The sequence below is a fragment of the Pelodiscus sinensis genome, chromosome 1 (genome assembly GCF_052426305.1).
Source record: "Pelodiscus sinensis isolate ZL-2025 chromosome 1, ASM5242630v1, whole genome shotgun sequence".
Taxonomy (NCBI): Eukaryota; Metazoa; Chordata; order Testudines; family Trionychidae; genus Pelodiscus; species Pelodiscus sinensis.
This window is the reverse complement of record NC_143052.1, coordinates 192,971,653-193,115,301: the sequence shown is the minus strand read 5'-3', so window position 1 is coordinate 193,115,301 and position 143,649 is coordinate 192,971,653. Positions and strand designations below refer to the sequence as shown.

The 143,649-nt window shown below is 44.5% G+C and overlaps 4 protein-coding genes across 5 annotated transcripts; 2 read left to right on the top strand and 2 right to left on the bottom strand.

Annotated features, from left to right (window-relative positions):
* Positions 1–30,943: 30,943 nt before the first annotated feature.
* On the bottom strand, positions 30,944–81,535 carry SH3BGR (SH3 domain binding glutamate rich protein). The gene is made up of 7 exons (XM_006111781.5): positions 81,329–81,535; positions 66,919–67,104; positions 60,714–60,794; positions 55,922–55,996; positions 54,520–54,621; positions 38,953–39,044; positions 30,944–31,475 (listed from the first exon to the last, which is right to left on the bottom strand). Exons 1-6 carry the CDS (start codon positions 81,500–81,502, stop codon positions 38,991–38,993), a joined length of 672 nt encoding a protein of 223 aa, XP_006111843.2. The 5' UTR covers positions 81,503–81,535; the 3' UTR covers positions 30,944–31,475; positions 38,953–38,990.
* Positions 81,536–84,514: 2,979 nt separating this feature from the next.
* Positions 84,515–115,757, top strand: LCA5L (lebercilin LCA5 like). Its single transcript, XM_025186518.3, has 8 exons — positions 84,515–84,679; positions 86,232–86,584; positions 89,056–89,570; positions 97,762–97,899; positions 100,146–100,239; positions 111,030–111,139; positions 111,487–111,610; positions 114,982–115,757. The coding sequence occupies exons 1-8, from the start codon at positions 84,642–84,644 to the stop codon at positions 115,755–115,757; spliced, it is 2,148 nt and encodes a 715-aa protein (XP_025042303.3). The 5' UTR covers positions 84,515–84,641.
* Positions 115,758–115,778: 21 nt separating this feature from the next.
* Positions 115,779–128,868, bottom strand: GET1 (guided entry of tail-anchored proteins factor 1). 2 transcript variants are annotated; one of them, XM_075912032.2, is made up of 5 exons: positions 128,678–128,868; positions 126,280–126,445; positions 123,130–123,197; positions 120,729–120,843; positions 115,779–119,741 (listed from the first exon to the last, which is right to left on the bottom strand). In XM_075912032.2, exons 1-5 carry the CDS (start codon positions 128,765–128,767, stop codon positions 119,668–119,670), a joined length of 513 nt encoding a protein of 170 aa, XP_075768147.1. In that variant the 5' UTR covers positions 128,768–128,868; the 3' UTR covers positions 115,779–119,667. The 2 variants fall into 2 exon arrangements, with proteins under 2 accessions (XP_075768147.1, XP_006111845.1); XM_006111783.5 differs by lacking the exon at positions 128,678–128,868 and adding an exon at positions 128,257–128,634.
* Positions 128,869–129,020: 152 nt separating this feature from the next.
* HMGN1 (high mobility group nucleosome binding domain 1) lies at positions 129,021–143,075 on the top strand. Its single transcript, XM_075912042.2, has 6 exons — positions 129,021–129,292; positions 129,670–129,702; positions 129,786–129,815; positions 129,894–129,959; positions 133,158–133,289; positions 141,930–143,075. Exons 1-6 carry the CDS (start codon positions 129,278–129,280, stop codon positions 141,975–141,977), a joined length of 324 nt encoding a protein of 107 aa, XP_075768157.1. The 5' UTR covers positions 129,021–129,277; the 3' UTR covers positions 141,978–143,075.
* Positions 143,076–143,649: the final 574 nt, after the last annotated feature.

Sequence of the window (143,649 nt, the reverse complement as noted above, 5' to 3'; positions counted from 1 at the left end):
AGCAAATGGTACATTGGGAAATAAACTTGCTTCTTTGTATACCTAACTCTGAACTACTGTTTGGGCTTTCGAAAAGTTTAGCCTCCCCCACCCCAACAAGACCCACACTGGAAGACCTACTGATGTCAAGGGCATCCATGTAGATACCCCAGGTCCCATCATAGGCTCTTTGCCTCTGATATGACATATGAATATAACAATCAGACCTACACTTCCATTAACTCCCCCACCAGCTCGTTCTCCCGGAATGCATCCCTAAAAACAGTTCTGCAATATGGATTGTGGGAAGCAGGGAGGTGTTTCCTACAGACGTGTTGGGAAAGGATAATAGTAATAGTTTTATACCTTATTTCTCCCTTCATTTTTTGTCAGGTGGCCATGTCCTGAGTATGGTGTATATAAGTGGGCACCATCCAGTAGATGGCGGGGAAGTCGCTTCTACCCGTGCTGCCAAGCTCCGTGAAGCCCCAGTGAGAGGTGTCGGTCTCTCATCTCTTCCCTCCCACAGTCCCTTAAAACCTTCTCCTGGAGCAAAGGTTACCCATGCAAAGTTTGGTTGCAGTAGGTCTTATAGTGTCCAAGTTATTAGAGCACAAACATACAAACATTCTCCTTTATATATTAGATATTGTGTGTGTGTTTTCTTTGTGTTGGTGGTGTATAGTCACACACTACCTCAATATTGGTGGTGCACAAAAGAAAATTCAACCCGCCGAAGGATAGAAAATGTTAGAGGGAACACTGCTTTGCACCCATGGGGATTCGGTCTTGGGGGAGGAGCTGAGCAGTGACTCAGCCACCAAGGGCACCATTGACTGAACCTCGTGTACCCATCCCCTGCAGGGCTGGACACCCTGGGTTCTCCTATCTACTCACCCCTGCCATGCCGCACCTAGCCTCCTTGCCCTCTGCCCCTCCCATTCCCTAAATTCCCCTCCACCACCTTGACCCCAGCCCTGTTCCCAGGGGCTCCCTGCACCCCCATCTCCCTGAACACCCTCAGCCACTCTTACTCCCAGCTTTAGCCCTAGGCACTCCTTGCCCCCACCTTCATGCCCCTGGCCAGACACACTACCACCACTCTGCTCCTACACCCTCTCTCCTGGCCAGAGACCCTACTCCCACCCTGCTGTTACACCCTCTCTTGCTCTTGCAACATACACACTGGCCAGACACCTACCCCCACTCTGCTCCTGCATCCACGGTTGCTTCTTGCATCCTCCCTTGCTCCTGCTCACTTCCCCTGGGCAGACACCCTACTCCCAGCCTGCTTTTGCACCCTACCTCCCACCCAGACTTTGTACCCTCATCCTCTTCTGTATCGCACCTCTCTCCCAGATCCTGCACCCCATCCCTATTCCAATCATTGGCAGCTTTGTTCTGCATACTGAACCCCTCATTTATGTCCCCTCCCCAGAGCCTAAGGGTGTCCATAAAATCCACTAACTCCTGGACCCCAGAAAAGTAAATATGGCCTATGAGAAGCCCTGAACCTAGGTCCTCTCTGTCCCTTCACTTCTCCTCGCTCCGGGGGGGCTGGAACACCAGAGAAGTGAGGTGTCTCAGTTGGGGGCCACATCACTGAGGGTTGGGGTTTTTTGAGGAAGTTCTTTTGCTTCTCACTGGTGTGGTCCCCAACTGTTTTTAATGTAGGTCAGTGGCCCCTGACACAAGAAAGGATCTCCACACCTGCCATAAATAAAGAAAACGCTGAAACCTTTTGTGTTGGACATAAATAAATATTTGATTTTACTTAAAATAAAGTTTGAGAAACTAACATGAGAAACAAACTGCTGGACAACATCACCATAAGGATTCTCTTCCCTATGAACTTCTTTAAGCAAAATCTCACCTGTCCCTCGTCCTGCAGTAGCATTGCCCTGCTGAGCCACCATCAACTCGTCCTGAGTTTCCCCTACACTCTGCACAGGCAGGTCTCCACACAGCCCCCTTTCATGCAACCAAACAGACTCCTCTGATAAGATGTCAGATACATCTTCCTTCTTCTTGTAGCTTTCTAGACTGTCACAAGTTTCCACACTGTTGTTAGGCAACCACAAATTAGCTCACCCTGGTGCTCCCCAGGTATCCTGGTTACGGTAGCACCTTCATCACAAAGAGTCACTTTCCTCCCTCCCAGCAGCGCACCAGAAACAGGTAAAACACCAGCACCAGACTTCTATGATCCCTAGGATCCTGACATGATACTTACTGGACCTACCCCATTTACAATACCACTCTCCCCAGCAGATACAAACCTAGGGTCCTCCCCTTTCTAGGCTTCAGCTCTCCCCAGAAATAAATATGAACCCACAGCACTGTCCTCAGCCATTCCAGGCTGATAAGCACCTCCTGCAGACAAAGAACTGGGAAGAAACCCTTCCCCCACAGGCATACTGCTACTGCTGCCACACGCCAGCACTCACGTGGCTGCTGAGGCAGTTTCTTTCACTGACACACTGCCCCTCCCAAAAACCAAGCTGCCAGTTTCCACACACGGAGTTTGCTCCCACTGAGCACCCTCACACAAATTACTGTTAGCGTGTGCAAGTTCAATTTTACAAACTTCACCAGCCAACAACTCATCACTCTCCAGAACTTTATCTTTTTCCTCAGCTAAAACTTCACTCTGGCCACCCACTCCAGAGACACACTTCCCTGATCACTGGGCTCTCCCTGCCCTGTTTCTGATTCCAGCCTCACCTCTGAGGCTTCTGGTAGATATGCAGAAACTTTACTTACAGACACACAGTTCCCCTGCATAGATATATAGCTACCTCCCCCAGGAAAACATTGAGAACAACTTTAACCTTGGTCCCAGTAGGACTGACTAGCCACAAACAACGGCTCAGAATCACACTCATCCCTTTCACAAACCCCACTGTTAGCTACAGGCAACACAGAAGAGTAGCATCCATACATGCTTTGGGGCTGGGTTGAAATAGCAGCCCAGTTACACAGATCTGCCTTGCCATAATCAAACCCCATAACCACACGGTGATACACTGACCTTATGGGAGGATATAGTCTCTGGGTATGTCTACACTACCCCGCTAGTTCGAACTAGCGGGGTAATGTAGGCATACCGCACTTGCAAATGAAGCCCGGGATTTGAATTTCCCGGGCTTCATTTGCATAAGCGGGGAGCCGCCATTTTTAAATCCCCGCTGGTTCGAACCCCGTGCAGCGCGGCTACACGGGGCTCGAACTAGGTAGTTCGGACTAGGGTGCCTATTCCGAACTACCGGTACACCTCATTTCACGAGGAGTAACGGTAGTTCGGAATAGGAACTTAGTCCGAACTACCTAGTTCGAGCCCCGTGTAGCCGCGCTGCACGGGGTTCGAACCAGCGGGGATTTAAAAATGGCGGCTCCCCACTTATGCAAATGAAGCCCGGGAAATTCAAATCCCGGGCTTCATTTGCAAGTGCGGTATGCCTACATTACCCCGCTAGTTCGAACTAGGAGGGTAGTGTAGACATACCCCTCTGGTGTTCTTCCACTCTCTGGGTCTGGAGTTCCTTGGGATGTTGAACAATGATTGGAACATTATTGGGAGCAGGGTGCTTAGTTGCAGTTGGAGTGTCCAGCTGCTTAGCTTTCAATATTTCAAATGTTACCTTTGCTTTAGCTATCCTTGCCTGTGCTTTCACTTCTGTTTCCTTATTTTGGCCTCTATTTGCTTCATCTCTGCTTCCCGTTCCTTCATTTGTCATAAGAATGCTATCTCTTCCTTAGTTAGAGGTCTGCCTGCAGGAACACGCTCCTGTCCCCCCTCCTTTGGGTATGAATCTTCTCTGGAGCTGGACATCTTGCCTTGATATGAGGCTCTTTCTACCTCAGGGTGTTGCTTAGGAAGGGTTGGTTGCTCTAGGGCTACTTTGCCTGACCAAAAAAGCATGTACTGGGCCCCTTGCCTGCCCTATTCTAGCCTAACTAACCAGGTGTCCCGAAACAATAGTCCAGCTACAAGCATAGTTGGAATCGCTAGATGATAAGAGCCACCAATTAATATACTCATAGAAGCTTCCCCCATGGGCTAAAACTTAGTTGCAAAGAGAGGAAAAAACCATTTCTAACAGCACAGACAACAGATCCAAATTCCCAAACCAGAAAATAATAAAACCTGAAGGATTTATCTAGACTTTACCTTACTTACACACTGTGAAGAGTCTTTTTCTTGGAGAGAGACATGTCTTCTGTATCCCTCAGTATTTAGAGAGCAAAACTAGCTCAGAGGCAAAGGAGAGAAAAGTTAAAAATCCTTTCTCCTAGTTTGAAATCCCTATCTGCATTACTATTGGCTGAGCAGATACCTGACTAGGTACAGGGGACATAGTTAACCCCTTAGTCCCAAGGCTGCTGGCCATCCCTCATGACCATGACACTGATGTACAATTTTCCTTTTAATAAGAAGCATTAAACATGGCAACAAAGAGGAAACGCTTTTTGATTGAATACATGATGATATGTGTTTTACTTACATTCAGAAATTTTAGAAGTTAAATTCCTGGACTGTTGTAAAGCCAAAACAAAAAAGTATTCAATATAATGGTTGACTTCTGTTGATATGCATTTTAGTAGTTAAATTCCTGGACTGTCATTGATCATTAAAAGTGCTGACATATGGGTGGAAATCGGGTAAATATTGCATTTTATTAATATCAGCAGAATTGTCTTAAATGAGACCTGCGTGTTGTGTAGTCTTTCCTTAATCATATTCATGCCCCTCAGGGTGAAAGTTGCTGCCCTCAGCATGTGCTGTGAATATCATTGTGGCCCCCGGGGCTTCCAAAGTTAAATACTCCTGCTATAGCTGTTACCCCCAGCTCTGGGTCTCTGCAGAGCCACCAACAGATTCCCTAGGATTTGGGGACAAGAAAAAAAGGATACAACAGAGGGCAGTTTCTCCCCACTTGCTCTTGATAGAGAAAACAGCTTGGCCTTCTAAAACTATAAGTATTGGACTTCTCCCCATGCAAGGAATTAAAGATACATACAATATGCATAAAAAGGCATGTTCACATACTTCAGAAAAAAGTGACAAGGGCAGTCATCCCAGGAGACACTGTGTATGAAGACAAGCCCTAGTCTCTCTGCCAACACCACAGGTCTCAGTTCAGAAGATGGCGGTGTGCTTTGAGCAAGGCCATATGTTGCCTAGACAGTGGGCACTTTCCTGCAAGGACATGGACATACCAGGGGAACATCGCTACAGCCATGTCCTGGGGACAAGCAGACATGGAAAGATGCCGACCAGGCCAGGAGCCTGCAGGCGGAAGACAGGGCGACCTGGCCGCCTTCTGTGTCCTGCACACGCCAGGTCCAGCATTGGCAACATCCTTCAGAGAAAGAACATCTATCCCTGCCTGCTCGAAAGAACATCTATCCCTGCCCGCTGGAGGGATGGGGTGTTGGGGGATGTGTGTGTGAGCGACAGAGACCACTTGCCAGAAAGAGTGCTACTGGGGTTCCCTCCTCTTCCTCGCCCTGGCAGGCTTCCTTGCACAAGATCTGTCTCCTCCGTATCACTACGCTTGACCAGGAGTGAATGCTGCCCGAGTGTTGGCATGAGCCCGTGCCATGTGCAGTACTGCTGTGTGTTTCCATGACTCCTTAGTGATGGCTTCACATGGGAAGGTGTCCCACCATGGAGTCCGGAGTGAGGCAGGCCTGTCCTGGAACCTTGTGAGAGCATCATGAGAGCCTCATGGAGCCGAGTGCTCTGAACTGGCGCTCCATGTGCACAGACTGTTGTGCGACCCACACACCGAGAAGGCCGAGCAAGGAGAGATCAGCCCCTCCCAGTCCACCACCTGCTCCTGCATGTGTACAGGGAAAGCTATAGAACTCACCTGAACTGCCTTCTCCGGGATCATCCAAGGCCTAGGAGACATCCTGGGGGATGGGGACTGGCTCCAGGCTGAGGAGCAGCTCCTGGCTGGCGGGCATGGTGTCCTGGTTGGCCTGCTCCTCTGCCTCCTCCTCCTCCTCCTCCGCCTCCGCCTCCTTCTCTACAACCTCAGCCTCGGGGAGGTTGACTCGGGGCATGTCATAGACAGACTCAGTGACACTGCTGGGGTGACTGTCCCCACTCCCAGGATGGCATCCAGCTGCTCATAATAGCAGCAGGTGTGAGGAGCTTCCTCAGAGCATTCACTTTGCTCCCTGGCATTGGAAGCCTGACGGAGTACTTTTATTTTCACACGGACCTGGTAGAGAGTCCACGTGTCCTTTTTCGGCCATACTGGCGATCATCTGGTCACAGACATCAGATGTATATCTCCTCCTGGTGTGGCAATCCTGGAGGCTGGTCTCCTCACCCCAAACCTTGATGAGGTCCAGGATCTACACACCAGTCCAGGCCAGTGCCCTCTTTTGTCCCTGGCCAGGGTAGCCGAGAGTGCTGCAGGAGTGCTGGCAGCATAGTGGGCTCAGAGGGAGTGCTGGAGTCGCCAATAGCTCTTGGGATGGTGTGACGGACCGGGCTGGGTCCCGGCACAGCCGAGGGTGTCCGCTCAAGGCAAATTGCTCAAATTCGGGGCTCTCTATAGCCCTCAGATTGAAGACCCTCCCAAATAGGCCACAAACCAGTCCCACAGAGCGCTTCAGATTCCTGCTTGGCCAGCCAGAAGCTTCACTAGCAAAACCCCTCAAACACCCCAGCAATATCTGTCCCCAGATGGCCCCAGGCCTCATACACAGGTGAGGGGTTTTAGAACCCAATCTCACCTTCCCCAAACAAGTTCTTTCCGGTTCCAAGAAACCAGCCACAGATCCCTCGTCAATTTACCCTCTGGATCTTACTCACAAATCATGCTGAGCCAATCCTTTAGAATCGAAAATCTAAAGGTTTATTACTAAAAGAAAGAAAAGCATGAGAGTAAGGTTGTTAAAGTATCATAGATTACATGCATCAAACCTCCCAGTTCTTGATGAAGGTTCGCAGCAGAGATGTTATAACTGCTGGCTTAAAAGTCTTTGGAGTACATCCTATGTCAGGATGGGTCCACAGTTCTTCCTGGCTCGTGATTCCCTGCGAGGCCGCATCTGAGGTCAGGAGCAGATCTGAAGACAAAATAGAGGATGCCACATGGCATCTTTATACCTCTTTCCAGGTCTCTTCTTGGCTGCAGCAGGTCACCTGGCCCGTGGCCTATCCCTGTGTCCCCTGCTGGTAGCCCTTAGGTATCAGTCACCATTCTTGAGGTGTGTGCTTGGCCTACAGAGGGCTATTGTTCTGTGGAGACTTGCCTATTAGCACGTCCATAGGCTAAGCAGTCTTTGTCTACTGCTCAATCCCATACAAAGAAACTTCTAATATTAACACAGAGTACATATTCATAACTCCACACACAGACATTATACAGCTATATGAAGAGCATATACAGAATCAGTAGAAGTCAAGTTTCATTTGACACCTTACATGGCCCCTTTTGTACCACTTTTGGGGAAAATACTGCCCCTTTCATGATTGCAGCAATGACCTGGCTGCTTTTCTTAAACTCTGGTAACGTGACAGATGGGTGTTGTGTGGCACAGGGGTGTGAAAGGTCCACACGTGCCACAAGCCTTTTCCATCAGTCTGCTGCTTTAAGCTCTGCAGGAAAAGGGGAGCAGTAGAGATGGCAGGTGTATGGCTAGTGTGGTCACAAATACAGCTGTGAGAGGCCTCTGGAGACCAATTATTTCAAAATAGCAGCAGCTGAGCATCCACACTCTTGCTATTTATTTCAAAATAAGCGTTATTCCTCATGGAAAGCAGGAGATATTATTAACAAAATAACCAGCCCATTACTTTGAAATAATGGGCTTGGTAGTGTGGACTTTCTGCTGTTATTTTGAAATAGGAGGAAGATATTTTGAAATAACTCTCTAGTGTAAACCAGGGCTCACTGAGAAAGGTTTGTTTGCTGGAGCAAAGCAATGTCTGTTTTTAATTGTTTTAAATCTAATACTTATCATTTTATTGGCTTTCTCATGCTGGAATTTAAATTGTATGCTTATTTTAAGAATTTGAATGATATTTTATTCTTTTGAAAGAAATGGTGTGTGATTCCCAGGTGTGATTCTTAGACATCCCCCGTCCCTTCAAAAATAGAAATAATGAATACATTTCTTATTATAGTAATTTGCTTTGGTAATGTTCCTTCATTTATATGGCTACACTTTCGCATCACTTCCTAAATTTTCTTGCCCAGATGAATTCAGTAAGTTTACTCAGTTTTGGCAGAAGTATTTGCTGCTCACTGACTCTCGTGTCCTTTGATTTTCACGTGTTTTTATTTTAGTCCACTGGTAGTCCAGAAGCAAGGCAAGTATGACTATTGTGATAATTATTTAGCCTCTCATCACTGTAGTTGCTGAGCAATTGCAAACATTGATTGATTGAGTCTCACAACAACCCTCTAAGTCAGGAGTGAGGAATCTCTTTTGGAGGCTGGGGAGCCACTAACTCGCAGAAAAATCAGTTGGGGGGCCACACACAAGTGAGAAGCGAAAAAAACCCTGATGAATGTGTCCCCAACTGATGAGCAAAAAAAAGACTCACCTCAATCAGGGTGTCAGGGTTCCCCTCACTCTTCAATGCCATGGGGGAGTCCAGGAGGACTGGAGGTCTCCTTAGGCTCTTGGGTAAAACCAAAAATTAGAGGTTCAGTGTATGGAAAGGCACTGCTGGGGAATGGGCTGGAGATGCCGGTTCTGGGTGGGAGGTAGGTGCAGAAGGAAGCTGAAAGTGGAAGATGTGGGCAGGAGGGGGAATGCAGGAATGGGCTTGGAGACAAGGAGATTTGGCCGGGAGTGGAAGTATAGAAGAAGGATGGGAGTGCAGGGTGCAGACAGAATGGGAATGCAGAAGGGGGCACAGGATGGGGGCGCCCACCTGGAGCAGCTCCTGGGGAAGGGAGCAGGTGACTTGATGCTGCCTTGTGCTGGCAGACACTGCCTCCTCACCACTCTCATTGGCCAGGGCTCTGACCTTCAGGGAACCTCATGTGGCTAGAGCACCAGCATCAGCTTTCCCCGCTGCAGAGGGATCAGGGAACGTTGAGCCTCGCAGGCCAGATCAAGGTAAGGAGCAGGCTGCATCAAGCCCACAGGCCATAGGTTTCCCCATTTCTGCTTTAAGTGTTACTAGCCCATTTATGTAAAAAGTGAGCTGAGGCTCACAGAGGGTATGTCTACACTACCCCGCTAGTTCGAACTAGCGGGGTAATGTATGCATACCGCACTTGCAAATGAAGCCCGGGATTTGAATTTCCCGGGCTTCATTAGCATAAGCGGGGAGCCGCCATTTTTAAATCCCCGCTGCTTCGAACCCCGTGCAGCGCGGCTACACGGGGCTCGAACTAGGTAGTTCGGACTAGGGTGCCTATTCCGAACTACCGGTACACCTCGTTTCACGAGGAGACATACCCACAGGGATTAAGGTGGTTATCCTGAAAGTTGCTCTACAGAATCAGTGCAACTCAGGGAGACTCCCAGACAGGAGCAGGGGTCTGCCCACACAGATGCAATTGCAGATCTGGAGCATAGGTATCTAAAGTTGTGGGCACCCAATATTTGCAGGCAAATTAGAAAATTGTGGTTTCCCACATTCACAGAGGAAAACTGTGTGAGAGCCAGTAAGAGACTCCCCTCCCTTTGCTAAGTTTGAGTCCAATGCCTTAATGACAATGCCTTAATGCCTTCCTGTTTACGAGTGAACTGGGGAACTCCAGAATTTTTTTAAAAAATTAATATTAACACAAGCTGATTCCAAAACCACCCTATTTTGGCTCATTTTTAGTTCACTATGCTAGTGTTCTTTTTGCCTTCCTCACTAAGAGCTGAGCTGCAGACCTTTCACTGCCATAATCACAGAATCATAGAGCACTAGAACTGGAAGGGATGAGAGGTCAACGAGTCCAGTCCCCTGCCTTCATGGCAGCACCAAGCACCATCTTCTAGACCATCCCTGATAGATGTCTATCCAACGTGCTCTTAAATATCTCCAGAGATGGAGATTCCAAAACCTCGCTAGGCAATTTATTCCAGTGTTTAACCATCCAGACAGTTAGGAAGTTTTTCCTAATGTCCAACCTAGACCTCCCTTTCAGGTATTGAAATTCCTCAAACTTCCAACTCCTCTCAATGTATAAATGTTCAGTTTTGCTTAATGCATGCACCAGTGATGTAGCTATAGTCCAGATTGCTGCACAGGACCCATGAGATATAGATGGACAATTGGGTATATGATAGCATCTGTGCTCCATGCAGCCTCAACTTGCTCCATATGGTTAGTGGGCTATGACTAACCAGAAGGGGGAAGAAGTCAACAAATAGCTACTACATGTAATATGGTAGAAGTTTTGCCTCGAGACAGAATGAAGAGGAGAAGACTTGTAGATGACCTGTGCTCCACTCGGAGTACAAGAGTTTAAAAGGAAGAAGTAGGATTCAACTGTGTGTTACAGTGCAACTTCTTTCACAAAGAACAGCCGTAATTCTTTTCATCATGGATTCACGTACCACACACATTTGCCTCTTCAGAGTGTGGGAAGTCAGCCATTGCAGCCTTCCAAAAAAAGACGGTTGAAAATGGCACTTTTTTTTTTTTTTGTAGGAAGTTTAAGAAACATTCTTTGTCTTCCATAAATGTTCTGTGTGGGGAGGGAGTGGGATAGTTTCGTCGTTAAAACTATGAAACCAAAAACCAAAATATTCACTTTTTAAAACATTTTTGGCAGCATTTTAGACTTCTCAGTAAAAATACCTTTTTTCAAATAATTAAAATGCTTTATCAACAAATATTTTCAGATTTGATCAAAATGGATTTTCATTCTGGTCCTAAAGCCATTTTCCACCTAAAAAGTTGTGGCCAATTTTTTTCAGCCATGTCAGCTTGCAAATGCTATTGTCATTGCTTGGGGCAAGGGAGCATGTGGGACATCCATGGAAGGGAAGTCACTCTGGAGGTGTGCATGGCATTTTCTCATGGATTTTTTGCATTCCTTGACCATCCCCCTGCTGTGCTGAGCTATTTGCAGACCACACTTATGGGAACCTTTGGTGTGTAGGTTTACCTGAAGCCAGGGCCATTCCTAAGATGGCATAGGGCCAGGGGGAACCCCCCATCTCCTAATACACCCAGGTGTGGGGCGCAGGGCAACTCCCACCATAGGCACCACCCTACCCCCACTCCACTCCTTCCCCCAATCCCACCCCTGGTTTGCCTCCTCTCCACCCCTCCCCAAACCACACAAGCCAGAGGATTTCAGAGGCCTTAGCCCCCCTTCTCCCACACTCATCATGGCCATGGGAGTCAGAGTGGCCCAGCAGCCTGCTCTGCTTTGCCCCAGCGCCCTCTCCCATCCCGCTGCGCCCCTCTTCTCCATGCTGGTGGGAAGCACAGCACCCTAGGGCCTGTGTGTTCCACTTCCCGTTGCCATGCACAGCCGGCCAGGAGAGGGTGGAGTGGAGTGAACAGGTCACTGGGCTGCTCCAGGTCCCACCACCACGGTGAGTAGGGCGGGGGGGGCTAATCTCTGCTGCCATCCTGCAGCAGGCCCAGCTCCCCTCAAGTAATTGCCTGGGACCCCCAATAGGAGGGTTGAGGCAGCTATCACGGGGCCCCCCAAAGCACAGGCCTGGGGTGGCTACTCTCAACTGTCCCTATGGACAAGATGACTCTGGCTGAGGCCGGTGGGCCCACATGGAATCCTGAGCCATACAGATAGCCCCCAACTTACAGACGAGTTACATACCAAGCACTGGGTCATAACTCGATGTGTTTGTAAGTCGGACCCCATTCATTTCAATGGGACTGTGATGTTCGTAAGCGCGGATCGCCATTTGTACGTCGGGGCTGCGCTTTATGGGAGGTTGGTCATAAGTGCAGCTGGTCGTACGTTGGTCTGTTTGTCAGTCTGGGACTACCAGTATCTTTCAGCCTCACATGCGCCACAGTTAGTGTGATCTCCTTCCAAGTCAGACAGGAAGTGTTCAATATTCACCACAGTGAAGTTGCGTCAGGAGGAAGGAGCACCTTGTAGTGAAGGTGCTGAACTGGACTTCAGGAGACATGGCTTCACGACTCAGCTCTCCGAAAGACTTCCTGTGAGATCTTATACAAGTCACTTTCCACTTCTCTTTCCCCGTATGTAAAATGTGGTAACAACACCACTTCCTGCCCACTCACCTCCCATTTGTCTATATTGTCTCAGAGGATTAGCAGTGTTAGTCTGTAACTTAAAAACAACTTTAAAAAATGAGTAGTTCTGTGGCACCATTACTAACAAATATATAGTATCATGAACTTTTGTAGGAAAAAACTACTTCTTCAGATGAGATGGGTTTTTTTTTAAGTTGTTTATCTGTTTATATTACCAGTAATTTGGAGCCAGGGCTATTTTTTACCATATGTATGTATAGTGCGTAACACAATGGGGCCCTGATCTGGATTGGGGCTTGTCAGCTGCTACTGTAGTACAAATCATCAGTAAATAACTTCAGTGGGATACAGGCTTAAAATTAAGAAAATATTTAAGCCCCCTGCTAGACTGGCATCTAAAACCCAGCTCTTCAAAGGTAGTCTGCTCCTAACTCCTAATGGTTTCATTGGAAGTTTGAACCATAAATACCTTATTGGGGCTAACTCTCAGCCTCTAACTGAGATTTCCAGCCTGATATGTGTGTGTGCTTATTGAAAAGACCTATAGAATACAATAGAATCACATATTAAGATGCTACAGAAATAACTCTAAAAACCTAGGATATGTCTACACTACAGCACTAATTTGAACTAACTTAATACGAATTAGTTAATTCGAACTAAGCTAATTAGAACTAGTGCATCTAGACCTAAAAACTAGTTCGAATAAGCATTTTGCTAATTTGAACTAGCATGTCCACATTGAGGACTAGCATGTCCTCGGACCCTGAACCGAGATTAAGGATGGCCGGAAGCAGTGCAGTCAGGGCATCAGATTAGGACTGCTGTCTCAGGCTAGCCGAGGGCTGTGCTTAAAGGGACCCGACCCCCACCCCGGACAGACAGTTCTCAGGGGTTCTCCGCTTGCAAAGCAGTCCTGGCTTGGAGTGCCCTGAATGCCCACACTCGGCACATCACAGCACTCGGCCATCGGCCCGGCTGCACTTGCCGCAGGTTGCCATCCGGGGGGGTCAATCGGGGGGCTGCAGGAGAGCTTCCACCCCGAGGAGCCCGCAGAGGCACCTCAGTCCTCCCCATCGGGGGCTCGTACCCCATTCCTCCCTCACCTCCTTCCACTTACTCCTCCCTAGCCCCCCTTCCTGATGTACAAAATAAAGGAAACGTGTGTTCAAAAATAGAAACTCTCTTTATTTAACAAAACTCAGGGAGACTGGGAAAAGGAGGTGGGAGAGGGGAAGAGAGAGGCTGGGAGAGGGGAGGGCAACTAAAATGATCAGGGGTTTGGAACAGGTCCCATATGAAGAGAGGCTAAAGAGACTGGGACTTTTCAGCTTAGAAAAGAGGAGATTAAGGGTGGATGTGATAGAGGTCTATAAAAGCATGAGTGGTGTGGAGAGGGTGCATAAAGAAAAGTTCTTCATTAGTTCCCATAATAGAAGGACTAGAGGACACCAAATGAAATTAATGGGTAGCAGGCTTCAAACTAATAACAGAAAGTTCTTCTTCACAAAGCAAATAGTCAACCTGTGGAACTCCTTGCTGCAGGAGGCTGTGAAGGCTAGAACTAGAACAGAGTTTAAACAGAAGTTAGATAAATTCATGGAGGTTGGGTCCATGGAGTGGTATTAGCCAGGGGGTAGAAATGGTGTCCCTGGCCTCTGTTTGTGGAAGGCTGTAGACGGATGGCATGAGACAAATGGCTTGGTCATTGTCTTCGGTCCATCCCCTCCAGGGTACCTAGTGTTGGCTGCTGTTGGCAGACAGGCTACCGGGCTAGATGGACCTTTGGTCTGACCCAGTACGGCCGTTCTTATGTTTTTATGTTCTAAGCTCAGGGTAAGGGTTGGGGTCTCACTGGACCACCTTGATTTTCATGCAAACCTGCTCCTGGGTGGCCAGGCTGGCAGTTTTCCTGCCCTAGATGGCCACTTTCCTGTGCCTAGTGCGGAGGTCATGGATGTTGGAGGCTTCCCCCCAAACCTCGACGAGGTCCACAATGTCCGCACTAGACCAGGTGGGCGCACGCCACTTGCGGTCCCGGGCAGGCTTCTGGAGCCGCCAGCCTGGTCCTGGGAAGAGGCAGAGGGCTGGGTGGCAGCAGGTGGCTGGCTCAAGCCGTGCCAGGTGCAGGGTCTGCTGGCTGGGTGCTCACAGGCTTGTACCTGGCACGGGCACAGTAGCCAGATCGTGCCCCTTTAAGGGCTCCGGGGCCGGGAGGGGGGCAGAAGAGTTTCCCTGGTGGTGCCCAGAGTGGCCACCAGGGAAAGCTGGGGAGGTCTAGCCTCCCACTAATTCGAATTAAGTGGCTACACAGCCCTTAATTCGAACTACTTAATTCGAACTAGGCGTTAGTCCTCGTAGAATGAGGTTTACCTAGTTCAAATTAAGTGCTCCGCTAGTTCAAATTAAGTTCGAACTAGCGGTTTGTATGTGTAGCGCCCATCAAAGTTAATTGGAACTAACGTCTGTTAGTTCGAATTAACTTTGTAGTGTAGACATACCCCTAGAGATTTATAGCAAATGTTCTCTTTTCTATTGTTTATTTAGAACTTGCTCTGCTATATCATGTCAGGAAAGTAGATCTATCCTGTTTTTACTGGAAATTCTCCATTTTCTACTGCATTCCACTATCAGGAGGTTAAACTAGATGACCCTTGTAGTCTGCAGTACTCTGGAGTTGGCTTATAAACAGGTTAGTGACTTTTTACCATTTTTTCTCTATAAGTTTGGAGGGTTGGCTTATACATGAACAGACTTATGTCCGAGTATATATTGTACTTATTTAGGGCCAGATTCTGCTACTGCTAATACTGAATAGCACAACCTGCTATCAACAGCATCATTGCAATCTTAGGACGGCTTGCAATGTGAAGTTCCACAGATTGAATCTCTCTAATCATGCTTTCATTCCTCTTTAACCACTAAGCCTTTTTGAGAACCACTGTTTGTATGAGTCCGATCCTTTTTTAACTTGTGTAACCCTTCTGCCAGGTAGGCCTGGCAGCAACCAGGGCCAGGTTCAATATCTAGGGGTATGTCTACACTACAACGTTAATTCGAACTAAGCTAATTCGAACTAACGGATCCAGACTAAAAAACTAGTTCGAATTAGCGTTTTGCTAATTCGAACTAGCATGTCCACATTAAGTGGACCCTGAACCGGGCTTAAGGATGGCCGGAAGCAGTGCCGGCAGGGCATCAGAGGAGGACTTAGAGCATGGAGATGCTGTCTCAGGCCAGCCGAGGGCTGTGCTTAAAGGGACCCGACCCCCACCCTGGACAGACAGTTCTCAGGGGTGCCCCACTTGCAAAGCAGTCCTGGCTTGGATTGCCCGGACTACCCACACGGGGCACATCACAGCACTCGGCCATCAGCCCGGCTGCACTTGCCGCAGGCTGCCATCTGGGGAGAGGAGGCAATTGGGGGGCTGCAGGAGAGCTTCCACCCCCAGAAGCCCGCAGAGCCAGCCCAGTCCTCCCCATCGGGGGCTCGTGCCCTATTCCTCCCTCACCTCCTTCCACTTACTCCTCCCTAGCCCCCCTTCCTGATGTACAAAATAAAGATAACGTGTCTTCCAAAATGGAATCTGTCTTTATTGAACAAAACTGGGGGAGACTGGGAAAAGGAGGTGGGAGAGGGGAAGAGAGAGGCTGGGAGAGGGGAGGGCAACTAAAATGATCAGGGGTTGGGAACAGGTCCCATATGAAGAGAGGCTAAAGAGACTGGGACTTTTCAGCTTAGAAAAGAGGAGATGGAGGGGGGACAGGATAGAGGTCTCTAAAAGCAGGAGTTGGGTGGAGAGGGTGCATACAGAAAAGTTCTTCATTAGTTCCCATAAAGAAGGACTAGAGGACACCAAAGGAAAGGAATGGGTAACAGGCTTCAAACTAGTAACAGAAAGTTGTTCTTCACAAAGCAAAGAGTCAACCTGTGGAACTCCTTGCTGCAGGAGGCTGTGAAGGCTACAACTAGAACAGAGTTTAAAGGGAAGTGAGATCAAGTCATGGAGGCTGGGTCCATGGAGTGGTATTAGCCAGGGGGTAGGAGTGGTGTCCCTGCCCAAGGTTTGTGGAAGGCTGGAGAGGGATGGCACGAGACAAATGGCTTGGTCACTGTCTTCGGTCCATCCCCTCCAGGGTCCCTAGGGTTGGCCGCTGTCGGCAGAAAGGCTACTGGGCTAGATGGACCTTTGGTCTGACCCAGGATGGCCATTGTAAGCTCAGGGCTCAGGGTCGGGGGTCTCAGTGGACCCCCTTGATTCTCTTGCACAGCTGCTCCTGGGTGGCCAGGCTGGCAGCTCTCCTGCCCTAGAAGGCCACTTTCCTGTGCCTAGTGTGGAGATCGTGGACGAGGTCCACGATGTCCGCACTAGCCCAGGCGGGTGCCCGCCTCTTGCGGTCCTGGGCAAGCTCTTGGGAGCCGCCAGCCTGGTCCCGGGAAGAGGGGGAGGACTGGGGGGCATCAGATGGCTGGCTCGAGCCGTGCCAGGTGCAGGGTCTGCTGGCTGGGTGCTGGCAGGCTTGCACCTGGCACGGGCACCGTAGCCAGCCCATACCCCTTTAAGGGGGCCGGGGCCGGGAGGGGGGCAATAGAGTTTTCCTGGTGCTGGCCAGAGTGGCCACCAGGGAAAGCTGGGGAGGGCTAGCCTCCCACTAGTTCGAATTAAGGGGCTACACACCACTTAATTCGAACTAGCTAGTTCAAACTAGGCTTAATCCTTGTAAAATGAGGTTTTCCTAGTTCGAACTAAGCGCTCCGTTAGTTCGAATTAAATTCGAACTAACGGAGCGCTAGTGTAGCGCCTATGAAAGTTAGTTCGAACTAACGTCTGTTAGTTCGAACTAACTTTGTAGTGTAGACATACCCTAGGGTTCCATCTCACACAGAACCAGATCAAGCCCCCACCCAGTAACCTGGGAAACTCACACATCCCTGGGTGCCTCTGAGAGGCAATGCTTCCCCACTCAAAAGCACAGAGTCTGAGTGTAGGAAAGAAACATTGAATGAAACAGAGAGAGAAGTCATACGGCATTAACTTGGGAAAATACCACAGAATTCATAGCCTAAACATGAGCTAAGCCCCCTTTCCTCCTCCCCCTGCCAAGAATCACACGAAGTCCCAAAATCCGACACCCCAAAAGTCTCTGTCCCTGGTCAGTGCCGCCCAGAGTCCAAAAGTTCACCTGTAGAGTTTTACCTCCCAACCTGTGTAGAAATGGGGGTAGGAGGATAGCTAGGGGCACGTTATCTGGTCCGAGGCCGACGGCCCCACCTCTCCATAGGGTTCTGCTGCAGTCTTTAACGTGAGCCACTCCGCCACACTCTACCAGCTGTCTCGTTCCACTCCACCGGATACCCTGTTGGTCGCCTGCTGCCGCTCTGCATCTGCTGCCACTCCTACCGGCGGTGCCACACCGCTGGTCACTGCTCCTTGTCTGCTACCTGCAAATGGTCCCCATCAGCCACTCTGGTGGTGGCCACTGATTCGCTGGCTGCAATGGGTCTGGCTCCCAGCCAAACCAGTGATTTCAGCTCTTAGTGATTTCAACTCTTTAGCCACCACCTAGACTGGCAAAGGATTCCAGCTTCCACTGGACTAGCAAAAAGACTCCTCATGGAGTCTGCTATAGGTCTGTCCTTAAAACAAAAGGGGGAAAGGGGCAGGTTGGGCCAGTCTTATAGCTCACACCTGGCAGGTGTAACACAGGCTGACTCAAGCTCTTTAACCCATCCCCCCAGCTCAGCTCACTCAACTCTGGAAGGGGGGAGGCTTGTTCCTCCGAGACCTCTTACAATGATGGTGTCTCTCCTGCAAGCACTGGTGGCATGTTTTCCAGTTCCCACATTTAGGGGTAGCATGATTAGTGACCCCCACAACAGTCCCAAATTATTTACAATTCTCCACATTCCATTCCAACACTGACCCTCCATCAGCCCTGGCTGAATTGGATTTACAGAGCCACACCTCGGATTCCCTCCCCATCCTGGCATGAGCTGTATTTACATATCGACAGTTAACAGTTAATTATCTTTCAGAGCTAAACAATTGGGCTACGTCTACACTGGCCCCTTCTTCGGAAGGGGCATGCTAATTTTGAAAGTGGGAATAGGGAAATCCGCGGGGGATTTAAATATCCCCCGCGGGATTTAAGTAAACGTGGCCGCCGCTTTTTTTCCGGCTTGGGGAAAAGCCGGAAAAAGCGTCTAGACTGGCGCGATCCTCCGGAATAAAGCCCTATTCCGGAGGATCTCTTATTCCTACTTCAAAGTCTAGACGCTTTTTTCCGGCTTTTCCCCAAGCCGGAAGAAAAGCGGCGGCCACGTTTATTTAAATCCCGCGGGGGATATTTAAATCCCCCGCGGATTTCCCTATTCCCACTTTCAAAATTAGCATGCCCCTTCCGAAGAAGGGGCCAGTGTAGACGTAGCCTTGGGCTGTGTTTACATTGGCATGATTCTGCACAAAAGCAGCCACTTTTGTATAAAAACATGCTGCCTGTCTACACTGGCGGGGAGTTCTAGTGTAAGAACACTGAGATTCAAATGAATGAAATCAGGGCTTCTTGTGCAAGAACTATGATGCTCCCGCTCAGGAATAAGTCCTCTTGCGCAACTGTTCTTGCGCAAGAGGCCAGCGTAGACAGGCCACATAAATTTCTTGCGCAAGAAAGCCCAATGGCTAAAATGGCCATCGGAGGTTTCTTGCGCAAGAAAGCATCTACACTGGCACGGATGCTTTTGCACAATGTAGACGCTCTCTTGCGCAAATACTTTAACGCAAAAACTCTTGCATTAAAAGTATTTGTGCAAAATCTTGCGAATGTAGACGTAGCCTTGTAGTGGGCACACCCACGCCCAGAGCAGCTCTCTCCTTTTAGCTGGCTGATAGCAAGCAGCAGTTCAGCCCCTGCTTACACTTGGTAAACAATTTTTTTCTGCATGCTCCAACTTTTGCTTTGCTTAAGATATCTCCCTTTTTCAAAACCAAAAACAGTGCTAGCATTGAAACAAACACAACTAGGCAAACACATGACATGAACCTAACATAAGACATACACAAAAGATGTCATTTTTGTCATGACAATAGAACCGTGGCCTTCTCAGTTGCTCTTTAGCTGGTACCAGCTCTTTCTGATGTGCTGAAAGACAAAAAGAACATTTTTCTACCCCCTTGGGGGTGGCACATTACATCATATAATACTTCTCTTTTCCCTTTACAAATATTCTTGCTGATTTCTTTATTTACCTGCAGTTAGCCCCAATAATTACCTTTACTTTTATTCTGTAAACCAGTAAGTTTCAGTAACTTCTTCCCTTTATAAGTCTAGATTGAATTATCCCACTGTTTAATTATTAAACTAATGAGGTGGTATGTCTCAGTTTCCTTTTTATACAGCAGACCAGGTTTATAATAGTCTGTCTGTTGTCTGAAGTTCAGAATTTATTCAGTAACCAAGAAGCTTTACTGCTATAGTGATTTTCCTTTCCTTGGCATTTGGTATTTTTTTGTTATCGTTCTACCAGGCTTAAAAGTTCTCTCTTTCCAAAAAAGAATCATATTCATTTTTACAGGGTTACTTATTAACATTCACTTTCTTTCAGTTTTAACAGTAAAATTAGCATCACATTTCTTACAAGCGGGTGTTCATAAATATCTTGTCATATGCCGTTCCCTGTTTTCAGATTTCAGTACTATGCATACACAATTTGTTATTTTGCTTGGGGTCAAATTATTCCCTTTTGCTCTCAGGATGTCTCTTTTCTTTACCTTTTCTTTTTTGGACTAGAGGGTCACAATGTAAGCCCGGTTACTTTGTTTGCAGACAAGATGTATTCATGAGGGACGGGTTTTGCCTTCCCCTATTAATTAGGTCATTTGCATGCACAGAGACAAATTCCTGACATGCTTTTAGGTCCAAAGCTTTCAGCAACTCAGAGACTATGTTTGAAAGGAAGGGTATGTCTACACTACCCTATTTCAAATTAATTTATTTCGAATTAGTTAATTCGAAATAAGCTAATTTGAAATAACGCATCTAGACACAAAAGCTAATTCGAAATAACATTTTACTATTTTGAAATAGAGGTCCACACTGATTGGACGCTGGATCGCATTTAAGGGCAGCTGAAACCAGTTCTAGCAGAGCATCAGGTCAGTAGTTGCTTTGTGTGGCTGCTTTCTGAGGCTATTTGAGGCTCATGCTTAAAGGGACCCCCCTGGACAGCCGGTTCTCAGCTTTTTCACTTGCTTGCCTACCTCACCGAGGGACAGCAAAGTGTTTTCCTCTCTTCCTGCCTGTGTTGGTGGTTCCCATTGGGGCCGCCGCCGCAGTTGTCACCATGGAGCCAGAGCTCACCCTGGGCATTCTGCTCCACTTTTTGGACTTGCTGCTGCAAGCCTGCCAGCAATGGTTGGAGGCTGCCTGGCCCCATCTGGTGCACGTCAGCCCCCTGCCCCTCCCCCTGGCCTCCCTGGGGGCCGTGGAGGAGCCACAGCAGCGCCCGGACGCCAGCGTGCCCCGCCACATCTGGCATCTGGACACCAGCAGCAACTGGTGGGACCGCATCGTCCTGGAGGGCTGGGGACACCAACAGTGGGCCCAGAACTTCAGGATGAAGAAGAACACCTTACTGGAGCTCTGCGAGTGGCTTGCCCCTGCTCTGCGGCGATGGAACACTTGCATGAGGTCCGCCATCCCCCTCCAGAAGTGTGCGGCCATCGCCCTGTGGAAGCTCTCCACGCCGGACAATGTGTACATAACTGGGGTGGAGAGAGGGAGGAATGAGGGTGGGAGAGGGAAGGGGGAAACCTGGGAGGAAGGAGTTGGAAGGGGGAGGAAGGGGAGGAACAGAAGGGTAAGCTCGGGGTTAGAGGTCCTGCTGGCTCTCATGTATTGCAGCACTACGGGTGCGGGGGCGTCGTGGAGGAGTGGGTGTGGAGGGTGGGGCAGGAGGAACGGGGTGTGCAGAGGAAGAGGGAGAGGGAGCAGTGGTGGTAGGGGGAGTGAGAGCTGGGGCAGCCGCAGGGACTAGAGCAGAAGGGCTGTGTCTAGACTGGCAAGTTTTTCTGCAAAATCAGCCGCTTTTCTGGAAAAACTTACCAGCTGTCTACACTGGCCGCTTGATTTTCCGCAACAGCAATGACGATCTACTGTGCCAAATCAGCCTCTTTTCCGGAAAAGCTTTGCCGCTCCCATTCGGGCAAAAGTCCTTTTTCTGAAAAACTGTTGCGCAAAAGGGCCAGTGTAGACAGCTACCTAACGCTTTTCCGAAAAAGCAGAATAAACGGAAAAAAGCGACTTGGACACCTGGAGACCCCGTAGGAGCCCCGGACTTCCTGGTAACCCGAGCGCACGTGGCAGGAGCGCGCCTCAGACCTGCGACTGAGGTCTGCCACGTTGCCCCTGCTGTGACCAGCAGCCATCACAGCCCAGCCATGGCAGCTCCAGTGCAGGAGGCCCCCAGGGGCTGCAGAAGACGGTCTCCCTTCTGGACCCCCAGGGAGCTGGAGACCCTCCTTGACCTATGGCAGGAGGAGGAGGGTCTCCACGATACCTGGTCCCGGTGCTGCAATGCCGATATCTTCGGCTGAATGGCCGAGGCGCTGGCCCAACGTGGACAGCCTGCCCGGAACATAGATCAAGTCCGGGCCAAGGTCAAGGAGCTGTGGCTCAGGTACGTGCAGGCCAGTGAGGGCAGGGGGGCAGGACCAGACACCTGCCCCCACTATGACCGGCTGCATGCCATCCTGGTCCAGCCAGCCCCGCAAGGCCCAGATGTGCCCGTGGACAGCTGCCAGCGCCCCCCCCCCCCCCCGTCATCCGAAACACCGAGGCGGGGAAGGAGAGGAAAGCAGTGCTTCAGGGGAGGAGGCCAGTGTTGCCACCCAGCAGTCCCCCTCCAGCAGCTCCTCCGAGGCCAGGGAAGGATCCACCGGTGAGTCTTTGCAGTTTGCACTCACAAGGGCAGAGGGCGGGGGGGGGGGGGGAGAAGGGGAGCCAGGCGCCCGGAGGGGGGAGGGGGAGAGCATGTCACTCAGGCCATGTGAGCTGCACACTGTGTAGCATTAGGCAGCAAGCAGCACGTGCAACCACGTGCAGCCTGGTGACCGAGCGGCACGTGGCCGTGGCAGGCAGCTGCAGGGCATGCCTGGGACCGTGCTGCTCACACACATGTCGGCGGGACCAGGGGGAAGGGTGGATGCCAGCTGGAACCGGCCAGGGCCCCAGGGACTCAGCCCAGAGCCCACACCTCCACCAAAGGTGCAGCACGGAGAATGGCACACTGTCCCATGCCTGGCTGTGAGGTACAGCCAGCTGCTCTTGGGTAAACTGCAGCGTCACAGCCCTGTGACCATGGCCCCCACCGAGCCCCTCGCCTGCTCCCGGTGCCTTGGCTGGCTCCCCGAGGGAAGTCCCCACTGTGGCCACACATGTCCCTGGGCTACCAGGGTTGTGGGAGGGATAGTGGGAGGGAGAAGGGCCACCCTGAGTTTTGCTGCAAGGATGGTACACCCCCCCCACAAGTCATTCTTCTGGTTCCGTCCAGGAGATATCCCACGCTAGGGGATCTGAGAGCCCAGACCGCCTCTGCCAGATGTGCTCCCAGGCACTGTGTGGGGATGCATCTTGCTCCCTGTCAAACACCAGTGATTAGCCCAAAGCTTTCACAGTCTCCACCAGCAGGGAGTTCCACAGGTGAACGCAACACAAGCACCCTCCCACCCTCCACGGGGCCAGGATACAGACCGGTGGTTACAATACTGGAGGGAGGACCCTACTCCAGGGGCGGTCCTCCTTGCCAACATACAACATGGGGGGAAGGGGGGAAACCGAGTGGGCCCAAGCCACACAACTGTGGGGTCACCTGGGCTCAGGGGTGGAGGGCATGAGGTGTGGGGACAGTGGCCGGCCTGCCTGCCTGACCCATCCTTTCTTCTCTTCCCTGCAGCGGGACCGAGCACAAGCCGGGGACCCTCCAGTCCGGCAGCAGCGGCACCCCTAGCTGGCCAACCACGCAGGCGCAGGTTTCGCCAGCAGGACCAGCTCCTTCGCCAGCATGTCCAAGCGGTGGAGGCAATACAGGGCTCCATTCGGGAGCACGTCCAGGGGGACCTGAAGTGGCAGCAAGAGGCCTAGGGTGCCTTTCAGGCCCAGTGCACGAGGATGGCCAACTCCATGGCCATCCTCACATCACACATCGCGCACGCCATCCACTACGGCATGGCCGTACCCCATGCCCCCGCCATTCCTCCCGTAGCACTGCCCATGCCCCCTGCCGCCCCTGCAATGGCCCCTGCTCCTATGCCCCCTGCCGCCCCTGCAATGGCCTCTGCTCCTGCCGCCCCTGCAATGGCCCCTGCTCCTGCCCATCTCCCCGTGCACCCTGCCCCGATGCGGCCTGCCCCGCATGTGCAGGTCCACCCCCACAGGAGCGCTCACAGGGGCCACCCGGTCCCAGTAGCTCCTCCTCCTCCCCGTCCCAGCTGAAGGTCTCCTCCCCCTCCCCCTTGTAAATAAAAAGACTATTTTTCTGTTGATTATTGTGTTGGTTATTGTGCTACTCGAGGTAACTGTAATAAATGATTTGAGATGCCAATTAGCCACCTAAATTTTAAAGGGTTACAAAATGCGGACAACAAATTCTGTATTCTATCACCAGTGGTCCCTTTAACTAGTTATTTGTTTTGTGGCGCATAAATAAATACTTGAGACTTTTAAGTAAAATTTAAACCACAACTATATTAACATAGATAACAAACAAGCAAGAAAGGTTAAAAGACGCACACAAAAGAATACGTAACATAGTCTGGACGCAGGGGGACGATTGGTAGTGTTGCTGGCAACCTCAATCCTTTGGTCCTTCCAGGCCTCAGGAGAGGAACAGCCAGGAGATCCCTCGAAGATGACTGGATTCGGGTACGCTGACTCGAGCCTTCCGCACGAACCACGAATCCTCTTCCTATTCTTCGGGACAGCTCGGACAGGCGATGGTGGCCTAAACCCTAGCCTAAACTAAAAAGAAAAACCCTAAACTACGTCCGACGCACCTGACGAACAGTCACGATGACGGCCGATGTGCTTGGAACCGACGCTTTACAATTGGGGAGAGGTAAGGGGAGGGAAGGGTAGGGGACAGGAGGGAGTCGTATGGGGAGACCCAGGCGACCTTACTATGGGGCTTGTGCGAACATGTCCGTCAGGGCCTCTCTGATGCGCACCACATCCTGGCGCACCTGGCGGACGGCAGCTGTGTGGGGCTGTTCGAACGTCTGTGCCTCGGCTGCCATCCATGCAGGGAGGAAGGCCTCCCCACTCTGCTCCACTGGATTTCGGGCCTGGTTGAGGCGGTCGTTTAACTTCCTGGTAACCCGAGCTTAAAGAACACGCAAGCTGCTGAGCGCACGTGGCAGGAGCGTGCCTCAGACCTGCCTGGTTGAGGCAGTCGTTGAACCGGGCCCGGTTCTGGTCCAGCTGCTCCATGTAGGGCCGCATTAGCCAGGGCAACAGGGGGTAGGCCGCATCCCCGATGACGCAGATGGGCATAGGCACATTCCCAACAGTCAAGTCCCACCGAGGGAAGCAGGTGCCCGCCTCCAGCCTGCGAAAGAGTCCGGAGTTGCAGAGGATGCGGGCGTCGTGTGCCTGGCCGGACCAGCCCCCGTAGATGTCCAGGAAGTGGCCCCGGTGGTCCACGAGGGCCTGGAGAACGATGGAGCAGTACCCCTTCCTGTTCATGAAATGGGCTGCTCGATGCTCCGGGGCCCGGACGGGGATGTGGGTTGCGTCCAGGGCTCCCCCGCAGCTGGGGAACCCAAGAGCAGCGAAGCCGGCCATGGTAGCATCCACATCGCGCAGGCAGATGACTCTTGGGAGCAGGACGTCGTTGATGGCGTGGACGACCTGCAGAAGGGTGCAGAAAAACACAAGGGAACACATCATATACGGCAGGGGTGAGTGTGCGCTCCCTTGGGCCCCCTCCCCCCCGTGATTCCCTCTGTCCTCATGCACGCACACACACACACACACACACACACGCACACCAGGGCCCCCATCGCACCACGCCCCCCCCCCCACCAGCAGGCCTGTGCAAGGGAGGGATGGCCCAAACCCCTGGGCGACCCAGCCTGGAGTCTTGGCTGCCCCTGGGCAGCACCCTCCCCCCATCCCACTCCCTCTGGGACTTACCTCCATGACGATCACACCGACGGTTGATTTTCCCACCCCGAATTGCTGTGCCACCGAGCGGTAGCTGTCTGGGGTGGCCAGCTTCCACAGCACGATGGCGACCCTCCTATCAACGGGGATGGGTGCCCGCAGCCAGGTGGTGGCTCTCTGTAGCGCGGGGGTGAGCCAGGCGCACAGCTCCAGGAATGTCCGCTTTTGCATGCAGAAATTCCGGAGCCATTGCTGGTCGTCCCATTGTCCGAGGACCAGCCGGTCCCACCAGTTGGTACTGGTGTCCAATCTCCAGACTGGCCTCTCCACCCTGGGGTGCTGATGCCACAGGGTCGCCAGGGCCTCCCTGATGAGGGAGTCGAAGGCGATCTCTGCCTCCTGGTCCTGCAACAGCAGGACACCGGCCTGCAGCATAAGCTGCAGGCACTCGGACATGGCCGACAGGGGCCAGAGCAGGCACAAGGCCACCCACGGGTCCATGTCAGACAGGGCAGGGTACAAGAAAGAAAACTCAGGGAAAAGCAGTAGGGGGCAAAAGGGTGGTGTCCCCAAAAGTCAGAGGGCAACCACCAAACCTGCTATGGGTGTCAGTCCCTGCCAGAGGTCCCAACGCACGGGAGCACGAGACAAATGGCTGTCTGGCGAGACCCCTTTAAGCATGTGTCTGAACGGAGCTCCAGCCCCACCCCCGGAAAGGTCTGGTGGCCTTTTGCCCTCTTCAAAATGGTTCTGGGCTTCTGCTTCTGCGAAAAAGCGCGCTGCCAATCTAGACGCGCTTTTCCGCAAAAGCGCATCGTTCTAACGATAACTCCGGGACCAATCTAGATGCGCTTTCCCGGAAAACCTTTTCCGTTAAAAGTATTTCCGGAAAATCACGCCAGTGTAGATGTAGCCACAGTGTATGCGGGGAGTGCATAGACTTAGCACAGAGAAGTTTAACCAAATGATAAAGCAAAGAAAATAACCTAACTGCATCTAAATAGACATTCCCTATCTGCTCATATATGTGCTTCAAGATCAGTCCATTTCTATGCCCGGTATTCTTTGTAGGCAATGGTAGTCCTGCCTGGTTCAATTCATCTTGTTTTCTGAGACTCCTGGCTTAAACTCACACAAAAGAAAAACAGCAGGCAGGCACCCCTTTCAATTCAAACCTCAATATTTTCTTCTCATTGGTTCTTTTGGCTTCCTGCCAACACTTTTTAGCTGGCGTGAGGGAGACCCTGGCCCACATCTACCTTGAGTGTGTCAGGTTCCAGCCCCTCTTCCGGCTCCTCCAGAGCCTCTTGTTGATGTTCTGGATGCACTTTACCCCTCACCTACTAATCTATACACACCCCATCCGTGGCCCCACAAAGTCACAGGACCTTCTCATCAACTTCCTCCTGGCTATCGCCAAGATGGCAATTTATTTTGGCTGAGGGATGTGCCTGCGACTGTGAGGCCTATTTCTGCTCCTGCATCCGTTCATGCATCCGGGCAGAGTTCCACTGGGTGAGGTCCGCTGGCTGTCTCTCGAGACCTTCAGGGGGCAGTGGGCGTAGTCCAGGGTTCTCTGCTTGGTGTCTCCATCCGGTTCCCTCGTTTTAGCCCTTTGACCCTCACACCCATCTCTGTTTTATCTTTTTTCTTTATCCCCCAGAATTAATTGTCATCTAGGGCTCTTTGGATCCTCCCTGTAGACTGGGGAAGAGTCCTTTAGATGTGGGTGGGCTAATGCCCACCCACCTCCCAGGCCCCAATAGTAACACTTTCTAGCTACCTGGGTTTAACAGCACTCCACCTATCCATCACAGCAACTATCATATGTTTACATTTCCCTTGGAAAGGTTTTCAGTATTTTCTCACCTCACAACTCCGCAGGTTCCTCAAAGGATTAATTAACGTTTAACCAAATGACATTTTCTGGAAATCTCAGTCATTCAGTTAACCAAAATGCCTGTAATGGTTAAAACCAGAGACAGTGGGTCCTTGAGAGTCTCCAGGAAGTGTTGGCAGGGAGCCAGGAAAACCAATGAAAACAGTATAGTTTTTTAAAAGAAGCGGTGATCTTCCTGCTGCAATCTTTGTGTAAGCAAAGGAGAGCTGGGAGAGATGGACTGAGCCAGGAACAAGGCATGGAATATCCAGGGATATCCATGTCTACGGAAGGACTAAATGTTGGAACAACGGGTATGTAAGTAGAATACAGAATGTTTCGTCAGATGCAATCGGGTTATTTTCTTTTGTGATTTGTTGAATGCCTCTGTGTTGGGTTCATGTACTCCCTCTCCTGTACGCTACCTTTTAAACTGAATCCCAGGGAAGCAATTTTCTGTGTTTTTATCTGTCTTTTTTCAGTTACTCTGTAACACCTAGCAATCAAGTAATGCTTTACCAAACATGTCTTTTTGGTTTTAAGAAAATCACCTTTTTAAGACTTTGATCTCCTGTGTCCTGGAGATTCTGTGTGCACATGCCTAAAACTGTCAATTAAGAAATTACAGTTTGTTTTCAAGCTCTCTCCAGAGAGAGGGTTAAAGAACTTGAGGGTACCCCACATGAAGAAATTCCCATTAACCATACATTCTCAAAGATCTAACAGCATAAAATAATCCAGATGCTCAGGCATAGCCTGAAAATGAGGAGAAATTTAGCAAAGAACAACTTTTGGCTTGTTGTAATCGTAAACTAGTCAAATGTTATAAACTATGTCTGATTTTCACTTTTTGTAAAATTTGGTTGTATAATGGATGGGATACATATAACAGATGGATCTCAAATCTGGGTCAAAAATCATGGGAGGGGAGGGAAAGGTTTACACAAAAGGCAATCAGGGGAATTGTGAGGAATGGAAATTGTATTATAATCTAAACCAAAGAAAATCTCTTTCCCTTACTCCTTCCCCCATCCTGACCCTTCAAAACCAGGATTCTGTAGTTTACTGGTATGATTTTATGTTATTAATTTCCTAACACAAAGGGAATTCCCATATAACTTCAAGGCCAAGTACCCCTCTTAAAATACATGAATGTCAACCTCTTTATTACATAAATACATTGCATATGTATCACTTTCATCTTGGATGCATTCATTATAAAAGTAAAAACTCAAGGGGTGAGTGAAAAAATGTTGACTTGACTAAGAGATTGCTAACCTGAAAAGGTTTGGAAACACTAAGGATAGAGCTTATTAAAAAGGAACATTTCTGGGTGCTTGTACTAAGGAAACTGTTTATCAAGTCTGATTACCATTGAATTCAGCCTAAAGTTTAATCAGAAGAAAACTTTAATGTAAATAAATGTCATGAAAAACCAAACCAGAATTCTGTAGTTTACTGGGATGATTTTTATATTACAGTATTCATCTCCTAACACAAAAGGCATTTCCATATAACTCCCCTTTCTAAATCGGCGGGGGAGAGGAGGGAGGGAGAACCCACAGAAAAATCAGTTGGGAGCTACATACAACTGAGAAGCAAAAAGAAAAAAAACCCTCACTAATGTGGCCTAACTGAGGCATGCAGTGCTTTTCTTAGTTTTACCCTTTGTTCTACATATTTTGTACCTTAGAGTAAGGGTTTAACTATGTTCCCTGTACCTAGCTAGGTAGTGGTCAGCCAAAAGAAATGCAGATAGGGATTTCAAACTGAGACAAAGGAATTTTGGGGTTTACCCTCCTTTGTCTCTGAGCCAGTTTGTTCTCTAGATACTGAGGGAGACAGAAGACATGTTTCTCTCCAAGAAAAAGACTCTTCATAATGTAGAAGCAGAGTAAAGTCTAGATAAATCTGTCAGGTTGTATTGTTTTCTGCTTTGGGGATTTGGATCTGATGTCTGTGCTGTTAGAAATGGTTTTCATCTCTTTTGCAACTAAGTTTTGGCCCATGGGGGAATCCTCTATGAGTATATTAATTGGTGGCTCTTACCATCTAACCATTCCAACTATGCTTGTAACTGGGGTATTGTTTTAATAATAAAAGTTCCTTCTTTTTTTAATTAACCTGGTATTGGTTTATTTCTTTGTCCTGGAAAATCTGTCTGTGGATCTGCATGCCTCTGACTAGCATCAAGCTCACTGGGGGAAAAGAGCTTGAGGTACCTCTGAGGTTTTTAGGGAAGAGGTTTCCGAAGTGACCTCTTTCCTGGGGTTTTGTTTTTCTTATGATACTTGGGTGGTGGCAGCAGGTTTTATTTTCCAAAGTCCGGGTGTTAGGATTTTGGGGGAAGTTTTGTACCAAAGCCTGTACAGACCAGGTTTTGGGGTGCTTTTGCAGGCCACTGCTTCTGCATTCATTGTGCCACAGTAGGGAACAGCCTTGACAATGTGTCACTGGTTCTTTTACTTGGTTGTTAAGCCAGGTTGGCCCATTTTGGTTCTCTTACTGTGTTTTTTAATTTGGGGTATACATTTAAGTTGGGTCTCTATTATGGTGTCTTTGAAAAGTTTCCATGCAGCTTGCAGAGATTTTACTTTTGAAACTGTACCTTTTAATTCCTGTTTAACTTCCTCATTTTTGTGTAGTTCCCCTTTCTGAAATTAAATTCCACAGTGTTGGGCTGTTTTTCCCACCACAGGGATGTTACATTTTATTACATTATGGCCACTATTTCCAAGTGGTCCAGTTATATTTACCTCTTGAACCAGATCCTGTGCTCCATTTAGGACTAAATCAAGAATAGCCTCTCCCCTTGTGGGTTCCAGAACCAGATGCTCCAAGCAGCAATTGTTTAAGACATCAATACATTTTATCTCTGTATCCCGTCCTGAGGTCACTATCACTGTCCTGATCAGGTGGTTGATAATATATCCCTACTGCTATATTCTTATTATTGGAGCATGGAATTATTGGAGCAGGGATTCTATGGAACATTTTGGCTCATTTAACATTTTTACTTCATTTGATCCTACACGTATAGTGCCACTCTCCCACCAGCATGAACTAGTCTATGCTTCCGATATATTTTGTACCCTGGTATGACTGTGTCCCATTGATTGTCCTCATTCCACCAACTTTCTGTAATGCCTATTATATCAATATCCTCCTTTAAAACTAGGCACTCTAGTTCACCCATTTTATTATTTAGACTTCTAGCATTTGTGTATAAGCACTTTAAAAAATTGTCATTATTTATCTGTCTCCCATTTCCTGATCTATTAGACTCTTTTTCATTTGATTGAGTCTCATCTGATCTGACCCATACTTCCATCCTCTCCTCCTGACTGGAACATAGAGCATCTCTATTAATAGACCCTCCCTTAAGAGATGTCTCTGTCTGATCCATGAGCTCCTCCGCACCCATCGGCTTTCCCCCAGCCCTTAATTTAAAACTGCTCTACAACCTTTTTAATGTTAAGTGCCAGCAGTCTGGTTTGAGACTTTTTAATCAACTCTCTGGTCACAGGTTGCTCTGGTGAAAGGGCTGACAGGTGCTAAATGAACCTGTTGCATTCACATAGTTGAGGAAACAGGGGAATTGTCCATAGCCCAGACTGCAGATTTTCAACTATGGTAAAGTGAAAGAAGCCAGGCCTGTCACTCAAGAGAGACTAAAAAGGATCTAAAATGCAGTTTGCCCTGTAACTGTGGCACATTCTATGGTTAAATTAATGCCTACATGGACAAAGAGATGGTCTGAGCTGAGATGTGTTTATTTAAACTACTGTACAACGGAATTCACATTCATTCCAAAGGTCAGTTCAGTGAAAAATGACATAAAGCTTGTGCACAGGGATCTTCTATGGAGTTTTCAGTGCTGAAGTTTTTTACCTTCTAATACAGTGTGGGTGCACAATAGTGTTTATTTACTGAATGCCGACAGTATGCTGGGCGGATTACAAACATGGAGGAAGACATAGACCCTGCCCCAAGGAGCTTACAATCTAAAATTAGGGATAGACAGTACTGTTAGAATATATAAAGCTAAGTCTGAGATCTTGTCAGCCAGAATTAAGATGACCAGAATACCAAATTGTATATATATATATATATAGAGAGAGAGAGAGAGAGAGAGAGAGAGAGAATAGGGCAGAGTGGTGTCTTGTGTTTTGGGGCGATATATATCTATATGTCTATACATATGCTAGTGAGAAAGGCAATGACAGGCAGTTTGGGGAAAGAAGTGGTTTGAATTTTCTCTGGTGCTGCATGGCTTTGTGCTTCCTGAAAAGAAAAAAAAAGCAAATAAATAAATAAAATGAGCACTGACATAAGACTTCATATGCAAAGCACTGTACAACATTAGGGCACATTAATCTCCAAGCAGTGAAGGAACTCAGTCCTCGTATGAGTGTAGAGCCGGAGATGGGGAGGTTTGTCCTTCATCCCTCACAAAACCAGGCAAGCACCGAGCCTTCATGCTGGCACCCATACATCTGCTGAATTCTGTCAGTGGAAGCCCAGATACTGAAGACTGTGGGGTGTCTATTAACTTAATTGGGCTTATGATCAGCTTCTGCACGTACTGCAGAGAATGAGAGAATGTGTCCTACTTGGGGGAAAATCTGCTAGAAGCATTGAGTTTCCCATTCACTAAACAAGTGTTTTCCCAGTTAGGAGCTGATGTGGCCCTTAACTACCCTTTCTCCTTTAAGAAGAAGGAAAAACAAAGAAAACCTGGGAAATTAAATACAAAAACATACTTTGATGTAACACTATATTAACAATGTTAAACATTCAGATGTGTGGTATTGGGAGCATTAAAAGGTCCTTTCCCCTCTCATCTTGTAGGTATAAGTCAGGAGCACTCCTTTGATGTCAATGGAGTTGCAGTGATGAAGAATGGAGGGAACTCATACCTACTTCATACATACTGAGCATGATGATGTATTAGTTTATCCTGCTGTGTATTTTTCTTAATACAAAATGGGCTCAATCCTGGTGTTACATGTGCATTCAGAAATGCATGTATAACTCCAGTACGAGATGCCTGGATATTTCTGAAGGAAAAACTGAGCTTCATATGTGCCGTGTGGGTTATTACAGAGAATCTCAACCTTTACATTTCCAGACTTTAGTGTTTAAAATTGGAACTTCATGATTATTATTATTGTTATTATTCATTTGAATAGCATTGATCATCATTTTATGACCCATATATATATATTCCAGGAGTGCAGGAAGGAAAGGAAAGTTTAATATACTTATGAATAGCACCCTACTATGCAGCTACTATAAAACAACTCTTTAGTTATAGTAGGTGGCACAAGTTCTCTTTTGGCTGATGTGCCCGTGGGTGTTCCACGTATGGTGACGGACATCCCTGGAGCTGCAAATTGGAGATTGGCTTCCCCAACTCCTAAGAGGCTAAGGATGAGGTCACTGCCACCTCAGCCATCCCTCAGACACAACAGGGGGGAGACTCCTGGCACCACAAGTGCTTCAGTGCAGAAAGCCTCTCCAGGCACCGCTGATGTGGCACCAAGGCAGCGCTTTGAGCCCGTGCATGCCTCTTCCGCTTCATAGAAGCCACACCAGCAAACCCTGGTGCCAGCTCACACTTCCCGCCACCCGGCACTGAACCAGTACACAGAGCCACCTTCAAGCAGCTCCATGAAATCAGTGCACCATCGCAGGCTGCACGGTCTGCCCAACTGCCTCCCAGTGACAAGGCTGCTCCATGTGTTCAGCAGACAGATCAAACTGACACACAGGTGCTAGGCAAAAGCAAGACACACACTTCTTCTGAGGGGAGGCACACTTGCTCCCTCCCCACACCTGGACAGCACATACCTATCCCCACATCACCTCACTCTCCAGTCTGGGCATCTTCACGGCCACATGACACTGCTACACTTCACTATGATCAAAGGAGTACATTTTCTTCACAACGTTCGTCCCCCACAATGTTCCGAAGCTACCACCATTACAGGGACCATCCTTACCACCCACAATGATATCCTGACTGTCATTACCCACCGCCATATTAACCACCGCAGTGGACACCCTGGCACTACTGGAGATCACAGAGGTGTTGTTTGAATGGTCTATCTTCTTTGCCTAGAAGACTTCTGCCAGCCTCTCCACCCCATACTATCCTGAGCATGCCAGATTCCAAAGAGGAGGAGGGTCAGCTAGCCGATGGTCATGGAGGTTCACACTCCCCATGAGACAATCCTTTCCCTCTCTAGATGAGGCTATGGTCCCTGATGATATGCATGGCACCAACGATTTGAAAACATTTCAAGACCTCTTCAAAAAAGTGGCCACCACACAAGAAGTCAAGCTTCAGGAAGTAAAGGAGAAGCTGCATCACCTTCTTAAAAACTTTCATCCTTCCACAAGGGGCAGAATAGCTGAGGCCATGATGGAAGTCTCAGATAATATCTGGAAAACACCTTCTTCAGCTCCACCTACTTGCAAAAGGGTGGACAAAAAGTATTTTGTTCCCCCGAAGGAGCTTGATTTTCTTTTCTCCCACCCCCAACCTAATTCCTTGGTGGTGAATGCTGCAAATCAAAGATACAAGATTCCCCAGTTTAGATCCAATATAGGGTACAAAGATCATAAAAAACTTGATCACTTCAGGAAAAAAGTGTACTCCTCAGCTATTCTGCAGCTTAGGATAGCAAATTACATGGCCTTATTAGCAAACCATGACTTTGATAACTACTCTAAATTAGCAGAACTCATGGAGCATTTACCAGAGTCCGAAAGATCTATCCTTTGAGCGATCGTTCAGGAGGGCCATGCTATTGCCCGCACTGCACTACTAGTGGCAATTAACGTAGCTGATGGGGCTGTGAGGGCAACAGCCACGGCGACAGTCATGAGAAGGGTGTCATGGTTACAGGCTGCAGGGGTCCCCAAAGATCTTCAGAATAAAGTAGAGGACCTACCTTTCGATAAGCTAAAGCTTTTTGTGGCCAACGCCGATGAGATCCTGCATTGTAGTAAGAACTCCCACAGTACCCTATTCACCCTAGGGATGTATACGCCACCAGGGTTGGCCTTAGGCCAATTTGCCTGATTCCCCCGAATCGGGCCCCGTGCCTAAAAGGGTCCCACGCCCTGAACCTGGAAATGTGCCGGGCACCATGGGCGGCGAGTTAATATTCAGAGCCGGGGACCCTGCTCCAGCAATATTTGGAGCTGGGCCTCTCCCCCAGCTCTGCCTGGAGTGGTCCCCGGACCCGCCTACCGGCCCCCACACACATTCTCCCTCCCTGGCCCCAGAGCATCCCCCTTGGCCCCGGACCGTCCCATATAAGAGAAGATGCTCACCCCATACAACAGGACCAGAGAGTCATTCTACAACCAGCTGCAACACAAGCCCTATGATTATACCAGGAACAGGCAACGTATCCAGAGCATCAGCATCCACACTCCTCAGGCTCCCAAGCTACCAAACAACAAATTTGAAACATTGGTCGAGGATCTGCACAACCTGCCAGATCTTCCAGTGCAATGACAGGAATAAGGCTGCCTATTCCACCCCAGTCTTCACCCCTATATCTATCAGTGGGGCATTATAACATCAGACCACTGGGTTTTGGAAATCATACGCACAGGTTGCACTATCCCATTTACTTCCATCCCACCTACCCATCTCCCCATCCCATCCCTCTTCAGGGACCCTTTTCACGAGTTTCCTCTCAAGCAAGAGATCAAGTAGCTTCTTCAACTAGGAGCCATGGAAAGGGTTCCCACTCCATACTGGGGAAGAGGTTTTTATTCAATGTATTTTCTCACCCAGAAGTGCACAGAAGGCTGGAGGCCAATACTGGATCTCCAGAAGCTGAACAAATTCCTGCAGAAACAGCATTTCAAAATGTTTCTAGCCTCAATAATTCTAGCACTGGACAGAGGGAACTGGTTCGCAGCCTTTGACTTACAAGACATGTATTTCCACATAACCATACATCCATCACACAGATGTTTCCTTCACTTCACAGCAGCAGGGGAACATTTTCAATATAAGATCCTTCCCTTCAGCCTGTCATCTGTCCTGCGGGTTTTCTCCAAAGTCCTCTCAGTCATGGCAGCATACCTCAGACAACAGGGGGTGATGACTTTTTCTTATCTCGACAACTTCTTACTGAAAGGTCATTCGCAAGGGGAGGCGATTGACATGATAACAAGAACCAAGCGACTGTTCAACTTGCTGGAACTTTTAATCAACTAACAAAAGTCAACACTCAATCCAGTTCATGACTTAAAATTCATAGGAGCAAGACTCGATGCCACAGCAGCCAGGGCATACCTTCCGCAATACAGGTTCCATACCCTTTGAGATTTGGTTTTCACCCTCATCACAAATCCATCCACCACAGTCCGTATCAGCCTTTGACTCATAGGATACATGGCGGCTCCCACATATGTGGTACAGTATGCATGCCTCCATTTTCGGGCCTTGTAGCATTAGCTAGCATCGATCTACATGCCCTCATGTCATTCGTTGCACAAACCAGTACCTGTGACCGAGCAAATACTGCAGTCACTCAGATGGTGGATATCTCCATGCAATCTCTTAACTGAGATCCTGCTTTTACAGGAGGAGCCTGCAGTACAAATTACCACAGATGCTTTACTACGGGATTGGGGTGCGCACTTCCAAAGCAAAACTGTTCCAGGCAAATGGCTGCTGCACGAGACTCTGTTACACATCAACATTCTAGAACACAGCGCCATCAGAAATGCCTGCAGACACTTTGCCTCTTCCATGACCTACTGCTCAGTTCATGTTCTCACAGACAACATGACCACTGTGTACTACATAAACAGGCAGGGAGAGTGCATTCCAGATCTCTGGTGCAGAGGCAGTCTGCATGTGGAATTGGTGTATAAGGCATGGGGTGACCCTAAAAGCCATGTACTTACCAGAGGTGGACAAAACCATGGCAGGTGCCCTAAGCTACAACTTTACAATTCACCATGAGTGGGAACTCCACCCAGCAGTCATGGATATCATCTTCTGCAAATGGAGCTATCCTACCACGGATCTCTTTGCAACAGCGAACAAGACCAAATGTCCCAAATTTTGCTCTTGAGCAGGACTGGGCAGGAGATCCAGGGATGACGCATTCCTCCTCACGTGGGACAAACCACTGTATGATGCCTTTCCTCCAATTCCGTTGATTACCAGGGTGTTGCACAAAATTTGTCTGCACAGCGCTTGAGTTATCTTGATAGTCCCCACTTGGTGCAGACAGATTTGATTTCCAGTCCTTCAGGACTTCTCTCAAATCTGCTTACCACACCAAAAGAACCACCTACGCTACACCTCCGCACATGGCTTCTCGAGGGTTCCAAGACCACGAGGTCCAGTGCTCTGAACGTGTGAGAGATGTCCTACTGCACAACAGGAGGGAGTCCACCAGGGTGACTTACCTGCAGAAATGGAGGTGTTTCACCTCCTGGTGTCAGATGACACAAGTCAACCCCAATGAAGCTCCAATACAAACTATTCTGGACTACTTATGCACCACGAGCACAGATGGGTTATCTGTCTCTTTGATCAAGGTCCACCTGGCCACCATCTCGGCCTTCTGCGAATGAATTTGGTATTTGTACACCTACTATCATGGAGGTTTCTCAAAAGTCTTCACAATCTGTGCCCACCTCGTAGGATGCCAACCCCCACATGGGACCTTAATCTGGTATTGACTGCTCTCATGAAGCCCCCTTTCAAGCCAATGGCTTTCTATACCCTGTTGCTACTCACCATGAAAGTTCTCTTTCTGGTAGCCATAATTTCTGCGAGGATAGTCAGTGAAATAGGCATGCTAATGGAGGGCCCACCCTATACAGTGTTCGGTCAAGATAAAGTGACTTTAAGACCGCATCCAACGTTCCCCTCAAAGGTTGGCATGAGCTTCCATATCAATGAGCCCGTTGTCCTGCCTGTGTTCTTCCCAAGACCTCAAGCTTCTCCCAGGGAGGCAATCTGCATTTGTTGGATGTACAAAGAGCTTTGGCATTTTACACTGACAGAACTCAGGGTTTTTACAAGACCGCATGACTCTTTGTTGCTACAACTGGCCTTTCAAAGGGCAACACCATCTCAACTCAGTGAATTTCAAAATTGACAGTGACTTGCATTCTCCAATGCCATTCACTCTCCAGCAAACCTCTGCTAGCCTTACCGAGAGCCCATTCTACTCGGGCTATGGCAGCATCCACAGCTTTCTTCAAAAATGTGTCACTATGAGACATCTACCGGGCAGCCATGTGCTCCTCTGCTCACACATTCTCTAAACATTAGTCATGCCACAACTGGAAAACGATACAGCGGTGGCCATAGCAGTTCCATCTGCTGCTATTAAGCAGTAACTCTGAGTCCCACCAACCACATGGGACAGTGCTTGGTAGTCACGATATGTGAAGCACCCACGGGAATGTCACCCGAAGAAGAAAAGCGAGTTACTTTCCTTGCACTGTAACGATTGTTCTTTGTGGTGTGTGTCCCCAAAGTTGCTCCACTACCCTCCTTTCCTCTCACAACTCGGAGTACATCTGCTCTGCAGTAGATGAGGAACTGAATAGAGGGGGCGGGCCACACTCAAACTGCTGGCATCATGAGATGCCTGCTGCACATGCACAACCTGACTAGCAACTACTTAGAAAAAGCTCCAATTTGCAGCTCTGGAGATGTCTGTCACCATACATGGAGCACCCATGGGGACACACACCTCGAAGAACAGTCGTTACTGCAAAAGGTGAGTAACTCCCTTTTTCTCATGTCCCTATGACTTTGATCTATTGGCAAAATATCTGTGAAGAATCAAACACAAAATATTCTCTGGAGCACAATATACAGTTATGTGTGAGCGAGTGTGTGTGTATATGCATATATACCACCTTCTCTCTCTCTCTCTCTCTCTCTCACACACACACACACACACACACACACACACACACACACACACATGCATGTTTCTAGGGTCTAGCTATAAAAGTACACTTTAAATACATCCGCTTGGCAAAAAACCAGGGTGAGATTCTCTCTGTGTTCAGCTTATTACCAGCCAAGTCAGAACAGTGACAATGGCAGGTCTTGATGGAATTGAATATATTGGCCTTTTAATTAGGAGACGGGCCCCCTCTGATCGATCACATCTAGACTTTGTTAAGACCATAACCAAGGGTGAAAAGAAAATACTAAATATGGAAGCCTTAACACTCTTTCTATGTTTTCTTTAGGAATAGGAAGAGGAGTTGTGTGTAAGATATTATATTTGGATTCCTACCTTCCGCCTGTTGCAAAACTAAATATAAAAAAACAGTTATCTTCTGAAGTTAAATGGGCATTATCCCTTTAAAATCTTGGAGTTAAAAAGGAGTTTTACATACTATCCCTGCCTTTGGGGCCCACTTTATGTTCTTTTGATTTTACAAGTGACTCTTCCAGTTTAAAAATATATATTTCTCTCATCCTTGATAACCTATAAGACCCACAAATAGCAGGAAAAACTGACTGACTATATGCGGGAGGGAATAATAAATTGACTATGTGCAGAATGCTGTCAAATATATAAAGTAAGCAAACAAGAAAAATATTTTTGTCTAATCTCAATTCTAATCACTTCAGGTGTTACTTGTAGCAATATTAGGTGAAATTTCAGACAGAATCAGGATTTTTAAGTATATGATGTTTCTTTAATCTTGTTCAAAAACTAAGGTAACTTCCCTTCATAATTACCTGAAAAACCTTTTGACGAAAAAATGCCATAAAAAGTACTAAGATTCTTCCTCTTCCTCCTCTTCCTCCTCCTCTTGCTCCTTCTCCTCTTCCTTGTTTGTAGAAAGAGATACAAAGTGGCCACAAGAGAGTTGAAAGAAAAATTAGCACTCTTGAAATGCAGACCCGTAAATTTGCAACTATATTATGTTTCAAGCAGATGTAACATTCATTAGTATATAAAACAGAAATAGCACAGATATAATTAATGTAGGTTTTTTTTTTTAAATGAATGGAGATGCCTATCTCCTAAAACCAGAAGGGACCTTCAAAGATCATCAAGTCCAGTCCTCTGCCTTCACAGCAGGACCAAATACCATCCCTGACAGATTTTACCCCAGATCCCTAAATAGCCTCCTCTAGGAGAGAGCTCACAACCCCAGGTTTAGCAGGCTAATGCTCAAACCACCAAGCTATCCCACCCCCTGTGTTTGTTTTAAAATACACAGAGAGACTAGCCTAATGGTATTAATAGGCAAGCTTTGAGGTGTAAAAATCCCTTTTTACAGATCAGTTGGGGAAAAAGAAACATCTCAGGGTGCGTCTAGATAGCACCCTTCTGTTGGAATAAACTACGCAATTTGCGTAATGCAAATTGCATAGTTGATTCCGAGTTTAAGTCTACATAGCGCTGAATTTCAAAATAAGGCACTATTCTGACAAATCTCTTAACCCTTGTTGAACGAGGGCTACACAGACGCTGGAATAGCTCAACACCCCTTGCCTCAGGAACTAGGCTGCTGCAAAGCCTGAAGTCATTCACTGCCAAATAATAAGCCTGTGTTTCCATTCCCAACATGTTCTTTGCGTTTTGACATATAGAATGAATTTCAATGAAAACATCCAAAAAAATATTCTGACTAAGGAATATCAGCCAGCCAAAGGAGCCATTATCTGAAAGTTGTCACTTACATGCCACAGAGGGTACATCTGATGAGTACATCTACACTAGAGGTGGGCAATAAAACAACAGCGTACCACGGCTGCTATATTTACCAGTACCTCCACAGGTACAAGCAATCGCAGCTCCCATTGGCCAGGAACAGCAATCCATGGCCAATGGGAGCTATGATCCCCCATAACTTCTGAGGCACAGGTAAATACAGCATTGTGGGGGCCTGCCGGGGGCTAACCCTAGTAGACCGGATCCACCTGTGGGCTGATATTTGCCCACCCGTTTCTATATGGAATAAAAGACTCATGACATCGGTGCAGCTGATTGGGGTTACCTGACTTGAGCTCATGGGACTCAGGCTGGAAGGCTATAAATTGCAGTGTTGACATCCAGGCTCAAACCTGAGCCTGGGCTCTGAGACCCTGGAAGGAACGATGATCTGTAAGCTTGGGCTCCAACCCAGCCTCTAATATCTGCACTGTAATTTTCCACTCCCAAAAGCCCAAGTTAGTTGGCCTGGGCTCTGAGACTCAGATCTGTGGGGTTTTTAATCAGGGCACATCCATACTACATGGAAGACCAATGCTACCGTGGTCAGAGGACGCCCCCATTGGCGCCAGTACTCCTGCTCCTCATGAGGAGTAAGCGAAGCCATTTGCTCCCATCAGCCTCCTGCTGTATGGATGGCAAGAAATGTGATATAAGATACTTCGATTCCAGCTACATAATTTACGTAGCTGAAATTGTGCATCTTACTTTGACTTTCTGATGTAGTGTAGACCAGGCCTCAAGTGTAAACATACACTTGTTTGTTCTGTCTTCCTCTGCAATGCAACTGAAGCTTTAAAAGGCAGTTCTGCTCTGAAAGAGGGTAAAAGTGCATTATGCTGTTTTGTGTTTATTGTCCTTCAATGATTTCTGGATTACGTCTGCTTCTTTTGCGAGTAAAAAATATTGCTAACTGCCACACCAACGGATTCCATCCAGATAGTGAAAAATCAGGATGGGTTCTTTCAGGAGTGTGCATAAAAAAGCAATTAACAAGTGGGCAACTAGACTGCAATTAGAAGTTCCCCCACTCAGAGCTATATTAACTCTGTAGTGCTAACAGAAGCTATAAAAAATACTTGAGTCAGCAAAATAAATGGTTACAACTAAATGCACAGGTGGGAGGAGACCTGATGAGTACAAAGGTGCCAGTTTAACATAGCTGCATTAAGGGATCAGTTCTTCACAGTAAAACTTTATAAAGCTCCCCTTAGATTAACTTAAATGTGATGTTTTTGGAACTAATTCACATCTATCCATAAGAAGGATTTCTATTATCCAGTATTCTCAAAAACAATCCAAGAAGGCTCACAAACAACTGACATCATTTTAGTTTTGCTTATTGGATTTGAAATTCAAACCACTACATTTAAAGCATCAAGTGTAGAGATACTTTTTAAAAGATCTCTATATGACATAGCTTTGATGTATAACTATTCAGTGAGGTAATGGAGCAGAACCTAGGGAGATGTTTAAAAAGCAGCAACATAGCAATAGATGGATGTAGATTCCTTCCATAAGAGAGTCCTGCTTCTCTCAAATTTAGAGATGGAAAGCAAAAGGGGTTTTACTTCTCTGAGGCCCTGGCTGATAGAAGAAGTGAATAGAGAAAACCTGGAGCATTCCTAACAACGGGTCGCTTTTAGGTCTGCATGACACAGCTCTGACTATAGCCATGTATAGATAATAAATCTGTTACAAAACAGAAAAATGGCTATTTTCCAATATGAATCAGCAATTAGCTCAGGCGAGTAATTAAACTTATTGAGGACATTAGGGAAAGATTTAGCACATAAACCTGCAACCCCTGTGTGACTACTGACTGATCTATTGACTTATCTTTGTAAAGGTTTGATAGATAAGTCTCTATATATTCTGGGCAGGGATAAGGTGTCTTGTATGGGCAACACCACTTCAGCTGTAAGGACAGTTCTTAGGGATTCGAGACATTTATAACACATAATACAGACAGTTTTAAATTAGTGAGTTTCAGAGGAAATGGGTGTCTTGAGAACCCTCAGCAAATTTTATTAAAGAGTTTTTGAATGAAAGGTTCCCTTCATTAAGTTTCTAATTGTCAGGGTCAATGGTCTGCTGTTCAATCTGATAGATTGTGACAATGAACAATAACTGTACCAGACTTTAATGTCAGTATTTTAAGTTTGAAAGTGGGTAGCTGCCAAAGAGATTTGTGAATTAACTCACTTCTAGATGGGGATGAGCGGGAACTGAATGCATGCACACACTACAGTGTACTATGGAAAACATAGTATCTGAACATGCTATTGCATCTCTATCGCTGGGTGTTCTTCCTCCTCTTCTTACACAAAAAGAGCTACCAAAAAGATTTTTAAAGAGGCAGATCAAAGAAAGAATGTCAAAGGTCATAGAGGGAAAAGAGATGAGATTAAAACCTATTTAAATTCGAGCAATTTAAATTCTGAACTCTGAACTATATTTTGAGGTACTGTTCCCTAGAAGATCACATCCAAAGAACACTTACCCTGTGTTTCTATTCTGAAAAGTGACTACAAAATTATGATAATAGATTCCTATATCTTTTGTCTCTCAATGACTTCCAGTCAATTCTTCTCAACTTACCAAGAATGGATGCTTTTTTTTTGTCTACCCTGTAAAATCAAAATGGACTCAAGAGTCATGATAGGCCATATCTTGCTTGTACAATAACCAAGGATTAAAATTATGTATTTGGAATTTAGTTAACAATTCTGCTGAGGAAGAGAATCCAGCAGACATGTTGGCTTTGCAATGCCTATAGGAACAAAAAGTAATGCAAACTGGTTTTAGATAGTAAAGTAAGCACAAGTGATTGAGGAAAACCTTTACAATAAATATTATTTAGTTTAAAATAGTAACTTGCTTACTGAGGCAAGGGGCTAACCCTACACAAGAAGTAGAGGGCTTGAAGGAATGGAGGTGATGGGACAGGAGAGCACAGAAGATACAATTAGTTGCTAAGGGCACATGTATAGTGAGTTCTGAGGGAAAAGTGAGGCAGTTTGCATATGACCTGAGAAATTATTTGAGAAATAGCAGGCACCTATGCCATAACACAATTTTAAAATAACTTAAAAAAACAACAAATAGTTCTGCAGCACCTTAGGGTATGTCTACACTTGCCCCCTACTTCGAAGTAGGGAGGCAAATGAAGCATACTGAAGTTGCAAATCAAGCCCAGGATTTAAAAATCCCACGCTTGATTTGCATGTTCCCAGCCAGTCGCCATTTTAGAAATTCACTTGCCTGGAGTAACTGCTACACGCAGCAGTGAAACGGGAGTCCGATTTAAAGTCCTAACTCAAATTAGATGGTATTCCTCTTGCAATGAGGTAATTTTTCCTTAGATAAAAGGTAAGGAAAAATAATACGACATTCAAGAGAAATGGGCAGGGCAATGTAGGCCTTGTTCATGTCATATGAGGTGGAAAATAGGGGTTGAAAAAAAGATACCTGAAAAGAGAGAGAAAGGATGATGCAGAAGAAGTGACAGGAGAAAGGAGGAAAGGAAGAGAAAGTGGAAGAGCAGAGAGAAGAGAGGCAACACTTAGGTCAGGCCAGTGAGTACAGCAGCATTCATAGTCTACAGAAGTCCAAAATGTAGCTGTTTCTTATGACAAGAAGAAGGCCACATATATGAAGGTTGTTTCTTCTGCTGCAGCAGCTACCTAGATGACTTTCTGCAGGAGTTCCTGGACACATGGGTGAGTAAATGAGGGGAGAGAGAGAACTACTGAGGCCCAGTGGCCCAGAGAATATGTTGACAGATCTAGTCAGTAGTGCGTGGTGAGGAAGGCCATCAGACATAACTGCACTTTTCCCTCCTACTTCCTGAGGCTGATGTGTGTGAGGAGTTTTTCAAGGATTTGGAGGACTGTAATTGGTCTCCTCAGCAGTTCACCTTCATTGGCCTTGGCTATTTTGAGTGGGACAGCTGCCAGCAGAGAGAGGGTGGAAAGAACTGGTAGGCCCTACATTTATTGCCATTTGCTGTTAGTTCCTAATTCTGCTATTGTAGCTTTTGTTGTGGAAAGACCTTCCAGAATCTGGATCCTTCCAAACAACTCCATAATGGAGACAGTCACAGCTTATCGTATCATCGGTCACATAGTTCTTGGCAGGGATCAAGACATCTTTAACTAGCCAGGATTCCTTAGAATTTTTATCTGACATAACGACCAGCAGAACCTCTATATTGAGGTTTCCTTTTTAAATTGTATGAAACAAAAATAGTTAATGGAGCTAAAATGTCAATATTGGGTTCATAATGGTGTAGGAATGAAATATAAAACGACAATGCTGTCACTGTCTTATCTTGGTTTGAAAGAGCAGAAGTTGGTAAACATGGTAAACTGAAACGCCAACAGGGACCTGACTATAGTTCTACAGATGCAGCAACATGGTTGCAAATTACAGTGGGTAGTGAGCAAAAGGTCACCCTTTCAGAATACAAGACACAGTAATGTTTCTAAATTAACTGTAACCAGTCAGGAAAAAGACCTGGGCATGGACAGCTTGGTCAAAACCTTTCCTCCACAGCCAGATATGGTCAAATAAGCAAACACGATGAGTTGGGCTGTAGAATAAATAGAAAACAATACTGAATGTGGCATAATACCATTCTATAGATGGATGCTACATGCCCAGCTTAACTACTGACATCTACCTTTCTTATATAGCCTCCGTGACGATCGTCCTTGGGTATCTGACGATCTTTAACACATTTATCCATACACCTCTGAGGCAGGGAAAAGCTACTGTCCTGCCTTTACAGTTGGGAATCACACAGAGTCTAAATGACTTGCTCATTTTCATACAGAAAGTTCATGGCAGAGGAGGAAATTTAACCTAGAGCTCCTGAATCCTAGGCTAACACCCTAACTGCTATATCCTTCCTTTCTTCAGTTTTAGTTACCCTCTCTTAGGGTTCATCTACACTGCACCCTCAGCTTGAAATAAGCGACACAATTTGAGTTATGCAAATTATGTCACTTATTTTGAGTCAATTTTTAAATAGCTTATCTACACAGCACTTATTTTGAAATAAATCGCTATTCCGAAACATCTCTTACTCCTCATGGAATGAGGTTTACAGGGACGTCGGAACAGTGAGCCCATTATATTTTGAAATAATGGGCACGCTCAAAAGACGCGGAATAGCTATTTCAGGATACCTCTGGCATCCTGAAATAGCGCCGCAGTGTAGACACACCCTTTACAGAGAATACAGCAGAAATAGACATGGGCATCGTAAGAGCTAGCAGAAGTTCGAGAGTCTGATGGGATTTGGAATATTATATGAAAGTTGTTTTTGGACAGATATTTTCTTAGTTGTATCTAGTGACAGGGCCTCTGCCCCACACTGGCCCTACAAGAATTAAAACCAACCTAGGGAGGCTGAGTGGTAGGTAATCACAGATGGGGCTGCAGATAACAAGACTGAGTGTGAGGCAACCACCTGTGGGGGCTGCAGATAAGTATGCTGAAATGCAGCTGCAGATAATTAGAGCACAGCTGACCCTGATAAGAGGGAAACCACAGATCGGGGAAGGAGAGTTTGCTGCAAGGAGCCTGAGGGGGTTTGTTGCTCCCCTGGGAGAAGGGAGGGGTAATAGCACTGAGGCCTACATCCACAGGTGGATGCCACAAAACGAGACGTGGAATGGAACAGAAGTGACAACAGTGAGACGCTGCTAGTAGAGGACCCCTCAGGCTAATTCCCAGCATGATCAGCAGGAAGCACCATGGGGTGGGGCAAACCCCATCATACCCCTTGAAGAAACATTTGAACATTGCTGGAGTCGGGTGGGTAAAATATGCTCTGAGAGAACGCAAACGAAAAAGTCAGGTTATCCCATAATCATAAAAAGATCACTTTAAACTCATTATTTCCCCCTATTCCCTAATACCCAACTGTTATACTGACCAAAAGACAACTGTTTTTTCTACCTGGGACTCAAACCTATTTTGTAAGAAATGAAAATGAAAACCAGCAAATTCTTAGTTATATAGAAGAGGCATTGCATTATGTCATTACAAAGCCTCTCATACGCAGCTGCTTAATACATTTTAAGACTTCAACAACTTGTTCCAGCATTCTGTTCTCATTTGAAAAACATTAGACTAGAATGCCAGCCAGAACAGCAAGTAACTCAATCTAGCCAAGGGACGTTCTACAGTGTTACCCAGGGCTTCCCCCAAGGTTTGAGAAAAGATATTAAAAGGCTGCCATGTGCAGGCTGAAAGTAAGTAAATCATGGAAAATGAACAGATGCTACTTAAGGATGAAATTCAACCCTGTGCCGCAAGCTAGCACAAGGACTAGGCACTACCTAAGTTCCCTCTATGCCCTATTTTTAGGGTTCAAAGGAAACTTTAATTAGTTAATAACTCTTATGTATGGAGGTGCATCTAATGCTTAATGATTTAAAATAAGTGAAGGGTAGGAAGAGGCTTTTGTAGACAGGTACAATCTTTAGGAAAACCCTGCAACAAATGGAAAAAAGCTTCTGTCTTCATCTTTATAGGGTCTGTTGCTGGCAAAGAGGTGAAACATCTGTGACTGCCATTCAAAGAGGACAGGCTCAATTCAGCATAGTGTTTCTGCTACCTTCTGACCCACACAAGCTACAAAGAAGCCTGGATACTGAAGCAGCAGCAGGTCCACCCATTCAGAAGAAAGGCCTGCCTGCAGCAGAAAAACATGCCCCAACTCAGAATATCTTATAAGACACAGAATATCTTACTGTCCCTGTATAAAACTATGGTATGCCCACATCTTGAATACTGTGTACAGATGTGGTCTCCTCTCCTCAAAAAGATGTTTTGGCCTTGGAAAGGGTTCAGAAAAGGGCAACTAAAATGATTAGGGGTTTGGAACAGGGCTAAAGAGACTGGGACTTTTCAGCTTAGAAAAGAGGAAATTAAGGGGGGATCTGATAGAGGAATATAAAATCATGAGTGGTGTGGAGAGGGTGAATAAAGAAAAGTTCTTCATTAGTTCCCATAATAGAAGAACTAGAGGACACCAAATGAAATTAATGGGTAGCAGGTTTAAAACTAAGAAAAGAAAGTTCTTCTTCACACAGCGCATAGTCAACCTGTAGAACTCCTTGCCACAGGAGGCTGTGAAGGCTAGGACTATAACAGAGTTTAAAGAGAAGCTAGATAATTTCATGGAGGTTAGGTCTATAAAAGGCTATTAGCCAGAGGATAGAAATGGTGCCTCTGGCCTCTGTTTGTCAGAGGCTGGAGATGGATGGCACAAGACAAATCGCTTGATCATTGTCTTCAGTCCACCCCCTCTGGGGCACCTGGTGCTGGCCACTGTCGGCAGACAGGATACTGGGCTAGATGGACCTTTGGTCTGACCCAGTATGGCTGTTCTTATGTTCTTAACTCAACAACTGCAGTCATGTAGAACAGTAGGGGGAAGGGGGAAGGAAGTCATGTGCAAAATAACCTCCCCAGATCCATACACATGGGCAGTCTGTGCCTCTCACGCATGGGAATTGACCAGGCTAGTAACATAAAACCCCTAGCTAAGGAGGAAGAGGTTCACTTCTTCCGTAAACATACATAACCATCTCCATGGCCTGCAGCATAGTCAAAGAGAGCACTCCCCCTGGCTGGTGCAATTCTGGACCACTGAAGGATAGCTCCTAGAACATTTTTCGTATAGTTCCTAGCACATTTTTATCCACTGTTACCTTTCTGAAGTTAGCAAAGTAGAGCAGGATCTGACCAGTGTCTTTTACAAATATTATTCCAATGGGCCTTGTTGGAACTTAACTGGTTTCTTCTTGCTTAATCTGTCCTTCACATGGATCTCTGTGGGGGAGGGGGGGGATAATGCCTCAGCATGAAAAGAGCAGATACAGGCAGAAAAGAGCAATAGAAGTGCTCTCTCAGTTCATTTTTGTGCTTAATGGCTTGGTATCTGTCACAATGATTGGGTTCTCCATGAAGCAGGCCCCCTTTTTTGTGTGTGTTACACAATGCTAGTGAATGTTTTAGTTTCTTCTGTGGTCTGTTTCCCAGTTCAAACATCAGTTTCTTTCTCTCAACTTTCTTCCCTGTGATGACATTGACTGGGTCAGGACCCAGGATACCCACTCCTTTCTTCCCTGACATATATGTGACAGTGGTCCCCACAAAGCAACTACTGCTCAGTCGAGAGGCACACCATCCAATAAACATAAGAACAGCCATCCTGGGTCAGACTAAAGGTCCAGCTAGCACAGTATACTGTCTGCTGACAGTGGCCAATGCTAGGTGCCCCAGAGGGAGTGAACAGAACTGGCACCATGAAGTGATCCCTCCTCTATTGTCCAATCCTAGCTTCTGACAAACAGAAGCTAGGAACGCCATTCCTACTCATTCTGGCTAATAGTTATTGATGGACCTAAACTCCATGAACTTATCTAGTTCTTTTTTGAACCCTGTTACAATTTTGGCCTTCACAACATTGTCTGGTATAGGGTTAATAGTGCATCACTGCAAGTTTAAGGCTAAGCATTTATTGTGGAGAGTGAGCAGCATTTCTGAGGCTACGTCTTCACTACACAGTTTTTCCGGGATACTGGAGGTATCCCGGAAAAACTCTGCCACGTCCAAGGAACACATCTGTTGTTCCGAATTCTTTTTCGGAAGAGCAGATGCACTTTTTCGGCATTCCTGTAAATCTTGTTTTATGAGGAAGAAGAAATGTTCCAAAAAAGAGTTTTTTTCCAACAACTGGCCCAGTGTAGATGGGCCAAAAGTCGGAAAAGCCTCTTCCGAAAAAAGAAGCGGAAAAAGCTACGCAACTTGTGGTTCACAATTTGAGTAGCTTTTTATGGAAGAACAGTGTAGTGTAGACATAGCCTGAGGGAGCAAGTCTTCCATTTCAGTGTTATTAATGGTGATCCAGCTTTTTTTGAATGGCTCCTGTAGGTGTGGGAAGTGCTACTAAGGGAGGTTTCAGAGGATTCTTATAGACTCATATATTAATGATATGGTAGGCTGTAAAGAAATGAGAAGTGATGGAAGGCATAAGACAGAGTTTGTTTTCAATGAAATAAATACTACTGAGAATTGTGTGATTACAGGAGACTTTAACTTCCCAGACACAGATCAGAGAATACATGCTACTAACAACACCAGGGCCCAGATTTTCCTGGATGTGATAGCTTACAGATTTCTTCATCAACAATATGTGATGCCATTTTAGATTTGGTATTGATGAACAGCTGAGGTCCTCATTAAAAGGGCTGGTTGTAGAGGACAACATTGGTCTCAAGTGTTAAAGAGTTAATTCAATTTAAACTACATGAAAAGCTAAACAAAAATAGATCTGTAATGATGGTTCTTGATTTCAGAAGAGCTAACTTTAATAAATTCAGGGGATTAGTTGGGGAAGTGGACTGGACCAAAGTACTCAAGAATCTGAAAGTGAAGGAGGCTTGGCATTACTTGAAATCAACGTTGCAGAAACTATCTGAAGCCTGCACCCTAAGCAGGAAAAAATCATAGAGAAGGGTTGCAGACCAAACTGGATGAGCAAGCATCTCAAACAGGTGATTAAGAGAAAGCAGAAAAGAGTGGAATGGAAGACAAGAGTGACAGCAAGGGAAACTACCTTTTGCTGGTCCGAAAGTGCCGGGATAAAGTGAGAACTGCCAAAAGCCAAGCAGAGGTGGAACTTGCAAAGGGAATTAAAGTCAATGGTAAAAGGTTCAATAGGCATATGCATAAGAAAACAAGGAAAGAAGTGGGACTGCTAAGCACTGAGCATGGGGCGGAGAGTGAAGATGATCTAGACATGGCCCAACACCAAAACAAATATCTTTCCTAAATTTTTAAAGAGGCTAATGAAGATCTTAGGGGCAGTGGTATGGTGGCTAATGAGAACCAGGATATGTAGGTTGAAATCACATTAGAGATGGAAGACAAATTCAAATAGCTTAGCATGACTAAATTGGAGGCCCCAGATAATCTCCATCCAAGAAAATTAAAAGAACTTGCATTTGCAAGCCCAATAGTAAAGATTTTTAATGAATCTGTAAACTCAAGGGTTTGGAGAATTGCTAATATAGTTCCTATTTTTAAGAAAGGGGGGAACAAATTTTTTTTTAAATGTGGTTACGGACATAAAGGTGAATGGTAACTGAGATAAAATACATGATTTTACAAAAGGTAAATCATTCCAGACCAACCTGATCTCCTTCTTTGAGAAGATAACTGATTTAAGACAAGGAAAATCCAGTTGATCTAATCTACCTGGATTTGGTAAGGCATTCGATACAGATCTACATGAGAAATTATTAGTTAATTTAGAGAAGATGAGGGTTAATGACATCTAAAAGGTGAATAAGGAACTGGTTAAAAGGGAGACTACAACAAGTCACACTGAAAGGCTAATTGTCAGGTTGGAGGGAGGTTACTAGTATAGTTCCTCAGGGATTGATTTTGGGACTTTAACATTTTTATTACTGATTCTGGAGCAAAAAGTGGGAATGTGCTAATAAAATTTGAGGATACACAAAGTTGGGAGGCACAGCCAATACAGAAAAGGACTGGGATATCTGGATGACCTTATAAACTGGATTAATAGAAATGGGATGAATTTTAATAAGTATAAGTGTAATCCACTGGGTGGATTTGAACTTGGGATCTCAATTATAGGAGCCTCTACAGCTTGAGCTACAAAGCCAGCTGGCTCTCATCTTAGGCGATAGAGCTCAGTTGTTTTTTTCTCTGGCTGTAAGTGGTTTAAGTGCCAGTGAGAGACAGTGAACCTCACTAGGTGTGAGGGTTACACAAGGGCATGTGTTTAGGAACTAACAACATGAATTTTTCTATAAACTAGGGATTTATCAGTTGGAAATAATAGAGAAGGAGAAAGACCTGCATGACTGGTTGATCACAGGATGACTGAGACATCACTGGGATGCAGCCATGAAGAGGCTAATGCAGTACTAGGATGCATTAGGAAAGGTATTTCCAGTAGAGATAGAGAAGAGACACAAGGACTGGTGAGATCTCACCTGGAATATTGTGCATGATGCTGGTCTCCCATGTTTAAGAACAAGGAATTCAAACTGGAACAGATGCAGAGGAGGACTACTAGGCTGATCTGAGGAATGGAAAACCTATTTTACAAGAGGAGACTCAAAGAGCTTGGATTGTGTAGCCCAACCAAATGAAGGCTGAAGGCAAATATACAGGGCATGTCTACACTGCAGGGCAAAAGTTGAATTAAGCTATGCAACTTCAGCTATGCCAATTATGTAGCTGAAGTCAAAATAGCTTAATTTGGCTTCTGGCGCTGTCTACACAGCAGGAAGTCAAAGGAAGAACACTCTCCCTTTGACTTCCCTTACCCTCATGAAATGAAGGTTACAGAAGTCGGAGTAAGAAGTCCTCCAGCTCAAAATTATTTTGAAATAAGGAAATAATGTCAGTTATTCCGAAATAATACTGCTGTATAGAGACGTACCTTATGACTGCTGTCTATAAATACATCAGAGGGATAAATACCAGGGATGGGGACGAATTTTTTAAGTTAAGCACCCGTGTGGACACAATAACAAAAGGGTATAAATTGGCGATCAACAACCTTAGGTTTGAAATTAGAAAAAGGTTTCTAAATATCCAAGGGGTAAAGTTCTGGAACAGCCTTCCAATGGGAGTAGTGGGGACAAAAATCTAACTGGTTTAAAGACTGAGCATGATAAGTTTATGGAGATGATGGTATGAAAGCCTGCCTACAATGGCATGTGGCCTATAAGTGACTGCCAGTAGCAAAAATCCCCAGTGGCTGGTGATGGGACTAGATGGGGAGGGCTCTGAGTTACTTCAGAGAATTCTTTCCCAGGTGTCTGGCTAATAGGTCTCGCCCACATGCTCAGTGTCAGAGGGTATGTCTACACTACAGCACTAATTCGAACTAAGCTAATTTGAACTAGTGCATCTAGACCTAAAAACTAGTTCGAATTAGTGTTTTGCTAATTCGAACTAGCATGTCCACATTGAGTGGACCCTGAACCGAGGTTAAGGATGGCCGGAAGCAGTGCTGGCAGGGCATCAGGTTAGAACTTAGAGCATGGAGCTGCTGTCTCAGGATAGGCGAGGGCTGTGGTTAAAGGGACCCGACCCCCACCCTGGACAGACAGTTCTCAGGGGTTCCCCGCTCGCTTGTCTAACTAGATGAGGGACAGCAAAGAAGTCCTGGCTTGTAGTGCCCTGAATGCCCACACTCAGCACATCACAGCACTCGGCCATCAGTCCGGCTGCACTTGCCGCAGGCTGCCATCCGGGGGGGTGTGTGTCAATTGGGGGGCTGCAGGAGAGCTTCCACCCCAAGGAGCCCACAGAGCCACCACGTTCCTCCCGATCGGGGGCTCGTGCCCCATTCCTCTCTCACCTCCTTCCACTTACCCCTCCCTAGCCCCCCTTCCTGATGTACAAAATAAAGGACACGTGTGTTCAAAAATAGAAACTCTCTTTATTGAACAAAACTTGGGGAGACTGGGAAAAGGAGGTGGGAGAGGGGGAGAGAGAGGCTGGGAGAGGGGAGGGCAACTACAATGATCAGGGATTTGGAACAGGTCCCATATGAAGAGAGGCTACAGAGACTGGGACTTTTCAGCTTAGAAAAGAGGAGACTGAGGGGGGATATGATAGAGGTCTATAAAAGCACGAGTGGTATGGACAGGGTGAATAAAGAAAAGTTCTTCATTAGTTCCCATAATAGAAGGACTAGAGGACACCAAATGAAATGAATGGGTAGCAGGCTTCAAACTAGTAACAGAAAGTTCTTCACAAAACAAATAGTCAACCTGTGGAACTCCTTGCTGCAGGAGGCTGTGAAGGCTAGAACTATAACATAGTTTAAAGAGAAGTGAGATAAATTCATGGAGGCTGGGTCCATGGAGTGGTATTAGCCAGGGGATAGAAATGGTGTCCCTGGCCTCTGTTTTGGAAGGCTGGAGATGGATGGCACGAGACAAATGGCTTGGTCATTGTCTTCGGTCCATCCCCTCTGGGGTTGCTGGTGTTGGCCGCTGTCGGCAGACAGGCTACTGGGCTAGATGGATCTTTGCTCTGACCCAGTACGGCCGTTCTAAGCTCAGGGCTCAGGGTCGGGAGTCTCGGTGGACCACCTTGATTTTCATGCAAACCTGCTCCTGGGTGGCCAGGCTGGCAGCTATCCTGCCCTAGACGGCCACTTTCCTGTGCCTAGTGCGGAGGTCGTGAATGAGGTCCACGATCTCCGCACTAGACCAGGCGGGCGCCCGCCTCTTACGGCCCCGGGCAGGCTCCTGGGAGCCGCCAGCCTGGTCCCGGGAAGAGGCGGAGGGCTGGGTGGCAGCGGGTGGCTGGTTCGTGCCGTGCCAGGTGCAGGGTCTGCTGGCTGGGTGCTGGCAGGCTTGCACTTTGCATGGCACCGTAGCCAGCCCGTGCCCCTTTAAGGACTCCGGGGCCGGGAGGGGGGCAGAAGAGTTTCCCTGGTGGTGCCCAGAGTGGCCACCAGGGAAAGCTGGGGAGGGCTAGCCTCCCACTAATTCGAATTAAGTGGCTACACAGCCCTTAATTCGAACTTCTTAATTCGAACTAGGCGTTAGTCCTCAGAGAATGAGGTTTACCTATTTCGAATTAAGCGCTCCACTAGTTCGAATTAAGTTCAAACTAGCGGTTTGTACGTGTAGTGCCTATCAAAGTTAATTTGAACTAACATCTGTTAGTTCGAATTATCTTTGTAGTGTAGACATACCCTAACTGAGCACCATATTTGGGGTCAGGAAGAAGTTTTCCCCTGGATCAGATTGGCTAAGACTCTGGGGGCGAGGCATCGTCTTCCTCTGCAGCATGGGTTCTGGGTGATTTGCAGGCTTAATCTAATGAAAATAATCAAATTCTCTGTAACGTGAAGTATTTAAATCATGATTGAGGACTTCAGTAATTCAGCCAGAGGTTAAGGGTTTATTGTAGGAGTGGATGGGTAAGGCTCTGTAGCCTGCAATGTGCAGGAAGTCAGATTAAACAAATCACAATAGTTCCTTTTGACCTTAAACTCAGGTCTATAGGACTTGAGCCAAGGCAATGCACTCGGAGTGGTACTGGCAAGACTTGTGCAACATTAGGAGCACTCTTACTTGGGGATAGCTGGGTTTCACAAGCACCTCAGGTGCCTGAACCATTGATGGCAACACCTTTTCTCTCTAGTATTGACAGTGTTTAAGTTTCCTGATTATTCCTCATACTAGTGTTTGGTTCTAGGTGAGGTTAAAAAAAATGTGCATGTTTATAAATCGCAAGGTAAGCTGTTCTAAAAGACAGCTATTGTTAGTCAAGACCCAGAACAAAGCTTACCCACATTGACTAACATTTCATGTTATCTATGACTTTTTGTGAATTTGAAGATGAATTCACACAAATTCCAGTTGTAGATATTTTTAGATCAACATAAGTGAGCTGCAGCCTGAGACTCACGCTGACGGATTTAAAGATTTTTATGAAGAAGTCCAGATTTAATGAATTTAGCCCAGATGTGGATTAAATTCCTAGAGAAGAAAAAAAATTACCTCATGTTCTTCTGATGGTAGTTCAGTAGAATTAGTGACGGCATCTACATTGTCTTCTGTGTGTGCCTCATTTTCTTCAGTTATTGCAGACTTTTCAGTCTCCTGACAACAAAGGGAAAGCACAACACACAGAACATTAGGCAGTTACAGAGCGGGAAAGAGGAGACAATAGATGTACAAAATTGATTGTTTAAGTGCTCTCTCAGAAACTCACTGTTTCAAGCCACCAGGTAGCCATTATACACTTGCCCATATTTATTTGGACATTGGGTGATCTGAATGATTTCTTTCTGAGGAAATGAACAAGCGGCTTGTATAGAGCTCTTCATTTTTAGTGCTTATGCAAGTTTATGTGAGCTTTGCAAGATCACACATTCACACACAAACTGTGGGTGTATCAGGCTACGTCTAGACTGCAGAATTTGTTCAGAAAAAGATATGCAAATTGTGAACTGCAATTTGTGTATCTTTTTCCGCCTTTTTTTTTCTTTTTTTCAGAAAAGGCTTTTCCAAAACGTGGCACGTCTACACGGTGCCAAATTTCAGAACATCCTCCTCTTTTGGAACATCCCTTATTCCTCTCATCGAAAGGAATACAGGGATGCCAAAAGAACGTGCCCGTTTTTTCAGAAATGTTCAAAAAAAGTGGATGCGTTCCCTGGATGCAGCAGAGATTTTTTGGGAAAACTCTGCAGTCTAGACATAGCCTCAGTGTACTAACTCCCTTTAAGACAAAAGAAGCCTATTTCTTAAGTACGTGAATAGGTCCTTAGAATTCATTTGTCTGTTCATTAAAAAAATCTCATCTCTAGCTCTGCTCCTAGGCAAAAGGGCCATAATCTTGAATTCAATAGAACTATTCAAAGTCTTAGGCTACGTCTACACTGGCCCCTTTTCCGGAAGGGGCATGTTAATTTCAGCTATCGTAATAGTGAAATCCGCGGGGGATTTAAATATCCTCCGCGGCATTTAAATAAAAATGTCCGCCGCTTTTTTCCGGCTTTTAGAAAAGCCGGAAAAGAGCGTCTACACTGGCCCCGATCCTCCGGAAAAAGCACCCTTTGAAGTAGGAATAAGATCCTCCGGAAAAGGGCGCTTTTTCCGGAGGATCGGGACCAGTGTAGACGCTCTTTTCCGGCTTTTCTAAAAGCCGGAAAAAAGCGGCGGACATTTTTATTTAAATGCCGCGGGGGATATTTAAATCCCCCGTGGATTTCACTATTACGATAGCTGAAATTAACATGCCCCTTCCGGAAAAGGGGCCAGTGTAGACGTAGCCTTAATGTTAAGCATTTTGTGTAAAGGTTTTGTTGGTCTGGGTCTCAGTGGGGATATAACATGCTGAATGAGTGGAATGGATGAAAATGGACTTCTGAGAGTGAACAAAATACTCAGTTATTACTTCTGCAACTTTGTGCTCCTCAGCCGAAACTTCGCCGTTTGGAAGGTTTGATGTCTCTTCAGCAGATTTCAACGCCTGAACCAAGGAAAATGAACAGTATGTGAGAACATGAATAAATCCACAGAACAAAGTTGTAGAAAGAGCAAGTAGATGCTAAGAAAAAAATGTTTAAAGATCTCTACCAGCAGGATACATTTTGGCAACTGACTCAATAACTCTTCATACTGATAGTACAGGTTGTACCTCCCTGGTCCGGCACCCTTGGGACCTGCCTGGTCCCGAACTAGGGAATCTGCTGGATTGGGGAGGTCGATGCAGTGTGGGGGGGTCTGCTTTCCCCCTGGCTCCCCAGGGGCTGTGCTTTTCCCCAGGCAGCTCCACTGCCAACCAGGGCTCTGCTCTCCCCACAGCATCAGGGGAAGGGAGCTCTACTTTTTGCCAGTGGCTTAGCTGCCACTTGGGGCTCCACTCTCATGCTGAAGTTCCGCTCTCCCTGCAGTGGCTGGGAACTCAACTGCCATCCAGAGCTTCATTCTCTCTCCAGTAGCTTTGCTGCCAACCGGGGGCTCTGTGCTCCTGCTCGTGCTCTCCCCAGCAGCTCTTCTGACGCATGGTGGCTCCACACTCCCCCCCAGCACCACGCCATTCCCATACCGTAGGAGATGTCAAAACAGTTTGGGAAGGCTAGAGATATAGTAGCAGATTGAATTATTCCTAATATAAATCAGTAAGGGTATGTCTACACTACCACCCTAGTTCGAACTAGGGTAGTAGTGCAGACATACCCTAAGTAATTTGCCTTTCTGCAATGTCATGTAAGTGTAGGGCCAACAAACCCATTGGAAATAATAATCATAGAATACTAGGACTGAAAGGGACCTCGAGAGATCATTGACTCCAGTCCCCTGCCTCCACGGCAGAACCAAGCACTGTCTAGACCATCCCCGATAGACATTTATCTAACCTACTCTTAAATATCTCCAGAGATGGGGATTCCACAACCTCCCTGGGCAATTTATTCCAGTGTTTGACCACTCTGACAGGGTACGTCTACACTACAGCGCTAATTCGAACTAACTTAGTTCGAATTAGTTAATTCGAACTAAGCTAATTCGAACTAACGCGTCTAGAACTAAAAACTAGTTCAAATTAGCGTTTTGCTAATTCGAACTAGCAAGTCCACATTGAGTGGACTCTGAACAGGGCTTAAGGATGGCCGGAAGCAGTGCCGGCAGGGCATCAGAGGAGGACTTAAGAGCGTGGAGATGCTGTCTCAGGCTAGCCGAGGGCTGCGCTTAAAGGGTCCCGACCCCCACCCCGGACAGACAGTTCTCAGGGGTGCCCCGCTTGCAAAGCAGTCCTGGCTTGGATTGCCCGGACTACCCACACTGGGCACATCACAGCACTCGGCCATCAGCCCGGCTGCACTTGCCGCAGGCTGCCATCTGAGGAGAGGGGGCAATCGGGGGGCTGCAGGAGAGCTTCCACCCGCAGAAGCCCGCAGAGCCAGCCCAGTCCTCCCCATCGGGGGCTCGTACCCCATTCCTCCCTCACCTCCTTCCACTTACCTTTCCCTAGCCCCCCTTCTTATTGATGTACAAAATAAAGATAACGTTTCTTCCAACATTGACTCTGTCTTTATTGAACAAAACTGGGGGAGACTGGGAAAAGGAGGTGGGAGAGGGGAAGAGAAAGGCTGGGAGAGGGGAGGGCAACTAACATGATCAGGGGTTGGGAACAGGTCCCAGGTGAAGAGAGGCTACAGAGACTGGGACTGTTCAGCTTAGAAAAGAGGAGATGGAGCGGGGACAGGATAGAGGTCTCTAAAAGCAGGGGTTGGGTGGAGAGGGTGCATTCAGAAAAGTTCTTCATGAGTTCCCATAAAAAAGAACTAGAGGACACCAAAGGAAAGGAATGGGTAGCAGGCTTGAAACTAGTAAGAGAAAGTTGTTGTTCTTCACAAAGCAAAGAGTTAACCTGTGGAACTCCTTGCTGCAGGAGGCTGTGAAGGCTAGAACTGGAACAGAGTTTAAAGGGAAGTGAGATCAAGTCATGGAGGTTGGGTCCATGGAGTAGTCTTAGCCAGGGGGTAGGAGTGGTGTCCCTGCCCAAAGTTTGTGGAAGGCTGGAGAGGGATGGCACGAGACAAATGGCTTGGTCACTGTCTTCGGTCCATCCCCTCCAGGGTCCCTAGGGTTGGCCGCTGTCGGCAGACAGGCTACTGGGCTAGATGGACCTTTGGTCTGACCCAGGACGGCCATTGTAAGCTCAGGGCTCAGGGTCGGGGGTCTCAGTGGACCCCCTTGATTCTCATGCACACCTGCTCCTGGGTGGCCAGGCTGGCAGCTCTCCTGCCCTAGACGGCCACTTTCCTGTGCCTAGTGCGGAGATCGTGGACGAGGTCCACGATGTCCGCACTAGCCCAGGAAGGTGCCCGCCTCTTGCGGTCCAGGGCAAGCTCCCGGGAGCCGCCAGCCTGGTCCCGGGAAGAGGGGGTGGGCTGGGGGACATCGGGTGGGAGGCTCAAGCCGTGCCAGGTGCAGGGTCTTCTGGCTGGGTGCTGGCAGGCTTGCACCTGGCACGGGCACCGTAGCCAGCCCGTTCCTCTTTAAGGGGTCCGGGGCCGGGAGGGGGGCATAGAGTTTCCCTGGTGTTGGCCAGAGTGGCCACCAGGGAAACCTGGGGAGGGCTAGCCTCCCACTAGTTCGAATTAAGGGGCTACACACCCCTTAATTCGAACTAGCTAGTTCAAACTAGGCTTAATCCTCGTAAAATGAGATTTACCTAGTTCGAACTAAGCGCTCCGTTAGTTCGAATTAAGTTCGAACTAACGGAGCGCTAGTGTAGCGCCTAGGAAAGTTAGTTCGAACTAACTTTGCAGTGTAGATATACCCACAGTTAGGAACTTTTTCCTAATGTCCAACCTAAACCTCCCTTGCTGCAGTTTAAGCCCATTGCTTCCTGTTCTATCCTCAGAGGCCAAGATGAACAAGTTTTCTCCCTCCTCCTTATGACGCCCTTTTAGATACTTGAAAACTGCTATCATATCCCCCCTCAATCTTTCCTTTTCTAAACTAAACAAACCCAATTCTTTCAGCCTTCCTTCAAAGATCATGTTCTCTAGACCTTTACTCATTCTTGTTGCTTTTCTCTGGACCCACTCCAATTTCTCCACATCTTTCTTGAAATGTGGTGCCCAGAACTGAACACAATACTCCAACTGAGGCCTAACTAGCGCAGAGTAGAGCGGAAGAATGACTTCTCATGTCTTGCTCACAACACTCCACATTTAGGAAAAAAATCATGTGCTTTGCCCTGACTCTGAAATGACTTATGCAAATGTTTAATGATACACACGAGAGTGGACTCAGTTGAATTCAGCATAGTTCCTTGTGTACTTAAAGATAAGAATACACTCTAGGGCTGGGGAGGCGCTGGGGACATGCATTGCCCACCATCCTTGTGCTCCGGGACCAGGGAGGTTGGGGACATGTACCATCCGTACTTCAGGGCTGAGGAGGCTGGGGAGATGTGCTATCTGTGCTCTCGGGCTGGGGAGGCGGGGGAACGCATGCCACCTGTGCTCTGGGGCTGGGGAGGAGGGGGACCATACCCCCACCTGCCCATGGTGCTGTGAGAGGGAGTGACTTGCCTCCTGTCGGGGGCAGGGCCTGTGTAGAAGGGCCGGGGCCGGGGGCAGGGGGCTTGTCACCTCCAGTCCTACCTTCACCCACTGCCCATGAACACATATTTAAGTGCTTTGCTGGATACGGACCTACAAGTGCTGTAAAAACTTGTATCAACCGTATTAATTCTTGGTATTGTGGTAGCACCTTGGGGATGCAAATCATGGAGCCGGGGAGTAACGGTAGTTCGAACTAGGAAGCCTAGTTCGAACTACCTAGTTTGTGCCGCGTGTAGCCGCGCGGCACAGGGTTCGAACGAGCGGGGATTTAAAAATGGCGGAGCCCCGCTTATGCAAATGAAGCCCGGGAAATTCAAATCCTGGGCTTCATTTGCAATTGCGGTATGACTACATTACCCTCCTATTTCGAATTAGGAGGGTAGTGTAGACATACCCTAATAGATTAGTAAGACATGATTTCCCTTTACAGAAACTATGTTGACTTTTGCCCAACAAATTATGTTCTTCTACATGTCTGACAATTTTATCTTTACTATTGTTTCAACTAATTTGCCCGATCCAATACAACAGGGCTGGACTTTGAGCTATATGTGAGACAGTGCAGAAAGGTGGGTTGGGAAACACCACTGGCCTAGTTAAAGAGTCCAGGGTTGTATCTACAACTTCCTCTGTCAAAGCAAGCTGAGTCACAGCCTATCATTTCTTGAAGGAGCTGTGCCCCTCCCGTCAGGGGTGGAGGAGGTGGATTCTGTAAACCTAGAACTGTATAGTTCTTCAGCACAAGCCCGTTCATGTGCACAAGCATTTGTATAGATTTCACCCAGAATGTAATGTAACCTGTGGAATTAATTAGGGATTACTGTATTGTTTCAAAGTTGAAAATGGCAAAATATAGGGTATTTTTTTAAAGTGGCAATAGAGATAGTACAAAATCCATGGTGAAAAGAGGACTGATGGAATACTATCTATTGGAAAACTTACATCATTTTTTTTTCTTAAAAGATTTTGCTACAACCCCTTCCAGAAAACTAACTTCTTATTGCCACACTTGTCTCTGTTCATTGTTTTACATTCTGTGTCAGTGCCTACCTTCATGTTTTACTAAGTTAAAATGAATAGGCCCCAGCAAAGTGCAGAAGTTCATACCTTTGAACCTGGGGGAGGTGACAGACCCAGGAATGAATAAATAATGTTTTCTTCTTTAGCAGAGAAGAAAGATTCAAAGTCCTAGAAAAGGAATTAAAAAAAGAACAAGATATTGAAAAGCAGTATATGCAATAGAGAACAGACCCTATAAAATCCTTCCATATATTGAGCCACGACTCTCATGACTTAAGTTTTGGAGAATCTAAGACACAGAAAGAAGCATATTTAGATTAACGTGTTTAATGTCACTTGGCAAAATGAATACACTTCTGCATCTGTGTAAGGAGCAGGTAGAATTTGGCCTTCAAGCATGTACAATATTGCAGTGTATGAGCAGACGGGTAGCTTACCAGGGCTGGATAGTGGTGAGTGTGATGCAGCTCTTGCAGCAGATCCTCACGGGGGCAAGGGACTCCAGGAGCTGGTCCCGGTTTCCCTCTACTCCCCTCCAGTGAGTGGAGAGGCCTAGCTGTAGGGGTTGGCCCTTGCCTGCAACAGCCCCTGCAGCTCTTGGGGGTTTCATAGCTCCGGCTTCTGCCTGGCTTGCAACTGCACCCCAACCTCCAGCCAGACCGGGAGAGGGCGGAAGTTGGAGTCATCCCTGAACTCCAGCTGCCACCCCTCCATCCCCGAATTCAGGGTCGCAATGGTGGGGTTGCTCCGATCTCGCACAGAGGCTGTCAGTGTATAAAGAAGCCGGGTCTTACTGTCTCGGCCAGGCTGCACTGCAGAGGCAACTAAACTGGCGCCCCCTAGTGTGACACCCAGGGGCAACTGCCCCTCCCCTCGCTACACCTCTGTGTATGAGAAACAAAGTAAGTGGGAAAGAAGGACAAAGGCTACTACTGTGATGAATCTTAAGATTTGCTTAATATTAAATAAATATAGCCTTTTAGTTCCTCTTTTGATATAATTGTTAAAATGTTAGTGCCCCCTCCCCTTACATGCACATACATAGTATCTCTAGTTGATAATCAGACCTGGGAACACATCCAGGACCAATCCACTGATAGCACAGTAAGAAAAACAGCAATTTCAATGTGTTGTAGGTATCTAAGGATACTTTGCACACAAGTAACCTTATAAATAAATACTCTTATCATAGTGTCACCATCTACATTTGGGTTAAAGTCAACAGTATGAAAATATAGTCAAACCATATTTTTAGACAAAGAATAATACTCCATAAGGGTTTACATGTAGTATAAACTCATACATTTTTGTCACACTATAGACAATACTTTCCATGGCTACTGCTGAAATACAAGACAAATATGCATCATATATTGACTATCAGCTATGCTAGATATTAGGTACAAAAGTAAGGGATTTACCTCACCATATGTTACCATCATTAAAAATAAAGAGCAAGCGATCAGTCTACTCTAGACATCCAGATTACATAGTGAACAGGAAAACACAGTTACCTACCTTCATAACTGTTGTTCGAGATGTGTTGCTCGTGTGTAATCCATGTAGGTGCGTGCGCGCTGCGTGCACACATTGTTGGAAGTTTTCTTCCCTTAACAGCACCCATTGGGCCAGCAGGAGTGGAGCTGCTATATCAGCTAATATATACCCCTGCTGGCCTTCCACCCCATCAGTTCTTTCTTACTGGACTGCTCTGAAGAAAGTAGTCCGGAGGCGGGCAGAATTTGGAACAGACATGAGCAACACATCTCGAAGAACAACAGTTATGAAGGTAAGTAACCGCTTTTTCTTCTTTGAGTGATTGCTCATGTCCATTCCATGTAGGTGACTCCAAAGCAGAAACCCTAGGAGGTGAGGTGGGAGTTCTAATCTTCAGCTGAGCGGAGGATAGCCCTACTCTTGAAGAATATTGTATACAAGGGGGTCTGATGTGAAAGCCCTGAGTTCGGACACGTGCCTGGCAGACGTGATAGCTACCAGGAAGGACACCTTCCAGAAGAGGTGCAGCAGCGAACATGTCACCCTATGAGCCTGGACAGAATAAGTTTAGATCCCAGTGGGGTATGGGCTGGCACACATGTGGGTAAATTCTGTCCAAACCCCATACAAATCTGAGAACCACAGGACACACAAAGAGTGTTGTGTCCCTAGAGCCTGGGTGAAAGGCAGAAATAGCCACCAAGTGAACCCTGATCAATGAAGAGAACAGCCCCTGGACCCTAAGGTCGAGCAGGTAGTCTAGAACCAAGGGGACCAGTGTGTCTGTTGGGGAAATACTCTTTTGAGCAGCCCAAATGGAGAAGCGCTTCCATTTAGCCAGATAGGTGGCCCTAGTGGAAGGTTTCCTACTACCCAGCAGGACTTCCTGCACCCGATCTGAGCACTGGAGCACCGTCACTGTCAGCCATGGAGCTTCCAGGCTATTAGGAGGAGGGACTGAAGGTTCGGGTGGTGAAGCCTGCCAAAGTCCTGCATTATGAGGTCTGCTGACACAATGGCACCCAAATCCCTTGCTTTTTCCAATGTGCATTATTTTACATTTATCAACACTAAATTTCATTTGCCATTTTGTGTCCAATCACTTAGTTTGGTGGGATCTTTTTAAGCTCTTCACAGTCTGTTTTGGTCTTAACTATCTTGAGTAGTTTGGTATCATCTGCAAATTTTGTCACCTCACTGTTCATCCCTTTTTCATAGCTCTAACTCGAAATAAGCTACGCAAATTGAGCTACCTCAGGCTAAGTCTAGACTACAAGCCTCTTTCGAAAGAGAGCATCTAGACTGCAACCACTTCTTTTGAAAAAGCAAGCCGCTTTTTCGAAAAAGAGCACCCAGACAGTCTAGATGCTGTGTTTTGAAAAAGCCCTGTTTGCATTCAAGAACGCCTTTTTTGGAAAGAGCACTTTTGAAAAATGCGTTCTTCCTCGTGAAATGAGGTTTACCGTGGTTGAAGAAACTGCCACATTCTTTCGATTTAATTTTGAAAGAATGCGACAGCAATCTAGACGCAGGGGAAGTTTTTTCAAAACCCCCCCCGCTTTTTTCGAAAAAGCCCTGTAGGATAGACACACCCTCAATTGTGTAGCTTCTTTTGAAATAGCTTATTTTGAAATTGGGAATGTCTATACAGCACTTATTTCAAAATAGAGCACTCTTCCTCTGACTTCCCTTACTCCTTGTACAATGAGGATTACACAAGTTGGAGTAAGAAATCCTCCAGCTTGACAATATTTCGATATTATTTTGAAATATCTGCCTGCTATGTAGATACGGTCTAATTTATTTTAAAATAACGCTAGTTATTTCGAAATAATGTTGCTGCGTAGACATACCCTAAAGGGCTGCAGGACCATTCGTTGTTTTTAAAGTTTTTTTGGTAAGAAAGATTTAGCATTGAGTGATTCTGTATTACCTACCCTAAACAGTCAAAATTCATGAGTCAGAGGCAGTCAAAATCCATAATACTGACTTAAAAATCATGAATCTGATGTGCTTTTTATTTGCCTTCTCAATTGAGCCACTAGGGTGCATTCAGGTCATGATTTCAAACTTTCCTCTACAATTACCAGGACACGTTTTCTTTATGTTTAAATTAAACTGAGATTCTCATGTAATCACATTATTCCAAGAGCTACAGCTTGAAGATAAACAGATAATATTGCAAGAGTTAGCAACACACAAGTGAAAGACTGTCTGAAGTAATTGGACTCTTAATTCCTAGAAAAAGTTATTAAATAAATTGTACTCTGATTCAAGGAACAAATTAGATAATGTACATTCTGAGAGATAAGTCTTACATTTTTACAGCAGTTAAATTTTCTAATTCTAAATGATCTGAGCATTTGGACTATAACTCAAAATAGGCTCATGTACACAATTTCACATTTGACTTTTGATTACCTCACAGTTGAGGCCCAAACCATTGATCTTTTCTTTACTATAACAAAGGAAGGAAACCTGTTTGCTGAGAATACATGAGAGGACAGGCTGTCTCCCCAAATCTTTAGAGCTGGAAAAGTTGCGCATTTAAAAATATCCATTGTTTAAATATTAGTGATATCTGATCATCAATAGATAAGAAATATTGGGCTGAATTTTCAGAAAGGGAGGCCTAAGGTTCATGTGCAAAAGAAGTTCACACAATTGCACACATGCAGCCAAGTATTTATTAACTTACATAGGTTCTAGGAATGATTGAATGTACAGATATTTCGATAGCTGCCCAAAATATGTATATTCATGTGTCCAATGTGCGTGCAAAGATATGCACTTATTTTTGCCTATGGAACTCTAAGTTCCAGGTGTAAAACATTATTTTTAGCTCCTTTGAGCAGGAATTGTACCTTATTTTTCACTTGGAAAGCACGTAGCACATTGTGCACACTACAAGAAAATAATAATAATGATAATTGTATTCCTCTTCCAGGATTATAATCTTCTATACCGTAGAATATTTTGTAAATATATCTTTCTTTCTACTAAATTCTGTTTCCTTGGTAATTCTAATGGTACAGTCTATTTCTGTCATCAAGGAGAAGATAACCATCCAAGGTTCATTAAAGTCAATGACAGCATTTCAAGCAAGGGATGGGAGTCCTAAAGAACTACTTCTTAGTGCCTCAGGTGACATGTGAGCAGGATTCATCACCGCATTTGGGCCACTGGTTGAATCATTAGCTTCCCAGCTTGAGCCAGGTACTAACAGAGACCTAAGGAGCTCTCTGACAGTATTGAGAGAATATTATTCACAAATATCCATACCAAAAAAAGCTCCATCAAGCATGTAGAGTTACAGTCACTGAGCCTAAACAAACTAATGAAAACCCACTATGTGGCACAAAGTGGACAAAAGGAATAGCAACATTATAAGAAAAGCATCAAAGTTGATGATAGAAAGGGAGTAGAACCAAGAAAGCAACATCTTGCAAGCCCTCCCTGAGCTGCAAGTGGTACACCTCTGCATGAAAATCCTGAGGGTGGGAGTCCATGTTTATTTGGTTGGGACCCTGCATTTATATGCTGACCTTTTGTGTGTGTGTGGAAGGCATATCAAGGCAAATGATCGGAGCTGGACACCAGGGCTGTGTCCAGACTCAGGGTTTTTTTCGGGAAAAGTAGCCTTTTCCCGAAAAAACTTCCCCTGCGTCCAGACTCAAGCCGCGTTCTTTCGAAATTATTTCGAAAGAACGCGGCTTTTCTTTCGATGGCGGTAAACCTCATTTCACGAGGAAGAACGCCTTCTTTCGAAAGTTCCTCTTTCGAAAGAAGGCGTTCTTCAATGTAAATAGGGCTTCCTCGAAAGAGAGCATCCAGACTCGCTGGGTGCTCTCTTTCGAAAAAGCGGATTGCTCTTTCGAAAGATCCGCCTGCAGTCTAGACGCGATCTTTCGAAAGAGGCTCTTTCGAAAGATGCTTTCGAAAGAGCCTCTTTCGAAAGAAGCCTGCAGTCTAGACATAGCCCAGGACACCAGGACTGAGGAAAGAGACAGATTTTCTATATCACCTTGTGCCTTGGCTATCCAGTGAAAGCTGCAGCATCTCCCATTCAGCACCCTTTAGCTCTTTCAACATAAAGCAGTAATAGGGTGTGGGTAGGAAACCAATAGAAGAACAACTCTTGAATGAGCTATGCTGCCGGGGCTGTGGGAGGGGACACAGGATTTCCAGGAAGTGTCGTGAGTATGGCCGGCTAGGGTTGCCAGATGGTTTAAAAAAAAATACTGGATAAAAATGTATCGAGCAAAAAAGAGGGGAGAGTAATCAATGAGACCTGGAGGGGAAGGTTTGTGAGGTCAAGGCAAAAATGCGGTCGCAGCCCCTTTAATTGCCACGTGTCCCAAGCGGGCTTCTGTCAGGTGCTGAGCCGGGCCCGGGAAAAGCACAAAAACTTACTTAATTAGAAAATACCAGACATTTATATGTCCGGTATTTTCTCAATTTGTTTACTGGACACAACGTCCAAATACTGGACTGTCCGGTTCAATACCGGACACCTGGCAACCCCCACAAGTCACTGTCTCTGCAGAGGATAGCTAGGAAATTCCATGCAGTTCACAAAGCAGAGTTTCCCTGTCAAGTTCCCCCTCCCTGTGGGTGTCTCTGTGAAAGGGAACAGTCATATCATCTATTTCTCTTCAGGGCTAAGGAAACATCTCCTAAAACTATTAACTCAAAGGAAAAACTATTTGAAGAGAAATGGAATTTAGGGCACTTTTGAAATGTGCTTAAGGAAGAATGTCTACAAAGTTACTGAAAATGTCAAATGACTTCTCACCCCACAGTACTTCTCCTCATTGAAGATCTGTGGAGGGAGGGGGATGCCATTTTGTGGCTTCTTTTCACCTGGGACGTTCTCTCTCATCCATTTCCTGTTATCCTCGTCACCAGCTATGTCCATTTCCTTAAAGTCAATCTTGTTGGCCTCTAAGAAGCCCACTACTTCCTGCTGTTTCTTCTTAATCTAGTTAGAAGAGGGGAAGAAAAAACAAGAATTGTTATTTTCATGCAAATTAAAAAATAAAATAAAATTGTTATATTAAGAACCAATACAGTTATATTAAACTGGATGTTTTATCTAGTATAGAACAGTTTATTTTAAGAGTCTTTACTTATGACATTTTATTCTGCCAACTCTGCCCCTTAATACTTAGGCCACAGGTACAATTAAGGATGCTTAAAATGAAAAATAGTGATAGAGATGCACCCGTGTTAGTCTTTTGTTTCAGTTAAAATGAAAAATGTTTCCTTAGTTTCTGTATTGGAAACTTTTCCCACTCAATCTGTTTTTCATTTTTTTTAGGAAAAGCAAGAGAATTTGTATATGCAATATTAGGACATAACTTTGGTCTGTGTGTTAGATAAAATTTAAACAAGTTACTTGTACATTTTTAGTCTACTGCTCTGAGCAACTGGAACCAAGAAACCACTCCTGCAATATTTGCCATTAGTTTGCAGCTGTGATTCTGATGTTGGTTATTTACTGTTTGTTTTATGAGAGATCTGCATTAACAAGGGATGAGTGGAATGAGTTTGAGTGACCTACCCATGCATACTAATCACATGCACCTAATCTGAGACCAGCAACACATCCATGTTTCAGATGTGGGTCTCTTTTACTGCCAATTATGCTAAGCCATGTCATAATTTAATGATATGTCAACATTGCAGCTAGAATGATCCCACTAAGCTAATTTTTGCTTGCGACATCATATGATTTGAAAACTGATTTTCAGAAGTGAACCATTTGAACACTGAAACCCAGAATGGCACATAGCCAATGTAATTCAGATCTTAATAACGAGACAAGAAATAAACCCACAAATTAATCTACTATAGTGTGTCTATAATCTAATCAGCCTGAAAAACTGGAGAAGTAGACTGCCAGAATATTTAATTAAAGGACTCATTTTCATTAGTATTCCGCTTATTTCTGCAAAGGCAGAAATAAAAACAACAATGTGTACAATTTTGGGACAGAAAATTAGATTTGTAAAAAGGGCTAAAACTACAGACAATTTGGGATGGAAACACTAATACACAGTGTTTAAAACATGCAAGTGAATATGCAACTGATCAGTTGAAGGCTATGTCTGCACTATAAAATTATGCTGACAAGTTATATGGCATATAGTCACCACAGTTATTACATCACTTGTGAGTGTCCACGCTACACTCCTTCTGTCGCTGGTATGCGCCCTCACCAGGACCACTTATGTCAATGCAGAGTACAGTGTACCATATGTAACTAGCCCAATGTACAATTCATTGTTGTCCAGTGCAGGGTGGTTTCAGAAGCGTTTGCAATGCCTCATGCAGGCGTCGTGCAGTAGTGACTGGGAGCATGGGTTCAACATCCCATAACGTAATGTGCTCCATCCCATAATTTTGTCTGCATCTCATAATATTTCATGCCTCTTTTCAAAATCCTCACAAGCCTCTCCTCCCTCCTTGCTGGCCATATTCTCTGCCAGAAGCATGGCTCCTGTACAGCTCTGCACCATTGTGATCAATGCTGCGAGCAGATCCTGCAGTATTTTCAGGGCTGCAAAAGGAATCATGAGTAACATGCCAATTCTAGGAGTGAGATGGCTGACTGACATAGAAAGAGAGGTTGTTGTTGGCATTCACAGACCAGCTGCAGACGGAGGAGTTCTGGTGCTGGGCCCAAGAAACAAGCGCTGCCTCATGGAATTGCACCGTCGTGCAGATTTGGGATGATGAGCAATGGCTGCAGAATTTTTGAATGTCCAGGTCTGCACTCCTGGGACTGTATAAGAGCCTTACAGCACAGGAACACCAAAATGACAACTGCCTTTACTATTGAGAAGGGAGTGGTGAGTGCACTGTGGAAACTTGCAATGCCAGATTCTGCAAGGAATAAATTTGGAAAAATCTACTGTGCGGCTATTGTGATGCAAGTGTACATGGCTATGAATCACCTGCTGCTACACAGGACTGTAACTCTGAACAATGTGCCAGACAGTGGATGGTTTTGCAGCAATGGGGTTCCCAAACTGCAGTGGAACAACAGATGGCACATTTATCTCTATTTTAGCATCAGACCACCTGGCCACACAGTGCCTCAACAGAAAGAAATTCTTTCCTATGGTAATGCAAGTGCTGGTGTATCCCCAGAGATATTTTAGCATCAGTGTGGGCTGGTCAGGGAACGTACATGACATGCACTTCGTTAAGGACATAGGACGTTTCAGAAAGCTGCAAGCAGGGACTTTCTTTCATGGCCAGCAGATTGGCATTCTAACACCCCAATGGTAATTGTGCCTCTGAGATACCCAGCCTATCTTTTGCTCATGAAGCCATACACCTGCCACCTCAACAGCACCAAGGAGTGTTTCAAGTGCAGAATGACAGTTGAATTTTCCTTTGGTCATCTGACATTGTCTACTTATGAGATTGTTTATCAGTGAAAAAAAAACCCACAATGGCTATAGCTTCCTGTTGTGCCGTGTATAATATCTGTAACGCGACAGGCAGGGGGAAATGTCTGCTGACATGACGGAATGGCTGTCTGATGAATATGCACAGCCAGATACAAGGACTAACAGAGCTCAAAACAGAGCAATATGGCTCTGGAAGGCCTTGAAGGACCATTTTAATAGTGAGCCACAGTTGAGGGTGTTGATATAGTGTGTTCTACCTGGCCTTGATCTTTTGCAGCCTGATATGAACCTTGCCATGAGTGCTATGTGTAGGAATATAGAATTGCCAATGGACCTATTCATATTGTCTGTGAATGATGTTAGGGGGTTCTGACACAAAATGAAGTAACAGGATTTGGTGTGTGTCTGGCCTGCTCAACATCAGTCAATGTATATTTTTAACAAATAAGAATTATGTTCCAAAAAAAAAAAAATTTTTATTCTATAGTCAGGCAAACACATTTAGAACGCAATAAAACTTAATTAAATTATCTGAAAGGGAAAGAACAGTCATTTCCATTCCAGGTACATACACACCACCTGTGCCTTTCACAGGTCAGTGTATGTGGAGCTATGATTGTCTTTAACGTCCCCTGGGGTGGAGTGGTAGGGCTAGGCCTTGCTCCTTATGCCACATGTATTGTTGAAGGGAGGAGTTGGCAGGTCCTACCATTGAGTTATTAATGGGCTGCAGAAGAAAGCAAGCATGGGATTCTTGGACCTGCAGGTCTCCCAGAGTCTGCAGCATCTCTGTGTGCTGCCTTGGAAGCCCTATTAAATTTGCTGCCGCTTCTCCTTATCCTGCTTGAACTCCCAGGCTTTTCTCTTCTCTACTCTTTCCTTCTCCGTGCCATCTGAAAGATCATCCTCAAGGCCCTGGTCTCGTTCTTTAACGCAACACAAGCTTGCAGGATCTCCTAGGCCATAATCATCTTCTTTCTCCTCCTTATCTGGCTCAGGCATTCCACAGGTGTGGAGGAATAGTCCCTTCAGGCTTGATACCAGCAGCAGTACTGACAGGTACCATTGTCAGTGTATTCATCACAGAAATTGAAACTTAGACTCCCGGACTTCCTCCACTTAGGCCACCCAACTTGTAGGCACTACATTCTCACTTCTCCTTGGGACTGATACAGAACAGTGCCAGTCAAACCAGGAGCCATGGTGAGAATGACCTGGGGAGCAGGAGGTGGGAAGCAGTTAAGGAACTGAGAGATAGTTGAGGACAGCCCACAGGCTCTCAAGTATAGGTGTATAAGGCAATGGAACTGAATATTCACACCATTTTCCCTAAGCAGTGGTGATTTTTTTTCCCTCACTCATGGTAACAGAGACAGAAAGAGCTCAGCTAGTGCTGGGATCCCAGGCCTGTGTACTGCAATGGTGTTGGCTGAAGTGGTGGCTGAGTGGCATGGGACAGTATATTACCATAGCAGCAGAAATAAGGCAGTCTCCCATCCTTTCCAGAAACCTTTGACAAAGGATTGTAGAGTTGCATTGAGATCTCTATGGAGGATCCCAATGCACATAAACAAACGGCTCTGAATGGTCCCTCTGCCTAACTTTAAAGGGGAATGAAAAGCAAATAACGAATCTACCTCTGCTGGTTGTTTCACTACCTCTTGCAGCACAAGTACAAGAGAGTAAATCAACAGCTGCATCCTGCTACTTTGGGAGTTCCATCCCTGCAATGTCAAAGCAAACAGCACACTTACCAGAGGTTCCTTTCCCTGCATCATGCTTGCCCATGCTTGACTGTCAAGACTAGCAGCACTGAAGTGGAGTCAGAAACATGCCCTGGCTTGCTGAACAGCTGGATCTCCTGGTCACCTGTCTCCCACACTCCTCCTCCTCTTCCTCTGTTCACAGTCAAGGCCTATAGCTGAGGCTCCTTCAAAGTACAGTATCCATGGGGCTCTTAGGGAGAAGGGGTGGGGTCTCCGCCAAGGATGGCTGCAGCTCTTTGTAATAGCAACACAGCTTCAGCTCCACACCAGATCAATTTTGTTGGCCTGCTTGGTTTAGTACATCCACTGCAGCTCCTTGGCTTTCACACAGCACCGGCAGCCCTTTCCCTGTATCCCCTGAGCAATTGGCTCACAGGTGTTGATGTTTTGCCAGCTGCCTACACACCCTCTTCTCCTCACAGAGCCAGGAGATTTAACACCTCTTGTGTACTCTAGGCAGGCACACAGCTGCAGGATGGTCGGCCAGACAGTTACAGTAATGGCGAGCTGCTAGGTGTGCTCACCAACTTGGACAACCAGACAAAGGAATTTCAAAAATTCATAGGGCTTTTAAAAGGAAAAGTCCTCTGGCAGCAAAGTTCACGATAGTAAAGAGACCAGTCAAGGTGGGGCACTGTGCAAGAACTCCTACAGGCCAACAACAACCGATGGAAGTAGAACCATGTCTATATTGACACTGCATTGACTTAACTGCATTGACCTGGACTCCGTGCTGTTTAGGGAAGAGGATTTATTAAGTTATCATGGGACAGTTACATTGGCAGCAGCAGAGTTTAGATGTAGACACACATCCACAGCTAGGTCAATGAAAGCTGCCTTCCATCAAACTAGCCAGTTAGACCAGGGCAACAAAAATGAATAAAGCTGCTTACTGTAATTCTAGCATTAGTCCATCTCATTGTGCACAACAATTTAAGCACATATGGTACACAGGGCAATGGTCACCTAGCGTGTCTAGGGAGTACTGTTTGCAGTTCAACTGTTCTTCCTTCTCCTGCAGCTCTAGTTTATGGCTTTAAATATTACACATGGATAAACAAGGTTTGTCTAAATTCAGACTCATTTAGCTACAGTGGGCTTGAGCATTCAGGTCAAGCAACATTAGGACAGAGTGTAAAATAAATATGGAGGGGGGAGGGGAGGGGGACCTCATCATTTATTATTTTTAATCTCTGACAACTCTTAAACCCATATTGTGCTTTGTGCGGGGTCTGTCTCGTGGCTTTTGAATGCTTGGGGTGGTCAATACTATGTTATGCCCTATTTATTTACAGACAGTTTTATAAGGAATGACTAGTTGTAAAGGGTGTTCTCAGGTCAGGGGCAACTTTAAATTAAAAAATAAAAATCAGTAAAGTCTATTGTAATTTGCTCAATTTCTGAATAAAAACCTGTGCCTTAGTACATGGGACTGAGAGCCTACAATGTTTATAATTGTAAAAATAACCAGTGATCCTGTGATACTGTAGCCCTGGTCTACACTAGGGAGTTATTTCTGCCAAGCTCGGATTAAGGTAAACTGACACCAGCTACATATTCTACATAGCTGGAGTTGTGTACCTTAAGCCAAACTGCCAGGTCTAGTGTAGACCTGGCCTTTGTGCCAGAGATGGGCTCCATGAAAGCTCTGACTAGATCAATCTGAAGGGGTTCCTGAAGTAGGGCCCACAGGATCTGACCTCATGCAAAATCCCAACTGTCCTAAACTTCACAGGACTGTCCCACTTTGGCCACTCAGGTGGCCTGCCCCACTGAAATGACTTCTAGTCCATATGGCTGACTGGGCTTGCTCTCCACTTAGAGGCTATGTCTAGACTGCAGGCTTCTTGTGCAAGAAGCTTTTTTTGGAAGAGATGTTCCGAAAAAACTTCTTTTGAAAGAGAGCATCCACACTGCAAAGTGCATCGAAAAAGTACAGCCGGTCCCCGAGTTGCGAACGGTCGACTTACGACTGTTCGCAGTTATGACCGAAACTGTCATAAATGGCGGACCCCGAGTTACAAACGCAATCCGTGCTTATGAACAGTGTGGTCAGTGTAACTCAATGGGGTCCGACTTATGAAGTCGGACCCGTAACCGGTTCGTAAGTCGGAGAGAGGCTGTAGAGATTGCTATGGACAGATTGGCCACCAGGGAACCTGTGCTTTTTCCTCTTCTGAAAAAACTCCCTCTTCCCTGTCCACACATGCCTTTTTGCGAAAGAGATTTTTCACAAAAAAAGTCTTCTTCCTCGTAGAAAGAGGAATACCAACTGCGCAAAAACGCCTCTGTTCTTTCGAGAGTAAATCGAAAGAACGTGCTTGCAGTGTGGATATTCCATGCATTGTTGGAAAAATGGCCATTTTTCTGACAAAACTCTGTAGTCTAGACAAACCTTGAGTGTTGTGACCTACCTTTCATGCATGGGAATCACAGCATCATTGTTTTGGTCCAGCTCCCCTGACAGGTGGGCAGCTGGCCCAAATTTGAGTGAATGGTGCTGCTGCAGCCTGGCCACCAGTGGTAGTTTCATCTGTTGTGGAGTAAGGTATTTTCATCTCCATCTCTGGCATTCAAAGCTTACCCACTGACCAACAGCAATAGCAGAGGGTACCTGGTCAGTAAGTATATAGCAGGATTCAAACTGGCAAATAAAGTTGATTAAGTTCTCTGATCTGACACTATAACAGCAATCTGCTCCTGAGAGGCTGACAGAGAATAAGGGTATGTCTACATTACCAGCCTAGTTCGAACTAGGGTGGTAATGTAGGCAACCGGAGTTGCAAATGAAGTCCGGGATTTGAATTTCCCGGGCTTCATTTGCATAAAGCCGGGCACCACCATTTTTAAATGTCCGCTAGTGCGGACTCTGTGCCGCGTGGCTACACGCGGCATGGACTAGGTAGTTCGGACTAGGCTTCCTAGTCCGAACTACCGTTACTCCTCGTTTCACATTTCACGTGTAGCCGTGTGGCACGGAGTCCGCACTAGCCGACATTTAAAAATGACGGCGCCCGGCTTTATGCAAATGAAGCCCGGGAAATTCAAATCCCGGGCTTCATTTGCTACTCCGGTTGCCTACATTACCACCCTAGTTCGAACTAGGGTGGTAGTGTAGACATATCCTAAGTTATTACATTGCAGCTTCAGCGGTGGCTTGGCATGGAAGAGGTGTTATCAGTTTGCAATATAAGCTCAAGTCCGCACGTGGCCAAATTCATTTACCCCCTGTCCCTCCTGGAGACAAGTGTTCTGGTGGCATGGATTTTAAAGTAAAAGAATACAATTATTCTGTATTCAGCACAATCCTGCTTAACGTATCCATTCTTGTAAAACTAAAGTCTAAGGGCTCAATACTTCAAATACACAGGCCTTCACTTGTCCACGTGGGTGCCTGCTATGTGACCTCTCTTTCCTTTCCCTTCCTCCATAACCATGCACTGGACCATTAGATACACTATCCAATACAAACATTAACACACAATTTTTACCAGGGTCAGTGAGAACTGAAAGCCTGAATATGTTGTTTACATTTTGGGAACTATATGTTATGAAAGCAGGCTCTCAGGCAGAAGCAGCTCTATCCCACACCACAGCAAGCTGCCAGGGAAAGCGGCTGGCCACACAAATTAGGGCGAGGCTCAGGGAGAGAAGACCAGTGAGCTCCCTCTCCTCCCTGCAGGTAATGTGGAGCAGAGAGCATGCGGCTCTGGTTTGAGCACAGGATATCAGGGAATCACTGTACAGGGGAGATGTGGATAGTCACATGCCTTCCCATATTAGGGAAAAGGGGGAGAGGAGCACAAGGCAAAGGGGAGGACATCAGTCATTTATGCTCCCATCCCACAATATTTCGGCTCCTCATTCCCCACTGGGAGTGCGAAGAAGCTGCCTGGGGCCTCTTGCCCCCTCAAGCCAGGGTCCAGGTGCCTTAGCTTCTTACCCAACTCGCTCCTCCCACTATGTGACAGGAGCTGGGCAGCCTTGTTAATTTCACAGCAGCTGTGATATTGACAAGACAGCCAACTTAGAACAGTGGAGGTAAAAATGCCCTGGGTTCTCACCCCAGCTCCCTTCAAGGAATGGGGTCCATCTGCCTGGGTTTCTTGCCCTAACTCCCAGCTCTCCAAAGCAGCGGGAGGCAGCTGGGCTCTAGCTGCCTGAGTTTGATCAATTTAAGGGTTCTTGCTGTGGAATTGACAAGATAATTACATTTGCTGATGGTTAGCAATGTCATCTTAATTATAGCAACATATATGCTACAGTGCTGCGCAAACAGGTGGCAAACCCCTCTTTGGCTATGTCTACACTGGCAGGTTGTTGCACCAGAAGTATGCAAATGAGGCTAAGCGTGGAATATCGCCAAGCCTCATTTGCATACCTAACGAGTCGCCATTTTTGTGGAAGAGGCTCTTGCGGTAGAAGGAGCTGTCTACACTGCCCCTTCTTGTGCAAGAAAACCCCTCTTGCACAATGCCGCTATTCCTGAAAATAATCAGCATAGCGGCATTGTGCAAAAGGGTTTTTCTTGAGCAAGAAGGGGCAGTGTAGACAGCTCCTTCTAGTGCAGGAGCCTCTTCCGCAAAAATGGCAGCTCACTAGGTATGCAAATGAGGCTCGGCGATATTCCACGCTTAGCCTCATTTGCATACTTCTGGCGCAACAACCCGCCAGTGAAGGCATAGCCTTTGTGTGGGAGCTAGGATCAGCACAGAGGATCTTCTCTTATTATGAACAGAAATTAGGTCACTGAGAACGTGCAAGGTCTGGGCCCAATCCTGCAAGCAAGCTGTATGGCAGGAGACACAAGGAGCACTTCCAGGTGTATTGATTCATCTTTTTTTAGAATTACAAACTGACTCTTAGAAGGCAGGTGAGCACATAAAAAGGTCAGATATAACCAAATGACAAAATGATTTCTGAGGTGTCCTAACCACGAACGGCAGTAAGGAACATTGGAGAAGGTATACTATTCTCTCTCCTTAAGAAAGAAGCCTCTTCTGATTTATTATAGGGTTTTTTTTAAAGGAGTACACTGCTGTATCAACTTACAGGGTTTCTGAACACTTTAATAGTTAGAAAATGACTTCAATTGTGATGGCTTTTTCAAGCCAACCATCTGGTAAATCTGTATGCTAAAACTAGTTGTTGATCTTCAGCTTTCCTTAATGAATAGATTTGCATAAACTAAATTCTCCTGTTAGGAAATCTAGAATAAAAAGAGACATTATTTAAAATATGTAAAGATGTAGTAAGGGGAAAATATATCCAATAGATTTTGCTCCAAAGCTTAACCAATCATCATCAGCTAAGGATCTGGACTATACATTTTGATCCCAATCAATTTTATTGGGCTCACTTTGGAAAAATATTTTACTAAGACAACAACATATTGCAAATACAGATCCATAAGAGTAACTTTTTTAAAAAAGCAACAATTGAACTAGAGAAATAAGATAGGTAACAGTAACACCATAAAATATTGTATTTGATTTGTTGAGGGAGGTTCCAGGACTGGTGAAGAACAAATGTTTCCTCTGTGAGTGCAGACAAAGCCTCAGATTAAGTATTTAGCTTATGCAGTTAGCACCTGTTAACACTTCACCTTGAATTTTCCCTTAATCTGTGCATCATACTTATGCTAACCGATCTGTTTAACCTTGTATTTAGCTGTGAAACCATTCCCAGACCTGAGGAAGAACTCTGTTTAGGTCAACGGTGTCCAACTTTTTTATGCCCAAGATCTTTCTGAATTTTAGGGCAATCGGATATCTATTCTGCCCCTTAGCCCAAAGCCCTGCCCCACTCACTCCATCATCCCTCTTTCTGTTACTCACTGTTCCCCATCCTCACTCACTTTTACTGGGCTGGTGCAGGAGGCTGGGATTCAGGAGGGGGTGTGGGAACAGGAGAGGAGATGGGTGCTGGCTCTGGGAAGGGGATAAGGGCTGAAGCAGGTGCTTCTGTGCAGGAAGGGATTTGGAATGCAGGAGGAGGTACGGGGTGCAGAAGTGGGTGTGCGGTGGTGGTTCTGGGAGAGGATTCAGGGCTAGGGCTTGGGATCCTGGCTATAGGAGAGGGTTGGGGGTTGGTGTGTCGGGCAGCATTTACCACCAGACCAGTGGCTCCTGATTACGGGTGCAGCAATGCTGAGGCAGGATCTCTACCTTTTCTGAGCTCATACAACTCTCAGAAGGGGCCAATGCATCCCTGTGACCCTGGGGCATGTGGCTCTGTGTATTACCCCTATCTGCTTGCACTGCCCCATTAGCTCCCATTGGCCACAGTTCCCATCCCTGGCCAACAAGAGCTGCGAGTGGCGGTGCTTGCAGGCAGAAGCAGCATGCAGAGACTCCTGCCCCCTTCCAGATTCCACTCCATATACATGGAGCCACACTGGCTGCTTCCAGAATGGGTCAGGTGTATGAGGCTGGAGCAGGCAAGGAGCCTGCTGATCATGATCCACTGGGAGACCTCCCCAAGATCAAACAGTCAATCATGATCAATTGGTCACCACCAGTGTTCCTTGTAAGCTGAGCACTTGGGCAGGAAAAAATCAGGTGCCACCTAGCTGATTAGCAGAGCACCCACTGATGCCCATAGCTGGTAGCATGTGTTTCTATTGATGGTGCACCTCTGCACTTGTCTTGGCACGCACAACAACATTTATTCTGCATATGGATAAAAAAAAGTTAGTGGAACACTTATCACACCTGGTCTAACTAGAATGCTGGTGGCTCCCACCAACAGAATTTAGTCCAGTAAAAGATACCTCACCCATCTTCTGTCTCTACTATTCTTGGATCAACACAGCTACGACAACATTGCATACAACAACTGAGCTATGCAGAATTACACCAGTTCAGTTTGGGCCAGTCATGTTTGTAGTCTGTTTCAAAACAATGATAGTAGTAGTAGTAGTAAATAGCCAAATTGGAAACTGCATCAGTAATACCAGTACAATTTATATTCTCAGTTCACAGGACAATACAAGACTGATACAAAATAAGGTTTGAGGCATTTTCCATCCCTATTTTTCTATAGTAATATACAATCAAAACAATGACTTATTTTATTAGAAAATTACTCGCGCAAAACATGTTAAAGAATTATTAAGATTGTAGGCCCATATTAATAGTCAAAGTGTAGATAATATTAGTGTTAAAACATGTACACAATACACCTAACATTAGAAATCCAGAAAATGCAAAATTAAAGTTGTGCTTGCATCAGTGTGTAAAAAATGGCCCAAGTAACAAAAAATAAATGTCAGCCAAAATGTGTTGGCATTTCACTAGTAATAATATTAATTATTGCTAATGACTGAAGATTGGGATCAATAAATGCAAAGTGTCCATTTGGCACTGATCACCTTTCTTAACAATAATAGTAAATTGCTTTAGCAATGCTTAAACTGGTGCATCTGGATGATAGGCATATGTAACCCACTGTTCTAGGGCATGTTCTCTGTCCCACCACACTAATACCAACCCTGGTACCTTCCCTTGCAACAAACCCTGTTGCCAGCTTTGTCCACATATTCACTCTGCTAATACCATTATTGGACCTAACCAAGTGAGTTATAAGATCAAGAACATACCGTATATTCCTGCGCATCCAGAAATATAATTTATGCTATCATGTGCCGAAAGTGTCCGTCTGCTATGTACAATGGACAAACGTCTCAGACACTTCATCAAAGGATCAATGCCCACAAAACAGATATTAGACAGGATCACAAAGAAAAAACAGTTTCTTGCCATTTCAACCAGAAAGGACATTGTCTCAACAACTTAATTACCTGCATCCTGCTTCAAAAGCCTTTTAAAACTGCCCTTGAAAGAGAATCCTCTGGTCTGTTATTCATGCTAAAATTTGACACTTTATGCCAGGGTCTTAACAAAGACTCTAGTTATCTTACCCATTACAAAGATAGCTTCCCCAATTATCACCTCTGATATCATTAGCTCACAGACATTTACCTTTCCCTTCCCCCCACCGCATCTCCCTTCTGTTCTGAAATTTGATTTGTCCTTTTCATATGTGTTCTTTTTTTTAATTGTATTCTTTGGTATATATGGTTGTGACTATTTTGTTCCACTATTTGATCTGAGGAAGTGGGTCTGGCCCACGAAAGCTCATCATCTAATAAACCATCTTGTTAGTCTTTAAAGTGCTACATAGTCCTGTATTTTGTTTCAGCTACCCTAGAATAACACAGCTACATTTCTATCACCCTTTTATTTCAGTGCCTTATTCATAGTGAAAAGGAGTCTGCTACAGCAGTCAGCAAAGTTGATGTAGCTCTGATTTAGGAAAGCACTGAAATGTGCATAATTTTAAGTATGAAAGTCTCATTGATTGCAATGTTTAATTTAAGCATGTGCCTAAATGTTTTGGTGAGCCGGACCCTTAGTCTAAAGGCTCATGCTTTAGTCTAAGGGTATGTCTACACTAGCCCCCAAGTTCAAACTAGGAAGGCTAACATAGGCATTCAAAGTTGCAAATGAAGCCCGGGATTTAGATATCCCGGGCTTTATTTGCATCTTCCCGTCCAGACGCCATTTTTAAATCCCCTTAGTCCGAACTAACTGCTCGCAGCTACACGTGGCAGTCAAACGTTAACTCGAACTAAATACTTAGTTCAAGTTAACTGTTACACCTCATGGAATGAGGTTACCTTGTGGCCAGGGCAGCCAGCAGGGCACCCTGGGAAGGGCTGGAGGCCCCCTATTCCGAAATAAGCATCTACACAGTGCTTATTTCGAAATAGCAATTTCAAAATGGGCGCTAATCCTCGTGGAATGAGGTTTACCAATTTCAAAATAAGCCCTCCGCTATTTCGAATTAATTTCAAAATAGCAGTTGGCTTGTATAAACACTAGGAAAGTTATTTCGAAATAACAGCTGTTATTTCAAAATAACTTTGCTGTGTAGACATACCCTAACAGATTTATTGGAGCATAAGCTTCCGTGTGCAAAGACTCACTTCGTCAGATGCACAAAAGTTTATACTCCAACAAAGGCATGAGCATTTAGACTAAAGGTCGGGCTCACCAAAACATTTAGGCACATGGTTAAATTAAACATTGCAATCAGTGAGACTTTCATACTTAAAATTATGCATCTGACAAAGTGGGTCTTTGCCCATGAAAGCTTATGCTCCAATAAATCTGTTAGTCTATAAGGTGCCACAGGACTTCTTGTTTTTCATATTAGTGGGACTCTTTCAATTTAGTTGAGAGTCACAGTGACTTGTCCAGAGAAGGGTGGCTTTTTCAGTACTTTTCAACTCTTCTGCTCTGGAAGTTTCTTAAGGAGGCGGCATTGGTGTAGCTGTAGAGATAGATGCAGTTACACTTATGTGCATGCACTAGCCAGTTTGTTTAGTAGTGTCACTGTGACTGAGCAATTGCTGAGGCAGGGCTGCAATTTGAGCTCCTCTGTGAACTGGATATAAAAAGAAATAGTCTTGTCACAGTTCCCACCTCCCCTGGATTTCCAGCTCTCAACATGTGCTGATAACAACAGCAGCAAGATTCAAAACTCCAATCTGCCGCATAGCCTTTCAAGTGACACACAATAAAGAGGGTGTTCAAGTTGGTTCTGGCTTCCTTGAAAACAATATCCACTATACAATAGCATTAAACCCTAGCAGAGTCATAAGATAGGTCTCAAAAGTAAATACATATAATTTCTACTGCAAACAGCCATGCTCACTGTTTCTAATGCAATAGGCAACCTAATTGCCTATTTTGTATACACTAATTGTATATATTCTTTGCAAAGAGATTTCAGTCTATTGATTGAAATATTTAGATATCAATACATTAATTGTAATTAGAATTTAAATACACACAAATAATATTTATTAACTTTCTCCATGTGTGAAGACACTTGCAAGAATTAGCTATCAGACATCAGACTAGAGATATCTCTCACACACACACACGTCCCTCCCTCCCGATTCTGGTGGGGAGAACGTATGGGTGGAACATGCATGACATAAGTCACCTACCGCTGTAGACCCAGAAGATGTGGCTACAAAGACTTTGATCACCATTTTGACAGTTGTAGCAGAAAACCACCAGAACAATCCTGTTATCTTCAAGTCACCAGAGCCCTGAGAGTGAGCCTGACATTCAGCAGCTCTTAGAACAACCAGAATCCCAAACGAATCTCCCCTCCACATCAGTCTGAGTAGTTTTAGCCTCTCCCACCCACTGGTATCCTGGGTTTCCCCAGCTTCATTGGCTCTTTTAGGTATTTTGGGAGTCTAGAAGCTGGGAGAAGATTGGTTGGCAAAAGTGTCTATCACAGAGGGACTTGCACCTGCCTCTAGCCTCTTCACTTTAGAATTGACCGGGTGACAGTCCATAAAAGGCAAGGGAGAGTGGTGCACCAATCAAACAGGGCAAGGGAAATGCTGGTGGGGACAGGAGGAGAAAGAGTGCTGAAAGAGTTTGCAAAGCTGCAGGACAAAGTTTAAAGGGATGTCAGCATTTTAATAATAATCTCTTATATTCAAGAATTCACATCCACTCTCAGAGTAAAATATGGAGCCTCAGTTTGAATCTTATTTGCAGAGTAGAAGCGGCAAACTCTACCTTTAAAAACCAAACAATTTGGAAACAACAATTCTGAGATGAGCCTGAACTAAAGCCACAGTTTCAAAGAGACCTGATGAAACAAGTTTTCCTGTACTCTCTGTGGCCAATGAACAGTCCATAGTACTTTTTGTAAGAGTGCAGGCCAGGTTTCCTTTTGAAAAACTTCTCTGAGTAGTACAGTGCACTAGTTTTCCACTGACTGCTGCTTTCCCTCCCGTTGATGGCTGCACATCCGTGATGCAGATAACACACTGTTTAGCTTCTGGGGATCTTTCAGAATGAGCATTATTTTAGGAATGTGAAATATCACATTATTTTTAAATTACAAGGACAAAATTCACCTCTGCTGTAATTAGGTTCAACTCATCCATTTCAATGGAATTGAGATTCTTAATGCCAGATGTGAATTAGGCCTCATGAATTTAGACCTCATTCCACAGAGCATTTAAAAACCCTTAACTCTAAAACTCAAGGCTTTAGGCTCCAATCCTGCAAATGTTTAACACTAAACATAGTGCTAACTACCATCGACTCAGAGTTATGCTGAAAGTAAGCAGTAAGCAATGCACTTGGCAAACAACTTAGTACCTATATGGAACATTACATAATTTTAAATAAATATTGCTCTACTGCATCAAAAATATTTCCATCTTTACGTAAATGGAATTCTGAATACATTCATTGAAAAAGGATGCTTTACAATTTCACTATTTCTCATTCTCTGTCACCTGCTTCTTCCACAAAGAGACACAATGGCAATCTTGCAAGCAATGAAGACAGGTAGTAAAAAATGTTTGCTGACAGTTTTTATAAAAAAATTAAATAAACTGTGCCAAAAAAGGTAAACTATGTATATTTTTGTTAGTCTCTAAGAGTGCGTCTACACTGCACCTAAAGCTCGAAAGAAGCTACACAATTTGAGCTGTGCAAATTGCGTAGCTCAATTTCAAGTTAATTTTGAATTAGCTTATTTTGAAATTTGGCTCTGTCTACACAGCACTTATTTCAAAATAAATCACTATTCCAAAATGTCCCTTACTCCTTGTAGAATGAGATTTACAGGGACTTTGGAATAGCAAGCCCATTATATTTCAAAATAACAAGCATGCTTAAAAGACGTAGAATAGCTATTTTGGGATACCAGAGATATCCCGAAATAGTTCTGTGGTGTAAATGTACCTTAAGGTGCCACAGGACTATGCTTTGTTTTTACAGTTACAGACTAACATGGCTACCCCTCTGAGACTTTTATGACAAAAAAAGATACTTCATGCTAAAACTTGGCATACAGTCATTTACCCAGGAGATTTTTATTGCTAAATTCAACAAATTATTTTAGCAGAGACCAGAGAAACTTGGACTTTTTTTATAGATAGCTGAAATAATGCCAGTTTTCTATTGCATTTGACTTGTTTTTCTCCTCCAGGCTGCCCACTTTCTCTGGCCTTTTTTTTTTCATTATTACCATTCACTTTACTATGCTATGCCTTTGTAACATTGTCTATTTTATATTGGCTGGTCTTGCAACTCTGACAAGCTGTAAAGTTGTTCAACTGAATAATTGTTGGATATCCTGAAAAATGTGTAATGTCTGATAACATATACACGCTGTGAGTCATCTGCTTTTTGCATTTTTATTTCTTTATTTTAAAAAAAGCACAAAGATTTTAGCCAGTTTTGAACAACTAATTTAATTTATTGAATTGTATAGCATCTTCACAGGCCTTCAAATGCTTTGCAGAATTACCCTGTAATCGTTTTCTACAAGGCATAGTGCCAACTACCATGTTTAAGTTGCACCGCTAATGATTATTATACACAGCTGTATTTGCAGGTTGGGTCCATTAAGGCATTTATTGTCTTGTAGAACTGTGACAAGAACCATGATCAGTGCACTACTTCTTTTTATGACCCAGCTATCAAATAGCAATATCTTGTAGCCATTCTGCAATAGAGCACGAGTCTCCCCCCGCCCCCCCCCCAAGTTTGAAAAAGTTTCAATTTTTTACAGTTATATGAGTAAAATGTTTATTTTTCAGACGTTTTTATATTCGGATTTGTATCCACCAAATATGGGGTGTCCAGCCCCTCTTTTCTCTGGCGTTTGGGACTAAGGCTGGGTGGGTTATGAGTTCCCCTCTCTTTGATCTGAGGAAGTGGGTCTGGCCCACGAAAGCTCATCATCTAATAAACCATCTTGTTAGTCTTTAAAGTGCTACATTGTCCTGCATTTTGCTTCAACTACCCCAGACTAACACGGCTACATTTCTATCACCCCTCTCTTTGAGGCTAGCCTGTGAGGTTTTGCTGTGGGTTTCAAAGAGAGGTTTTGCCCTTCGATCACAGGCTCCCTAATAGCACTGCTGGGCGGGACTGTAGCAAGAAGAGAGGCCGGTGGGTTTCTAGGCATCAGACACTGGAGGGTTAGTACATGGAGTTGATGCAGAGCATTGCAAGCGAGCGCTGCTGCTGCTGACTATAAAACAGTTGTGGGGCCGCCTCCCCTTACAGCCCCCGTCGCTGGGGGGAGGGGAAACAAACGCAGCGGAACGCCTTTATTTTCGGGAAAGAAAGGAAGTAAAGGGCGGGAGAGGAGAGCGCGCGGGAGGGGACCGGGAAGACCCAGGAAGGGGGAAAGTGGCGGGTGCGAAGCCAGGCGCCCCGGCTCAGAACGCTGAACTACAAGCCCCAGGATGCACCGCGCCAGTGTGCCCGGTTCCCATGGCAACAAAGAAAACAGCGTTTCCTGCGAGAGCCAGGTAAGGAAGGGGTGACGGCCCCGCCCTGTGCGGGGGAAGGGGCAGGGCGGGCGGGAGGCAAAGGTGGAGGGTCCTAGCTGGGCGGGGGGAGGCAGAGCAGAGGAGCTACAGGGAGCCCGCCACCCGGGCTGTCCTGCCTGGCTGCTTCCTCTGCCTTGCAGGGTCGGTGCAGTCGCAGCCTCTAGCTCCACCCACCGCTGCCCCGAGTCCCTGCAGCCTTCGGACTGAGGTGGCCTGCTGGTGCCCCAGGCCTTGGGCCAGCTGGCTGGAGGAAGATCTGGCCAGATAGTAACACCCTCCGCGCCACGCTTTCCCAGCCTGTCTTCTGGCTGCCATCAGACCATACGTCATCTCTCCCTGCCCCCTTATTTTTGCTGCCTCTGGGGGGAGGGGGAGTGACAACTTATGTTGAAACAGAGATTGCAATCTGTGTGCTAATGTAGATCCTTGCCCAATACCTAGGGTAAGATACGATTTCTGATCCCTTATGGACCATTGCCGTGGCATAGAATCACTGGGGCAAAGTACTGCCACTGCCCCTGCCACTCCTCCCACCTCACCTTCTCCTGGAAGAGAGGACCCCCACAGGGGTGAATCCCTCTGACTGGTTTCATATGATGTTAATAAGAGGAGGCAGGGTGAACGCCCCACAGAAAGTAGTCCTTCAAAGAATTACAATTTTAAAATGGCACTGCTGAGGGTGTAACTTAACCTAGCTTGCTAGCCTGTAGTAGCTCCAATAAGATATGTGCAGTGAATAAGCAATGCACTCTTGAGTTGCTGTTTTGATCTCCTGTGAATAATAACTAGAGGTGTGTAAAATATTCAGAAATAAAAATACTCTTGGGTATTTTCGACCTTGTTATGAATATGAAAATTGCCCTCTTTTCTGAAAAACTCAAAATTTGTGGTTCATTTTGCTTAAAAAATGGTGTGGGGGTTGAGGACATATTTTCAAATACAATGAGCAAATGTAGCTTCATGGTAAAAACATATTTAAATGTACCTAAGTCAAGTACTCGTAAATCTGGAAATATTTTAGTTTGATGATGATTTCTGAGTAAGACAGATTGTATTATTTATTTTTATTTTCACTATATAATATGAACACCCTGATCCATACAGTAAATGTTTACCCTTTTCTGAGACTCCTGAGAACGGGCCTATTCCATTTTAGGCTCTTCGGTAACAAATATTATATTATCATATTCTTTCTCTAGAAGCCAAGGGTTTTTTTGTATAGTTCTGAGTGGGCATAGTTAGACTTGAGGAATAACACAAGCGTTGTCCCTACCTCAACTCCCATACACAAACAAAAATCTCTAGCTGGAAAAAAAGTCATATTTTAAGCTTGAGCTAGCTTGACTGTCAGAGCATGTCTACACTGCAACTGGCAGTAAGCTTTCTGGCTCAGGTATACAGATTCTGGATGCTGCGCATGTGTTTCTATTAGAATTCAGGGAAGATTATACTTTTGAACAAGCAAATAAATGCGATGGTTTTTTTTTCATATTTATGTGTTTAAACTGCAAAACATTCTGACTTCTGATAGGTCATGGAACCCAGTGACGATATCCTGTACTAGCAACACAATGATGCCCCTAGATGACTGTTTCCTCCGTATTATACTGCCAGAAGATAGTAAGTCAGAAATCTACACAAGAAGCAGAGGCAGTAATGAATCTCCTACGACCAGTAAGAGCACCAGAAGCAGAAGTAATAGCAGAATTAATTATAGTAGATGCAGTAGAGAATATGAAAGTGAAAGTTCTCCTATTAAGTATTCTGATGATTTTCTCACGGACTTTTCTGAATCAGCTGACAATAGCAATAATTTAGAACAGTCAGGAGCCAAAGAAAAGAAACTACAGAAGAGGAAAAATAAGAAAAACGGTCAGTCAAAAGGTAAAAAGTCTTCTTGTTTCCCCATTAATAAATGAGATTGTTGACAATAGCCAAATAATATACATCTGATGATTGATATTATCCCCTCTTCTTCACAGTTTTTGTCTTAATATGTCACATTAAATAAAAATAAGACTTTGTTTTAGGTCCATTTCAGTCTCTCATTTGTCAACCAATATAATACTGAACAAGTTATATTATACAAAATATATCCTTTCTTTGTAAACACTAACATTTTTACTTTCATGTCTAGAAATGGATTTCCTTAATTCCCACCATTGAAGTACACAAAGTGATTGTAAAACTCAGGTGTCAATTCTCACCCCTGTCTATCACACTCATGGGGTCCCAAAAACTTGGCTCCAGCCCGAGCGTCTACTCTAAACTGTAATTTTATAACCCCAATGGCCAAACCCTGCAAGTCTGAGTCAGCTGACATGGACCAGCCATGGGTCTTTTATTGCAACATGGACATACAACTGGAATTCCCAGTTCACATGACCTCATACATCATGCTTTTACCCTCTTCTCCTTCAAGCAACTCCTTTTGAGATGCCACTTCCAAAAGGTTTATACAACCTACTCTTTTCCTCAAAGAACTGTTAACAAGACATTCTGGAGAAAATAAACAAATAAAACCAGAAAACTCATGGAATTAATGCATAGACAAAAATGGAATTAATAAAATACCAGCTAATTTGACTATGTAATCACTTGCTTGCATAATCCTATCCCCAGCCTTCATCCGTAACATGATCCAAATAAGGTGTCTTTTTTAAGTGAGGGTAATTAGCCACTGGAACAATTTACCAAGGATTGTGGTGGATTCTCCATCGCTGGTGATTTTAAAATCAAGATTGTATATTTTTTTCTAAAATATCTGCTCTAGGAATTATTTTGGGGAAGTTGTGTGACCTGTGCTACACAGAAGGTGAGACTAGAAGATCACAATGGTCCTGTCTGGCCTTGAATCTCTAAATCTATTATGTTTTCTATTTAGTGCCTGCTCTTGTAAATAGTTCATATCTGGAACTCTCATTAAGTTCAACAGAGGTGCTTAACAGGATTTTGCCCTTAGATTGCAAGTTCAAGTCAGGGACCCTGAATGCATAGTTATCTTTTAAAATGTCTAAAAGATTTTGGGTGTTATACAGATTCTAAAGCTAATTCTCTAGTGGTGTACTTCCTGAAATGCCTTAGAGCTACTATGACATTGAATTGCTGCATAAAAGGAACAAAAACATTTAGACTTTAGAGTTCCAACTCTTTAAATTTTCAGTTATACTTCAGAAAGGGACATTGATGGTAGTGTTATCCTTAAAATGTCATATTTATCAAATATGGTATATTGAATGGAAAACTGTATAACTAATTCAAAATGCCTGGTAATATAAACACTATGGCTGTGTCTAGACTGCAGGTTTTTTTTTTTTTTAAAGTAGCCTTTTTTCAAAAAAACTTCACCTGCGTCTAGACTACAGCCATGTTCTTTTGAAATTAAATTGAAAGAATACGGCTTTTCTTTCAACGGTGGTACTCATTTAATGAGGAAGAACGCCTTTTTTCGAAAGTGCTCTTTCGAAAAAAGGCGTTCTTGAATGTAAACGGCTTTTTCGAAAGAGAGCATCCAGACTGCCTCAGTGCTCTCTTTCAAAAAAGTGGCTCACTTTTTCGAAAGAAGAGGTTGCAGTCCAGACGCTTTCTTTCGAAAGAGGCTTGTAGTCTAGACGTACCCTATATTAATTCTTGTAAGATATGTTTGATTTAGTTCAAATCAAAAGATGGTTTGAAAGTGATACAATTATGTGTAGAATTCCTAGATGCAGATTTGTTAGGGTATGTACTATTATCATCATTTTGCTTTCTGACTTTTTGCAAATACAGTAAATTATGATTTTCTTCCTCCTCCATCATGAATTGAATTTTTCTAAGTAGGGCCTTATCCAACTCCACTGAAGTCATTGGGAGACTTTCCATAGGAAATTGGATCAGGCCCATACAATCTAATCCTCTGAAAGCACACATTGACTTCAATGAATTATTGAGAGACAAACTTTGTTTCAGGTGGCATTGAGGAGACTGTTTTGTAAGGACATCTCACTAGCCTCAGAGAAATCCTCATTTCTCTCAGAGAAAGCTGTTGCTGTAATTTTAGCAGTAAGGCTATCTAAAGTGAAGATGGTTTCTTGGGGAAGATAGTGGTCAATAGGATGAGGAAGTCAAAGAACCTTTGGACCTCATATGGATCTGGCTTTTGTTGTGTCCAAATGCTGTCAGGAAAAATCCATGCTATAGATGTATCAGCACAAAATATTTGAACAGTGAAATTTTAATACAGATTTTTGACACTGCCATACATACTGGCTTTAAGTAGCTTCAGATAGCTAAAAGTAAAAATATGTACTGATATTGTTTTCTGTACCATTACATGATATGTAAGTTGCTATGAGTTTGTTTTGGTCTGAATGCAGGAGGCAAGAAGTTGCCATCTAAGAAGATGCAACTCCAGAATACTTCATTTGTAAGTGCTCAGAATAATATGGTATTCCAGAAAAAAGATGCTACGGCTCAACGCATATTATCTGCAAGACTTCACAAAATTAAAGAGCTGAAAAATGAATTGTCTGACCTCCAGCATAAACTAGAAGCATCAAACTTAGAAAATCAGCTTCTGAAGCAGCTTCAGTATCGGCACTTGAAAGCAATAGGTAAATATGAAAATGCAGAGAATAACTTGCCTGATCTTATAGCAAAACATTATAGTGAGATAAGATCTCTAAGGGGACTACTTAGGAAATCTCAGGAACAGGAGCGAAATACATCCAGGAAGCTTAGAGAAGTTGAAGCAGAGCTGTTAAAGACTAAAGATGCCTTGCAACTATTGCACAAACTTTCAGAAGACAAGAATCTTGCAGAGAGAGGGGAACTTACTCATAGATTATCAATCCTTACAGAAAAAATGGAAGCCAATGATAAGAGAATACAGGTAATATGCAACATAACCTTGTATTTTTAGAACTATGATGGGAAACATTTTTGTGAAATAATAATGCAAGAGGATTAATCAATGCATATAAATGAATATTTATAGTGCAAGCTAACAATACAGAAATTCAGATCCATTTGTTTTAATCCAAAGCTTTCCAAAGTGTAGTGATAGTATGAATGAATTACCCATAAATTTAATAAAATCTTGTAAAAATATATCAGAGAATTAAACTTAGAAATAAAGATTAGTTAAACTGTTGCCCTGTTTCCTTTAAAAATCTGACATACTACTGGAGATCTGTTTCCAAATCTCCCAATCATTCCTTAGTACAGTTGTAGTCAAGCATAGAGCAGTGGTTGACTAGTGCATTAAGCATTAGTCAGGAGTCCTAGATGTAGCTGTACCACTGATTTGATATGTGACTGTGGGTAAAAGAATGAACTTATTTGAGCCTTATGTTATTCATCTGCTAAAAGAATGGACAGTGTTTAAGGAAGGTGATGTGAGGGTTTATAAACAAATATATACTTTGAAATTCTTGTATGAAAGATGCAGTATAAAATATAATATTATTTATTTCAAAGTTTTTTGAAAGAGTTAAGATTTAATTTATATTGTGACCCCATCGTTGTGATATATAATGGTATTTAATCAAAATTAATAAAAACAACTGTTGCCAGCATTTGAGTGAACAACACCCCTGTGAGGATGCAATATTCTTCCAGAAGGACATAAAGAATGGAGGGAGAAGCATGAAGAAATAATATAGTATAGAGATTCAGTAAAGTGAGAATTGACAGAGTAGCCATTGGGAAGAATACAAGAACAATTGCTTCATAAATTCATAATACTATTTCCCCCTTATTTCTGGGGATGGCAATACTCTAAAATCTACCTCACAGCTAACATCATCTCCCAACCTTTGATGTTGCTCCCTCTCTGCATTACAGTGATTTGTCTCCAGTGGAGAGTGTTGTATATTGTTCTTTCTGAAGCTTATTAACACTGCTTTTATAGGATGCTTCTAGAGAGCTGTGGAGCATGGTCTTTCTTTACCCCTCAAGGGTTGGGCTTTTACAGTATTCCCAGGGAGTTAGAGATTGAAACACCAAGTATCACAATGACCAACTTTTAGGAACCTAGCAAATAACAGAAAAAATGTGGTGATACACAAAACCTGAACTTGGTGCTTACGTTCTCTACAAAGAATGGGGAGAGATAGATGTCTTAGAATGTGATCAGCAAAAGCCAACATTCTACTCGGGAGCCATCTAAACTAGCTAATCAGAGATGCTAATAATCAGTGTGCTGAGCCCCAACCTCTCTGAGACAGGCACCTAAGTCTGGGCTTCTGGAAGGTGCCTAAATCTATTTAGTGATCAACAAACAGGAGCCACGCACCTAGTGTCAGGTGGCCTAAGTCCTGCTTCAAGGAATGAACTGTGTGCCTACTTCACACCACACAATTGCCACCAGAGGAGTAGGAGATGGTGATTGTACCCACCTTATAACTTTATTTGTGATTAGAACAACTTTGTGCTCTTTCTACTGAGCTACAGATATTCTGATATGGGACTCTCTCAATCTCTCCTTTGAAGGTGTTCCACTGTGAATTAAATAATGAAAGGGTAAATGGCTGGGGGGGGGGGTATGTACGTACGTATGTGTACACACACACACACACACACTACAAAGTTTAAAACTCTGTAGAATCCATGCTCTTTTTCGTACCAGTTTCCAAAAAATCAGACGCACTCTTTCGGAAGCCCTCTATTCCTCATTTTATGAGGAATACGAATTCTTCCAAAAGAGGAGATTTTTTTTTCCACATTTGGCCCCATGTAGATGGGCCAAATGTCAGAAAAGCCTCTTCTATAAAAATAATTGGAAAAAAGTATGCAAATTGTGATTTGCAATTTGCGTACCTTTTTCCAAAAAATAACTGCAGTGACCGAAAAATAGCCTGAGTGAGTTTGTAGGCTGGTGGTTAAGGCTAGTACAGTTCCCTTCCTCTGTTCACTGCATTTTTTTTTTATCTACAAGGTAACAGTTTCAGCAAGAGAGAGTGAGGGAACCCCCAAATCAGAATGTTTTGTAGTTCAGTGGTTAGAGAACTGTCCTGAGAAATAGAAGATCCCCTGTACAAGTGCTTTCTCATGAGAGGGGGGATTTGAACCAGCATTCCCCACATCTTATGTAAGTGCTCTAACCCAGGGCTAAAAGCTATAAACAGGACAATACCCTCTCCTCCTCCAACTGATTTCGGAAAGGAAGGCACCTACTGGATCAAGCCCTATATGCGATTTAGGCAGTCCAATGCCTATTTTCTCCCAATTCATTAATTACTCTGGGCTTAGGCAGGAGGGAGGCATCTGAACTCCCAGAGTGGGGAAGCAGTGGCCTTATTCCAGAATCTAAAACTTATGCGCCTAGGGAACGTTACAATGGAAAGTTAAGCATGAAGCCCTGGCCTACACAAGGGTATTATTTCAAAATAACCCCCTGTGATCGATGGGAGGAGTGCTGGCTAGTATCCTGTGATTAAAGAGTTAAACTCAGGTAGCTAGCAGGGATGTTAAAAGCCAGGAAAACCAATGGGAAAGATGGTTGAAATTTGAATTATATATAGATACCTGCTGCTGTTTCTCTTTGTGTGACATAAGTTAAGCGCTGGAGGGATCAATATGCAGTAATCAGAATTACTGTGCCTACAAGGAATATTGGGCGTGGGAGGGAACTGGGCCTTGAAATATGGATCAGCACGGATTGTGAGTAGAGAGTGAGGAATGAATATTTAGTTGCGATCAGAGTTGTTTTCTTTGTTTTGGTTGGTTGGTTAAGCTCCTCTCTGTAAATCCATGCCTTCCCTCCCCCATTCACTATCTAAGATGTACCCAGAGATGTTCTCTTTGTTTTAATTTGTTTTACTTAGTTGCTCTGTAACACCTAGCTACCAAGTATGCTTTATCAAGAATATCTTTTTGTTTTCTTAATAATATCACAGTTTTTAAGGTGATGATTTGATTCTTGTGTTCTGGAAGGAAATAGGAGGTCTGTGTATGTATATGCATGCCTAAGACTGAGAGGTCAGCTACCAGAGACTGCAGCTTGTTTTCTCGCTTTCTTCCGCCCCTCCCCCAGGCTCTCTTGTGGTAAAAGAGCTTGTGGGTATCCCTCTGGAATAAGTCCAAGTGCTTTCTTCCTGGGTTTAAGAAGAAAAGGGTTCTTTTGTGCAAAAACCCCCTCTTGCGCAAGAGCATTTCTTCGTTCCTGAAAAAAATGAGAACGGCTCTTGCGCAAGAGGGGGTTTTTGCGCAAAAAGGAGGTGTCTACACAGCTCCTTTTTGTGCAAAAGCCTCTTGCGCAAAAGTTGCTGCTAATTAATTATGCAAATGAAGCGTGACGATATTCTACTTCGTACTTCATTTGCATAAGTTTTTCCGGAAGAAGGCTACAGTGTAGACATAGCCTTGGTGGTGGCAGCTATCTCCCGAAGTCAGTGAATCTGACCTTGCAGAGCTTTTAAGAAGAAGCCTATAAAGGTAAGGTATTTTAAGGTCGCTTGCAGGCCCCCACCTTCTTCATTTGAAGTGCTAGAGTGGGGAACAGCCCTGATACTCCTCTTTAGGGCACATTTATAAGCGGAATGCCCACACTACCAAACCCATTATTTTGAAATAATGGGCTGCTTATTTCGAAATCTGTACTCTTGCTTTCCTTGGGAAATAACACTAATTTTGAAATAGTTATTTTGAAATAGTGTTAGTGTGGATGCTCCGGTGCTGCTATTTTGAAATAACTACTCCCCAGAGTAATTTGAACTAATTACTCCCCAGTGCTTTTTGGGGCTCTTAAGTCGAGGTAGCGTTTACACAATAACGGAGCCTGCCTCTGAGTAATTTCGAGGATTCCCCATAGTGGGGACATGCTCTTTCAATTTTGTAAAATCAGGAGTTAAGTCAAATTTAGTTATTTCTAAATAATTTCCTAGTGTAGACATGCCCCAAGTGAGTTTAGGTGCCTACAGGATGAGGTAGCAGTGAAGCAAAAGTTTCCCCCAGTGCTGCCACACATGGGGATTTAGGTACCTAACTGTGGAACATAGGAGCTTCAGGGGGTAGCCGAGTTAGTCTGCTGCAGAAAAACAACAAATGGTCTGGTAGCACTTTATAGACTAACAAAACATGTAGTTGGTATCCTGCACTTTCGTGGGCACAGCTCACTTCTTCAAATGACCAGAGTTATGAGTTTGAGATGTGAACACTCAAAATAAATAGGGGGGGGGAAATGAGAGGGTGGGTCTCTCATCTCCCTCCTTTTTTCTCCCCTCGCCCCCTCTCCTATTTATTTTGAGTGTTCACATCCCATACTTATAACTCTGGTCACCTGAAGAAGTGGGCTGTGCCAACGAAAGCTCATGATACCATCTATATGTTTTGTTAGTGCTACCAGACCATTTGTTGTTTTTTTCTGGAACATAGGTCATTCAAAGCTTGAATTCATAGCATGTAATAAAGACGTGTGATTAGTGAAAATAAAGAGGATTCAGTGCCTTTAATGCTCTAACTCTAATTGTCTTTATGAAGAAAGCCTCCAACTCTGATTTTTAATAAAATCTCAGAATAATGAAGTCTTCCATTTACCCTACAGAAATTCATTTCTACTTTATCAGACGAATAACTGAACAGTTGCCATTCTGAGAGCTGTTTATTTGTAGAGCCCACATTGAGAGTCAGTAGAAAGTTTTGTCCATGGAGACTTTGCAGTATTGGGTGCAAAGCTTATAACTTTGATGCCTATAACAGTGCATTGCAATCACATTTTATCCTCTTGTTTATACTGCCAGAGTGGTGTAAATGGATCATAATGTAAATGAGAATCAGGTCCCTATGAATTCCCAAAAAAGACTATATTGAATAATTATGTTTCCATTATATTTGGTAAAGTTTGTTTTGAAATGTAAATGGAGACAGTCATAAATAGGAGCTGCTAAGGAAAGTCTTACTTACCTGAAGTATGAGGAAAGGGATACGCAACTGGAGATGCACTTAGGAAGGGTGTTTGGGCAGTCAGCCAATAAAAATGCAGATAGGAATTTCAAACCAGGAGAGAGGGGTTTTTCTTTCTCTCGTCTTTGTTTGAGATCAGAGCAGTTTCTCCCAGGTATTGAGGGAAATGGGAGATGGGCTCTCTCCAAAAACGGACTCTTTGAAATGTGTAAGTAGGGAAAAGTTATCTAGTCCATCAGGGTTTATTGTTTTCCTTGTCTGAAGATTTGGAAATCATGTCTGAGCTCGCTAATTGGTTTTCTCTTTTGTAACTAAGGATTATAGCCCAGGGATTTTCCCTGAGTCTGTCACTTCATGGCTATCTAACACCTAGTCATTTACTATGTTTGCAACAGTAGTTTTATTTTGATAATAAAAGAGTTTTCCTTTTCGTTTTGATTAACCGGTATTTGTTGATTGTGCCCTTAAGTTTATGTGCCTAGTTACCCAGGCAGAGTCCATTGTTATTGGGGTTTCCCTCTGTTTGTTTTCCCAACTCCAGGCAAAACAGAGATTGGAGGCAGGGGGAGAGCTTTGCCTTAGGGAGGGGATTCCCAAGTGATGTCTTCCCAGGAAAAGGCTTTATTTTATATTTTCTTTTAGTCACTTGGGTAGAAGCAGCAAGAAATCAGACTTTGTCTTTTTGAATCTCGGGGACTGAGATCGAACAAGTTTGCCTCTGGGAGTCAGACAGGTTTTGCAGAGTTTATTCTACTAACAGGCCCCCCCATCTCTGCACTCAGAGGCTATGTCTACACTGGCAGGTTCTTACGCAAAAACATCTTGCGCAAGGGTTCTTGTGCAGGAACTCTTGCACAAGAACACGTCCACATTTCCTTGTGCTTTTGCGCAAGAGCATCCATGGCAGTGTGGATGCTCTCTTGCACAAGAAAGCTCTGATGGCCATTTTAGCCATAGGGGTTTCTTGCACAAGAATCCCCTGTCGCTCGTCCACACTGCCCTCTTAGGGTATGTCTACACTACAAAGTTAGTTCGAACTAACGGACGTTAGTTTGAACTAACTTTCATAGGCGCTACACTAGCGCTCTGTTAGTTCAAATTTAATTTGAACTAACGGAGCGCTTAGTTCGAACTAGGTAATCCTCATTCCACGAGGATTAAGCCTAGTTCGAACTAGCTAGTTCGAATTGAGGGGTGTGTAGCCCCTTAATTCAAACTAGTGGGAGGCTAGCCCTCCCCATGTTTCCCTGGTGGCCACTCTGGCCAACACCAGGGAAACTCTACTGCTCCCCTCCCGGCCCCGGACCTCTTAAAGGGGCACGGGCTGGCTACAGTGCCCGTGCCAGGTGCAAGCCTGCCAGCACCCAGCCAGCAGACCCTGCACCTGGCATGGATCGAGCCACCCACCCGATGCCCCCCAGCCCTCCCCCTCTTCCCGGGACCAGGCTGGCGGCTCCCGGGAGTTTGCCCGGGAACGCAAGAGGCAGGCACCCGCCTGGGCTAGTGCGGACATCGTGGACCTTGTCCACGATCTCCGCACTAGGCACAGGAAAGTGGCCGGCTTGGGCAGGATAGCTGCCAGCCTGGCACCCAGGAGCAGGTGTGCAAGAGAATCAAGGGGGTCCACTGAGACCCCCGACCCTGAGCCCTGAGCTTACAATGGCCGTCCTGGGTCAGACCAAAGGTCCATCTAGCCCAGTAGCCTGTCTGCCGACAGCGGCCAACCCTAGGGACCGTGGGGGGGATGGACCGAAGACAGTGACCAAGCCATTTGTCTCGTGCCATCCCTCTCCAGCCTTCCACAAACCTTGGGCAGGGACAGCATTCCTACCCCCTGGCTAATACCACTCCATGGACCCAACCTCCATGACTTGATCTCACTTCCCTTTAAACTCTGTTCCAGTTCTAGCCTTCACAGCCTCCTGCAGCAAGGAGTTCCACAGGTTGACTCTTTGCTTTGTGAAGAAGAACTTTCTGTTACTAGTTTGAAGCCTGCTACCCATTCCTTTCTCTTGGTGTCCTCTAGTCCTTCTTTATGGGAACTAATGAAGAACTTTTCTGTATGCACCCTCTCCACCCAACTCCTGCTTTTAGAGACCTCTATCCTGTCCCCCCTCCGTCTCCTCTTTTCTAAGCTGAAAAGTCCGAGTCTATTTAGCCTCTCTTCATATGGGACCTGTTCCCAACCCCTGATCATTTTAGTTACCCTCCCCTCTCCCAGCCTCTCTCTTCCCCTCTCCCACCTCCTTTTCCCAGTCTCCCCCAGTTTTGTTCAATAAAGACATATTCCATTTTGGAAGACACGTTATCTTTATTTTGTACATCAAGAAGAGGGGCTAGGGAAGGGTAAGTGGAAGGAGGTGAGGGAGGAATGGGGCACGAGCCCCCAATGGGGAGGACCGGGCTGGCTCTGCGGGCTTCTGGGGGTGGAAGCTCTCCTGCAGCCCCCCAATTGCCCCCTCTCCCCAGATGGCAGCCTGCGGCAAGTGCAGCCGGGCTGATGGCCGAGTGCTGTGATGTGCCCAGTGTGGGCACTCAGGGCACTCCAAGCCAGGACTGCTTTGCAAGCGGGGCACCCCTGAGAACTGTCTGTCCGGGGTGGGGTTCGAGACCCTTTAAGCACAGCCCTTGGCTAGCCTGAGACAGCACCTCCACACTCTATGTCCTCCTCTGATGCCCTGCCGGCACTGCTTCCGGCCATCCTTAACCCCGCTTCAGGGTCCACTTAATGTGGACATGCTAGCTCGAATTAGCAAAATGCTAATTCGAACTAGTTTTTAGTTCTAGACGCATTAGTTCGAATTAGCATAGTTCGAATTGACGAATTCGAACTGTTAGTTCGAATTAGTGCTGTAGTGTAGACATACCCTTACACTTGTTAGAAAAGAGCGTAGCTCTTGCGCAAGAATCCCTGTCTGCCTACGCCCGTTCTTGCGCAAGAACCCGCCAGTGTAGACATAGCCCAAGTGTCAAGTTGGGGAATTGAGCTGAGATAGACACTGCTTTTTTATTTTCTTACAACCTTCTAATTTCAGATTTTACTTACACTAAAATATGATTTAGATTATTTCATGTTTTCATTATGTTAAGTCTGCTTATTTTTTAAGCCTGATGTGAACTGAAATTCTTCAGCAGTTATAGTGACTATACCTACATGGTTAAATATATAATGTTTCTAGGGCTTAGAAAAGCAACTGAAGCTGAACAGTAGCATCTTTAGTCGTCAGTTGGCAGCTGAGAATAGAAAGACTGTAGCAGCTCGGACAATCACAAAGAGCTTGCAAATGGAAATTAAGTCTCTTCAACAAAAAATTAAGGTACTCAATATTTAAAACAGGTTTACTTGTTATAAGCATGTCATATGTCTTACGTTATATGTTCCTAGTCTTCAATGAGGTAGGCATATTACTCTGTAACATTAAAAACAATGAGCAGCCCTGAGGCACCTTAGAGACTAACAAAAATATATATAGTATCATGAGCTTTCATGGGCAAAAGCCACTTTTTCAGATGAGCTCATCTGAAAAAGTGTAGGTTTTGCCCACAAAAGCTCATGATGCTATATATATTTTTGTTAGTCCCAGGGCTGTGTCTACACTACACAGAAGATCGACACTGCTGCAGTCGATCTTCTGGGATTCAAATTAGTGGGTCTAGGGAATTAACACCAGTAGTTCTGATCCTCATGAGGATAAGGGAAGTCAAAGGGAGCACAGCGCCAAATTTCAACCTCCTACACAGCGCCAAATTTTAAAATATCATACTATTTTTACACATCCCTTAGCCCTTGTGGAATGAGGGTTACAGGGATGCTGAAATAGTGCACCCATTACTTCAAAAAATATTTCAAAATAACTGGCGCATTTAAAAGACGCGGGGTAGCTATTTTGGGATTCCTCTGGTATCCCAAAATAGCCCCACTGTCTAGATGTACCCAAAGTTTAATATTATTCTGGTTGTATTAACAGAACTGTTCTAGTTGGCCCTGGTAAAGTCTCAGCTGAAATTCTGTATCTAGTCTGAAGTGCAAAAATTTAAGAAAGATCTGGACAAATTGTAGAGAATACAGAGTAAAGCAATAAAAATTACAGAAGTTTTTAGAAGTCTGACCTGTGAGAAGATTTTAAAATTGGGCAAGTTTAATTCTGAGAAAAAAGACAATTGAGGGGGCACCTAATAATAGCCTTCAAATATGTAAAGGGCTGTAATAACGAGGATTGTGGTCAATTGTTCCCCATGGAAGGTAGGACAGGAAGTAATGAGCTTAATATGTATTGAGGGAGAATAAGGTAGATATTAAGAAAATCTTTTTTACTAAAAAGATAGCTAAGTTCTGGAGTAGGCATCCAAGGAATACTGTGGATTTCCTGTCATTGGAGGTTTTTAAGGACAGGTTAGACAAAAACCTGTCTGGGGATGATCTAAGAATACTTGGTCCTGCGTCGTGTGAGGGGCTGAACTAGATGATCTCTCAATGTCTCTTTCAGCCTTATATTTTTATGATTCTATGAGCTTTTTGTTAGATCCTTTGCAAAAATATTGCCAGATTAGTGTTTACAGTTTGTTTTGACTAAAACAAAACAATAGAAATGTTTCAATGATTTGATTTAAATTCTAACAAACAGTTTTGTTTTGACAAATTAAACATTCCCCTGCAGCGTTTGAAACCCAAACATCATAGCATTGTGTCATTACGTGAAAACCTAAAAGTGACATGAAATAGAAATAAAAATGCAAAATGTGTTAGCTTACCATGAGAATAATGCAAAGGATAAACTGTATAGTGAAAAGTATAATCAAAAACTTTAAGCTTTATTGTGGTATTTAGAACATATCTATAACATATGTATTATAATTAACTTTGTGGCAATAGATAATCCACTCCTCTGGAAACCACACCCTTCTGAGGGTATGTCTACACTTGCACGCTAGTTCGAACTAGGGATGCAAATGCAGGCATTCAAAATAGTCAATGAAGCGGGGATTTCATTAGCATGATCTCGTGGGGACATTACTCCAAATGCCAGCTGTTTCGAAAGTGAAAGTGCGCGCCGGGACACATTAGTTCGAACCAAGGGGGTTGGTTCAAACTAGCATAACTCCTGAGTAACGTTAGTTCGAACCAAGGGGTTTGGTTCGAACTAATGCATCCCGGCACGCACTTTTACAATCGAAACGGCTGGCATTTGGAGTAATGCGCCAGCGAGATCATGCTAATGAAGCTCAGGATATTTAAATCCCCGTTTCATTGACTATTTCGAATGCCTGACTTTGCATCCCTAGTTCGAACATGTTTGACATGGCCTATGTTTGACGGTTTCTGCTTAAGAAAGGCTTTGGACTGGAATACAAGGAGTTTCAAATTTGAGTTAGGATCAAAGTACATTGGTACAGTAGTATGTTAAACCTTTTACAAGGTGTCTGCCTTCAGTATGTTTGTCTTAGGCTACCGCTATATGTTCTTTTTGTGAACATTATTACTTTTTTAGTAACATTTTTTTTAATGGGCCAAGGAGCTGGTAAAAAATAATCATTAAGTTTGATAATGTGGATTCTTTTTCAGGAAAAAGAACGAGAAGTTGGTATAAAAAATATCTATGCAAATCGGATGCTTAAAGGTCTACAGGACAAAACTGATATAGTACCTCGCAAAAAAGGTACTGTATATCTGCATTATTTTTTTTATATATATATTTTAGTTTCATACTTGTATTGCTTTATAATTGGGACAAATTTTCTAAAATAGGAACCTAAATTGCAGTTGTAAATGTGCAAAATGGGTTCTTGCACATGCAGTTTCTTTGCGCATACAGATGCATCTAAGTAGCCCATTTTTTAATATTTAACCCAGTTTATGTAAATGCACTTTAGGATAGTATTAACCTTTATTAACATTTACATAGACTGTGCAGTATATGATACTGTGTTCATGAATGCTTACAAAAGTTTTGGAAAATAAAGTGTAATAAAAATGAGATGTAAGTATTTCCGCCTTAAGTAAATAATCTCATCATTACATGATTAGCATTCAAACAGGATTTCATATTTAGCATCACACATTTTGCATAGTATGTCTGCATATAGCTATGCCCTCTGATATCAGTGTAGTTAAGTTGGTCAGGATTTTATTTGTAAAATCTGTTAAGTTTGTAAATGTATAATGTTCCTGCCACAATTATTCTGGACTGAACTTTAGCATTTGATTAGTATAGCAGCAAATTTACCTTACCCATTTCTCAAAAATCAGATTGGCATCTTTAAAGTCAAACTGATACTATTTCTGACAGTGTGTTTGTAACTAAGATAACTCAAAAACTAAGATAAAATCCCAACATTTCTGTTCCAATCTTTACAAGTTCGTGATCATAAAATAAAAACATCAGAACGATCATACTGGGTCAAACCAAAGGTTCATCTAGTCCAGTGGTCTCCAATCTTTTTACACCCAAAATCACTTTTTAAATGACAGAACAAGCCAAGATCTACCGCCCCGTCCCTTCCTTGAAGCCCTGCCCCTTCCTTGAAGCCCCACCCTCTCTATTCTCCTCCTCTCCATCACTTGCTATCCCCAACCTTTATATTGCTGCTTTTTTTTTCAATACTTCTGTAGGAAGAGTTTTTTCCAACATTTGGCCTGTCTAGACTGGATAAATGTCAGAAAAACCCCTTCTTTTGGAAGCCCTCTTATTCCTTGTGGAAAGAGGAATATAGCGGTGACTGAAAGAGCATGTTTGCTCTTCCACTAAAAAAAGCGGAACAAATGCATCCCTGGATGCAGAAGAGTTTTTCTGAGATATCTCTGGAATCCTGAAAAACTCCTGCAGTCTAGTCGTAACCTTGCTGGGTTGAGACAGGATGTGTAGGTTCTGGGGTGGGAATGAGGAATTTGGGTGTGGGAAGGGGTGAGAGGTGAAAGCTCTGGGAGGAAATCTAGATGCAGGAGGAGGTGGAGAAGGGGATGCTGGTTCGGGGAGGGGGCTCCAGGCTGGGCAGTGTTGGGGTTAGATGTAGGGTTGAGGTACTAAGCAAGCCACAGGCTTCTGGATTTGAGGGTTCAGCAATTTGGGTTGGGGTATATGAGGGGCTCAGGGCAGAGGGTTCCAGTGTATGATAGGCTCAGTTCTAGGGTCTGGGGGAAGAGGGAGTGCAGGAGTGTTCTGATGCTGTGGCCAGATGGAGGCTTGGCCCCAATTGAGGGTTTGTTGGCCAGGCTTCATTTTTAAATGAAATACTATGCCAAACACAAAAAGTTTCTGCATTGTCTTTATTTCTGAGAAGGGCAGCGAACCTGTTTTGAGTCAGGGGACACTGACCCACAGAAGTCAGTTGGGGCCACACAAGTGAGATGCAAAACAAAAAAACCTCCTCCAAACCCGCCCCCCAAGTCTCACTAATGTGGCCCCAACTGTGCTGGTGGGAGCAGGGGACATGGTACTGGGGAAGGGTGCTAGTGGGTGCTGGGGTAGGGGACAGGGTGCCAGTGGAGGCAGGGTTCTGCGGCTGGGGGCAGGGGAGAGGGAACAGAGTGCCAGGAGGGCAGGGGACAGGGTTCTGTGGCAGGGGGCAGAGTCCCTGCACCAACCTCCTCCCAGGATTCCCCCTAATCTCCCCCGCAGAGGAGGGAAGCCCTGTCACATACCTCCTCCAGGCCCGACTTCTCCCCTTCTGAGGAGCTGGGAAGCCTGCACACGTGCCCCCTTGGGGGCCCCCCCACGGAGAAAGGAAGCCCCGTCGCGCGCCTCCCCCCAGGACTCCTCCCCCATCCCCCGCAGAGGAGGGAAGCTCCGGCGCGAACCTCCTCTGGGGACTCCTAACCCCTCTCCCCCCCACCAGGAGGGAAGCCCCAGCGCACGCGCCTCCCACCGGGACTCCTCCCCCATCCGCCACAGAGGAGGGAAGCCCCAGCGCGTGCCTCCCACCAGGACTCCTCCCCCCCTTCCCCTGCAGAGGAGGAAAGCCCCAGTGCACGTCTTCCCCTGGGACTCCTACCTCCTCCCCCCATGCAGAAAGTCTCCAACGCGCCACAGGCTTGAAGGAGGGGAGCAGGCAGCACACTTCCAGAAACCCCAGAAGTGGTGCGCAGCTGCCGGACTTCTGTCATTGTCGCTGGAGGTAGGTAGTGGGGCTTCTTGGGGGTGGGGGAAATTGGGGGAGGCCCGAATACCTCACGATCGACTGGTCGAGCCCTCCCGATCAACCAGTCAATCATGATCGACGGGCTGGTAATCATGAATCTAGCCCAATATCCAGTCTCCCTCCCTCTGGGGTATCTGATAATGGCCACTGTTGGCAACACAATAGGTAATCCTCACATGATCCCTCTCCTTTCACCCATTTACAGACAAACAGAGGCTAGGGACAACATTCCTACCCATGATGTCTAATAGCCATTGATGGACCTAACCTCCATTAATCTTTATAGCTCTTTTGAATCCAGTTAAAGTCCTAGTCTTCACCACATCCTCTGGCAAGGAGTTCCATAGGTTGACTGTGCGCTGACTGAAGAAAAACTTTGTTTTGTTTTGAACCTGGTGACTGTTAATTTCATTTGGTGACCCCTAGTTCTTATATTGTGGGAATAGGTAAATAACTTTTCCTTATTCACTTTTTCCACAGCAGTCATGATTTTAGAGACCTCTATCATATCCCCCCTGTCTCCTCTTCTCTAAGCTGAAAAGTCCAAGTCTTTTTGATCTCTCGTCAGATGGGACCCATTTCAAACCCCTAATAATTTTTGTTGCCCTTTTCTGAACCTTTTCCATGCCAATATTTTTTTTGAGATAAGACAACCACATCTGTATACAGTATTCAAGATGTGGGCGTACCATGGTTTTATATAGAGGCAATAAGATATTCTCTGTCTTATTCTCTATCCCTTTTTAATGGTTCCTGATGTTCTATTTGCTTTTTTAACTGCTGCTGCACATTGAGTGGATGTTTTCAGAGAACTATCCACAATGACGCCAAGATTTCTTTCTTGAGTAGTTGTAGCTAAATTAGTCCCCATCATATTGTATATATAGTTGGGATTATTTTTTTCCAATGTGCATTACTTTACATTTATTAACATTTTGTTTCCCAATCTTTTGGTTTTGTGAGATCTTTTTGAAGCTCTTCACGGTCTCTTTGGTCTTAAATATCTTGAGCAGTTTGGTATCATCTGCAAAATTTGCCACTTCGCTGTTTACCCCTTTTTCTAGATCATTTATAAATAAGTTGAATAGGATTGGTCCCAGGAACCCCAGTAGTTACCTCTCTCCACTTTGAAAACTTACTATTTATTCCTACCCTTTGTTTCCTGTCTTTTAACTAGTTATCAAATCAATGAAAGTATCTTCCCTATTATCCCATGATAACATACTGTACTTCTTAAGAGTCTTTTGTGAGAGATCTTGTCAAAGGCTTTCTGGAAATCTAAGTATACTATATCTACTGGACACCCTCCTCCCCCTTGTCCACATGTTTGTTGAGAAAGAACTCTAGTAGATTAGTAAGGCATGATTTCCCTTAACAGAAACTATGATGACATTACCCCAACAAATGATGTTCATCTATGTGTCTGACAATTTCATTCTTTACTATAGTTTCAAATAATTTGCCCGGTACTGACATTAGACTTACTGGTCTGCTATTGCCAGTATCAGCTCTAAAGCCCTTTTTAAATATTGGCGTCACATTAGTTATCTTCCAATCATTAGGTACGGAAACTGATTTAAAGGATAAGTTACAAACCACAGTTAATAGTTTCGCAGTTTCACATTTGAATTCTTTCAGAACTCTTGGGTGAATGCCCTCTGGTCCTCAGTGACTTGTTACTGTTAAGTTTACCAATTTGTTCCAAACTTTCCTCTAATGACACCTCAATCTGGGGCAAGTCCTCAGATTTGTCACCTAAAAAGAATGGCTCAGGTCTGGGAATTTTCCTAATATCCTCAGCCATGAAGACTGAAGCAAATAATTCATTTAGTTTCTCTACAATGACTTTATCATCTTTAGTGCAACTTTAGCATCTTGTTCGTCTAGGGGCCGCACTGGTTATTTAGTTGGCTTCCTGCTTCTGATGTACTTAATAACATTTTGTTATTACTTTTTGAGTTTTTGGCTAGCTGTTCTTCAAATTCCTTTTTGGCTTTTTTAAATTATATTTTTACACTTAATTTGACAAAGTTTATGCTCCTTTCTATTTTCCTCACTAGGATTTGACTTCCACTTTTTAAAAGTTATCTTTTTATCTGTGTCTGCTTCTTTTACTTGGTTGTTAAGCTAACTTTTTTGGATTTGTTACTGTGTTTTTTAATTTGGGACCTGTATTTGGGGGGAGGGATAGCTCAGTGGTTTGAGTATTGACCTCCCAAGGTCAGGGTTGAGTTCAATTCTTGCAGGGCCCTTTAGGGATCTGGGGCAAATCTGTCAGGGATGGTACTTGGTCCTGTCATGAGGACAGGAGACTGGAGTCAATGATCTCTCAAGGTCCCTTCCAACTCTATTAGATAGGTATATTGCCATTTATTTAAGATAGGCCTCTATTTTGATGTCTTTGAAAAGTTTCCATGTAACTTGCAGAGATTTTACTTTTTGCACTGTACCTTTTAATGTCTCTTTAACTGACTTCCTCATTTTTTGTATAGTTCCCCTTTCTGAAATTAAATGCCACAGTCTTGGGCTGCTGAAGTGTTTTTTCCACCAAAGGGATGTTAAACTTTATTACATTATGGTCACTATTTCCAAGGGGCAGTTATATTTACCTCTTGGACCAGATCCTGCACTCCACTTAGGACTAAATGAAGAATAGCTTCTCCCCTTGTGGGTTCTAGAACCAGCTGCTCCAAGAAGTAGCCATTTAAGGTATCAAGAAATTTTATTTCTGCATCCTGTCATGAGGTGACATGTATCCAGTCAATAGGAGATAGTTGAAATCCCCTAGTATTATTGACGGTTTTTTTTAATTTTGATATCCTCTTTAATCTCCCTTAGCATTTCATAGTCATTATCACTGTCCTGATCAGGTGGTTGATAATATAACCCTATTGCTATAATCTTATTATTGGAGCATGGAATTACTATCCATAGAGATTCTATGGAACATTTTGGCTCATTTAAGATTTGTACTTGATTTGATTCTACATTTTCTTTCAAGTATAGTGCCATTATATGTGCTTTTAGAAAAATAGATCTCTGGGATTCAGATTGTCCATTAAGTGATATCTAATTGGATGATTCAAGAGAAACCCCATCTGAATAAGATGAGGCCAACAACATCCAAAGAATTTTGGTGAGAAATTCTCTCTCTGATATCACAACCAGCCTTCGGTGCCTGGGTGGTTATTTATAGCAGTCGTACTTCAGCTGAAATTGTTTCTGTGAAGAAAAAATTTAGTTAAACTTTCACGTTTATATTTCATTCGTAAGATGAGTAAAGGTATGGATAAGATTTTTCAAGAGGTGTTTTGCAAATTTCTTTAAAAAATACTCCTATCTTCTTAGCAGGATAAGACAATGGTAGTCTGCTACATCCAATCCAATCAAACGCTTTCCTCTCCTCATTTCTAGTAGGCTCAGTCTGTGTACCTCACGTTATACTTCATCCAACCCAAGCCTCATTTCTCATTTCTACTCTCAACTTACAGAGATGTTTCACAAGGTAATGGAAGAAATCCATTGCACCCCTATCAGCCTGTCAAAATATCTGAACACTGAATTGTATCTCTTGTCACCTCTCCCTCTGGCAGTAATGTCCAATAAGCAAGAATGGTTATTATCGTTCTCTGCAGTTTTGTGTGGCACTTTCCAGCTTGATCTAACTGCTTATCCAACTGTTTCTTTTGAGTAAATGTTCAATATCTTATGGATGTATATATGAGTTATGTGTTTGTTATTTTTCTGAGTTCCCTTGATAAGTGATGCTTTCCCTCTACAAGTTAGACTGCTTTTCGAGAACAAAAAATTCGGGATCGTTGCTGTTGTTTCTAAAATATAGTACGTATATTAAAAGAGATGCATGATATGGCATGAACTCCCTGCAAATGTATGGAACATTTAAATATTGTTTCAATGGTCACTTAATCATTTTCGGAATGATTCTCTCATTTTTCCCAACTAAAATTTCAAATACGGAGGAGCCCTTTTCCAAGTGGGTTGGTTTCCAGTCACAAAGAAGGAAGCATTTCTTGCTGTTGACTTACAGTACCAAGTAAATAATAATAATAAAAACAAAGGACCCAAGCAGCAAATGGATAAACAAACAAATTTAAAATAAATTAAGCAGATTCGAGTGGTAACTTCAAAGGCAAAATAGCCCTTAAGCCAGGGCTGGGGGACCGTTTTTGGGTCGGAGGCCACTGACCCACAGAAAAATGTCAGCAGCTGCGCACAAATGAGAAGCGGGGAAAAAACTCTTCACTGTGAGCCCCTGACTGAGAAGGAGAAAGATACTCTCCACAGTCCCCTCATACATCAGAGACTGGGGGGGGGGGCAACCTAGTAGATTTTGTATGCTCCAGCCGGGGGGAGCACCTAGGGGACTGGAGCACTGGCACAGGCTCCCCAATCCTGGGTGGGGGGGCTGAGCCTTGGGGGCCGAATCCAGGCAAGCCAGGGGCTGCATCCGGCCCCCAGGCATGAGGTTCCCTCCTCTGCCTTTAGCCATGGAGACTCTGTTACACATTAATCTCAAACACGAAGTTCCCATAGCCCTTTCACGAGTAAAGTTTCTAAGGGTAAGCTTATGTAAGCAGGGAAATGGCCCTGCTCTCATCATGAGCTTTCCTGGCTTATACTGTACTACCCAGATGCAATGGACTAGCAAAAGGATCTGAGGCCTCACTCCCACTTAGTTTATCCAGAGGCCTGCCTGATCTCGAAGGCTTCCCTTCCACGCTCCTTATAACCCCAACAAGGGCAGGCCCAAGATTCCTGGCGGGGCTCAACCCTCAACCTTATTGTGATCACTTAGGGCAAGGATGAGGGTGTCCTATTTCAGGGTGCTCTTTCTGCGCTGGATACTTCTCTCACCTGTTGATCATTACACATAGTTCAATGCAAATACATTTATTAAAAGCGGTCAATATAAAAACAAGGAACAATGGGAAAGGTTAAAGGAAAACACACACACACCCCATGCTCGGTGGCAGGGAACATCACAAACAGCATCTCTGGGCTGTGAGGACAGTTCACAGTCTGCTCCTCACGTGTCCCAGGTCCTGGCCATGCCGCAGGGATGCTGCGGGTTGGATACTTGTGCTGGCAGTGGCCACACACCTTCAGACTCTACATGGAAGGACCCTTCTTCCCAGCATCAGCCTCCTCCCCCAATTGTCGGGTTTATTATCCCCCTCCAAGTCTGGCCTACAAAACCTCTTGGCTGGTGACATCTCCCTTCTCACCCTTACTGTCCTCCGCTGCTCACTGCATTTGGCTCTGGACTGCTCCAGCTCCACTCTGCCTCAGCACTGAGGATACTCTGCCTCCCATGGGCCCCCAAGGGTGATCAATCTCACCCCCATTCTACCCCTTCCTGTAAGCACCCACCCTGCCTCTTCCCATCGCAGCCCCTACTCCGCCCTTTCTCGCAATCCCCTGCCTCTTTCCCATCTTCCCCCCTCAACACCCAACATCCATGCTCCTCCCCCTTCCTTACTGAGCAGCCTGAAATGCTGCAAAAGATCTGGCACAGCCAGGAGATTGTGCTTTCTGGGAAGAGGCTAAGGCAGGGGAGCAGCAAAAGGGATTTGCTGGCAAGTATCCCCAAGCCAGAAGGCCAGGGCTGAAGGGCAAAGAACAGTGCTGGCTTGAAGGTGGAGAGCTGGAGCCAAGGACTAGAGAGGACTGCACACTGGAAGCAATAAAGACAGAGATGGATTAGATTTACTGGGACGTTTGGCACATGTGGGTTCCTTAAACCCTGGGGCTACATCTATACTGCAGCATCCACACCTCAAATGAGCTTTTGTGCAAGTAAATCAGCAGTTAAACGGCAGAACAGAGGGCTTTTGCTGGTGTAGGTAAACCTGCTGCGAGGCATAACTCCCTTTTGCGCTATAACTATTGCGCAAAAAGGCAAGTGTGGATGCTCCAAAGTGCAAGAAACCCCTGTGGGGAAAAAGCACAGGTGCTCTGATAGCCATTCTGTGAATGGCCAACAGAGCTTTCTTGTGCAAGAGGGTCCATACAGTGTGGACACTTTCTTGTGCAAAAGCACATCACTTTTGAGATGTGCTTCGAGGTGTGGATGTGCTCTTGCGCAAGAAGTTTTTGCACAAAAACTCTTGCGCAATAGGCTTCTTGTGCAAGAAGCATGTAGTGTAGATGTAGCCTGGGAGTCTAGAGATGTCAGAACTTTGAGTAGTAGCTTTGGGCAAGCATGTGTGTGTTGGCATGGGTGTAATTTATAGGGAAGGGGGAGAGGAGGACAGAAAGGAGGAGGGGCAAACTGCAAGCCACAGGCCAGAGGCAACAGGAGAAGGAGACAGCAATTTTAGAATGAGAACTCTGTATATGCAAATGCATATATAGTGCAGCATTTTCTTCTTAAATCTCAGGAAACTAATTACATTGACAGTTTCTTAATTAGAATCCGTCAACGCCTTTTTCACTTGTGAGAGAAAAAGTTGGGCCTTACAAAGCACATTTAAGTATCTGGCTCCCTCTAGTCCTGAATTTAAGAAATGCTTAAGGGACTTCTGCTGACAAAGTGTTGCCTGATCTTAAGAATTTCCAGTTACTGCCTATAGTAACTGGATCAGGCCCAGTATTTAATTATTATATGTTTGGGAACCCTAATGTGCACAGGACCCACTTATGGGTCCTGACCCACAGTTTGAGAATCACTGATATAATGAGTTGATATATCCCTAGAAGATCTCAGTGTGCCCATAGGGATATGTGTGGTCCTGGTAGAGAACCACTTCACTATAAGACCACTACCAACATAACTATCCACCATACTGGACCAAACTCTTTAAGAAGTAATTTCCAAAATGCTAGCTATGAAGGTCCTTCCTAACTACAACCCTGTAACAGGTCAAGAAATACAAAACAAAGCCAACTCCAGGAAGTCACACTGCAGCCAATGCTCAGTTTTTATACTGGGTAAGCTCAATGTAGAAATATTCATGCTGCATTCTCCCATTATTGATGCAACCAATTCATTTGCTACTCAAAGTTATTAACATCGGAAATGCGTGATCAGCAAAATGATGCACTGACAATTTTATGTTCAATAAATTAAGCCCACGTGATGACTTTGTTTCTGCTATGTTTTCATATTCCTCACTTGGGGCTAGATTTGCAAAAGATGTATGACCATCACACCCTGTTGTCTAATGAAATTCACAATCCTTTTTAAGAATGAGGGGGAGAGTTAGCTTTTTTTTTAAGAAACTCACAGAAGCCAGTGTGCTGGTCAGGGAGCAATTTAAACTAGCTATAAGTTATATATTATAATTATAAGAGGAGTGGGGCATACACCCTTCTCTGAAAGGAAATGAGGTGCCCTCCTCCACTTGGAATTCATAGCCATGAACCCTTTTCGGTAGTTAGGCACCTAAGCCAGTTCAGATTTTTCTCATGAAAAATCAGAATGTGTCATGAGGAAGTTATAGGCAAGAGCTCAGTTATAAGGGCATTCACCCAGGCCATAGCAGAAGACCTAAGTTTCAGTCCCGTCTCAATTTGATGTGGAGCATGGATTTGAACCCAGGTCTCCCATGTAAGTGGCCTAACCAGTGAGCTCTTTCTGCCTCTCCTGCTGAAACTGTTCCACTTTGAAAACAATAATTAAGTATTCATTGGACCAGAGAGTGTGAGAATGACTCTGTAGTCCAGTGCTAAGCATACCCAACAGGGATAAGCAAGTTCATGCCCTCACTTTAGATCAGGCAGAGTGGGAACTTGAGCCTGGGTATCCTACATTTCATGTATGTGCTCTAACCACTGCACTATTGATTATAAGGGAGAGTAATGGACACCACAACCGTTATCTTTCATGTGAGTTAAGCATGCTCAGAGCCATCAGGTGAGAAACCCCATGTTTGTGAAGCTTGATAAGTCTTATACATGAGCTGGGGCAGCATCAGGACTTAAGTGGTTTGTGTGTGCCCACTGGCAGAAGCTTAAGTCCCTGCAGGACTCCTCTGGTAGAAAATTAGATACTCATGGAGGTTAGGTGCCTGTAGGGTTAGCCAGCAGCTGAATGATGTTTTGAGCAATGGCAGTGGTGCCTGTTCTGTCTGTGTGGATTTTGATAGAGGCTGTTACAAATTTCTTCGGACTTGTGTTTCCTTATATAATTGCATTACGAGCATAAAGAAATACATGCCTAGGGCTAGAGATGTTTTCAAATAATAGATTTTCATGCAAATATTGGTTTTATAGGTTTTATCTGTTTCCAAATATGGTACTATTTTAGAAACAGTTGGGCTTTCTGCTAATACAAGCCTTTTTTCTACAGGTGTTAGTTTAAGCAAATCAGTACAAGTAAACAAGCAGAATTTTAAATCTGTACTGGTGTCACATCATCAAACACAAGAAAAAGACAAGAGTGTAGCTTCGTTTATGAAGGTATGAAACATTTGGATCCATTTAATTAAAAAACTCCTAATGTGTTTGCTTCTACATCATACTTTTTCACAATTGTCAATTTTTTTCTGGATACCTTTAAATTCAGTGTATTCTGAAGTTGTAATGTGTACATCATTTTTTGTTTAAATATAATAGCATTATGTTAAACATTTAAGGATGCTTTTGCTAGGACAAAAGTTACCATATGAAATAAATGTATGATAATTTAAATAGAACAGAAAACACCGAAAATAATCGAGTCACACAAAAAATCTTTTGATCATTCACTACCATAAGTGTAGCTTTTTTTACTATTATCTCTGTTTATCTTAAACTATGAATCATAGGAGAAAAAGACAATTGAAGATATTAATCGACATGTAGAATCTTATGAAGATACAAAACATAAGATGGAAATTGAACCAACCAAGAAACCATCAAAGCAAGAAACTTCTAATAGAATATGTAGAGGTATACTTTTATTTCTTCATTAACCTCATTTGATCTTATGCAGATAATGAACTATAGGACACTGCTATTGGATACTGCCATGATGGTCATTAGCTTATGTTTGACGTACAACAAACAAGTTCAATAAGGCTACATCTACACTGCAAGGTTTTTGCACAAAAATGGCCGTTTTTAGGGTTGCCAGATGGTTTCAACAAAAATACCGAACACATTTGACATTACATCACAATCTACGCTGCATCTTATTTTGAAAATACTGGACATTTATATTTTCTCATCTATATTTTTTCAGTTTGTTTCCCGAACAGAAAGCTCAAATACTGGACTGTCCAGTTCAAAACAGGACACCTGGCAACCCTAGCCATTTTTGCACAAAAACCTGCGGAGCATCCACACCTCAAATGTGCTTTTGCGCAAGTAAATCAGCAGAACAGAGGGATTTTACTGGTGTAGGTGAACCTCCTTATTTGAGGCATTAACTCCCTTTTGTGCTAATGTTATTGCGTAAAAAGTCAGGTATGGACGCTCCAGAAGGGTTTCTTGCGCAAGAAACCCCTATGGGAAAAAGCACAAGTGCTCTGATGGCCATTCTGTGAATGGCCATCAGAGCTTTTGTGCACAAAAGCATCCATGCAGTGTGGACACTCTCTTGCACAAAAGCACACCACTTTTGTGATGCACTTTGAGATATGGACGTGCTCTTGGGCAAGAAATTTTTGCGCAAAAACTCTTGCGCAAAACTCTTACACAAGAAGCCTGCATTATAGACGTAGCCTAAGTGTTAATACAAGCCACTAAAGTCCACTTTAGTCGTGCTGCAGCGTTTATACAAGTAATTTAGATCTAGATATAGAACTCTGTGCTCCTGGCCTTCTAATGGCATTCTTAGAATCAGGTGCTTTGTTTAAGCTATTTATGGACTCTGGTGGTTTGATTGACAATTTATTTTGATTGGCTTGATCTCAAGCAATAGGCTTCTCACCATTGTCACTTGTCCTTCAGAGAAGTTTCAGATGAGGTTTAGACAGACAATATGTGCCGCTATTGGAACATTGTCTAGGGTTGGTCTTGGTCTACCTTCTCTCCCCACTTGTGTCGACAAGAATTGAAATCAAAGCCTGTCCACCCTCAAAACTTGTCTTTATTTTGGCTTTTCATACCTCAAAGGTGAATCAAAGCTATTTGACCCTCTGTTGACACTGTTAATGCTGTTATCCCTGAAAAGGCACACCTGATGTAGCTGCATGCCTGAGTAGTGAACAATGGGAGCCCACCCTGCAAGAGAAGGTCTTAGTGAGCCAGAGGCTATGGTTTGTATCTACTGTCTCAGGTTGCACAGGCACAAATCCAGGCCCGTGTGCATGAGGGTGTGAAGGCTACAAATACACCCTCCATGGTCCCCCAACTAAGCATACTCCAGATGGCCAGGGGAAGTCAGGAGCTGCCTTCCTCCATGCTATGGCCGGCTGGGGGAAGGGTGTGGCTGATTCTTTCCCCTCCTCCCCCAGGAGCGAGGCCTGGCACTACCCCCAGCCACACTTCTGCAAAAGGGGTAGGGATGGGAGGGCAGGATCCGCCTGTATTCTAGGCACTGTGCAAACTTATAGAGGATAATACATGGCTGAAAGAACATACACTTTAGATACTGGACGGGGTAGAAGAGGAGGTACAAAGAGGTAGTGTGACTTGAGCAGGTCATTTCCTTACCAGATCAGTAGGGGTGCATCTACACTGCACCCTTACCTCAAAAAAAGCTATGCAATTTGCACCCAACAACATAGCTAGCTTTCTAGCCATCTTACAGTCCATTTATCCAATCCATACTTCTTTAACTTGCTGGCAAGAGTACTGTGGGAGATGGTATCAAAAGCTTTGCTAAAGTCAAGATATATGATACCCACCACCTTTCCTGTATCTATAAAGCCAGTTATCTAATCATAAAAGGCCATCAGGTTGGTCAGTCATGACTTGCTCTTGGTGAATCCATGATGACTATTCGTGATCACTTTCCTCTCTTCCAAGAGCTCTTACCTTCAGGAGAGGCAATGGAACTCTTTCTCTGAACAAGTTTGCCAAAAATCGTTCTTGGGAGGTCTTCAGTCCTTGGTATATGGCCGATTAGTCTTGGTTAATCTTTGACTATTTTCACTTCACTTGGTGACCTGCTTTAAGGATGGGTTTTAGCTTATTTTATTGTTTGGCAGGGCACAGTTCTAAGACAGTGACCATCCCTACTTTTTGTATTGTACAGGAACTTGATATACAAGCTGTGGATGATGTGTGTATACTACTCCTCCCCCAAAAAACCTACTAATGCCCCCATTACATAGTCAATACAGCTAGATAATGATAAAGTAGAATCTATTTTACCTTATTCAATATAAAATTGCAACTTAATTCCAGAATTCTTCATTATGAGTAAAGATGCTGAAGGCAAAATGAACAGTTTGAGTTTAGATCCCATGTTGAATTTGTTTGTAGAGCTAGTAAGTTAAACTTCATTATACAGATTTCTTCAGCCTTCATGAAATCTTTTAATTTTATTCATGATAATTTTTAATATGCCATTTGTACACTGAATAAAGTTAAGCAACTGGAAAAAAATATGTAATAAAAGCCTAGATGCAAATTGTAGGGTAGATTTAGCAGCATGGTGCTCTATCTAGATCTATCAAGTCTTCTGGTTTACTCATTAGTGAATGGTATCTTCATAGTAATCCCAAAGAATTTGTGAGGTATAAACTAGGGATATTAAATATCAGTTAATTGAAAAGTTGAGTAACCTCATGAATTCTTATCGGTTACTCGACTATTCTATAGTCCTTGGGGCAGGGCCGACAGCCAGTGCAATCTGGCCCCACTCATGAGGAGCCCCCTGCCACTCTGCACAGGGTACCAGGTGGGAGCTGGTCTGCGAGGGGCGCCAGTTTAAAAACCAGCTCCCCTTGTGGACTGGCTGCCTGTCACCCCATGCTGATGTCTCAGATAGAGGTGGTAGCAGCCCCTGTCCAGAGGCCAGGGGAGGGGGGTCCTGAGCTCCTGGAGCCGGTGTGAGCTGAAACTGAGCCAGGCTGCCTCCCGCCTACCTAATACACTTTAAATGCAGAGCAGCACCGGGTGTAGGTCCCGGACCCATTGCAAGCCAGGACTGGACAGGCTGATGGCCAGCCTGCCAAAACATTTATTGGGGGAGGAGGAATGCTTGTAGTCTATAGCATTAACCTATAAGCCTTTGCTTAATCAGTTACACCATTACATCCCTACTATAAACATGACTGCATATAAATAAGGTAAAATGTCTTTGGATGTTGTAATGCTCTTAAACAAGCTTTAAATTAAGAAAATTCTTAAATAAAACAATTCTATTGTAGAATTTTTAAATGAAGAAATACAGCTCATGGAAGAAAAAGCTCACTTTGAATATATGGAAAGAAAGAAGAAAAAGAGAGAAGTGCAAAAAAGGAAAGCTGACTTACTGAAAGAAGAACTGGAAAAACTGATGAAAGCAGGACAAACTCAAGTTATCAATGATGTCTCAACAAGGATGAATAATAAAGAAAAAGTTGCAGCAGAAGAGAATGAAGAGGAAAGAAAAAGTAAACGACTGAGTGACAAAGGAGAAGCAGATGAAAGAAATGCAGTTCCAATGCAGAGAAACAGAACCCCCACTAGACTGAAAAAACAATATATGTTCACAGAAGCCACTGAAAACTTGCATCAAGGGTTTCCTGCATCAGGTCCAGTGTCCAACCCAGTCAGCCTCCGCAAAAACAGACAAGCAGGTCGACACCAGAGTGAGATAGCTGAATTGAAGGGAAGAAATTCATTTGGCATATATGTGCCATCATTTGGTAAAATTACCAAAACAAGGCAGAAAGACAGTGCTACAGATGATGGGAGCTACATTCATACAACAGTAATAGAGAGGAAAAACTTTCTTATGGAAGAACTCTTTGGATCAAGCTGTGCTTCAAACCATTCAATCCCTAACATAAAAGGGTTTGATAAAGAACCAACAATTATAGAAAATGAGAAGTTACATAATTATAAAAGTGAGTTTTTAAACACTGGCACTGATCTGCAATGTGGAGATTCTAAACTTACCCCAGGAAAGTCTAAACTAACTTCATCCTCAGACATAAAATAACTATAGTATTCAATTGATGCATCAGTTACATTGTTTATCTTTAATCTTTAAATATATAGCATGTTTAACATTTGTTGAAAAGCAGTGTGTTGCCTACCAGTGTTTGTGGGAGGGGTGAGGGAGAGGTTGCATTCATTACTTGTGAGATTTCGTGTAACTCTTACTAGAATTTTTACCTGAAACATTCTTTACCAATAAACCTGAAATGGCATACCCAGTTACAGGAAAGTATTTCTACTTAATTGATTGAACATTCTTGAGCACATATAAATGTACCATAATACAGAATATTAAAACAATGAATACGCTAGCAGCATCAAAAGGAAAACTGACAAGAGTAGAAGAGTAACACATTAAAGGGCTTGTACTACAGAACAGCAAAAAAGACAAATAGGGTTGAAATACTGGATTTGTAGGGCAAAATCCTGTTCCTCCTGAAGCTAGTGGGCCAGGATTTCACACATTTGAAATATTTGTATAGTAATTTTTTAATCTGAGCCCCCCTAGATTAGCAAAGCACTTAAGCAATTTCATAACTTTAAACAGTTGGTCCTAGTGACTTCACTATAACTATTTCTGCTTAAAGTTATGCAAGTACTTAAGTATCTTGTTGGATCAGGGTGTACACACTTGTATATAAGTGATTTCTAACACTATGCAAATCTTATGTAGCTATATTTTTATCGAATGGTGGCATGACTCTAAAAGCTGCAGCATTTCAGTAATCTAGTGTCAAAACAAGAGAACATGTCATTACTTTAAAAAGTCATAAATGAAATCTTGAAATACTGGAGGCAGATAGCAAATCTTTTTTAGTGAAAAGTCTTCAGCTCTGGAACTCAATCATCCATATAATCTACCACTGCTCAAGCGTAACAGGCAACCTTTGAAATGTAAGGCTCTTCAGTCTGGATTTCTAAGTGAGATTTGTCAGATGGCTGAGGCAAGTGATTTGCTTTTATGGTCATTATTTGGCCTTGACACAATAAAAGTTTGAAATATCATCCAAAATTCAGACAAATTAAAATATATTTTCACTGTCTTTAGAAAGCTCTGATGCCTTCATGTGTTGCTACTGAATGTTAGAATTACTTCCTGCGACTTGCATGGTCACTACCCCACTGCTGGACTCAAGTGATGAAGTCTGCACTGTATTTTGCCCACTGAGTATGTTTTTCTGGAAACGTAGGGGATGTCCATTTCTCAAGCAGTCTTGCCTTGGTATAATATTTTTGATTTGGGTTTGTTTGTTTTCAATTGGTAGCCACTTAATGTAGGATGCTTCAGATCTATACCAAGGATCAAAAAGGAATAAAAAATCCTTGATTTAATTTTCAAAAAAGCCAAGAACAAGTGGAACAGTAATATGAACAGCAAATGTCCTGTAATAGATTCTAATCACTTTTCAGGATTAAGATACACATGCAGAATATTGCATTTGGTACTTGACAGCTTTTTTCCTAAAGATAAAATACTTTGATTACATTTTACAATGAAGCACTTCAATGATTGGTTTACTGTGATCAAAAATGCTTGGGGAAAAATATCTATGAAATATCAATATTTCTCTTATGTGATTATTCCCATACCCAGCATATGGAGCAGTCACATTCAAAAAATATCTATCCAACACCTTTGTTCACAATTTTCAGAGCCAAAACTTGCTTGTCCTTGTCTAGAGAAATCAATGGGATTACTTTTGTAACTAAACAGAGCAAGACTTGGCCCAGTAAATGTAACCAAAACAGTTACAAATCTATTGCTAATGAAGCTTTTCTTTTGGAAGAAGATACTGCTCCTTCATTTCAAAACAAATAAAACAAGACTTTTGAGCATCATCAGATGCATCTTGGGAATCAATGTTAATAGCATGTTTAAAACAATCTGCTTTTAGTGCCTCAAAGTTTGTGTATGTAATACATTATTTTTATCTCCTTAAGAAGGAACTACCATTATCTATCAATAACATTCTCACTAACTTTTCTAAAATTTTAATTAAAGTAAGTACAGCATGAATAATCTTATTTAATGAATAAAGAAACCCCAGGATACACGTTCTCAATCCTGTGGTTTTTTTCCAAGTGCTGCACATATTGTGCATAAATATTAATACTGGCTCAATATAACCAACGTAAAAACAAAGTTAGAAATTCACAAATAAAAAAAGTTTCATGCACATACACAGGACAGATCATGACCTTAAAAAAATCATTCCTAAACAGTGTTCATTAAGGAGGAAGAGAGGTGTGAGAATTGGGCATACTAGCTGAATGTAGTAGAAAAGATGCAGGTCCATTGCTCAGGATGAATAGATACTCCAGTGTTCCTCAACTCTGTCCAGGGGTTTTGTGTGCCCCTTTCCATATATTTTTTCCATGTCAGTGTGGAGGCACGTAGGGCTTATAAATCAGCAACACTGAAAATCTACTGATCACTGGCCTTTCAGGAAAGGAATGATATGGGCAGCAGGGTAACCCAGTGGTTGGCAAATCAGTTTTATCACTGTTTGGCAGGCTAGTAGAGGAGGATTCGGTCCTTCCTTACCCTGCAGGATCGTATGTATCAAGTCTGTTTGGTTTAGCTTAACACTGGGGAAAGAGGATTTACTCCAAAAAGTAATGTTTTCCTCTGCTAATTACCATATTCTTCAACATTTTGTATTAGAAATCTGAATCCCCGACTTATTTTTTTGCCTTGTAGAGTGTCTTGGGCTATCCTGGAAGATGTTAACTCACATTTTGAAATAGGAGGAGACTGACCACATCATTCCTTTCAACACAGTGTAAGCTGGGGCCATGCTCTGGCATGTCTTTGAGACTACAGCTTTTCTCCCCCTTCCTGGGCCAAGACAGGAGGAGAAGGAGGAGGAAAAGAGACTTCAGGACCAGAGCATGGCCCCAGTGATATTTTCTCAAAGTAGGGGCAAGAGAAGTATTTTTGAGAGGGAGAATTAGGTCCAGGGATAGAAAGAGCCATTTGGGAGACAAGGCAGAATATGTTTCAGCAACTGGGTCTCCAGACAAGAACAAGTAGCCAGCCACCACATATTTGGCAGTTGAGAAAGGGCTGGGGTCAACTCTGGATTTCAATTAAATCAATGGTGCATCTTCTAAGACAGCCCACACGTACTGAAGTCTGCAAGGTAAAGTCAGTAAATCACATTTTTTTAAACGTTAATCAGTCTCCATACTTCCCGCAAAGAAAGAGGAAAGCCCCAAAAGAATCCCCACGCTGCAATTCATTTTAAAAAGCTAGTTAATCTTGCAGTTGATTCTCAGTGAAATTGTAATGATAAATTTGTTTCTGCAGTTAACCAGTGTATATTAGGGATGTTAAAACTTGTTTACGTGTGAGGGGGGGAAGTGGGAGCCAGCTCCTGCCTGCCCCCTGCTGCTACCTCTGATACAGGGGCTACGGAGGGGAGAAGTTAGTTTGATGGGAGCTGGGATGAGCAAGGAGCCAGCTTGAAAATTGACTTTTAGCGTGTACTAGCTCCCTCCTCCAGCTCCTTATCCTGCTTCTGATAAAGAAGCAGCAGGAGAGGGGGCACTGTGTAACCATGTACATGAGTACATGTTCACATTCCTAGTGTGTATACTAGCCAACAATAAAATGAGGCTTTATTAGAAGTAATGTTATCTTTAAAAGTTGTGACTAAAACTTGAAGGAAAAGTCAAATGACAAAGCTTATTCATAAATATTAAACTGAAACAATACAAGATGAGAATTAATTCATGCTTAATTATTACATTGTCTACAACGGCTTCCTTAGATGGAAAGAGCTTTTCCCTTCACATCAAGAATGAATGAAATTGGTGCAAGCTCTGCATTTGTCTCTCGTAAAAGACTTCAGGACTCCATTTTCTAACTGTGATAATGGAAATGCAGTTTAGAATTCCAGTATTCCTTTTCAGCTGAAAGGGTGAAGCATAATGGCCACAACTTTGTTGCAGACCACAAGCCAGCAAGTAATTCCAACGCCACCTGAGGTGAGACAGAAAAGCATGATGTAGATCAAAAGTAACACACACACCCCTCTTAACTCTCTAAATCACTTAGGAATAGGGATGTAAAATTCCATGTAATCAGTTAACCCGTTAAATGTCATGCTTAACTGGTTAACCAGGACCAATGTGGGTAGGCGCTGCTCAGGCCAGGCCCGTGATGCAGTGGGTCTGGCTGGAGCACCCCTTCCAGGCTGCTGGTTAGGCAGTTAAATTTCTACTTATGAAGTTTCAAAAATTGCAATTTTAAGAAATCAAGGAGAAAAATTGTTTATGGCTAATTTTGAGAGAACCTCAAAGTCATGGAGATGGTACTGAATCAGGGGTACAGGGTGCAGCATACATCGTCTGTTTCTAAACCATACATGTGTGATTAGAGATATATAAGTTTGCCACTGAAGACAAAGGTTCAGTAGAAAGTGAGCGCCACAGTAGAACATTCCTTTTAAAAAAAATTAAAAAAAAAATTCAAGATGGGTTAAGAGAGTTTTCTGAAAATACTGTTTTCTTAAAGCACTTATTTAAATATGCATACTGGGGAAAAAATTAACTCGGTCATGAATTGGACCCTTCCTCTAGATGCAACTGTTTTAAATGGCCTTCCCATTAAATACAACAATGTTGATATACAGCAGTTATGTTTAGCTGAATATATACTGGGGAAAAAGTTAATACCAAGAAAAGAAATGCTTCAATCTGTGTTTGTCTATAGGCCTCCATGTAGTCCAATCATGTTTCCTTCAGCAAAGAATGCTGAGAGCAGGCTGTTCCTTCTCTCACTTTTTCCAAGTTTCCCATAACGTGAACAAGGCCAGAATCCTGATCAGCAAAGACTACTGTTTCAAATTCTTTTTGTTATTAGAAAGCAGATAAGAAAAGCATTTTTAACCTCTACGTGCCTTCTCCTTACATTATTAGCATTCACATACACCAAAGAGAAATGCATACTGCTTATACACAATTTTACCTGCCACTCCTGTAGGAAAGGCTACTAAACGCTCCATTGGGGCTAGCCATTTGCTTGGAAGTATAGTAACTGGCTCAGAATAATATTTCCAAATTAGTGAGATCATCAAGGCAGCCTGGAATGGAAACCCTCATTAGCCAGGACAATAACACACAAAAAGTATGTTCAAATTTCTATTTTGTGGCAGTAAATTAAAAATACGAATAATTCTCAAGTGCAATTAAACTTACAATTGTAAAACTGTGCCTATAAAACTACAAAAAGGTCTTACAATCTGGATGCTATTTACATCTCCTTAACTACCCTCCTACCATTAACATGTCAACATCAGAATTTCTAGGGGGACTCGTAGGCTCAGAGAAAATGGTGCTTTTTACTGTAGGTACTGAATCAATTCTAGTTAAGATGAATAGTGCTCCAAAGCTGTTACAATATGATGGACTTTTTTTTTAGCCAAGATAAACTGAGCTGATATTTATAGTCTGCTAATGAACTAGATCAGTGTTTTTCAAACTGCAGGTCGGGACCCCAAACTGGGTGTGAGCAGCTGGTGCTCCATTTATGCACAGCACTCTCCTAGGGGAAGCAAGAGACTTCGTGTGCGCCTCTGCTCCCAGCTGCGATGATTGACCTGGGTGCAGGGGAGCATGCAAAATTTGTTCTCCACCTCCCACCAGAGGCGCACAGCATGTAGTAGCCTCCAGCTGTTCAAAACAGCTGGCGCTTCCTTTTACAAACCATGAGACCCTGATGGGGGACAAGAGACTTTGCATGCTCCCCTGTCCCCAACTGGCCTGGAAGCGGAGGAGTGCATGCAATTTCCTGCCCCCCAGGAATACACAGCTATGAGCATCACCTGGAGGGAACCCATGTGGCTGGGGCTGCTGCAGAAGAGAGCCTGTTGGATTGCTGGCTGGGAGCCACCTAAGGTAAGTGATCCCAGGCCAGAGCCTGCCTCAAGCACCCCAGCCCCTCACACTTCTTAACTCCCTGCCCCAGGTCACCACCCAAATCTTCTGCTTACTGCCCCAGATCACAGCTCCCTCCCAGACCCTATACCCCGTGCTACATCCCTCCCCCAGGTCAAAATTCACTTCTGTACCCCTACTCCCTTCTGGATCCAGCACCCTAATCCCCTGCCCAAAGTCACAACCCCCTACTTCACCAAAACTCCCTTTCAGACTTCACATCATCTCCTGCACTCCAATTTTAGCTGCCCTGATCTCCCTTCTACACCCAACCTCTGTCCCAAGCCCCACACCTCCTCCATAGAGAAGTGCGGCCCTTGACCACTTCCCAAAATCGGAGTGGCTCCCAATCAAAAGTTATTGCCCACCCCGGTCTAAGCTGTCTTTCAAGGAAAATTTCAGTCCAAATAGTTGAAGTCTGGTAAAGTTATAAGCAACTGAAAACAGGATCTTATAACTGTAATAGTAAAACAATCTTAATAAAAGGCAGAGCTACCAGCTCAGCCTACAAAGATAACACCTATATTGGGCTTCAGCTGCTTTTGACATAAGTAACAGAGCAAGAAGCCTCCTTTCCAAAAAACTACAGACCAGACATAATCAAACTCCTTACAAATACCACCTCTTTATCGGCCATATCTTCCCTTCTCGGAAATAAGTGTTCACTGGTAAGACGCTTTATCATGCTACATATAGGCTATGTCTACACTACAGAGCTTTTCCAGGCTACTACATATAGGCTGTATCTACACTGCAGAGCTTTGCCGCGTCCAAGGAACAAGTCTGCTTTTTCAAAAACAAAAATCGGAAAAGCAGACGCGTTTTCCCAGCATCCCGGTAAACCTTGTTCTATGAGGAAGAAGGGATGTTCCGAAATAGGAGTTTTTTCCAGCATTTGGCCCCGCAAAGACGGGCCAAATGTTAGAAAAGCCTCTTTTGGAAGAAAAGCAGAAAAAGATACGCAAATTGTGAACTGATTTTTTCCGACTTTTCTTTGTAGTGTAGACATAGCCTATATGTAGCATGATAAAGCTTCTTACATAGTCAGAATGTCAGATACACATCTATGACTCTGTCTACACTATAACTTTTATCAGCAAAGCTGTCAGTCAGATGTGTGGAAAAAAACCACACCCCGACTGACACAAGTTTCAAGGATAAAAGTGTTGGTGTGAACAGTGCTATGTCATGAGTGTCTCCTGCCGACACAGCTACTGCTGCTCATTGGGGGAGGTTTAATTATGCTGCTGGGTGAGCTCTCTCCCACCAGCAAAGAGCGGCTATCCAAAAGACTAGACCAACATAACTGCAGCAGCTGTGTCGATGTAAGGTCCATTGTGTAGATATTGTATTAGCCAGTAGCTGCAGAACGGTAAAATATCATTGTACGTATTTTAGTAATCTGCATTATATCATAAGAAAATGTTACTTACTTGTAAAATGTAGAATACAATATTTATCACCCACTTTATTTTGGCTAATTGAGCAGTTCGTGCTTTCACTATGAAAAAAAAATATTGCCATTTGTAGTATTTATATAATAGTAAACATTCTTACCTCAAACTGGTAAATTATTAATATTTTACTTTCCAAGTAAAAATATTCAGCACAAAAGTTATATTCCCATTTATATGCCTTCACTGGCAATTTATTAAAGGAAAACATAGGCTTTTTTTCATTACCCAAAGTATCAGTGTATGCTATGGGGTATCCCTCTGTAAGGGAAGTGCTACTTTCTTAAACAAAGTTACTCGAGAGAATGTTAGAAATACTGTAGTAGTGTACTAGACAAAGTAATGTAATGTATAACTATGGTCAGGGGCATCTCTATGGGCCTGTGAGGCCCAGGACACCCCTCCATCCCAGGCCTTGTCCCCCACTCCACCTTTTCCAAACCCATCCTGCCCCCACCTCCACTCCTTCACCCAAGCTCCTGCTCCACCCCTGTCTCCTCCATACCTTCTTCCAGCCTCCTCCCCAGAACAAAACTAGGAGCCAGCAGCGGGTTGCTTTGCTTTCTGCCGTCACTGGTGTGTGCAGGAGTGAGCCTGACCCAATGCTGGTGCCAGACCCCCTTGCAAATCCCTCAGGGCCACCCTTGGCCCAGTGCTTCTGCAGCCCCCCAAAATGAGGGGCCCAGGGCGGTTACCCTGAACTGTCCTATGGACAGGAAGGCTATAACCAAGGGTTCTATCCTCAACCAAAAGGAATCTCTATGCTTGCGGACCTGTGAAAACTTATTTTAGATTAAATACAAAGGAGACTACTTCCTATGCCTCAGAAGTAGTGCACAATTTTTTAGCAGTCACAGGCTATCACATTAGGGATCCTATTATTGTCCTTTTTCCACCATTTGAGCTCATGAGAATGTTTTCAAGAATACTTTCTAGCCTAGCTGAATCTCATTCAGAATGAAAAATCATTTTAGTGTGATTTGCAAGTACTACCTAGACAACCAAGTGTTACACCTGAAAAAACAGTTTTCAACGTGAGTTTCAAATGCTGTGGTGCCTCAGAACAATATAAGAAATCCATTTAAAACATGGTGGTCCAGCAGTCAAAAGTTTTATTAAACAGCTTTGTAGAGACAATTAGGAATGTTAATTTAGATTAATCAGCTAATCGAATAGTTGATGCAATTTGCATAGACTATGTGATTAGTTAATAAGGGCGCATCCGCTGTTGCTTCATTTCAAAGGCGAAAGTGCTGCGGGGAGCTTTCCGCAGCATTTCAAAATGGCAGACTCCGGGCTCCATGCGCGAGTCTCCAGCTGGCCCCAGGCTGCACGCACTGTTTCAAGGCACCGTGCTGTGTGGAGCCGAAGGTCTGGCCCTGGGCTCTACGCGGCTCTGCCACTTTGAAACACTCCCTCTTCCTTCCTCCACCCTTCCTGCCTCTTTCTGAAAGAGACAGCAAAGGGGGAGAGCAACTAGTTGACTAGTTGTTCACATACCTAGAAACAATGCACTGTAGTATTACCAAGAGGTAAATCTAGGCGAGGTCAACCACAGGCATAGGGCATAGCATTTACTTAGTGGTAAAATCTCCAGTGGGTGCCTTGTCTTCAATGAGACTTTGAAATGGATTGCTAACATGCATTAAATATTCTGTTAGGGTATGTCTACACTTGTACCCTCTTTCAACACGGGGATGCAAATGCAGACATTCAAAATTGCAAATGAACCCGGGATTTAAATATTCCGTGTTGCATTTGCATATTCACGTTATGGTGCTATTTTGAAATAACAGACGCCGTTTAGACGCACTTATTTCAAGAGAAAACCCTTCTCTCGAAATAACTGGTAAACCTCATTGTATGAGGAATAAGGGTTATTTCGAGAGAAGGGTTCTCTCTCTAAATACAGGCAGTCCCCAGGTTACGTCCAAGATAGGGACTGTAGGTTTGTTCGTAAGTTGAATTTGTATGTAAGTCGGAACTGGTACATATTGTAAGGGAAACTCTAGCCAAACATTTCTCCAGAGCTCAGTTTTATTCTCCCACACCTCACTTCCCTCAATTCTTTATTCTCAAGCTGAGGTGTCTGCTGAGAAAAGCCGCTCCGCATCTCCCTGGTCTGCTGGGGGAGGGGCGCTAGCTTTGTGTCTCCCTGGTCTGTTGGGGGGAAGCAGCTAGTACGGGGTTACTTCACCCCGTTTGTAAGTAGGGATCCGATGTAAGTCGGATCCATGTAACCTGGGGACTGCCTGTAACCGTGTTTTAACAGCATGTTATTATTTCAAAATAGCGCCATAACACAAATACGCAAATGAAGCGCGGGATATTTAAACCCCAGCTTCATTTGCAATTTCAAATGTCTGCATTTGCATCCCTCTCTTGAAAGAGGGTACAAGTGTGGACACACCTTTATAGAAAAACACCCATACCTTTTTGCAGTGAAGACATAGGCTTAGTGGCTCACTTCCATGTCATAAAGGCACGCTGCTGTTTTGACTTGAGTTCAAAAAGTCTAAGGCTATGTCTATACTGCAGAGCTCTGCTGTGTCCAAGGATCATGTCTGCTTTTCTGAAAACAAATTTCAGAAAAGCAGACGCATTTTTTCAGCATTCCTGTAAACCTCGTTCTATGAGGAAGAAGGGATGTTCCAAAAGAGGATTTTTTCCCAACATTTAGCCCCATGTAGACGGGACAAATGTCAGAAAAGCTTCTTTCGGAAGAAAAACGGAAAAAGATATGCAAATTGCAGTTCACAACTTGCATATCTTTTTCTGACTTTTCTTTGTAGTGTAGACATAGCCTAGGTGTACTAATTGGAATGTTTTTTCAGAGACAAAAAAAATGAAAACTTGCCTTCTGCCTCAGCTTCCGTGTGGATTCCTCTGAAAAGCTTTTATATAACACCCTGCAATTCAGAGAGACTCTAAACCCCACCCTCTCAGTGTTATTCTTAATAAAATAAAATAAAATAAAACAAAACCGAACCAAACCAAACCATGAAACTTAAAAACAAAAAAAGGAAAAGGTTCTGCAAATAAGGACAAATAAAGTCAAAATAAAAACACATACTTGGAAAAAGAAGTGTTTTTAGGTAAACGGAACAAGTGGTAAATATTGCATTCTACCATGAGTTTTAAGCTTGTCAGTCATTTTGTTGATCTTTCTTTCCAGTCGGGCATATCTTGCAAACTCATCCATCATACTAATGGTTGTGAGTTCTTGCTTCATGTTTTGAATTTCAGCTCTCATCTGGGATTCCTGCTCTGCATCCTTCTGTAGCAATCTGGATATCTACAAAGGAAAGAAACTCAGAATTATCAGCCTTTTGGCTAAGATCAAATGTACACAATAAAGAGCAAATACCACAGAAAAAATTCACAGCATCAGCTAAAAGACTCAAAACCTCGCAAAACAAATTAATCAACTTTACACCCATCCCCTCAGAAAAATCTTGAATAAATACACAGGCTGTACAACATAGCATCAATTAGCATTCCCTGTAAATTGTGCGCTCATGCTGCTGCTCTAGAGAAATTCAAATGCTGTCCAGCAGATTATCAGAGCGCCCACAGCCAGTAGCATAGTGATAGAAATGTAGCCGTGTTAGTCTGGGGTAGCTGAAGCAAAATGCAGGACAATGTAGCATGTGTTTCTTCTGGTGGTGTACGTTCACACATGCCTCAGTGCACACAAATAAAATTTATTCTGCATATGGTTGGGAAAAATTAAGAGGGAACATTGTTACAAACTGGTTAAATGCTTCAAAACACTGGAATTGCCATATAGGATCAGACCTGAGGTCTACCTAGTCCAGGATCCTGTTTTCTACAGTGGCTAGGCAGAAGTGGGATAAACTGTCTGCATACCCACCTGGAACTCCCTTATTATAGCTCATCCTATTCTCTAGTAATCAGAGATTAACTTAACCATTGATATCCCTTCCAAATTTTTGGTTAGCTTTAAGTATTACATCTGATTCAAAAGTTTTAGAGGGGTAGCCTGCGTCTACACAGCACCCTAAACTCAAAATAAAATATGCAATTTGAGCAACGCAAATTGTGTATCTTATCTCAAATCTATTTCGAAATAGCTTATTTTGAAATTTGGCATGTCTACACAGTGCTAAATTTCAAAATAATGTGCTATTTCGAGCCATCCTTTATCCCTTGTACAACGAGGTTTACTGGGATGGCAAAATAGCGAGCTCTTTATTTAAAAAAATATTTCAAAATAACTGGCAGCTTGTGTAGATTCAGGGTAACTATTTCGGGATGCCTCCAGTATCCCGAAATAGCCATCCAGGGTAGAAGTACCCTAACTGAATAAGTTTAAAAAACAACAAATAGTTTTGCAGCACTGTAGAGTAACAAAAAATGTAGATGGCATCATGAGCTTCAGAAGTTTCATCTGAAGAAGTGGGTTGTGCCCACAAAAGCTCATGATACTATCTACATTGTTTTGTCTCTAAAGTGTTGCAAGACTATTTGTAGTTTTTTTATGTTTATTTTATCTGATATCCTTGCTATTCATATAACTATCTAGGCCCTTCTTCAAATCTTGCTAAATTCTTTGCCTCAGAAACTTGTGACTTTTAATTTAATGCTTTAATTACACATATTTCCTTGTACAAGTTTTAATTTGGTAACTTTTAATTTCATTGGCTGTGCCCTTGTCTGGTATTACCAGACAGGGAGAAGAGATGATCCAAATCTCTCTATTGATCAGGTACAAACTTCTATCCTGTTCCCCCTTATCTATCCATCTTTGAACTCTCTTCACAAGTTTGTGTGTTCCCTTAATCATTCTTTTTGTCTTAACTCCATTTCTGCAATGTTGTTCTTAAGATGAGGTACTAAAGTGCTCCAGATAAGGTGTACCAATTAATCAGCATTATTTTCTAATGTATTAGTTTTTCTAGGCTGTAGTTTTGGGGGCTCTATGGCTATGTCTACACTGCTGCAGTTCAAATAAGTGATGCAATTTGAGCTATGCAAATTGCATCTATTTCCATCTTATTTCGAAATAGTGCCAAATGATGAACTAAGCTGTCTATAGTGAGTGCCAAATTTCAAAATAACCCGCTATTCCGAAACGTCCCTTACTCTGCATAGATTGAGGTTTATAGGGTCGTTGGAATAGGGAGCCCAAAATAAGGCGCTTGCGGTGAAGGCGCAGGATACTCCGGTATCCCCCAATAGCTCTTGCAGTGTAGCCGTAGCCTGTAGGAGCTCAGTTGGGTTTAGTGGCCATTGCTGAAGCCCCGTGGCGAGCGGCTTTAAAGGGCACCTCCCCGCTGGCGCAGGCTCCGGCAAAACAGAGCCGGGTGCAATGTCCACAGCTGGGCAGCGGCAGCCCCGCGCTGCACACCTGCCCCGCACCCCGGGCTCCGAGCCGGGCTGCTTCTCCCAGGCCCGGGCAAAGCCCTCGGGATGGCGGCCCCGCCACAAAGGGCCCTGAGCGCCGAGCCGCTCACCGAGGCGGTTGCTAAGGCGGGAGGGAGCGCGTCGCGCTGACGTCACTTACGATGGAGGAGCAGGAAGGCAGGAGGATTTTGAGGAGGTTGCAGAGAAACACCGAGCTCAGCACGAGCAGCCACGCGCCGCCCTCCGCCATCGCCCGCCCACCCCCCGTCGCAACCGCCACCGGGCAGCCGGTACGGCCACGCGCGAGGAGCCGCCACCAAACGGCTTCTTCCCGGCACTGCGCGTGCGCATCCGCCTCCCAGCCCCCCCTCCTCCCTAGCCTGAAAGCGGACGGCAGGCGTCGCCATGCGAGAGACCTTGACCAATCAGGGGCGTGCTCAGCCCCCAGCCGCTGGCGCGATGGGCCCCGCCCCGTGCCCTGGAACAAGTGACAGGGCCCGCCCTAGGGGCTTGTTGTGATTCGAAAACAGCCCCGCGGGAGGCTCGGCCCAATGGGCGCGCCCCCTTCCCCCGCCCCCCCCCCAATCCGGCTGGATCCTGTTGCGGAGCCGCTGGCGCTGATGGGATGGGGGGATGGGCGGGCTCCGAGCACTGCAGCGAGGAGACTCAGCTTGGCGGGCAGGCCGAGCGCGGGCAGTAGCGCAGACCTCAGGCGTTAGCAGCAGCCGGTTGTTGGTCGGAGGCCACCGCTCGCCTCGCCATGCCCAAGAGAAAGGTGAGGGAAGGAGCCGCAGGCTGCGCGCGCCCTGGGGCTCCTGGCCCCGCAGACTCGGCAGATGGACGCGCGGGCCTGGGGGAGCTTGGGTCTAATGGCGGCCTGGGGCATCGGCGGCCATGGGCGGGCCCGGCAGCCTAGCGCGGGGCGTTTCCCGGGCTCGAGGCCGCTGCGCCGTTCGAATTTTCTGTGGCCCCTAAACGCGAGAGCACTCGGGGGGTTCGAAATCCGAACGCGGCGGCGGGAAGGGGCGTGTGCGTCCTGACGTCACAGAGCCGAGACCGCCCCTGGAGAAAGAGAGGGTGGGTGCGGTGTTGCTGAGGGACTGGGGCTTTGCGCACGCGTGAACCTTCACTTCTGTGCTCGCTTCTTCGCAGGTGAACGCGGCCGAAGGGGAGGCGCGGGAGGAGGTAAGTGCCGGCTCCGCGGGGGGGATGGGCCGGGATTGGATCCCGACGCCCCACTCTCACGCTGTCTCTGTCTCTCCCTCTAGCCCAAGAGGCGGTCTGCGCGCTTGTCTGCTGTAAGTATAGACGCCCCCGGCTGCCCCCTTCCTAGGCGCGGTGTGAGGGGCGAGCACTAAACCTGCCTCTCTCTGCAGAAACCTGCCCCCGCCAAAGCCGAACCCAAGCCAAAAAAGACGGCGGCGGCAGCAGCAGCAGCGAAGGTGAGTGAGAGACACCTGTGAATGGCACAGATCTACCGTTTGGGTGACAGGGCTGGCTCTAGGACAGATTTCATTTGGATGCCGCAATATTTAATGTTAACTGAAGGGAAAAGTGCCTATGTACTTGCATTTTAAAAGACTTCATAGAAGTGTATGGTTTGACTTAACAAAATATTTTTGAACTTGTATTCAGCCTTAATTCAGGGCATGTCTACATATATATTGTTGCAGCTGTACTGATGAAGTTTGTGAAGACACTTTGGTACACAGACATATTGTGAATTAGGGAAAATATCTACTTTCCTAGTGAACCAAGTCTTGGCTGAATTGAGTTTGACTATGTAAAATAAAGATTTTACGTTATAGCAATGCTGTTACAGTTGTGAAACAAGTGTTGTTCTGACACTATTTTCTATAAATGTACTTGTGATGCAAGTACATAATAGTATATAACAAACCTAATCAGTAGACTTGTAGTATACAAATGAATTCAGACAGTTTTACTTGGGTTATCTGCCTTAAATCTTCAAATTAATTTTTTTTTCTAATTTCTTGACCTCGATTTTAGAAATAGACACATGAAGATTTGGTGAATTAGAAGTCTCTTACATTTTTATATAATACTGAATGCTTTAAATGGAAAAAGTAGGAAAGCTGTGAATAACTAAATGTGTGCATCTTGAATTCTGCTAATATTCTCAAAAAATGTGTTGATTCCGATGGCTATTCCATCCAGAAATCGATCTGCTGTTGTTCACTTATAGTATTTGTGTGTTAATACCAAGGGCACATTTAGACTGCCCACGGCTTTCAAAAGAAGATATGCAAATTTGGTGCAAATTTGCATATTTTCTTCCAATCCCGTTTTTGGAAAAGGTGGGTGTTTTTTGAAAGAAAAAAAACCGGTCTAGACGTGGTCCTTTCAAAAAATCCCTTTTTTCGAAAGAGCCCTTCTTCCTTAAAAAATGAGGTATACAGGGTTCTTTCGAAAGAACTGTGTCTAAACTGCCTCCCCCCACCCTCCCTTGAAAAAACTCTTCCGAAAATGGGATTGGAAGAAGATATGCAAATTCACTCAAAATTTGCATATCTTTTTGAAAGCCGTGGGCAGTCTAGACATGCCCCTGGAGTTGTATTGGATAAGTTCTGTTCTTATTGCATAATGCTGTTTATACAAGAAAATGGGTGTGAAATTTTGAAGTACAGGCAGTCCCCGAGTTACGCGGATCCGACTTACATCGGATCCACAGTTACAAACGGGGCCCTCCCTCTCCCTGGTCTCCAGCAGACCAGGGAGAGGAAACAAAGCGGCGGAACATGCGGGCAGTGCACACGCGTCTGGGCTGTCCGCTGCCCGCGTGCTCCGCAGCTTTGCTCTGCTTTGCTCCCCGTCCCCCTGGTCTGCAGACCAGGGGGACGGGGAGCAAAGCAGAGCAAAGCCACGGAGCCCGAAGGCAGCAGGACAGCCACGGCGCGTCTGGGCTGTCCCGCTGCCCCCGTGCTCCGCGGCTTTGCTCCGGACGCCTGTGGTACAGCAGCTGGGGTGCTGCCGGTTGGTCCCGTAGCGCCGCTCTGGGTGCTACTGGACCAACCCGGCAGCACCCCAGCTGCTCTGCCCCAGGCGTCCCCAAGTCAGCCACTGCTGAAACTGACCAGTGGCTGACTACAGGAAGCCCCTGCCCTGGGCTTCCTGGAATCAGCCGCTGATCAGTTTCAGCAGCAGCTGACTTGGGGATGCCTGGGGTTCTTAAGTTGAATCTGTATGTAAGTCAGAACTGGCGGTCAGTTTCAGCAGCGGCTGAATCTGGACGCCAGTTCCGACTTACATACAGATTCAACTTAAGAACAAACCTACAGTCCCTATCTTGTACGTAACCGGGGGACTGCCTGTATAGCAGTGTCATATCTAAAAGATAGAATTTTTAGCTAAGTGAAGGTAGCGCATTCCCCTTAGCCTATTTTCTTACTAATACAGTATTGTTAATTGGTTTCTTATTGCTCTCGTCTAAAACACTAGTAAGTCTTAATCCGTTGTTCATTTATAGTTATTGGTATTAATACAATTAATATTAGACAAAAGTATTAAATTTTTACTTTTATGAAACTCAGCTGAGGCATTCTTTAGACTGCAACTAAATGATAAAGTTTGTTGGGAAACTTATACTGACTTTTACATAAAAGAATCCATCTGGTCAGAGAGAATCTCTGGCTTAATCATACGAGTTTGGGCAAAAATATACAACCTCCTTCCACTGATTGTGGAATGTGTTCTTGAAAACATTTTACTGTGCTATTAAATTACAACTAGGAGGCTGCGCCCCCTGCTCACTATGGTCATCAACCCCCCTCTCTCTGGCTACTGGTGAGGGCCGGGCCACAGCTGCACCAGCCCTGACTCTTTCTCGCCCTGGCCACGACCACAGCAATCCTGGCTCTAGCCATTACTGCTCCAGCTCTCCCTCAGCCACAGCCGCACCAGCCCTAGCTCTCCCCTTATCCGCCCTGGCTGCAGCTAGCCCCAGCTGTGTGTGCCACAGCGGCCACACCATGCCCAGCTCTGTCGTCCCATCCCATCCCATCCCCTGGTGGCTGGGCTGGCAGTGTGTGGTGGGGTCTTGGGCAGAAGGGGCAGGGCTGGGAGCTAGGCATTACCTGCCCATGCCTTTTCCCCTCCCCCCAGGCTGTGGATGCTGTGATGTGATGGCATCACTATGTTGTCCCAAAATAAATTTATTTTTATATATATATATAGGGGGAGGGGGGGAGGACAAAAGCTTGATGTGTTTTGGTGCTTCTGACGTAGAAGGGCTTGCATTATTTTTTGTTAAAATATTAGCATGATCAAGTCATAGACTTAGTAAGTTGGTTAGTGCAACTCTACCAACATCCTTAAGTTTCTCTTTTCCAACATGTATTTTCCTCAGTGTTAGGACTCTCAAACAGTTTGCCACTCATAGAAAAACATGTGGTGGTTGTGGCGTCTGAGAAATTGCTATTGACTTTCTTATAAATAGGTCAGACTGAAATCAAAAACCAAGTTCTCTTACTTCTGGAAGGGAGATGGTTTCTATATATTGTAAAACAAATTTTCATTGGCTATGGAGCACATCGTTTTTTTAGGTCTTTTTTTAATATTGAAAATTAAGAACCATCTTGTTTTAAAAGGTTATCTGAATTCCTACATTTACTTTATTGTAGGATAAATCTCAAGACAGGAAAACTCAATCAAAGGGGAAAAAGGGACCAAAAGGAAAACAGATTGAGGAGATTAACCAAGAAGAAACAAAGGACAATTTGCCTGCAGAAAATGGAGAAACAAATAGTGTGGAGGTAAAGTGGTAGCTTTAGTCTTAACCTAGACAAAAGATTGTCTCTTGAATATGAAGAGTTCGTATAATGTAATACACTAGTTAATCTACACATCTGTCGCCATCCAATTTGATTACAGCTCAAAAACCTTACATCAGATTGAGTTTCTGCAAAATGTCAGGTGTAAATGCGTATCGCAACCTAGGAGATTTAGCCATACATCTTCTATTAACTTTACTGGAAGATATGTAGGCATCAGAACAGCTGTGAAAATTAATTGGAATTTTTTAATCTGAAAACGTAAGATTTTCATTTTTATCACTCTATTTTCTGTGAAACTGCTTTCAGTAAAAACTCATAAGATTGCAGCCAAATGAGGCAATAGAGCCTCAATAGAAGTTGCAGTTTGCTACAGCTCTCGTGAAGCGCTATAACTGGTTTTAGACCAAAACCTTTGAGCAAAAAACTGTTTTCTGCAGAAAGCAAGAAATATCTCAATTCCATCATGTTAAAACTAATTTTTTTTTAAATAGTTGATAGAAAATTTTCTATCTCAGTGGCTTTATTCCAGACTATTCTGAAAAGCTTAGATGGTTTCTGGCTTTCGTGGTTGCAAAGAAATACTCTAGAACCTATGACCTGCAATCTGGGCCTCTTCAAGTTTCAGTGCCCTTCCCCTTCTGAGAGGAGAGGAGTAGAGCACTGGCAGTCCCGAACCTTGGGGGCAGCCCCACTCACTCAGGGGCTGGAGTGAGAGCTATTATACTTCTTTTCCCCTCTCCCCCCTTGTTGGGAGCTTTTTCTCACTGGTGTGTGTGCCCCCCGCCTCCCATGAAAAAGATTCTTCATCTCTGTTCTAGAAAGATAATTGATGCAAATTCAGTAGACTTTTTAAAGTTGTTTTCAGACTGTCTGCAGCATCAACTGGGGAGGACAGGTACCAGGGGGGCCAGAAATGATCTTCCCTAGGTAAACGTGTCACTGCTGAAAAATTCAGCAGTGACACGTTTACATTCGGAGAAGAGCAGGCTGGCTCCTGCCTGACCCCTGGCAGCTGCTGCCTCTGTATCAGCGGCAGCAGTGCAGGGGGGTGCATGTAACCATGAAGGTTAACAGATGGGGCCCAGTCTCATCAGTTAATGGTCTACAGGTTTACCTTTTCACATTCCTAGTACAAACCACAGCAGACTTGCTCTTTGAGGGACCCAAAATATTCACAAAGGGTATCGATAACTGCCTATACTCCCGAGTAGAGATGTTAAAATGCGGTTAATTGACTAGTCGAGTAGTCGGTGAAATTTCCATCAACTAGTCAATAGGCACTTCTGCATTCCTCCTTTGAAATGTACAAGAGCCCCAACGGAGGCTCTTGTACATTCCAAAGGAGGAATTCGGAACGCCGTGTACAGCCAAAGGCCCTTGGAAAGTCCTATTGACTCCGGGCTGCACGCGGAGTTTTGCATTCCTCCTTTGGAATGTACAAGAGTCCCCAGCAGGGGCTCTTGTGCATTTCAAAGCCATGGAGCCCAGGGTCAGTGGGGCAATGCCCATAATCCAGGGTCAGCTGGGGAAATGCTGTGCAGAGCCTGGGATCAGCTGGGGAGTCCCCAGCTGTCCTTGGGCTCCACGGTTGCCCCTTTGAAGTGCACAGAGGAAGGGGCAGCTGCAGCAGAGCTGATCCCTGGTTCAGCTGTGCGGCGCTGCCTCTTTGAAACTCCAAGCACTTGGCGCGGCATTTCCCCAGAACCAAGGATAAGCTGGGGAATCCCCAGCTGACCCTGGGTCCATGGCCCTTTGGCATTTTAAAGGGGCAGCGCTGCTGCACAGTTGAGCGGCAGATCAGCTATGCAGCGGCGGCCCCTTTGAAATGCTACCTTGGGGTTTCAAAATGGCAGTGCCTCACAGCTGATCCCTGGCTCAGCTGTGCGGTGCTGCTGCTTTAAAGTACCGCCCCCCCTTCTGCTTTTATCTCATAGAGGCAACAAGGGGGGTGAGGAAATGACTAATCAGCAGACTATCTGATAAGCAAATGCTTATCGGATAGTCGATTAGCCTTTAACATCCCTACTCCCGAGTTGCTCTCTGATCTCTCAGCATTTACACACCAGAGAAGGAGAGATGCCTGAGAAAGTATCATGTTCCCCTGCAGTCGTGACCACTGCTGTACACTTCCAGGGACACTATAATATTCAGCGCCAACAGTGGAAGTCCCCTACCAAATTCAGACAGACCAGTCCTCAAGGGGCTACTCCAGACACGCAACAATTTTGAAGATGATGTCGAGGCCCAAAAAAGCCTTCCCTTGTTAGTTATACTACCTATTTTTGACATACTATCAGAATGGCAACTGTTGTTTCCATCATGGAGCTTAATCACCTTGGACAAGTGGGTTCTAAAGATTGTCAGGGAAAGATATTCCATCTCTTTCTTTTCTATCCTTTCCTGCCATCCTCTCTCCTCAATCCCTCTTCAGGGATCCTTCTCATTAATCCATTGTATAAGAAGAAATAAATCTCTGCTGTGCTGGGAATCAGAAGCAGTTCCTTCCCGACATAGAGGACAGTGTTTTTATGCCCATTATTTTCAGATCCAGAAGAAATCGAGATCCTGAACCTTGAAAACCATCTTGAAGCACTGCAGTTTAGGTTACCCTCTCCACCATTAGCCCAGTACTAAAATACAGGGTCTGGCCATTGATCTCCCAGAGGCATATTTCCATATCACAGGATGCATTGCCAATAGACAGTTCATCTGATTGATCATGGGCACTGACCAATTCATCAGTGCAAGATACTGTCTTTTGGACTATCAGTGGCCCCTCAGGTATTCTTCAGAGTTCTTGAAGTAGTTGTTGCCTACCTAAGGAAACAAGGCATACTTAGATGACCCCACAACTTAGTCTTCTCAAGGCCACATCCGACACCAATGCTCTGTGCCCTCCAGGTGACAATTGACCTTTTTATGAATCTAGGCCTTGTGAACCTAGAGAAGTCTAATGGCAGTACAACATCTGGAGTCCACTGGTACCAGATAGATACTATAAAAGCCAGAGCCTCACAGATTTTATCCTTAGGGATATTGTATCCAAGGCACAAGCTTGCTCTCAGATTTCTGCCCTGGATATACCTCCAACTATTCAACCACATAGCAGAGGCCAGTTTTCTGGTAAAGCTCTAATGGTTATACATGCAGTGTTTTTAGGCACAGGTCCATACAGTATATATCCTTCACAAACAACCACAACAAGCTCTTATTTGTGCTGATGAGAGTCAAGGACTTAGAATTCTGTTGGACACAACCCAAGTGTTTCTGTGTTGGGGTTCCTTTCCTCTAACCAGTGCCAACTAGGGATGTTAGCATATAGTGGATTAACCCATAAAATAGGATTTATCGCTTAATCCTAACAACATGCACGCGCAGCCCCACCCCCCCCTTTGCAGCTTCTATCAGAGGCAACAAGGTGGGGGGGGAGGCGGGAGCCAGAGCAGCCTCTATCCGTGGGGAGCTTGGCCCCGCCTGTGGACAGGGGCTGCTGCTGCCTCAGAGGAAGAGGCAGCAGCACAAGGTGGCAGAGGGCTGCCCAGGAGTAGGGCCAAGAGCGCACTGGCTGCTGGCCCTACCCCTGATTAGTAATTGTATAATCACTAAAAATTATGGCTACACGATTATTAAAATAAACAATATCTAACATCCCTAGTGCCAACCATAATTCCAACACTCAACACCTCTCTAATCAGTTGGGAGGTGTACCTTCACGATCATAGCATGCAGGGCAGATGATCCTTAACCGAATCCTACAAATCAATATCCTAAACCTACGAATGGTCCACAGTGCACTTCCTCCCACTGCTTGTATAGCCCAACATCAGTGTCATGATGGACTATAGTATCTGCATGTTTTACATCTACAAGAAAGATGTAGCAAGTTTCCACTCTTTATGCTCGAAGGCAGTGAAATTATGGAGCTGGTGCATTTAGTACATTACCATTTCAGCTGCATACCTCCCTTGAGAACAGTACACCGCTGCAAATTCATTAAGGAAGAATCTCCTGCTCTCACATATGGGAATTGGCAGGGCTCAACTGCACTCTTCCGGGTTGCAGTCTACTTGCCACAGGTGAGTAGATTGCATTGTTTGTCGAGCCCTGGGAATTGGATACACGAATCCTTCAACTCACTTTCAGCTGCTGGGGATTACCCACCAGAGAATGGGTGTGGGTTGTTTGGTGTGTGTGGGTGTGTCTTTGTTCTTCTTTTTTTTTTTTTTTTTAAATAAATATGTCACAAAATGCCTGCTGCCCTCAATTCTGCTGGAGAGCGGTACTGGGATGGGCCTCTCTGTGAGCTGTATTTATTGTCACATGGGATGCATCAAAGTGCTCCACAAGGTACAGGGGGAAACAAGCCCCTGTCATCCTTAAAACTCCCATTTGGCCACAACAGATTTGGTATACTTCCTTCCTGTGCATGATAGTATGCCAACTGATCTCTCCATCCAACTCCATGGTTCCTTTCACAGGATGCGGATTGCATCCCAATGCATAGTGGGTTTGCTCCATCTCAAAACATTGATCTTTATGATTTCAGGATTTGGAAATAACCTGTTTGACACTGTTACACAGGGACTTTTGAACAGCAAGTGCAACATGACTAGAAGCATTTACCTTAATAAATTGACAAGATTTCAAGGCTAGTGTACATCCCTTGATGCAATAAGTACTCCACTACCATTTATCCTGGATTAATATTCCATTTTAAACTATTGGGATTATCTACCAGTTCCATCAGATGTATTTGGCAGCATTAACCACTTTTCACTGCTACATAAATGGCCATTCCCTCTCCACATCCCTCATGGAAGGATAAAGATTTTGAAGACTCTTCATGTGAGATGTGACCTGAGCCTCATCCTATTTTCTCTTATTAGACGTCTTTGCACTAAGGGCATGTGCCCTCGCATGTACTTATCAGTGAAAACTGCTTTTCTTGTCGTCATCACCCAATAGGTCAGCAAAATTTTGGCCCTTATGACACATTCCCCCATACATACTTTTTCATAAAGGCAAAGTTAGCCAACATCCAAGATTTTTCCCCAGCGCTCCATCATCTTCCCATTTCAACCTATTCATTTTTCTTGCTTCTTCTCAAAGCCTTCTAGCAACCAACAGGAGGTAGCACTGCACACCCTAGATGTTAGGCGAGCGTTAGCTTTTTACCTGGACAGCACCAAATCGTTCAAAAAATCACCCTATTTATTCTTTTCAGTGACTGAGGGTGCAGCCATCTTTCTAAGCAATGTTTTTCCAAGTGGATTTTGCAGTGTATACATCTAGCCCACCAATTACACAATCAACTTCCTACTGTAGTTAGAGCACATTCTACCTGTTCAGTTTCCACTTCCATTGCCTTTCTCATTAATATCCCCATTACTGACATTTTAAAAGCAGCCAGATTGCTGTCAACAGACACTCGCTACGCCATTCCAACTCCACCACAGATGCTCTCTTAGAACACACTGTCTTATCTGAAATAAATACTGCTCTGAATCCCCAATCTTCCCACTAGAGCACTGCTTTCTAGTCACCTACAGTGCAGCACCCATAGGGACATCACTTGAAGAAGACGAGAAGGTTAAATTGGCACAGAAAAACTTTCTCCAGATCAGGGTGAGGCACATCAACAACGTTAAAGAAACTTGTAATGTGTGTCTCCTGGTCATCTGCTGGTATTGTGGATGAATAGGCTGTTACACTCTGCTGTTCTAAAACCTTTCATTGGCACTAAATAAATTCAGTTAATATGCTATATTTATTTTTAAAGGTCACATGTATGTAGTAATCTTCTTGAAAAAATACAGTTAATTGCCTATTTACATGGTGTAGATTTTAATTTTTCAAAAAAAGAGCTGGATACATTCATGGAAGATAGACGCATCAATGGTTGTTAGCCATGGTAGACAGTGATATAAAATCATGCTCTGAAGGGTCCCTAGCCTTTGTTTGCCAAAAGCTAGGAATGGGCATCAGGGGATGGATCACTTGATGATGACCTATTTAGTTCCTCTGAAGTACCTGGTATTAGCCACTGTCGGAAGACAGGATATTGAGTTAAATGAACCATTAGTCTGACCGGCTGTGTCTACACTGGCATGAATTTCCGGAACTGCTTAAAACGGAATACTATTCCGTTTTCAGTTTTTCTGGAAAAGGAGCGTCTACATTGGCAGGCTGCTTTTCCGGAAAAGCCCTTTTTCCGGAAAAGTGTCTGTGGCCAATGTAGACGCGCTTTTCCGGAAAAGAGCCCTGATCGCCATTTTCGCGATCGGGGCTTTTTTCCGGAAAAGACTACTGGGCTGTCTACACTGGCCCTTTTCCGGAACAGTGTTCTGGAATAAGGACTTATGCCCGAGCGGGAGCAGAATAGTTTTTCCGGAATAGCGGCTGATTTTGTACAGTAGAGCGTCGTTGCTTTTCCGGAAATTCAAGGGCCAGTGTAGACAGCTCGCAGCTTATTCCGGAAAAGCAGCTGATTTTCCGGAATAAGTGGCCCAGTGTAGACACAGCCACCCCGTATGGCTATTATTTTCTTAAACTTGTATGAATTCATTCTTTTGAAGTTAAGGGCCAAAATATTGACTTTGATCTAGACACAGTGCAGTTCTGCTACTATTAGTCTGGGTGTCTAATTAAATATCTGCAAAGATACACTTCTAAATTTAGGAATCGCAGAATCATAGAATATTAGGACTGAAAGGGACCTTGAGAGGTCATTGAGTCCAGTCCCCTGCCCTCATGGCAGGACCCAGTATTGTCTAGACCATCCCTTGTAGACCTTTATCTAACCTACTCTTAAATATCTCCAGAGATGGAGATTCCACAACATCCCTAGGCAATTTATTCCAGTGTTTAACCACCCTGACAGTTAGGCACTTTTTCCTAATGTCCAACCTAAACCTCCCTTGCTGCAGTTTAAGCTCATTGCTGCTTGTTCTATCCTCAGAGGCCAAGATGAATAAGTTTTCTCCCTGCTCCTTGTGACACCCTTGTAGATACCTGAAAACGGCTATCATGTCCCCTCTTAATCTTCTCTTTTCCAAACTAAACAGCCTTCCTTATAGGTCATGTTCTCTAGACATTTAATCATTCTTGTTGCTCTTCTCTGAATCTTCTATGACATGATCACTTTGTCTTAAAACATGACAAATCTTAAAATGAAATACTGCAGTGTAGAATAATATAGGCAAATGTCTGTTTTCCAAAGAGCTGCTGTTCTACAGGATCTTAGCTTCCTAGTGAGGGGAGAGAATACTCTTTAAGAATAAGTATTTTGACCTTTTTATGGCAGCCATTACTGAAATTGGCTCCTTTTTTTTTTTTAAGGCCCCTTCACCTTTTAAGTCTTGAACTGGAATTACATGAGTCTAGAGTACATATGATGTGCAGACGTCCTTTCCTTTAAGTTGATTTGTGTTGTAGAACACTATCATAAGAGACTGAAACTGGTTAATTAATGACTGGTTACCATTAGGGATGTTAGCAGGTAATGGAATAGCTGACTAACCACATGAATTCTTAGTGGTTAGTCAACTATTCTATAGTCCCTAAGGGTGGAGCTGGCAGCCAGTGCGCTCTCCCCCACTCAAGGGGAGCCTTGTCACCCCAGATCGCACCTGGCACCTTGCTGTATCAGAGGCAGCAGCGCAGGGTGCCAGGTGCAAACTGGTCCATGAGGGGAGCCAGTTTAAAATCCAGCACCCCTCATAGATCGGCTGCCTGCTGCCCCATGCTGCTGCCTCTGTTACAGCAGCCTGGGGTGGCAGCAACCCTTGTTTGGGGTCGGGGGGGAGGGGGTGTCTGAACTCCCTGTGAAGAGAGGCTTCTGAGGAGTGGGGAGACTGCCACGATGCAGCCTCTGTCCGCAGCAGCCCCAGCTGGCTGTGGACAGAGCGACCCTGTGGATAGACTGCTCCATCTCCCACTGAGCAGCCTCTGTCTGAACTAAGCCTGGGCCCACTATGGGCAGGTGCTGCTCTGGCAGCAGCCCCTGTCTGCAGGGGGTGGGTCTGAGCTCCCTGTAGACAAAAGCCTCTCTGTGGCAAGCCTGGGCCCACCGCGGGCAAGGGCTGCTGCTGTGAAGCAGCCTCTGCCTGCAGCAGGTCCAGGCTCGCTGCAGATAGGCTGCTTCACAGCAGCCTCCCCTGGAACTCTTCTCCCCTCATGTGACTGCCTCTGATAGAGGCAGTGGTGGGGGATGCGGCACCGCAGCTAGTGCTGGAGGAAACCGGGTTTTAATCTGGCTCCCCATCCTCCAGCTCCTGCTTCTCCCCCTCCTCCCTTGCAGCCTTTGATACAGAGGCAGCAAGGGGAAGGGGAATATGAGTTATTAACTCGATTAACCGATAACTCTAGGCTTATTGGTTAATTGTCTAGTTGACTACTCATTGACATCCCTAGTTACAACCCTGGATTAAAATGTGTGAAAAATTAATGATCCTAAACATTTGATCATTTTGCTCTAAGATATACCTGATTTGTTAATTTTTTTCTGAAGCTACCATACTTTTTTTTTTTAAACTGTTAATCTTGTGCGTGAACTAAAACATTGAGATTTTCAGGGAACTGTTATACTAAATGTTCTTTATTCTCCCTCCCCTTTTTCAGGCTCCGGGGTCTGATGCAGCAAGAGAGAAAGAAGCCAAGTCTCAGTAATATCTCTACCAAGTCTTTTCTCAGTGGTCTGAGTACCTGCTTTCCTTGTACAATTCAGAGGAATATTTTTATCAACTATTTTGTAAATGCAGATTTTTAGTAGTTTTAGAAAACACACTTTTAAAAAGGAGGAAGTGCTGCCACAGTCCCCCTTTTTTAGATTAGATAAGTGTATATGCTTTTTTTTAAGAGGTAAAATAATCTACTGGTTGTCTGTTTCCTGTATAGCCAGAAAATAATGGAATGTTGGATTAGGGAAAGGCTTTGTAATCCTCATTACTTAACATTCCATAGACTGTGAGGAACAGGTTTTTATATCCCATTAGATGAAGCATGAGACAGACAAAATTTTGTAATCATAAGTAGTTAAAATGTTAATACATTTTTAACTTATCTATATCGGCTATATAGAGTTACTTCTAAATGAAACTGTCGCTTGGTGTTGGTTCTCCCTTTCGGAATTGTGTATTATCTGTGACAGTCATTTTTAGTAGTCGTTTTATTTTTTTCCAGTAACTTGTAATTGGGTTATGAAAGATTGGAAACCTTTATTGGGTGTGTAGGGAGATGGATGTTACTCAACCCAGGTCTATATTACAAACCTATATCAGTATAACTCTGCTGCTCAAGGATTTGGAAAATGTACCGCCTCTTCCCCAAGCAACACAGTTATACTAACTACACTCATGTTTCCAGAACTATGTCAATGGGAGAGCTTCTGCCATCCGCATAGCTACTGCCCGTTGGGGGAAGCTGAGTTCATTTGCCATGGGAGAAACTCTCCTGTAGGCATAGATAGCATTTTTTCTAATCCTTATAATGGCACAACTACATGTGCATATGGCTTGTTGCAGTGCTGTAGCCCTGAAGAGGTAAAAACTCTGTATAACAGACCTAATTTCGTATGACAGTATGCAAGGTACTAGTACATCATGTCCAATTTTAAAGGATAGTTTTGTTAATGCAAGTTAAGGTGAAGTCCATTAAAACGACAGTTTTATACAAGATTAAAAGAATAAACAATTGTACAAATTATTCATAATGTGTCTATGTAGTGATCACCAAACTAGAGCTAATAAAATTTTAGTTATAAAAAGACATGGCTGTTGTAGCGTCCATGTTGACTAAAGTGATTCATGTAACTCATATAGAAGTCCATTTATAGGATTTTGTTTTTTCTTTGAGAAACATTGAAACTCATTGATATTTTAATTGTATATTCAAAGTGAATGTTAATGTGACTCCAGAAGTTGGGATGGAGAGGGATTTTTTTTTAATTGCTGTGTGTCTAGTTGTAGTTTTACTTGGGTTGACCACTTGGAATGCTGATACCTTAATTAAATTTGAGATTGCAGGGCCTCATCACCACAGGCATGGGAAAGCCCTTGGAATCCCATCCCTTAATATTTTGTGTTCTTAAAATCTCATTTTCATGGCTTCATTTGGTCACCTTCAGGGGTTAGAAGGGAATTTGCCCCGCTGCCCATCCCCCCCCCCCCTCGCCAATCCCTTGATGTATTTTTTTTTCTCTTAACTTTAAAGCATCAAATGGGCAGGGTTGGCAAATTACTTGAGAACTAGTTTAGAATAGGACACTTGTAAATATCAGGGGAAAATAAAATTATTGGACCTATACAAATGAAAAATACTAAAATATTTAGCAATTTGAAAA

What these genes read in the sequence shown, in the direction of transcription:
- LCA5L (XM_025186518.3), top strand. Translation starts at nt 84,642, where the DNA reads ATGGCAACAAAGAAAACAGCGTTTCCTGCGAGAGCCAG. An exon ending in GAAAAACGGTCAGTCAAAAG is followed by an intron (nt 86,585 to 89,055) that starts GTAAAAAGTCTT and finishes GTCTGAATGCAG; the next exon opens with GAGGCAAGAAGTTGCCATCT. An exon ending in GTGTAGCTTCGTTTATGAAG is followed by an intron (nt 111,140 to 111,486) that starts GTATGAAACATT and finishes TATGAATCATAG; the next exon opens with GAGAAAAAGACAATTGAAGA.
- GET1 (XM_075912032.2), bottom strand. Translation starts at nt 128,767, where the DNA reads ATGGCGGAGGGCGGCGCGTGGCTGCTCGTGCTGAGCTCGGTGTTTCTC. An exon ending in TTGTATTCTACATTTTACAA is followed by an intron (nt 120,844 to 123,129) that starts GTAAGTAACATT and finishes TTTCCATTCCAG; the next exon opens with GCTGCCTTGATGATCTCACT. An exon ending in CTTTCCTACAGGAGTGGCAG is followed by an intron (nt 119,742 to 120,728) that starts GTAAAATTGTGT and finishes GTCTCACCTCAG; the next exon opens with GTGGCGTTGGAATTACTTGC.
- SH3BGR (XM_006111781.5), bottom strand. Translation starts at nt 81,502, where the DNA reads ATGTGGAGGGGAGATTCGTTTGGGATTCTGGTTGTTCTAAGAGCTGCT. An exon ending in CATCTTCTGGGTCTACAGCG is followed by an intron (nt 67,105 to 81,328) that starts GTAGGTGACTTA and finishes TCTTCTAACTAG; the next exon opens with ATTAAGAAGAAACAGCAGGA. An exon ending in CACCTCCCCCAGGTTCAAAG is followed by an intron (nt 55,997 to 60,713) that starts GTATGAACTTCT and finishes TCCTTGGTTCAG; the next exon opens with GCGTTGAAATCTGCTGAAGA.
- HMGN1 (XM_075912042.2), top strand. An exon ending in AAGGGGAGGCGCGGGAGGAG is followed by an intron (nt 129,703 to 129,785) that starts GTAAGTGCCGGC and finishes CTCTCCCTCTAG; the next exon opens with CCCAAGAGGCGGTCTGCGCG. An exon ending in GGTCTGCGCGCTTGTCTGCT is followed by an intron (nt 129,816 to 129,893) that starts GTAAGTATAGAC and finishes CTCTCTCTGCAG; the next exon opens with AAACCTGCCCCCGCCAAAGC.